We start from the raw sequence: 144,179 nt of genomic DNA on the forward strand, positions 1-144,179 counted from the left end.
GTCAAAAATTGACGATAAATCACCCCTCTTTGGTGGATGAAGGAGAAGAAAACCAGGGTTTTTGTGACGGCTCACAAGAAAGAAGGGGAAGAGAGAGGGAATTGTTTAGGTCAAATGATTCCAAACTCAACAAGTTATATTTACCATTTTCAATGACATCATTAGAGCAAATTTAATAAAAATTCTTGTGTACAAGATGGAAGGGGGTATTTTGATAATTAACATTCAAAAGAAATTTTAATCAACAATACCCAAACAATATTTCTATACATGAATCACTTTTGCAATACATGTATCACAACATTGCAAGAATTGGAATGGTTAAAAAAAAAATATTGATGTTTTGGTGATAACAAAACAAAAAATAATTCTCCATTAATTAATTGTTTAAGTGTATAGATTAAATTCATGCAAATAAGAAAACACAAAAATATAGTATGGGTCATTCACTAGGACTTTTGGTGTTGGACTGATATCGTGGTTTATAACCAGGAGGAATGTCGTGCTTGAATTAACAATGCTTAATAATGTGACCAAGTCTAGAATAGAAAGTGCATTATTTTTTATGACCACGACCTCCTGCATGAGATCTGCCACGACCTCACGGGTAAAAAATGTATCTACCTTATGTAGGTCTTTCTTTTACATTATACAAGATTGTAGGCTGAGAGGATGAAGTACTAGCCAAATGATCTTTTTGCTTAATAATAAGGGAGAAAATCTCACAAATTGAAGGCAAAGGTTTCATGAGCAAGATTTGAGATCTAGCTATGCTATAATCATCATATAACCCTTTCAGAAAACGGATGCCATACTCAATCTCGCATTGGTTGTGCATAATTCTACAGGCATCACAATTGCATCTAACATTGCAAGAACATATAAGGATTGAACGTAAATCCTCTAGATTTTCACAAACAATTTTTGTGTCGGTGAAAAACTCACTAACATATTATTCTCCTTGTTTCATGGAGTGAATTTCTTGAAGGAGATCAAAAAAGTTTGAAATGAGTAAATTTGGTGAATTGGTGACACAATTTGTCCCACAAAACTTTAGCATTGTCAATGTACACGACACTCTGTGGAGAAAGTGTGCGAGTAATCCATGACAAAACCATGCTACTACAACACTCTAGATAATTAAATATGGGGTCGTCTTCCTTTGGTGCAAGTAAATTGTCATTTATGAACTTGATCTTGTTCTTTGATATGAGGAACATTTCATATTGCGGCTCCATGAATGGTAATTTGTGTTATTTTAATTAAGGTGAAACCAAAACTTAGCCTATATTTCAGCAGGATGAAGATAACATGGAGATTGAGTAAAATCATTGACAGGTTGGTTTCGAAGTGGAGAAGTCAGAATCAGTGATGATTTCACATCATATTCAGCAGAAGAATCATCCATGTCATCGAGGCTTCAGGGTCAACGACGAGAGAATAAAAAAAATTCAGGAAAACCAGAATATGTTCTAATACCATATTAGAAATGTAAAAGTATTCTCTTTGGGAAAATTGTTTGAGAAGAAATTACAGAGGGTGTGGTCAAAATTAACTCTGTAATAAAACTATTAATGGCAAATCTACTCAAATCAAAACTATTAACTTGCTAATAAAAACTAAGTTGACCTCTAATTTTATAGGCGTGAGTTAATCTCCTAACAAACTTTGACACCAGACAATCCTGGTTGGCAGTCATTTTTCATCTATATATAAAGCGAGAATCATACATTAATTAAAACCATTTTTCTTCTACAATAAAGCTTATTATTACTTTCTCTTGCATACAAAAATGTCCAAAGTCATGACCTTAGCGTTGCTCATGCTCCTAGTTGATACTCTTCCTACCATGGCACTTTCTGAAGAGGTTAAGCCTACCATGGCGCTTTTTGAAGAGGTTAACAATCTTCCCACCACTTACTCTCCAACCCATGTTCACCTAACATTGCCTTCCACTCGTAGAAGCATGCAAGGGGTCTTCAATGTTGTTAATGAAGGTGCAGATAAGATTGGTGAAGCTGCAAAAGATGTTGGAGATATCGCAAATCAAGGACAAGATGTTGTAGATGCTGCTGGGAAAATTTCTCATGCCATGGCCATCTCGTCTTACATTCCTGCTAGTTACATTATAATAGTTATACTAGTTTATACACTTTATGTATGAGGATAGTTTTATTTGTTGATGTGGGTCTAGTGGAAATGAAGATGCAATGTTGAGGGTTCATTTTCTTGGATTGTTTGTTTATATGGGATGGATCTAAAGAAAACTATTAAATCAGGGGCTGTGAAATTATCATAACACCCATTTAAATTCTTAACTATATTAACTATTTCTTTACTGACTTATTTCTAAACTCAATTAGGGGCTGGAAAACATACATATATGATGGGAACATAAACCAACCCTCTCCTCTCATTTTGTCTAAAAAAAACTCTCTCCCCTCAAAAAATAAACAAATTATATCTCTTGAATGATAAACTTGTAAAAATAACTCAATTATCAACAAATTTAATATTTCTATCAACTTTCTTAATTAATTATATTTTTAAGTTAGCTAATTATTTTAAAAGATTAATTTATATGTAATGACGGTGTAAATCTTTTTTACACATGTATCCAGTTAAATAACACCCTAGTGCCAATTTTTTTTAGTCAATTTCATAAAATATCTACATGGTATATTTTATTTGATTCATGTGTAAAGTAGTTCTATGTTGCCACTATATATAAATTAAATATTTTTTAGATATTTTCATGAAATAAAAAATATGATGTGAATATAGTTTATCCAAAACACACACACATTATATATACTAGCGAAAAGACGGACACTCCCGTGCCCGTCTTTCCTCTCTTTTTATCGTGCTAAAGTTTGAAAATTGTGAACGGTGTTTTTTTATGAAATTTTGATTTAGATTAAAGCTAAAAATGTTTGTTGCTTTTAAGTTATAACAAACCAAACTAACCATGATTATCTATTTCAATGACTCAAAAAATATAAGAAAAAAAAATAAGCTAGATACTTTTTTTTAGCGACACCAACATTAATCTTTATTATATAAAAAGTTGTTTAAGGGTATAATTGGGATAATGAAAATGTATGTATAAATATATTCATCTAGGTTGTTACATTTTTTAAATGATAAAAGAAAAAAAATCAGACATATATTTTTTTTTGGTGGTGACCGAGGTTGAGTTTGAACCCCGGACCTTGCATATATTATGCATGTGTTTGTTATATTTTTTTTTAATATTTAAATTTATTCTTATTTATTTTTTACATGTGTTGAAAATTGAGAGTATTTTTGAAACGAAAAAATCCAGCCCAAAAAAGCTGATAGGGGTGTCTTCTTTATATATGTGTGTATGTATGTGTGTGTGTGTCTATATATATATATATATATATATATATATATATATATATATATATATATATATATAGACACACACACACAGAGAGAGAGAGAGAGAGAGAGAGAGAGAGAGAGGAGTAGTTATTGTGAGTGATGGGAGGTTTCAATCGCAACCTTTGGATCAAAATGTACGGATGAGATTAAAAATCCCCGATTAAAAAGTCATGTGTTCCCCTCTCTTTCTCTTTCTCTGCCTCTTCATCTCTTTCCATGTCCTCTTTCAAAATCTATTTCCTTACCTCTCCAAAACTCCATGGAAAACAATCCATCCTCCTTTAACGAAGCTTTTATATAGTCAATTTAAAAGCAAACAATTTTTGTCAATTTTTGACTGGTCCGTGCAAATTCAAGGACGAATTTGATGATTTACTCATTTTCATACTTTGTTTTACTAACCAAAATTGTTGAATGCCAACAATATTAAGCAAACAAAACTAACCCAAAAAACCCAGAAGAATAAAATGAGATTAAGCTTGTGAAAAAAATGTGGAAATAGATTTAACCTAAAAAAACCTAGAAAAAATATAACAAAATTAAAACCCAGAAGAACATAACAAGATTCAACATGTTCTAGAGTTGAAGAAATAAGGGGTCTTTAATTAATCAAAAGTTTTATAATTATTTTGTAAGATAACTGTTATTATGTTTGCAGGTATCCTAGCTTGTTGAGAGAAATTGCAAGGAAGAACCAAGAAGTAGACATGCGTAATCATGTTTGAGAGAGAGAGAGAGAGAGAGAGAGAGAGAGAGAGAGAGAGAGAGAGAGAGAGAGAGGACGAGAGGAGAAAATGATAAGCATGTAGGAGGCATATAGAAAAAAAATAAAGAAAATAAACTGGAACGTGAATGTGTGGAGAAAATGCCATTGAGAGAGATGAAGATTAAGGGATAGAGTGCGACAAAATTTGTAGTGACTAATTAAATGCCAACCATTGATGTGGATCTGATGGTTATTATGATTTCTCTCAACTCTCACATTAACTTCTCCTCTCATACATCCTCTATGTGTGTGTGTGTGCGCGCGCGCACGTATCACTGTTTTATTTTGACAAAATTTGTGACAATATCACGACATATGTACTACACGAATTTCTATTATTGGCATGATCATATATTAGTGTATGATGATTGTTTTTAAATAGTGAACGAAAGAGGGAGGGGCCCAAGCCTACCCTCTCCTTGCATCTGCCCCTAAGGTGATGTGAAGGATGTGTGTGGATGTTATAGCCTAAATAATACTAAGGATGTGTCTTTTGAAGTGAAGGATGCATGTATTGATGATTCTATTATTATGAGTGGTGTAATTTTTTAGAATATATTGAGTAAACCAATTTTCTAGTAAGGATTTTTTATTTTTTTATTTTACCAAAAAAGAGTAGAACAACATGGAGCTATTACCACCCAATATATAGATAAAGAAACGAAAAGATACAACCGAGGGGACCAGGCGAAAACCCCATAAAAAAGGAACAAACCTAAAGTTAGGCCACCCTAATTTGTTCTTAAAGTAAACATCTTGCAAATTACTAGGAATGGTGTGCCAGACAGTGAAAGCATTTAAGGAAAGACCAATGTTTGCTAAACCATCTGCGCAATGGTTACCCTCTCTGAAAACATGAGATACAATGAAATTCATAGAACTTAGCAGGTTCTTGCAATTATAGCACTTTTTCCTTAAATTACAAGGCACCAGAGTTTTTGTTTAGAACATGCACCACCATTGCAGAATCAAGCTCAAGCCAAAGATGATGACATCCCTTTTGATGAGAAATCTCAATTGCTCTCAAAGCTCCACATAATTCAGCTTGAAAAGCATTACCTTCTCCTAAGTTCTCACCAAAGCACAAGATCAGGTCAGAACTAGCATTTCTGAAAATTCCTCCACAAGAGGTAGAGTTAGCTGTAGAGCATCCATCAGAGTTACATTTGATCCAAGGAGCAATAGGGGGATGCCACAAAACTTCTATAATTTTAGGAGGTCTAGGTGGATGGAGATTGATATCAAACTTCTTAAGGAGAGTGGAGTCTGTCATGGAAATAGAGGTTGTTTTAGAAAGGTTCCTGCATGAGAAACAAAAGCAATGATTGAAGCAATAGAGCTTTTCCAGTGGATTTTCTTGCTATTTAATCTGATTTGATTTCTTGCAAACCAAATGGCATTTATAATATTTATGGTTCACTGAAAAAGTTATGCTGAAGTTTCATGAAAATGCATCATGACCTACGTGTCGTATTTTGACCAGAACTCTAGATCTTGAAATGATAATGGAGTCAAACCAAATCCAACTTAAAGCTAACATCCATATCTACAACTTTCATGTTTACACCAAGACCCAGTTCGGAGCGAAAAATGGTGAAAAGAATAGATTTCCCAAGTTTAGAGAAAAGCCCAAAAACTGAGCACGGACTGTGCACCTAAAGAGCACGACCGTGCACATGCTTCAGTCCAAAAATTCAGCTTCTTTCAAAAACATGATTTTCACCACTTTAAGCTCTTCCAAGGCTTCTAAACCAACCCCAAACACACCCAAATCATCATATTAATGTCATATAATCATTTATAAATAAATTCCATCATAACCAACTTAATTCTACTCATTTTACCATTAATTAACATGAACTTTAATCATTCAAATCTCATGATTTCAAAACCCATTTTTTTCACATAATTACCCACACCCAAACATAATCCCACCACATAAACATATTCAATGTCACAACAAAGAGATAGAACATAGATTGAGCAATATTCATCAACAACTTCATGATTTACATGCAATTAAGCTAAAAACACTTAAACTTCAACTTATCATAACCAAACATAGGTTTTAATGCAACAACAACATGATTATATCACTTCTAACATATTCAAACTAACCACAATTAATGGAGCACGAAATTCAAATTAATTCAACAACAACTTCATGAAAATGCAAGAACAAGCATGACCCAAAACCACACAAGTTCTCATAAGCTCTAAATGTGAACATAACCTTTTCCCCCTTATTCATATTCTTAACAAGTTATGTGTCCAATTAATCACGAGGAAATACATTAAGGAAACTCACATCGTACAAGTGGAAGCTAGTAAAACTTACCCATATTCATGGTTTTCTATCGTTAAAGCAACATATGTTCTTAGTCAGAGATTCTTTTCACTTGTTGGAAGAGGAGACATCTCTATGTGGTATGAAAAATTGCTTCCCTATGATCATTTTTGTGAGTGATTTCCTCATGTTGAACAATACAATACTAATCGCCATATCAATTACATTTATCACAATGGGGTGTGGAACTGTTATATCATATCCACACGTCTTATTCAAGATATAAAGATGGATATGGAGAGTATATTTCTAAATAGTGAATTTGATGACATCGTCTTGTGGAATCCATCTATCTCATGAACCTATACCACTAAATCTCCCTACTTTTGGTTAACCCTACAAATAAGGTTTGGTGTGCTCGTCATATGTCTAAAGATGCTTCTTGTTATAGGTTTGGTACATCGTTGGAAACCATTTTAAATTTGTTGCGTGATTTCCCAAAAGCAATCCAGGTTTGGCATAAGCTCGTGTTTGACTTTCATAATGATCCTAATAAATATGATCATGAGCTATCACTACAAGAAATGAAAGGAATTCCGACCAAAAAATTCCGAGGAATCTTGGTTTCTCGCTAAAATAAGGGTTTTCCGAGGAACAATTTCCTCGGTATGCACGTGTCAGGAATCTCTGCTCCACCAGCTGCATAATCAGTTTAACACGGTTTTCAAGATTACATACGGAGGAAGTACCGAGGACAATGTTTCTCGGAGAACATGTTGTCATTTCATTCTCTATTACATAGTGTACAATATTGAAACTTAGAAAGAAAAAGAAAAAAAAAAACTGAACGTGTGCTCCATCTTCTCTCTCAATTGCGACACCATACTCTCTCTCATCCATACCTCACAAAACCTCCATTTTTGAGCAATTGAAGTTTTGCATGTATCTTTTTCTTCTCAAATCCTTCAATAGAAGCTAAAAAGGATCAAGGTGAGTTAATATTTTCCATTTTCGTTTTTGATTTTTTGCTGAACCCACAAAACCCTTTTTCCCCAAAATTCCATTTTTCCCTTTTAATTGAATTCCATTTTTCCCTATTTGATTTCATGCTAACAAGAATCTCATGTTTTGGTTGTGTTTTTGTTCTTTAGGGGAGGTTCGATCTGTGTTGTTTTGCTGGCCGAATTTTGTCCTGCTGAGATTGTATTTTTAAGCGTTTATTGTAACAGGAGGGGTTTGTGTAGTTTTGGTAGGTGCTGTTATGTTCGGGGCGTGAGGATGTTTTATTCTCCTGTGTAATTTTGAGCTCATCCCACTATCTTTGTGAAAGCTCTTTTCATATATATAATATGCTTTCTTCAAAAAAAATATATATAATATGCTGTAAAAAAAAAAAAATAATCTCCATTGTTCATTCATTATGTATTGTTGTTACAAACTTCTTTGATTTAGTTCCAATTATGTTCAATTTTGTGCATTATCTATGTTGTATTGTATTCAATCTAGAATAACATCAACTTTTTAGTGTTTAATCATGTTTTTATTTTTATGTATTGTGGAATTGATGCAAAATTTGTGAAAAACTGAACAATAAGTTCCTGCAAGGGTGAAAGTAGTGAAAATTTAGTTTTTTTTTTAGTGTGAAAAATTAGTAAAATTAAGTTGATTGATTGTTGAGTTATTTGAAATTATGTTGTTTGAAATTTGAAAATAAAATTAGCGCTTTTTTGAAATTTGAAAATAATATTAGTGGTCTTTCAAAAATTTGAAATTCAAAAGTTTTGGCACCCAAGGAGTTTTGTGCCTCGGAATTTCAAAGCTTTCTTGTAGTGTATGGTTCTAGATACATGCAATTGGCAAGAATAATACACTTTTTCTCATTGGATGTTGGTTTATCTGGAAGTTTAAAACTGACAAAGATTTCTATGACATTAATCATCTTATTTGGTTTATTCTTAGCTAAATTCACTTTCTTTACAATTCCACCAATAATATTTTTAGTGCTCTTTCTCCTAAATTGGTTTCTTGGTGTCCTCCTCTAGATAATGTGATAAAAGTTAATGTTAATGGGAGTTTGATTGGTAACTGATGGTCGGATTTAGGTAGTGTACCAAATTTAATTTCAAATCATGACAAGTATTTCTCTAATTCTATCTAACTCCAAAGAAATTAAATAGATATAACATTATAGGGTTCAAAAACTTGTGACATGATTCATCACAAAAAACAACAAAGAAATAATTATTGCATGAAGGATCAAATGGGTTTAGCATAGGATAATAATAATAATAAATCAGGGTGGCTTGAAAAAGGTTCAAGGTACCAAACAAGTGTCTCATGTATATGATAATAAGACCAATAGTCCACAGAAAACGACCGCAAGCTCAAGAAAAATAATACCCAACATGGATCACAACGTCAGCTTCATCGACGAGCATGATTCATGTGCTATTATTCTTTTTGTTTCATTTCATCATTTTATTGTATAATATTGCCGCGAAAATATGATTCTGGTAGTGAAAGAAAAGAGTGTTAGAATTAACAGAATCACAAAAGGGAGCAATAGATAAGTTTGTTTGTAAACGAGTAGAAGAGACTTCAAATAAGGATGGACTGACCATAGAAGATAGTCTTGAACAATCTAATAAAAATTTGAATGATGATAATCCGTTCAATGATAATGATAATTTTCTTGATGGGTCAAATGTTAATGTAGGCATCGATGACCACTTCATCACTCATGTAGATATCTATGATTCTAGAAATTGAAGTATTCTTGATGCTAAAAGGACATGAGAAGTATTAAGCACATCACTCATATTGAAAAGCAATTTGAGATCTTCAATGTCACAAAAAACGTTGATTATTCTAGCCATTTTATGTATTGAGAAAAATATGATATAACATATTGATGTAGACACAATTATTAGTGACTTTGCATCTAGAAATGCTCGTAGGAATTGTTTTGTAAGAGGATTTGGATATTAAATAAAAAAATTAATATATTTTTGTATGAAGTCTGATGTTTTTATTAGATTAGAAAATTACTCCACGGGTCATCTATCTTATTTATTTGTAACGGTTGAGTCCTTTATTTTATTTTTTTCTATTTAGGTCATTTATCTTCTTTTTTTTTTGGTGGTGGCCGGGGTTTGAACCCCAGACCTTGCATATATTATGCATTGTCCATAGAAACTGAGTTAAGCTCACGAGGATGGTCATTTATCTTCTAAAATGTACAAACGTTTATTCTTTTCATTTTTATTAAAAAATCACTAATATGGAAAACCACATAGGATTATTATCAATAATTTTATTTTTTAAATAGTTTTTTATTCCAAGAAACCCAAAAAATAAAGCAATTTCATCAATGAAAAAATAAACTCCAGCATTCTCTACATGACATTCATCTTCATCATAGATTCTCAAATAAAAAATTAAAAACTCCATTATATGTGTATGTGTGTTTCCTTGTTACATGTTATAGGCTTAGAACAAGTTTAATAACTCAAATTCAAAATCTAAATCTAAATCCCTAGATTTTATGCTCCCAAATAGGGATGGGAATAGGTCAGGCCGGCTTATAGGGGCCTACGGCCTAGCCTACGACAGGTCAGGTCAGACCAGGCTTTTTTCTTAAATAGAGAAGATCTAGGCTTTTTTAAAAGCCTATTTAGCTTAATAGGTCAGGCCACAGACCATTCAAAAAGCCTCTTAGGTCTATTAGGCCGGCCTATTTAAGTAAATATAAATAATATTATTTATTATTATATTGTATTTTGTACTTTGAATTAAAATAAAAACGTGATAACTTTTTCAATAATTTAAGCTTATTAGTATAAATTAATTTTTTGCATATTTAAATGTATTATTATAAACTAGAACTGAAATATGATACAATATATAGTCAAATTCTCTAAAAACTCATGTTGATTATCAAAAGAGAGTTTAATCTAATTGATATATTAGTTTGCTAGTCTATTTACACTTAGATCACATTGTTGATTTAAATATGTTCATATGAAATAGGCTTTTAAACAGGCTAGCAGACCGTATCAGGCTTTCAGAAGGCCAGACTCAGGCCTAAAAAGTAAGCCTATGACAGGCCGCAGGCCAGACTTAAGCCTTCAAAAAAATTGGCAGGCCAGGCTCAGGCCTTAGAAAGCCTAGCTCGGCCTAGCCTATTCCCATCCCTACTCCCAAATTTGTTTATAAAATTTCATGAGTGTATTTGTCAAAAAAAAAAATCATAATTCATGAGTATTATTTTTTATGTAAGGAATTTTTAAGAAATCATACTGATCATGAAAGATCTAGAAAAGCCTCACACAAGAGCAAACATTGTAGTAGAGATTGTGATCGGAAACAAAGCGATTGTGGAGTACTTTTGTAAAGAGAAAATGATTTTTCTCATTTTGTTTTGGCTCATATTTCACATTGAAAACATTGTAGAACTTATAATAATTGATTGTATAATATGTAAATTTGCAAACACGATTGGAAAAGATTTGAAACGGTGTAAAATGTGATAAACAAGTATCTGTTTATGATGGGTTGTAACCATACTAAATTAGATATAGTTTCCATTATAGAAAGAAATTTACGTTATTGTTTCAGCCTCTCGCTGGTCTAGAATTTTAGCAACAGTAAATGTTAATGGATTGTTTATTTTGATACAACAACAACAACCAAGCCTTATCCCACTAAGTGGGGTCGGCTACATGGATCAAATGACGCCATAGTGTTCTATCAAAAACCATATTTGGATCCAGCTCATTGACCTCTAAATCTTTTCTAATGGTTTCTCTAATGGTTTTCTTAGGTCTTCCTCTACCTCTTTTAACCTGACTCTCCTCCATTTGATCTACTCTTCTTACAACGGCATCTACGGGTCTTCTCTCTACATGTCCAAACCATCTAAGCCTATTTTCTACCAACTTTTCTACTATAGGTGCTACCCCTACTCTCACTCTAATGGTGTCATTCCTAATCCTATCCTGTCTAGTCTTACCACTCATCCAACGCAACATCCTCATCTCCGCTACGCTTACTTTACTCTCGTGTTGGCTCTTAACCGCCCAACACTCTGTACCATACAACATTGCCGGTCTGACTGCTGTCCGATAGAACTTTCCTTTCAGCTTAAGTGGTACTTTCTTATCGCACAAAACACCTGAGGCTCTTCTCCATTTCAACCACCCAGCTTGAATACGATCATGTACATCAGCTTCTATTTCTCCGTCATTTTGTACTATGGACCCAAGATATCTAAACTGCGTAACTTGGGGTATGATATGATCTCCAACTTTCACCTCCAAGGTAGACCCACTTCTCCTTTTGCTGAAGTTACATTCCATATACTCCGTCTTGATACTAAAAATAATTAGTTTTATATTTTACTGTTTGATAGAAGTTCATATTTGTTATGCTAGATTTAACATGTGATATAAAGACATAAAAATTAATTATTTTGACACTAAAAATAATTAGTTTTATATTTTACTGTTTGATAGAAGTTCATATTTGTTATGCTAGATTTAACATGTGATATAATGACATAAAAATTTATGTGAATTGTTATGAGTACTAAATTATGTGTTTGATCTTTGATACATTCTTGAATGCAAATTACATGTTAAGTTTGTTTTTGGTCAAGTAAACCATTTTTTGTTCAAGACATGTTAAGTGTTATGTTTAATGGTATTTGTTTTTTGTCAAGTAAACAATTTTTTTTCAAGACATGTTAAGTGTTTGGTTTAATGGATTAAACATCGATAATCTAATTGTTGAAATTTTATTTATGAAGTTATCAAGTTTTGTTTTTACATTTATTTTAATGCATTGAATCCATAAATGAATTTGATACTATATTTTGAATATATTTGTGTGGTTGAAAAATGATGGGTGATTACTGATAAGTGCTCAAAAGTAATATATTTCATGTGTTAAAAGAGGCATTTTTAGTGACTTGTTATGCAAGTTATCTACGGAAAAGCAACCAATTGTTGTAATTATACCATTTATGCTTTATATGCCTAATTCTACCCAATTTATGCAGGAAATGACAAGCAAGGACCAAAACTCAAGTTGTGTGAACCAAGCAGATCTCGCTTACGCGAGGTCATCTCGCTTAAGCGAGATTCCTCCAGGGAGAAGCTCAACCTTCGCTTGCATCTCGCTTCCAGGGTCGCTTGTGAATTTTAGAATCTCGCTTACGCGAGATCATCTCGCTTACGCGAGATTTCTCCAGGGAACAGATGAGCATCTCGCTTTCTATCTCGCTTCCATGTCGCTCAAGCAGGATTCTAAGGCGGTTTAAGTTTCAAGCAACTTCGCTTGCGCGAGGTCTCACTCGCTTACGCGAGATACAACTTCATCAAGGAGCAGGGCTACGTGGCAAGACTTCATTGGCCATTGTTAGATATTTAGGCTTCTCGCTTGAGCGAGATGTATCTCGCTTAAGCGAGATTGCACGTTTTCAGCCCATTTAAATACAAGTTTTCCCTCTCTCTAGAACAATTGACTATTCCATTGAAACATTTTATACATTTCATAGAGAGAAACACAAAGCAAGTGATTAAGGAGTAGATTCAACCCTAGATTCATTGAGACATCAAGGATCTTGGCATGGAATCTTCATCTTTCCTTCATTCCTTGCATTAGTTTACATGTCTATGTGTAACTATCACCTTCTTTGTAGTATTGAGGTAACTATCAAGCTATTATGTAATCTTTTGATCTTTTAATATATAAGGTTCTAGCTTAATGATTCAATATTGTTGTTATTCTTGCTTTTAATGCTTTCAAAGAGATTCAAGATGATTTGGACACAAACTCTTGAATCTAGAACTAGAATAACAATCTATCTTATGTTATATCACTCTTGACAAGTTTGTAAACCTTTGATAATTACTTTTAATCAAGATTTTAATGCTTTCGGATACTTAATCAGGCTGGACACGGTCGATTAAGTTATCCGATCGACTTTGTTATCGTTTAAGGAATTTGGACACGAATGTTTAAACGCTAACTTGGAAATAACGATGTCGCTTTGGACACGAAGGATATTGTAGAAATGATTGTAATAATATTGGTTATAAAGCTAGAGTCTGTTAATCGATCGAGAGATTGCTGCTGTTATGCTTGCTCGTTATCTTATACCGCAAGCGAAATAGTTCGATCCCCTCTCGTTTTTACTTTAGTGTCAAATATGGATATAGTGTTACAAACAAACAAATTATATCCAAACCCTTAATGTGAACGATTGTGTAAATGCTTATGATTAAACGTAACTCCCTGTGGAAACGATCCTATATATACTCACGTGTACATAGTTAAATGACATGTAGGAAAAATCTTACATCAAAATGGCGCCGTTGCCGGGGAGTTACGGAAATTTTTGTCATAAGTGTTGAAACAATTTTGTCATGTTAAGTCAATTTTGCACAAAATTCTTTCATGCATATACATATACACATATATCATTCATTATTTTTATGCTAACCACCTGGTATAGTCTTGGTGAACTTTGTTTATGCGAGGTACCGTTGCTCACGAAGACCTACAATTTGATCCAGAGATTGAGAAAACTGCTAGGTTACTTAGAAAGCAAGCAAAGGAAGCTAGGAGATTAGCCAGGCTGGCTCAGCCGGAATCTTTACTTTTTATTCCTTCTCCGTCAGGTTCGGTGCATACTATTTCACTAGGTGATTCTTCACATTCTTCTGCTAATTCATCTCCGAGGAGTGAACCAGAAGTAGACATGGCTAATGAAGATGAGAATGCTCTACCTATGTGGGTTAGTCCGAGGAGGCTAGCTAATCTTGGCAATCGTAATGCCAAATCGATTGAGCTGAAGTCGAGGTTAATAAACTTGATAACTCATAACCAGTTTACCGGTATGGATCATGAGGATCCATATAAACATCTTACCAACTTCTATGTTACCGCCGGTACACTTGGTATGAAGGAAGATGAGGAAGAGGGTGTGTTTGTGCAATTGTTTCCTCATTCTTTGATCGGGAAGGCTAAGGAGTGGTATCTTGATCAACCAACTTCTTTGATGGAAAATTGGGGTGAGCTAGAGAAAGCATTTCAAGAAAGGTTCTTTCCGGAAGATAGGCATCTTGAGGCTAAAACTTCAATTACAACTTTTGCTCAAGGCCAAAGTGAGACTCTTTGTGAAGCTTGGGAGCGTTATAAATCATTGCTAAGGAATTGTCCAAAGCATGGTTTTGATAGCCAAATGCAACTATATCTTTTTCGTCAAGGGTTTCAAGACATGTCCAAGACGATGCTAGATGCAAGTTCTGGAGGTTCTATTGCTTTGAAAAACCCAGTTGAAGCTGTCAAAATCATTAACCAAATGGCTCTCAACACAAGAAAATCCTCTCACAACCGAAATCCTAATCAAAGGAAAGTCGGTATTCTGGAACTAGAAGCAAATGATGCGGTCTTAGCTCAAAATAAGCTTCTCACTCAACAAATAGAAGCTATGCAAAAGGAGATGAGAGCTATGCCAAAACAAATTCTTGAATCTCTCAAGCAAGAAGGAGGAACCGCTCAAGTCAATACTTGTGGACTTTGTACGGGGGATCATCCCACCGGCTATTGTCCCGAACCCGGTTCTTTTGAAGAGGAAGAGGTCAACTATGTGGGAAACCAACAAAGGCCTAACCAAACACAACAAGCCGGAACCTCACAACAAAATCCGGGTACTTCCAACTTCCAAGGAAGGTATCCGGCCAACCAAAACCAACAAAGACCGTGGAGAGCACCTTACAACAATAACTACCAATATCCTCAATCAAATTTCTACCAACAACCTTTCCCCCAATTCCAACAACCCTTCAATAATCAATACCAATTCCCACCACCAAATAACCCCCAACAACCTAACAATTCCCAAAGCACCGAGGAGGTCTTGAAACAATTCATGCAAGTGTCCATGGCTAACCAGAAAAACACCGACGCGTCGATCAAAGGCCTTGAGACACAAGTTGGTCAGTTAGCACAACAAATGGCTCAAGGTCCTCCGCAATTGGGAGCTTTCACCGCTAACACTCAACCAAATCCTAAGGAGCACCACAAGGCATAGCAGTCAAAAGCTATAGCTACAAGGAGTGGGAGAGTAGTAGGTAAAGGGGTAGGTGATGATATTGTTGTTGAAGAGAAGGATGATGAAGTTGTTAACGAGGAGGATATAGAGAAGTTCGAGGAGGATAGTGTAGAGATAGAGGAGGAAGTGTATATAAAGAATAAAGAAGCATTAGTTGAAAAAGAAAAAAATCAAAAAAGAGATCTAGAGGTACAAGAGGAGATGGAGAGGAAGAATAAAGATGTGGGGAAAGATAAAGGGAAGAAACAAGTAGTTGAGAAGCAAGTGGTGGCTCAACGCTTACCATACCCACATGCTCCATCGAAGAAAGACAAAGAGCGGCAATACGCAAGGTTTCTTGAACTCTTCAAGCAGTTGCAAATTGATATACCATTCTCAGAAGCCTTGGAGCAAATGCCGGTCTATGCGAAGTTCATGAAAGATATCCTTTCCAAGAAAAGAAGAATCAATGATGAAGAGACGATCCAAATTGATGCCAATTGTAGTGCTATTATTCAAAGAACAATGCCAAAGAAAGAGCAAGATCCGGGAAGAGTCACTCTACCGGTAGCTATTGGCACAACACATGTAGGTAAAGCACTACTTGATCTTGGATCAAGCATCAATCTCATGCCTTTGTCCGTTGCAAAAAGAGTTGGTGACCTTTGTATAAAGCGGACTAGGATGATGTTGCAATTGGCCGACAAATCCTTTGCAAAACCACTAGGTATGGCCGAAGATGTTCTTGTAAAAGTGGACAAATTTATTTTTCCGGCTGATTTTGTGGTTATGGATGTCGAAGAAGATGAGGATGTGCCTATCTTAATGGGAAGGAATTTCATGCAAACGGCTCGGATGATGATTGATCTTGATGATAATATCATGAAGGTCAAGGTAAATGATGAAGAGGTTACCTTCAACATCCGAGAAGCTTTGAAGTACTCGAAAGACAAGGGTGCGTGTTTCAAAATGGATGCAACCGAAGAAGTCATCTTGACTACTCGGAAGCAAATGCACAATAGAACACCCCTTGAGAGTGCTTTGGTGGACGCACTCAATGCTATTGATGAAGACGAAGCAAGTGCCATTGAAGAGTGTTTGAAGGAGCTAGATTCCTTGAAGGAGGTTCTTCCTAATCAAGCCATACTTGAAGATTTGAAAGAAGAATCCAAGGAAGAAGCGAAAGTTGATGACACCAAGGTAGAATTAAATGTTTTACCATCTAATTTGAAGTATGTTTTTCTTGAGAAAGATGGTACAAAACCGGTGATCATTAGTAGCTCCTTGTCCATCAATGATGAAACCAAGTTGGTAGAGGTTCTCAAGGCCAACAAGGAAGCAATAGGGTGGAAGTTATCCGACTTGAAAGGGATAAGTCCATCTTATTGTATGCACAAGATTATGATGGAAGAAAACTTCAAGCCGGTAGCACAACCACAACGCCGCTTAAATCCAAACATGAAAGAGGTGGTGCGAAAGGAAGTAGTGAAGTTGCTTGAAGCCGGCATGATCTATCCTATTTCGGATAGTGCTTGGGTAAGCCCGGTTCAAGTAGTTCCCAAGAAAGGAGGAATGACGGTGATCACTAATGATAAAGATGAGTTGATCCCAACTAGGACCGTCACCGGATGGAGGATGTGTATAGATTATAGAAGACTCAATCAAGCAACAAGGAAGGATCACTTTCCCTTGCCCTTCATGGATCAAATGCTTGAAAGACTCTCCGGTCAATCCTTTTATTGCTTCCTAGATGGTTACTCCGGTTACAATCAAATCGCCATGAATCCAGATGATCACGAGAAGACGGCTTTCACTTGCCCCTTTGGTATTTTTGCTTATCGAAGAATGCCATTTGGCTTGTGTAATGCACCCGCAACTTTTCAACGGTGTGTTCAAGCAATATTCTCCAAACTTATTGGTAAATGCATGGAGGTGTTCATGGATGATTTCTCGGTTTTCGGTTCGTCATTTGATATGTGTTTGAATAGCTTGGATACCGTGCTGAAGCGGTGTATTGAAACTAGCTTGGTGCTCAATTGGGAGAAATGTCATTTCATGGTTACCGAGGGTATTGTCCTTGGTCATAAGATTTCTGCTAAGGGTATCGAGGTAGACTAAGCAAAGGTCGATGTCATAGGAAAGCTTCCTCCACCGGTGAATGTCAAAGGTGTTCGGAGTTTTCTTGGTCATGCCGGGTTCTACCGGAGGTTCATCAAAGACTTCTCAAAGATTGCAAAGCCTATGAGCAACTTGCTCAACAAAGATAAGTCTTTTGTTTTTGATAATGAATGTCTTGATGCATTTGAATCTTTAAAAGAAAAGTTGACCACCGCACCAATAATCATTGCTCCTAATTGGGATTTAAATTTTGAATTAATGTGTGATGCAAGTGATTATGCTGTTGGTGCGGTCTTGGGTCAACGTAAGGACAAAATTTTTCATGCTATTCACTATGCAAGTAAGGTTTTAAATGAGGCACAAATTAATTATGCCACAACTGAAAAAGAGTTACTTGCAATAGTTTATGCAATGGAGAAATTTCGTTCTTACTTTGTAGGTTCCAAAATTGTTGTTTACACTGACCATGCAGCTATCAAGTATCTCCTTACTAAGTCCGACTCAAAGCCAAGGCTCATCCGTTGGATGTTGTTGCTTCAAGAGTTTGACTTAGAGATCAAGGATAAGAAAGGCACGGAGAATCTTGTAGCTGATCACCTTTCAAGGTTGACAAACAATGAGGTAACCAAGAATGAACCGGAGGTTCGTGAAGAATTTCCAGATGAACGGTTGCTAGCAATCAATGTGAGACCGTGGTTTGCCGACATGGTAAACTACAAAGCAACCGGGTTCATTCCGGAAGATTTTGAATGGCAACAACGCAAGAAGTTCCTTCATGATGCTAACCACTTTGTGTGGGATGAGCCTTATTTGTTCAAAATTGGAGCGGACAATCTCTTGCGTATGTGTGTGGATGATGAAGAGGCAAAGAAGATCCTATGGCAATGTCACAATTCGCCCTATGGAGGTCACTTCAACGGGGAGAGAACAGCCGCAAAGGTACTTCAATCCGGGTTCTATTGGCCAACTTTATTCAAAGATGCCAATTTACATTGCAAGTATTGTGATGAATGCCAAAGAACTGGATCAATGTCAAAAAGAAATGAGATGCCTCTACAACTCATCCTTGAAGTGGAAGTGTTTGATTGTTGGGGTATAGATTTTGTTGGCCCTTTTCCTTCATCATATTCAAATGAGTACATCTTGGTAGCTGTTGATTATGTTTCAAAGTGGGTGGAAGCCGTAGCATCGTCTAAAGCCGATAGCAAGACGGTAGTGAAGTTCCTAAAAAAGAATATTTTCACCCGGTTTGGTACACCAAGAGTTCTCATTAGTGATGGAGGGTCACACTTTTGCAACACACAACTTGCCAAGGCCCTAGATCATTATGGAGTCAAGCACAAAGTAGCATCACCGTATCATCCGCAAACGAATGGATAAGCCGAAGTTTCTAACCGGGAGGTCAAACGCATACTTGAGAAGACGGTCTCTACATCTCGGAAGGATTGGTCGGCTAAACTTGATGAAGCTTTGTGGGCATATAGGACTGCATACAAGTCTCCTATAGGCCTCACTCCTTTCCAAATGGTCTATGGCAAATCTTGTCATTTACCGGTCGAGCTTGAACATAAAGCATTTTGGGCATTGAAGTTCCTAAACTTTGATCAAGAGAAAGCCGGTGAAAGAATAAAAGTTCAAATGCATGAGCTTGAAGAATTGCGAAATCAAGCTTATGAATCTTCAAAGCTCTACAAAGAAAGGACCAAGAAGTATCATGACAAGAAGATCATTCTGAGACAATTCATGCCGGGACAAATGGTATTACTTTTCAATTCAAGACTGAGGTTGTTTCCGGGCAAATTGAAGTCTAAGTGGTCCGGACCTTTCATGGTTAAAGAGGTCAAACCGTACGGAGCTGTTGAACTTGAGGACCCAGTCACCAAAGCCAACTGGACTGTTAATGGGCAAAGGCTTAAGCCCTACTTCGGTGGTGAAATTGATCGGTGTTTGACGACGATTTCACTAATCGAGCCATGATTTCTTCAAAATGCGTCAAGCTAAGGACGTAAAACAAGCTCTTGCTGGGAGTCACACCCAGTTTTGTAAGTATTTTCATGTTTTAATGCATTTAGGAATAATTTCATGAGCAAAACAAAGTAAGAAGCATAGCTGGAGAAATCTCGCTCAATCGAAGTTAATCTCGCTTAAGCGAGATTGTTGCATTTTCGAATTGTTGGTTCTGGAGAAATCTCGCTTAAGCGAGTTAAGCTCGCGCAAGCGAGATGAGTTTTTAATTCAAAAAGGGTAACGGTTTCCAAGGGGATTAACTCCCCTTAACCACTCCCCCATCCACTCATTTCCACTCATTTACGTTTTCTAACTTTCCTTTTCTCCATTTTCTCTAAACTTTTCTTTTCCTCACAAACTTTAACCCTAAAATCAAAACCAATTCAACCATAGTCAAGCACTTGCATACTTCTTCATTCATCATCATTTGCTTGCTTCATTAATCATCATTTCAACAGGTTTGATTTCTATTTCTGTGCCATGCTTTTCAATTTCAAAATTCATGCTTTATGCAAATTTAGAATGGCTAGGGTTAGATTTAGGTGTTTGTGACTAGAGACTGTTTCCTTAGGTTCATAACAATGAAAATGAATCAAAATCATCACTGTTTTTCTTCAACATTCAATTGTGTAAATTTTGACCCATTTTGGAATCTTTGGAAAATAAGGGTTTTGATTTAATGTTGAACACAAGTCTTGATTTTGGTTTCTTTTCATGAGTTGGTTTTGTGAGTAGAGGAATGAGGTTAAATTTTGGTCAAAAGTATTGTGGGTTTGGTTGAAAATTCTGGAAATGGGTTGATTTTCGCAGGATCAGAAGAACCTCGCTTAAGCGAAGTTCTTAACTAATTTTCTCGCTTAAGCGAGTCTTCATATTTTTGCCCAGATTTTCCTTCAATATCTCGCTTCTGGTCTCGCTTAAGCGAGTTGCAAGCGAGATAGCCCAGTGCCTTCTTGTTATTTCTGACTTTTGTGTTAATCTAATCTGTGTACTTCCATTTGATTCCATACTGTGCTGATCAATTGTTGCTATACTGTATATGGTTTTTCTGGTTGTTTTGCAGATGGCCCCCAAAAATCAACCAACCAAGAAACGTAAAACCACTGCTTCCTCATCCGGTGTTGTAAACCGTCCTGCACCCTTACCTAGAAACCCGGACTGTACCATTTACACGTCCAACAAAACCTATGCCAGGTTTCTCGAGCTGAAAAAAGAGAAAACTTGGCATGACAAAATTTTCCGGATTAACCCTGAGGGAGAGTATGCTGACATAGCAGCCATTTTCACTGAGAGAAAGTGGGAGAAACTCCTTAACCCATATCCCAAAATCAACCTAGATCTCTTGAGAGAGTTTTATGCCAATTCTTTACCAGATTGTGATGCTAAGGAAATGCATGCTGCATTTTCTTACACCACCATGGTGAGAGGAAAAACCATCCGCTTCGATAGGGATGCGATTAATGAGTATCTAGGCAACCCTTACACCCTACCTGAGTCTGATGACCCTGACACACCTGCCTTGTGTCCTTATGGGGAGAGAGAGAGAGCTGCTGATTGGAATCTTGGAAAGATTGAGAGGGAGATTTTGCTACCGGGTAGGACATATACTGAATCCAAAGCGGGTAACCGCAATTTGGAGGCCTTCACTGATATGAGGCCAAAAGCTGGGATTCTGTTTAAGTTCTTAGTTCATAATGTCTGGCCGAAGAGTCATGTCACCACAACTCCCAAGAGAATAATGCCTCCTCTGATTTGGCACATTTGCAAAGGAAGGCCGGTGGATCTGGCTTCGATTATTTCAAGAGAGCTGAAGCATGTAGCTCTCGGTGGTGTAGCGGGACCAGAGACCAGGCTTGCTTTTCCCGGCTTTATTATGGGATTACTTAGGCATCATGAGGTGCCAGTCACCGAGCCTTTTTCTGAAGAGCTGGTTTCTCCCATTGATGACAAATACATTCGGGGTTACATTTCTAGAGCATTAGCCAAAGGTGCTGCTTCTTCTTCTCAAGTACCCCAACCTGAGGATGTACCCCAACCTGAGGATGTACCCCAACCTGAGGACTTTCCAGAGCATGAAGATCCTCACCAGACTATGCCACCACCTCAGCAGTCAGGCACTTTTGATTTTTCATCTTTTCAAGCATACATGGCTCAGTATGAGCAGCGAGCAGTTGAGAGAGCTCAGGCACAGCAGCAGCAAGCCTTTCAGTTAGCTCAAGCACAGGAGCTGATAGAGAATCACATAATGGATCAGCAGGCTGCTATTTTCCGCAGCAACCAGGGCATCTACTCGCATCTTTACGATGCTCACATGGATCCCCGGTGTTTTATGTTCACTCCTGCACAGTACTATGATTCTTGCATGTGGCCTGAGGACAGGCCAATCTACCCAGGAGGGGGCAGTGGTGCAGCATTTGGTGGAGCAGCTGATGACTTTACTAGGACAGCCAATGTCCACATTGGTGGTGATGCGGTGAGGACAGCTAGTGTGCATGGGACAGCTAGTGTGCATGGGACAGCTAGTGTGCATGGTGTCGATGATGATCCAGAGAGGACAGCTAGTGTCCATTTATCTCAGCAGGATGATATGGATGATGATGCGGCACACTGACCGCATTCTTTTGATGCTTAGTTTACTTTGACTTCTGCTTTGACTTTTTAGTTTATGTTTTTATTTTATGCTGGAACAATTTTATAGCTTTTGAACTTATACTTTTTGAGCACGGTTTTGGGTGTTCATTACTTTGGTTTAATTTTAATTTCGTTTTGGGTTAAATAGCTTAGCTTGTTGTTTGGTTTTTAACTTATTGCTTTGGATGAAATTTTTGATTAATCTTGCTTGTGTTTAGTCAAAAGAAAAAAATTGCTCATGAACATCAATGTTTAAAGTGCTCTAAGGAGCCAATTATTGAGCAAAAGCAGGTGAGTGATAATGATATGAATTGTGAGAAAGCGCATTGCCAAGGTATTGGTTTCCTGTTATTCTAGGTGTTACTATGAATTTGAAATTTGTACTGTGCACAAAATATATATCATTTAAGTCTTTTCATAAACATGAATATCTTTGAACCACTTAGTACTTAACCTAAATGTGAGGTAGCTTCAATCTGTTGTATATATGCTGGAGACCGATAATCATCGTCTAACTTGTTTTAGTTATGTTAAATCTGATAATTATTTTGAATTGTTTGAAAGCATGGAAAGGATCAAGGCACTTTTTGAATTGAGAGTAACTTACTTGACCACATAAAGCCTACCTGTGAGAAGAGCGAGTATCTGATACCCCAATCTGAGCCAAATGAATCAAGTCCTCAAACATGAACTGTCAATATTCATAAGCACAATGCTTGTTGAATTTGCCTGAAATTTTTCAAAAATCCAGTTCATGGTTGAATCTTATAGGATTTTGATAATTTTACTTTGTTGAACCCTTAACCTTTTTGTACTTTGTCCCTTGCCTTAGGATAGGGGAACATTCAATTAGAGTTTTGTTGTATTCAAGTTGGGGAGAAAAAGGAGGCATTATATGTTAAGTTATGGTGAAGTTGTAAAATAACCTGACAACATTGAATCAAAGAAAAAAATTGTACATTTGAAAAAGAAAAGAAAAGAAAAGAAAAAGAAAGAGAAAAATCAAAAATAGAATAAGTTGTCAAGGTTATAAGTTTGATTGTTAATCACCAAAGGTTTTAATTCTTGGTAGGTAAGTATATGGATTTCAAGTTGTGATACAAAAAAAAATGTTCCTCTTTGATAGGCTTTCTGATCAATTGCCCCACATATGACATTTCTTTTGTAGCCCGGCCAAGTTATAACCCTTGCAAGACCTTTTGATCCATGCTTTTATGCTTTTTGAGATGATATTTGGATGGACACCTAACTTAAATAGTATGTTAGCATGATTGTTGGATGTGTGTTCATTACCTCATTCATTGTTATCATTATATTGCATTTACTTTCAAAGAAGTGTGTTAGGTGTGGTTCATAGATAGATATGTTTATACTTTGAAGTTTATGATGTGTATTTTGTGCTTAGGACTTGTTTCACATTTATAGCTGTGCTAGGAATAATGGAGAACTTCATGCTTGCCGGAGCTTTCACATTTGAATCACCACTTGAAAATTTTTATTTGATTTGAATTGTTTGGTAGTGTGCTAGAAAGATTGTCCAAAGCCTTGTGAGTTTCCTTTTGATTCTTTTGTTTGAGGACAAACAGAAAGCTAAGTTGGGGAGAGTTTGATAAGTGCTCAAAAGTAATATATTTCATGTGTTAAAAGAGGCATTTTTAGTGACTTGTTATGCAAGTTATCTACGGAAAAGCAACCAATTGTTGTAATTATACCATTTATGCTTTATATGCCTAATTCTACCCAATTTATGCAGGAAATGACAAGCAAGGACCAAAACTCAAGTTGTGTGAACCAAGCAGATCTCGCTTACGCGAGGTCATCTCGCTTAAGCGAGATTCCTCCAGGGAGAAGCTCAACCTTCGCTTGCATCTCGCTTCCAGGGTCGCTTGTGAATTTTAGAATCTCGCTTACGCGAGATCATCTCGCTTACGCGAGATTTCTCCAGGGAACAGATGAGCATCTCACTTTCTATCTCGCTTCCATGTCGCTCAAGCAGGATTCTAAGGCGGTTTAAGTTTCAAGCAACTTCGCTTGCGCGAGGTCTCACTCGCTTACGCGAGATACAACTTCATCAAGGAGCAGGGCTACGTGGCAAGACTTCATTGGCCATTGTTAGATATTTAGGCTTCTCGCTTGAGCGAGATGTATCTCGCTTAAGCGAGATTGCACGTTTTCAGCCCATTTAAATACAAGTTTTCCCTCTCTCTAGAACAATTGACTATTCCATTGAAACATTTTATACATTTCATAGAGAGAAACACAAAGCAAGTGATTAAGGAGTAGATTCAACCCTAGATTCATTGAGACATCAAGGATCTTGGCATGGAATCTTCATCTTTCCTTCATTCCTTGCATTAGTTTACATGTCTATATGTAACTATCACCTTCTTTGTAGTATTGAGGTAACTATCAAGCTATTATGTAATCTTTTGATCTTTTAATATATAAGGTTCTAGCTTAATGATTCAATATTGTTGTTATTCTTGCTTTTAATGCTTTCAAAGAGATTCAAGATGATTTGGACACAAACTCTTGAATCTAGAACTAGAATAACAATCTATCTTATGTTATATCACTCTTGACAAGTTTGTAAACCTTTGATAATTACTTTTAATCAAGATTTTAATGCTTTCGGATACTTAATCAGGTTGGACACGGTCGATTAAGTTATCCGATCGACTTTGTTATCGTTTAAGGAATTTGGACACGAATGTTTAAACGCTAACTTGGAAATAACGATGTCGCTTTGGACACGAAGGATATTGTAGAAATGATTGTAATAATATTGGTTATAAAGCTAGAGTCTGTTAATCGATCGAGAGATTGCTGCTGTTATGCTTGCTCGTTATCTTATACCGCAAGCGAAATAGTTCGATCCCCTCTCGTTTTTACTTTAGTGTCAAATATGGATATAGTGTTACAAACAAACAAATTATATCCAAACCCTTAATGTGAACGATTGTGTAAATGCTTATGATTAAACGTAACTCCCTGTGGAAACGATCCTATATATACTCACGTGTACATAGTTAAATGACATGTAGGAAAAATCTTACATCAATTACTTTTAAGATCCAAACTTATATGCATTCACCATAACTAGATGTGTTAAAAATATAGTTTGATTTGAAAGTGAAGTGAAGAGTTTTATAGTCCAGTGGATGCATTCGAATCAAAATGGGATCACATGTTAAAAAATTTCAAAATTTCTAAACATGAGTTCGAAATTAAATTATGTGATATAATGACATGAAAATTAATATTAATTGTTATGAGGGCTCAGTCTCCAGTGGATGACCACAGTGGGTCATGTACCGTCGATGACTTACTTTTTATCGTATGATATAATATTAAAATAATGGACGGTCCATAGCATCCACCGGTAACTCATTGCTACAGTTCATACAAGTTGGTCTTAGAAAGTTGGAGAAAAGTTTGGAATCAAGTTTGGTGTCCACTTATTTTCAAATTTTCCCTTCCTGAAGTTTTGAACTGATTCATTCTTTCTCTATGGAGTTGTTCAAATCAAATTTGTCTTCCATATTTTGAATTGAATCAATTTGACTCGAATCAATGTTCTCACAAATCCATTTGATTCGATTCATTTGTCCTCTCTAGAGTGTGATTCGAATCAAATCTATAGCAACTTGAATCAATCTTCATTTGAAAATCACTAAATTGAATCACAATTTATGGCTATCGATTCAATCTTCATAACAACCCATATTTCATATATTACAATATTCATTCGATTTAGACTTTCCTGATTCGAATCAAACACAAATTTCCAATTTTATTTTTAATCTAACTTGTTCATATCTCACACACCTATATATACTTGCCTCCACTTATTCTCTCACACATTGAATCAAATTATAAAATCTCAAGTCTTTTTTTTTTCTTTCTTTCTACAAACTTCTTTAGATTAAACACTTTTTTTAAGCATACTTGTTGGATTTGAGATCTAGATTGATAGGGTGTTATAGGATAATTGTAAGTTTGGTTTCACTCAAGGATTTTGGTGGAGCATCAAAGAAAAAGGAGGTAATTTTCACCTCCAAAGAAAATTATGGGGGTTGTTTCTCAAACAATCAAGGTTCAAGGGGATCGAAGCGAGGCAATAGCAAAAAAGATTTCTAGGATAAAAAGATCGAAGGATTGCATGCAAACTTGAGATTCGAAGACCTTGGGGTTGTCCAATTTCAAGAGGGTTTGAAGATTGGAGGCTTAGGAGCGATTACTTAGAAATGGAATATTTAGGATTGGGTTGATTCGTAAATTCAAAAAACCTTTTATAATTAACTCTTGTAAACATTTTCAACATTCTAGTGGAAGCCCGTAGAAGAGACGTTTTCTTCTATGAAGAGAGTACGTACCCTATAACGAGGACGATTGGAGGAACTTTTATAAATCCGACATTCTCTTCTGCATTTGTCTTTATTTCTTGTAATATAATTTGATACATGTTAATTGGTTGATTAGGTTAATTATTTCACATGCTTAGCCGTTAAATTACTTGAAAAATTAAATTGAAAACCTAATTGATAGTTCAATCACTATACATAGTTGCCATTATCCTTTTGATCGATTCATCATATATCAAATAATATTGATTTTCGCGATAGAGTTTACTTTTATAAGTTTAGGTTTGGTTTGACATTGTTATTGGTTTTGTGAATTAGGAATTGTGTATTAGGAATTGTTTGGTTAATAACAACTCAACAGTGAATTTCTCGTTCTAAGTTGAATTGACATTTTATCATTGCTTATCTTGTTATCATATGAAGTTAGTTTATAATTCCATACAATCATTTTATTTCTAAAAAGTTTGTAATGAGTATATGATATCTTGAATATATTCAAGGGGAAGTAGAACTTCAAATCAAAATCGTTATTAAATATTTTAGCAAAGATATAATGACATAAAAGTTTGTGTACTGCTACAATATATTAAAAATGACAAAAGTGTCATGGTAATTTGATGATAGTTGGTAAATACTATCATGAGTATATAAATTAATTCATAGACATAGTTATGGGAATTCAAAATTCTATGTGGTTTATTTAATATTCAAAGTTTAGAAAAGTTAAAAAGAAATCTTGCAATTATTTAGCGAAATAATTAACAAGGATATGATGTTGAACAAATTAAAGACATAATGAAGGATGTGGTACAAGCCCAAATCTAATTGATCAACGATGATGGAAACTCAAACCACACTTGAGTAGCATCAATTAATGGGTTCAATGATGAATGTACAATACCTGAATTATCAAGTCTTGTGACAAGGTTGGTAGCATCACTGTCAAGAATCCAAGGAATAGAAATACAACACCTGAATTATCATGATGTTGAGTATGTGACTCAATAGCATTTGTGTAAGATATATTAATGTTGACAGAAACATTTTACTAGATTGGCCAATGTTGTATTGTAATAATTTCAAGATTTGCTTTGTTTGCTCGGTGAGTGGAGCACCTGGTGCATCATGTGAATCTGCTTTAGGAAAAGAGGTTTCAACATTGGATGAAGTGTTTCCTTCACTTGCAGTAAGACTTTTGGTGTTGAATTGGTATTGTGGTTTATAACATGGAGGAAAGTCGAACTTGAAATAAAAATGCTCAACAATGAGACCCAATCTAGAATATAAAGTGCACTGTTTTGGATGACCACAACCTCCAGGATGGAATCTACTACGCCCTCTTCGTCCAAAATTGTTGGGAGGACCACGACCTCCTGAGTAAAAAATAACTTTACCTTGTGTAGACCTTTGACTTGCATTATATAAGATTGTAGGCTGAAAGGATGAAGTACCAGCCAAATGCTCTTCTTGCTTAATAATAAGGGAGAAAACCTCCCTAATTTAAGGTAAAAGTTTCATGAGCAAGATTTGAGATTTGATTGTGCTATAAGCATCAATTAACCCTTCCAGAAAGAAAAAATTGCATACTCAATCTCACATTGATTGTGCATAATTCTGAAGGCATCACAACTGAATCTAACATTGCAAGAACAAATAGGGATTTGGACGAAAATCCTCTAAGTCGTCCCACACAATTTTCATGTCCGCGAAAAATCCATTAATATATTGTTCTCCTTGTTTCATGGAGTGAATTTCTTGAAGGATATCATAAAAATTGAAATGGGTACCTTTGGTGAATTGGTGACACAATTCGTCCCACAAAACTTTAGCATTGTCGAAGTACACCACAATTTTTGGAGAAAATGTGTGAGTAATCCACAACACGATCATGCTATTAATTATAATGCTCCCAATAATCAAATATGGGGTCGTCCCTCTGGTGTAGGTAACTTGCCATTGATGAACTTGGTCTTTTTCTTTGTATGAGCGCACATTTCATGTTCCGGCTCCATGAATGTTAATTTATGTTATTCAGTTGAGGTGAAATCAAAACAGAGCCTAAATTTTCAGCAGGATGAAGATAATTAGAAGATTGAGTAAAATCATTGATAGGTTGGTTTCAAAGTGGAGAAGTAGGAATCGATGATGATTTTACATCAGATTTAGAAGAATCATCATGGAGTCGAGAATTTAGGTTCAACGACGATAGAATAAATAAAAATTGAGGAAAACCATAATATGTTCTTATACCATATTAAAAATGTAAAAATATTCTCGTTGAGAAAATTACTTGAGAAGAAATTATAGATGGTGGTCAAAATTAACTCTGTAATACAACTATTAATGGTTTAATTAACTATAATAAAAATTAGGGTTTGTTTAACATGTGCAATATTGCACATGTTACAGCAACTAAATCTAGTAACTTTTTATTGAAAACCAACAATAATTTATTAAAAAACAACATATTTATATAAAATAAACAAGTTTCAAGACAAAATTACTATTTTAAACTTCTTAACACGTGCAAATTTGCAAATAATATAAAACCCCTAAAAACTATTAACTTGCTAATAAAAACAAAGTTGACTTCTAATTTTATAGATGTGAGTTAATCTCCTAACAAACTTTGACAGCAGAGAATCATGGTTGGCATTCATTCATTTTTCTTCTATATATAAAGCAAGAATTAGACATTACTCACATCCATTTTTCTTCAATAATAAAGCTTATTTTTACTTTCTCTTGCATAAGAAAAATGTCAAAAGTCATGGCCTTAGCATTACTCATGCTCCTAGTTGAGACAATTCCCACTACGGTGTTTTCTAAAGAGGTTGAGACTCTTCCCACGACTTACTCTCCTCCCCATCTTCACCTGACATTGCCTTCCACTCGTAGAAGCGTAGAAGGGGTCCTAGGCGCTGTTGAGGAAGGTGCAAATAAGGTTGAGCAAGGTGCAAATAATGTTGGGGCAGCTGCAGAAGATATCGGAGAAATTGCAAAACAAGATGTCGTAGATGTTGCTGGGAAAGTTTCCCATGCCACCTCTTTTTACATTCCTTCCAGTTATATTATAACAGTTATACTGGTTTATGTACTTTATGTATAAGGATAACAAATTAGGATAATGAACAATTTTCCATTGTAATGGGTTTGGTTATATCTCCTTATTCCCCAGTCAAAGACCTGTTATTTTTTGGGAGTTTTTTTTTTTCTTCATAAAAAATTCATGGTGAGAAACCTCTTTTAATTCTTCAAGCGGTTGGTCTCTTAAAGGAATGGAGATTTTTTCTTCACGAAAGATAAGATTAATAGTAAGAACCCCTTAATTCTTCTTACAATCAAAGGAACCCGTTTAATTGTTAGAGATTTTTTTTTCTTCATCAAAGATTTATGAGTCTCTTAATTTTTAGTTTTTTCTTCACAAAAAATTAATGGGTCTGTTAAATTAATCAAGAAGAACGAAGAGGAATCATGAACTGGGAAAATGAAATTGACTGGACTACATAAACCAACTCACTCCTCTAAAAAAAAAAAAAAACCAATCATCTTTCTTGAATGATAAACTTATAAAAATAAACTCAAATATCAGTAAATTTAATATTCCTACCAACTTTTTTGATTAATTATTTTTAGAGTTAAATAAGTTTTTGATCCTTGTAAATGTAACGAGTTTTGTTTTTAGTCCTCATAAAAAAAAATTAGATGTTTTGGTATCTATAAAAAAAATTCAACATGTAATTTTAGTCTTTGTTAAATTAAAATTTGTTTGATTATGCATAAATTTTTGAATGATTTTGTACATACATATTAAGAACATCATAGGAAACTCTTGTCAAAAATTATAATTTTTTAACATGCAATGAATTAAACATAAATTTTTCTAAACACCAAAATTTCAAATATTTAATCTACATGACAATCATATTCCAATGTTTATTCAACTATATAACATTATATATATATATATATATATATATATATATATATATATTATTTCATTTTTGAACGGCAAAAATTATTAAAAATTGATCTCTGCTCAAGACGAACAGAGATCTGTATCCAAGATTACATAACAAAGGCGTCGTATATAGGCGGAACACCCAAAATAAACATTATAAGAGACGCAATACACTCATCATCTAACCAAGACTTACCTTCAACACCCAAGAGAACAACTACTAAAACCCCACTTCACCACCTAAATCAAACTCCATCATAAAACGACCACTGAAACAACGAAATCCATAAACCCTCTTCCCTCGCTGCTCACCCAAAATTACACTCCTCTAAATCAAATAACCCCTTCTCATCACCTTAGCTGAGGCACACCTGAAAGGGTCCTATTCCAACACGTAGGCCTCCACCACACCACTACAACCACCACACACTACCACGCAAAAACTAGTCACATAGTGTGGGAAACGAGTAAAATGCTTTCAGACTTCGCACTTCATCTTAATAGAAAGTTAAAGTGAAGATTTTCAAATTGTACATAGTGTTTTATAGCTAACTACTCTAACCAACTGTAAAAAAAAAAAAAAAATATCACTACTGAATTAACAACATATTGCAACTGATAAAATCTTCGGTAAATAATTTAGTGAAGTCATGATATTGAATTTTAGAACATAACATGATAGTATTCCATTTTGTTTGTCTGCTAAACACTAACTCAGTGTCATTTGCATGTAAATGAACCAGTATTGATTCTACATGTGGTACATTTATTTGCCAAATCAATTTTTTGTTGATGTGTTACTGTTAATGCTTGAAAAGTTTAACGGTTAAATTTAAGTTGGTTTTGACACCAAAATTTTGTGATGTCATGCACAGGAATCCCAAATCAGAAACCAACTTAACATGACATGCTTGACCCCGGTAGAAGACCTATGGTCTCACCTTTGCGGTTTATAGACAAGGGTCGATTTTTTTTTTTATTCCGACCCAGTATGCCAAAAAAATTCCAAATTTAACCCCCTATCAGATTTATTTCCCAAAATGACCCACTTTCTCTTTTTGTTCGTTTTTTTTGTCGGTTTCCTCATTCCCGCCATTTGAAACGGTGGGAATGAGCCCCCTCTTTGACACATGTCTGAGCGTGACAGGTTCTGCAGGTTTGACTTGCTTTTTTTTTTTAAATTATTTTTTTCATTCCCGCCATTTGAAATGGCGGGATTGGATATTTGATTTTTTTTTTGTTTTTTGTTTTTTTAGGCAAGATATGTATATTAAAAGCACAAATAATAATAAATAAAAACATATTAATGATAATGATGATAAATATTAATTTATTTTAACACATAATATATAACGTTGTTAACTACCTATTATTTATACTCGGACAATTTCTCCTAATATGACCGGTATGTCGACACAACCCACATTGTCTCGGTGTCGGAGTCCTCTCTACCACCTCCTCGTCCATTTCAGTTCTTATGCGAGTACTATTGGGTCGACCTTTAGTTAGTCTTCGCATGTTTGGATTATGGCAAAGCACAGGACCATCGTATGGGGGCCAATAACTCTTGTCGTGGACTACTTTGAATGCTATGTTGTAGATGGAGTAAACACTCTCGTTTTTTAACACAACTGGAATAAGGGTTGTGTAGTCATGGTGAAATGAAGAACACGCGGCTATGACATGGGAACAAGGCAAATGTAAAACTTGATATTTCCCACAATCACATCACCCCGCTTGTAGGTCCACCTTGAAAGTTCCCATTGGCCTTCCCTCCCTGTAGTTTATGATCTCAAGGACTGAGAAGGTATACCTTTCCCGGTCAAACTGTTCGACATGATGGGTGTTGGACTTAACAATGTCATAAGATAATATTTTTACCCATATTATTTACTACATCCTTAAGATCTCCATCCTACATTCGCGTAAATGGATGCCGTGGAGAAAGTAGTTTTTGTTTTTGTTTTTGTTTTTATTTTTATGAATAAAATAATTAGTGTTTTTAAATGCATAAATTAATATTTATCATCATTTCCTTAATATGTTTTTATTTATTATTATTTGTGTTTTTAATATACATATGTTGCCCAAAAAAAATGAAAAACGAAAAAAAAAATCAAATATCCAATCCCGCCATTTCAAACGGCGGGAATGATAAAAAAAAATTTTAAAAAAAAAACAAGTCAAACCTGCAGAACCTGTCACGCGCAGACATGTGTAAGAGAGGGGGCTCATTCCCGCCGTTTCAAATGGCGAGAATGAGGAAAACGACAAAAAATAAACGAAAAAAATAGAAAGTGGGTCATTTTGGAAAATAAATCTGATTGGGGGTCAGATTCCTTGCGATAACAAATTTTCCGCATTCACTACACTTGTAGTTGTTCTCAATTCAATTCAATTCAATTCAATTCAATTCAAATTTGAACTATCATTTCTTGATCCAATGACTATCAATGTGTCTCAATGACAAAACCACGCACAAGATTGTGTGGGCTCCTGTCTACACAAAATTTTGTTCACTAGCTATATTAAGAGAGATAACCTTGATAAGTTATAAGATTCACACACAATTGAGTTCATCATTTATAGAGTAATGATATTTGTACAATCATTTGTGATAATTTTGATGACAACTTGTATTTTCTCTCTTCTTATTGGTCCAAAACAATAGAGATGGAAAGATAGAGAGAGAGAGGGGAGAGAGAGAAAAAATAATGTAAATATGAGAGAAAAAGTTGCAAAAAAGTTATCACAAAATAATTGTACAAATTTCATTTCTCTTATTTATATATGTGTTAGCATTTGATAATTTTAGTAGGTTATGCACCCTTGATGTTTTCCTATTTCTAATGTAAAAGTTAAAACTAATTACATATATCAGGCTCTTATGAGTCATATACCTTTCTATTTACAACATGAATTTTTGGCGAACCATTATCTCATTGTAGTTTTGCAAAGTTAATTGAGCTAAAGTATCACATATGGTCACAAGGTTTATATGTATTTATTTTGGCATATGAATGTGTAATGAGTAGTCATAATAGTCCATCAATAAATCAAAATTTTAAAATAATCATTGACCGTGAACTATTATGTTAGTCAAAATAGTCACTTAATTACATTAAAATGTTTCGATAATATTATCATGTGTCCCTCAATATTATTTATTGTCATTTCAGTCCTTATGAGTACTTGTATATTGTCATTTCAGTCCATATATTTATACAACTATTTTGTGAAAAACCTTGTGACAACTTCATTTTTAATACTCATATTATGTCTTTATTCTCTCTATTATTTTTTAGAGTAGTGATATATGTATAACCATTTGGGATAACTTTGATGACAACTATCATTTTCTCTCATCTCATTGGTCCAAAACAATAGAGAGAAAGAGAGAGAGAGTAAGAGGGAGAATAAAAATATATTGTGAGTATAAAAAGAAAATTATCAAAAAGTTTTAATAAAATAGTTATACAAATATCATTTCTCTATTTTTTTATCAATAAAAAGAGATTAAAAAAAAATTATCATCAAAGTTATCATAAATGGTTTGACGAGTATCACTGGTCTATCACATGAAGGGAAAAAGAGCAAGTGGGTTGCAGGTTTTAGACTAGAGAATGACATGGATGTCCACTACACAAGTAGTCAAGTCAGGGACCCAGCCACCCCCACACAACTTTGTTGCACCTTGATGTACGAAAACGCGTCAATAATGTGTATGAAAACTGAAAGGAAGCAGTCCCTTGCTTTCGAAAGACCCAGCCCCACACTGTGTTGCTGAACTTTCTTAGAAGTTGCACATAGTTTATCAAGAATATAGTAGAGAGATGTGTTCTCTATATATAAAGCAAAGGTTAAGATATAAGTCTCATCCAATTTTATTTTCTTCTACAATAAAACTTATTTTTACTTTCTCTTGCATATCAAAATGTCCAAAGCCATGACCTTAGTGTTGCTCCTCCTCCTAGTTTTGTCTCTTTTCACTACGGTGCTTTCTGAAGAGGTTGAGACTCTTCCCACCACTTACTCTCCTACCCATACTCACATGACATTGCCTTCCACCGGTAGACGCATGCTAGGGTTCGCCAGCTTTTTCAATGGTCTGGGTGAGAAGTTTGGTCCGAAGTTTGATGCAACTGTAGAAAAGCATGGTGAAGAAATCGCAAAACTCGCAAAAGATGATGTAAACGACGTTGCTAGGGAAGTTTCCGATGATAACAATGATTGAATGACACCTCTTCTTACACTCATGCCAGTTCTTACCCTCTTGCCAGTTATATTATAACAGTTGTAATGGTTTATGTACTTTATGCATGAGAATAATTTTATTTGCTGATATCATTGTAGTGGGTGGATCGTGGATTGGTGTATCAAATTGCCAACACTAGAGCACTCGAACATAAATTTTCTGCTGAATAGTGGCAAATTTGTTGAGTTCAGTTAGATTATGTTACAATTTGTTTAGTCTGTTATCAATAAGTTTGTCGTTCTCTTGTAAAATATGTGGTCCTATATGTGGTAGTATTGTAATAAAATTAGATTTGTCATGTTCATGGTAGTATCAGTCGCTCTGAAATCTTTGTTGCACAACTTTGAATTCATAAAATGTCTTTATTGTTGAAGCTACTTTACTTCGATTGCTTTTTCATATCTCCATTGTATCATTTTTATTATGGCTTCAAAAAGTTTATCTAGCAGCGTGAACCATGGAGGTTCCGCCAACAGCAAGGAATATTAGAATCTTCAGAAAGTTCTATACCAAGTCAATATATTCTAGTTATATACAGAAAGTTCAAACAACAATTGCTTATCTTCCCTTAAACCAGAGCAATTATTATTCTTGGCCATGCAATGAATTAGATTGTTATTATATGGCATGAGATCGTTGCAACACCTGTGTCATCGATTAATAGTTCAGTGAACCCTAGGATAATTGATAACTATAAAAAAAATAATACACGGATTTGTCATTGCGAAATAAAAAAACACTGGCAAATTTAAAAAACCATGGGATAATTGATTTTCTTCTATAAATAAAAGATCAAAAAATATATTTTTGAGATTAAAAAATAGTAGCCTATCATTTCACGGGTTAACACACTAGTTGTGTGTATATCTCTATGGTCATTAGTATATCATTATCATTGTATTTTTAGTTGAGGAAATATATAGGGGGTCGAATATATTTTCTAAAGATCTTCATTCCGGTATGTATGTCTACCGTCATTATGTATTTTAAAAAAGAAGTAAATCAAATTAAGCAATTCTGGCACGGTCGAAAGAATTAGTACTTCATTACTCTGCACATGAAATGAAAAATTAAGTGACATTAGCAATAGTACGGTTGTAAAAATTGCACATTTAATAAAGGATAACTGCAATATTATTTTCCTTCAACAACAAAAAAAACTGCAATATTATTCGGCATATGAGCCAATGGGGAAATAGCAAATAAAGGTTTATAGGAATAAGTTTATCATTATCATTCATATTTGTACATTTCTTCACCAAAAAAAAAAATTCATATTTGTACATTTTGTTTATAAAAATTAAGCTAAATACCCATGCAGCTCATCTGCTGTAGCTTTTTTAAGAAGAAAAAAAAAACAATTTTTTAAATAATCACTTTTAAAAGTATTGCATCCGTTTATTACAGTTTAAAAAAAATTAAAAATGGCTTCAAATGCGAAGCTGCCAAGACAGTACAGATCCAGAAATTTTAATAAGAGAGATCAAGGTTATATCATAAAAATTTATATAGAACTATATAAACGCGTAAGCGTGCAAAAATTCTACAAGTTATGCTTATAATTGCTTTAAAATGTTGATTTTTTTAACACATTTTTCCATTTCTACTGGACTATAAAAAAAATATAACCCTAATTAATTATTTTTTTCAACCACCAACGTCAATCGCAAAGCCTTTTTCAATAAATATAAGAATAATTTACAATATAATAGTAGCTTTATGGTCTTGCTAACGATATGCTCTAATTGGTTAAAGATTTAATAAAAGAAAAAAAAACTTAAAAATAAGCGTTACTTTTGTCGATATAATAATTACAACTTTTTATAAAAAGAAAAATTACTTCTTTTGATTTCTTAACTAGTGCTCTTAGAACACTCATTAAGATCCTTCTTAGTTTTGTAATTTTTTGTAATGTTATGAATGAATTATGTGAAGATAATAATATTATATAAGTGAGGTCAAACTGCATAAATATCAAATTTTGGGTTAAAAATTCAATAAACAAGTGGGGGCAAGTGGAGCCGGCTGACCCCATTGCCCCCACAATGAATTTGTGCATGTGCCAAGAGTAGCTTCTCAAAAAATAGATTTTTTTTGAGGAGAAAGAAAATAAGGGTCAAAAAATTGAACTAATTTTGTAAAAAAAAATCAATTTTATATAGTTGTATCCAAACAAACTAAATTATTTTTTAAATAAAGTTTTTTTGTTATAGTAAACAAACACAAAATAGATTCTGATTTTTTTTATAAAATCTCTAAAAAATATTTTTTAAATTATTTAATGTCAAAATCACTTTTTATTTAAATTTGTAACAAACGGCTCACAGACCTTTTAAGTTCGATATTTATAATAAAATGGTCTTTTAAATTATTATTTTTTTACAAAGTAATTCTGTAAGTCAAAGAATATTTACATTGTTTCATTTTTTTCAACCAACTTCTTAAAAAAAGTATTTATGGATCATTAACATTGAAATGATAAGTTCAAAAGTGTTTAAAAACATTTCAACGAATAGTTGCTCGTTGAATCGTGAAAAGCCGGCCCTAGTTTTCTAGTGAGAGAAACTCCAACTTCTCTCTAAACTTTCTTTCCCCTTCGTTCATCGAGGAGGGGTGGTTTTAGGTCATTTTTTGACCTAGAATCACCCCTCTACATCTTTTTTCTCTTTTCTTTTAATCTAAATAAGTGGTTTTCACATAGATCAAGTTTTTTCTTTTGTGTTTTTTTTTGTGATTTCGTCGTCTAAGTGCGGCGTGTGTTGTTCGTTGTCTTGTGCGGCGTTTGATTACGCGTCTTGTCGCGGTGTTCGTTTAGTTCCTATTGAAAGATCGGCATCAGTCAATTACAAATTCAACAAATGATTTGGGCGTCAACGTTGCAGATCCGGAAGCATGTGAATTTCGGTGACTTAGGTTTTATCATATTTTTTGTAGGCATTTTGCCGTTTTATGCTATTAACTTGGGTGCTGTGAGTTTGTTCGCAGATTCACCCTTTACGTTTTTAGCGATGTTTGTATCTGATGTACTCTATCAATTTGAATGAATGAATATCGTTTTGTTTTTGTCAAAAAAAAAAAGTTCAAAAGTGTTTATTACATTCAACATGAATACATATACATATTTTACAAAATTTTCTTATTCTTGTTTTCAAATTCACGTTTAATTTTACAGATAAACATTTCATCAACAATATTATAAATCAAGTAATCCATCAATTTTGTTTCAAATCAAGGTTGAATAACAACCTTATGAACTCTAGTTTTGAGAATAGTGAATTTGGACTTACCAATTTAACATTAAATATCCACATAGATACTTTAATATTTTAATGAAAATAGAATAACAATAGATATAATTTCATATTTAAATGACCAATTTATAAAAAATAAAAAAACTTGATTAACTTATTATAAACATGTGATTTAAAAGATGAGAAATGATATTTCTACTTACAAATTATGATGCAAGGGCAATGTATTTAGAAATAATAAAGTGTATCATATCACATGAAGGGAAAAATAGCAAGTGGCTCTACATGGATTTAGACTCTACGGCTCTGTTTGGTAAAAGTAGCGGATAGCTGATAAGCTAGCTGATAGCTTTTAGCTGATAAGCTAGCTGATAGCTTTTAGCTGATAAGCTAGCTGATGACTGATGACTGATAAGTTAGTTGAAGTGTTTGGTAAAATTAGCGGTTTAACTAGCTGATAAATGTAAAATGACATAAAAGGGTATTATTAATTCAAAATATAAAGTTTATATAACTTTGATATTTAAATATTCAGAAATTCTTAATTCAATTTTGTTTTTTAAAAAGTAATTGAAATTTATAAATTTAATATATCTTTTATTGTAAATTAAATTTTATTCACTAAAAAATTTATTTAAGTATAACGAGGTATATATACTTTTTTGTCAACGGAGGTATATATATTTTTTTGTCAACAACATAAGGCAAGAGAGATAAATGGAGGTATTTTGTCAAAAAAAAAAAAAAGATAAATGGAGGTATATATTGTCAGCAACATAAGGCAAAAGATAAATGGAGGTATATATATTGTCAGCAACATAAGACAAGTGAGATAAATAATAACGAGGGATGTATTTGTCAAAAAAAAATAACGAGGGATGTATATTTATTAGGAAAAAAACCAAGGATGTATATTAGGGAATTGTAGGTTTGAATTAAATTATAATAAAAGGGTAAAAATGGATTTTAGATAAAACAATAGGGGTAAAAGTGGAAGAAAATATGAGAAGCTATAAGCTATAAGCTCAAACGCTACTTGGAATAGCTTCTGAAAAATAGCTTATAAACTCGTGAAATAAGCTATAAGCTCATGGTCAAAAAGTGTTACCAAACAGAGCTATTTTTGTCAAATGAGCTTATAAGCTAGAAGCTAAGAGCTAAAAGCTCTTTTTTTATGTTTACGAAACAGACCCTACATGGATGTCCACTAGTAGTCAAGTCAGGGACTGAGTCAAGTCAACGACTGATGCCTTAAAGGAAGGACCCACCCCACACAACTTGGCTGCACCTTGATGTACGAGCAATGTTTCGCAAATCGAGTGTTAACACTCCGAGTTTACGTGTTTAGGTACCAAAATCTTGTTAACTCGGAGCTAAACTCGATTTCTGGTGAAATCGGAAGGTTTGACGAGTTTGACCGAGTTTACCGAGTTTACATCTAACAAAAATAATCGGCCCTTTTTTTGGGCCCATTTTTTTTTCAAAACCCAACTCCTTTTCTACAAGCCCAAAGACTGAAACGTTTACTAAGTAGTTACCTTTACAGTAACACGTTGTGCCTCAGATGAAACATTTTTTTTTTATTTCTTCTCTAAGTTCTCAAACTATGAACAAGGGAGCACATATCAGGAGCACTTCTCTTCAGACGCTTAAAGCTTCCTTTTTGTTAATTTCTTAGCTCTCTTTTGTTCATCCAGAACCTATTTAAGATGTAAATTTTTGTCTATGGTCATGTACACTTGAACAAATATTAGCTAGTCCAATTGACAATTTTTAATACCTTGTTATCATCAAAACTCTCAAAGGCTCTTTGTTAAACACATTTTGTTCCAACAGTGCTCACAAAGTTTTTATATATATATATATATATATATATATATATATATATATATATATATATATATATATATATATATATATATATTATTTTGGTATCTGAATGGGTAAATGAGTAACTACAAACACTGGCTAGAATTTTGTCATACTTAAGGGAGATAATATTGTGATTTATAAAGTATCAGTTAAACCCAAGATTGGATAAAAGAGTGGAGGTCGAACCAAAATTAAGTGAAAAAAACTCATATACTTAAGCCTTAAAATTTTGGAAGAAGATGATATATCATTCTCACTTGTGTGGTTGGTCTTTATTCAATGTGTCGATCCACAACCGTGTTGACTGCTCCAGAAGGCCCAACACTGGTATCATTTCGCTGTTCAACATTGTAGGGGGGGAGGGAGTGGTTCTTGATGGTGGATCACGCACATGGAGAGTCCCACGCTTAATGGAGAGACGTTAATATGTAAGTGTGAGTTAAAATTTCAAATTGGATGCAATGGTATATGCATGCTCATAAAGATATTAGCAAAATGACTCAAAGATATTAGCGAAATGACTCATGTACCTGATGTTTTATGAAAATTGAAAGGAAGCAGTCCCTTGCTTTCGAAATACCCAGCCCCACACTCTGTTGATGAACTTTCAAAGAAGTTGCCCATAGTTTATCAAGAATAAGGTAAAGAAATGTGTTCTATATATAAAGCAAAGGTTAAGACATAAGTCTCGTCCATTTTTCTTTTATTCTACAATAAAACTTATTTTTACTTTCTCTTGCATATCAAAATGTCCAAAGCCATGACCTTAGTGTTGCTCCTCCTCCTAGTTGAGTCTCTTTCCACTACGGTGCTTTCTGAAGAGGTTGAGACTCTTCCCACCACTTACTCTCCTACCCATACTCAGATGACATTGCCTTCCACCCGTAGACGCATGCTAGGGTTCGCCAGCGTTTTTGAGGGTCTGGGTCAGAAGCTTGGTGCAACTCTAGAAAAGCATGGTGAAGAAATCGTAAAACACGCAAAAGATGTTGTAGACGTTGCTGAGAAAGTTTCAGATAATAACAATGATTGAATGACACCTCTTCTTACACTCATGCCAGTTCTTACCCTCTTGCCAGTTATTATAACAGTTGTGATGGTTTATGTACTTTATGCATGAGAATAATTTTATTTGTTGATATCATTGTAGTGGGTGGATCGTGGATTGGTGTATCAAAGTGCCAACACTCGAACATAAATTTTCTGCTGGATTGGTGTATCAAAGTGCTAAAAAAAAGCAGAGCTTAAAAGAAACAGAGCCATTGTTCTGATTTTTCAAACTCAGGTTTGTTCAAAGTTCAAACAGGTCTCACGCCATTTATCAAAAATGTAAACTAGTGCACTCCTAACAACTGGGCAATGAACTTTTAATGCGTAAATCTCTTCTATTAAATTCCTATCATAATATTAGAATATAAACTTAAAAGAAATTGTAGAATAGAAACAATTTTGAAGTCCAATCTCATTAAATCCATCATATTCATAGACAAAAAGATCCTATTACTTCAATTCAAATTCAAAAGCAACAAAAAAAAAACTAATTAAAATATCTAATTGTTCCTAGAATCAGATCTAAGCCTTTGGAGACTTTCCAGCTTTTTTGGGAGACTTAGGTTCCTTAGAAGCAGCCTTTTCAGTCTTCTTAGGCAAGAGAATAGGGTTAATGTTTGGAAGAACACCACCGTGAGCAATTGTAACACCAGCAAGTAATTTACCAAGCTCTTCATCGTTCCTAACAGCCAACAACACATGCCTTGGGATAATTCTATTCTTCTTGTTATCACGTGCTGCATTTCCAGCCAATTCAAGAACCTCAGCAGCAAGATATTCAAGAACTGCTGCTAGGTATACTGGTGCACCTGTTCCAACACGCTGAGCGTATCTTCCTTTCTTCAAGTATCGACCGATTCTTCCAACTGGAAATTGAAGACCGGCTCTGATTGATCTTGTCACCGACTTCTTCCTTGGTCCTCCTCCCTTCCTTCCTCCTGCTCCTTTCTTTGTGGTTTTGGTGCTTGCGTCCATTTTGAACTGAGATTCTGAGAAGATTTTGAGAGAAAGAGAATTTGAATGCGAAGAAGGTTTGAATTGATAATTTGATGAATGAATTTGGGACGATGCAGTGGGATTAATATATGAGACGGTTCTCACGTTTCTATTGGCTGGTGAGGTTCGTTGCGGATTGATGACGTGGAATTGTTTTAATCCGTTAATTACATGGCATAGGGATATGAAGATGGACGGGGACGATCGTGATTTGAAAAACAATGATGCGGATCGATGAGCTGGACTTGTGAGGTTCTCACGTTTCTACTGGCTAATTAGGTTCCTTGCGGATCGGTGACGTGGAATTGTTTTATTCGGTGTGATTAATATATGTCCCTTTTTATTTCCTGTTTACTCTTAAGTATATATATATTGGTAATTGCACATTCGAAATCAATATTAATCATCATCCAAACTATATTTTTATACAAAAATCACTTTTACAACAAAAACATTTTTATACAAAAATCACTTTTACAACAAAAACATTCTAAGAATTAGAATAGTTCTATAAAAACTAATCATTGATGTTACGATAATAACAAATTTAAAGAATAACCGTCCATTAATCAATTGTTTAAGTGTGTAGATTAAATTTGTGTAAATAAGAAAATCTGAGAAGTATAGTCTAAGTTGTTGACTATCGATTATAGTAACAAAAGCAATTGTAAAAGTAGCACAAAAAAGATGTACTACCTCCGTCCCAATTTAATTGACACAATTTTGTTTTTCACACATATTAAGAAAAATGTATAAATAAAGGGGAAAGTGGAATATATTGTATTGGGAATCATAAAAGTAGTATTATTTAGTGTTATATTGTATTGGGAATGATGAAAGTTGTATTGAAAATTGAAATTGGTCAGTTATTTTGGGACATTTTTTTTTAGAAAATGGGTCAGTTATTCCGGGACGGAGGGAGTATTAAAATAAAAAACCAGCCTGATCCTTCCAATTTTTTCGTAGCCTAATTCAAATTCCCGACAAAAAAATAATACACAAATAAGTGCATAAAATTTTTATACAGTACAAATCAAATAAGTCTCGTTTAATTTTGACTCACTAAAATCAAGTACATGTTTTGATTTGAGTGATTTTAATAAAATCATGTAATGTCATTATGGTTTTAACAAAAGTTACAGCTTAAAGCTTCAACAAAATCATAGTATCATCATTATTTTGTCAAACTCAATATGATTTCAAAGATGAATTAAGTAGACAAATCACATGCTTGATCTCACAAAAGGTGAGTCTCTTGGCAAAGGGGCTTCTTCCGTCACTCTTGAATTTTCTTTTTGTCATTTTTGAATAAGCAAAATGTATTCATACAAACCTGATCCAGGACAAGAAGTACAAAGACTAGATCACCAAATCAGCAACATTTCAAAGTTTCTACATGTGCAGGAAAAACCATACCTATAACATCAACACTGTACAAAATACTAAGCCTAGTAATATAGGCGCCCAAAATTAAACAGATAAGTGACAAACTCTTGAAATTTTACACTGTCATGCAACCTAAAATCAAAATTTTACACTGTCATGCAACCTAAAATCAAGTCAGCTTTGTATGGTGGAATCTTCATTGTCATCTTTTTATTTAGCATCAACAAACAAAGCAAAATATAGTGTGGCAGAAGCAGCTGGCTCTTGAATGTGAGTCTGCTAGTTGCAGGGCCAATCCCTCTGATCAAATACTTCCTTCGTCGTATATGACTACCACAGTGATTATTTATCTCATTATACTCTCTGGAAATCTCTTGCCTGTTAGAGAAGACATATGCAAATAGAGTATCAACCTCTCACTTCTTTAGGTCAATAATTAATTAATAGTAATTTCACAAGAAAATAGTTGATTTAAAACCAAAACTTTAAGTAATTTAATTAAGCGTATCCTACAAAAACTGGTGAGGTTTGCTCTTAATGTGTATAAGCATCAGTCCTGTTCATTTGTGATCATCATAAGGCAGAATCACAGCAGGTCAGCAGCACATCCATAATTTTCTGCAAGAGTTTGATATATTACAGCAAGCATAATGACGATTCCATACACTTACCATTAAAATGAAAAACTTAATGAAGATAATTTTCTGCAAATGTTTCGGAATAAATTGTAGAAAACTCTAAATATTTATAATAGAGAAAACTCTAATTAAGTCTTAACTTGTGCTAAGGTTAACAAGCTTCTCATTTTTCATGCTTTTTCAAAAAAAAACATATACAAGTGCACAACTGACTTTGGCTATTGAACATTTTAAATATAATTCCCTTCTACTGAATCACTACAAAAATTAAGAGCACGGGAAGCATTACACTGAATTATGTCAATCATTTTTAAACAGCTATGATAAATCCAATAATATTTATTTTTTGTTGAGAATATGTGTTCAGTCTTGGCTAACTCTAGTTCACAGATTCCTTCAAATATATTGTACAAGACACATTTTCAAATCATAATTTTCATTAATTCCAGCATTATAATACACAAGAGGGGTCAAGTAGATCCCATTAGTTCATAACAGCTTTGAAAAGGTAAAATCTAAAGAATTTAAAAGTCTAATGGTGCTTAAACTAACAATCCAGGAAACGAGAACTCCAAAACAACCATGACATAGTTTCAAGTTTAAGAACTAGTAAACTTAGTCACAGCCTTGGTACCCTCAGAAACAGCGTGCTTGGCCAATTCACTGTGCAGAACAAGCCTGACCGTGGTTTGAATTTCCCTTGAAGTGATTGTTGCCTTCTTGTTGTAGCGAGCAAGACTGGAGGATTCTTCAGCGAGCTTCTCGAAGATATCGTTGATGAAACTGAAACTGTTCATGATTAGGGTGCTTTGATCATCTTCTATTAGAAGCAGTACTTTCAGACATTGATCTTGATGTTGTCTTAGATGAACAGCCAATGAGCCTATTGTTTGTAGAAGCGGTATTGCGGAATTTTCGCCTGATTATGTGGCTACCTTGCAGAGTATGAGTCAGCTTTGTGTCTAAAGAATATAGCTAGTGCTGCAAAGTCTTGGAAGCAACATAAGGCAAAAGATAAATGGAGGTATATATATTGTCAGCAACATAAGACAAGTGAGATAAATAATAACGAGGGATGTATTTGTCAAAAAAAAATAACGAGGGATGTATATTTATTAGGAAAAAAACCAAGGATGTATATTAGGGAATTGTAGGTTTGAATTAAATTATAATAAAAGGGTAAAAATGGATTTTAGATAAAACAATAGGGGTAAAAGTGGAAGAAAATATGAGAAGCTATAAGCTATAAGCTCAAACGCTACTTGGAATAGCTTCTGAAAAATAGCTTATAAACTCGTGAAATAAGCTATAAGCTCATGGTCAAAAAGTGTTACCAAACAGAGCTATTTTTGTCAAATGAGCTTATAAGCTAGAAGCTAAGAGCTAAAAGCTCTTTTTTTATGTTTACGAAACAGACCCTACATGGATGTCCACTAGTAGTCAAGTCAGGGACTGAGTCAAGTCAACGACTGATGCCTTAAAGGAAGGACCCACCCCACACAACTTGGCTGCACCTTGATGTACGAGCAATGTTTCGCAAATCGAGTGTTAACACTCCGAGTTTACGTGTTTAGGTACCAAAATCTTGTTAACTCGGAGCTAAACTCGATTTCTGGTGAAATCGGAAGGTTTGACGAGTTTGACCGAGTTTACCGAGTTTACATCTAACAAAAATAATCGGCCCTTTTTTTGGGCCCATTTTTTTTTCAAAACCCAACTCCTTTTCTACAAGCCCAAAGACTGAAACGTTTACTAAGTAGTTACCTTTACAGTAACACGTTGTGCCTCAGATGAAACATTTTTTTTTTATTTCTTCTCTAAGTTCTCAAACTATGAACAAGGGAGCACATATCAGGAGCACTTCTCTTCAGACGCTTAAAGCTTCCTTTTTGTTAATTTCTTAGCTCTCTTTTGTTCATCCAGAACCTATTTAAGATGTAAATTTTTGTCTATGGTCATGTACACTTGAACAAATATTAGCTAGTCCAATTGACAATTTTTAATACCTTGTTATCATCAAAACTCTCAAAGGCTCTTTGTTAAACACATTTTGTTCCAACAGTGCTCACAAAGTTTTTATATATATATATATATATATATATATATATATATATATATATATATATATATATATATATATATTATTTTGGTATCTGAATGGGTAAATGAGTAACTACAAACACTGGCTAGAATTTTGTCATACTTAAGGGAGATAATATTGTGATTTATAAAGTATCAGTTAAACCCAAGATTGGATAAAAGAGTGGAGGTCGAACCAAAATTAAGTGAAAAAAACTCATATACTTAAGCCTTAAAATTTTGGAAGAAGATGATATATCATTCTCACTTGTGTGGTTGGTCTTTATTCAATGTGTCGATCCACAACCGTGTTGACTGCTCCAGAAGGCCCAACACTGGTATCATTTCGCTGTTCAACATTGTAGGGGGGGAGGGAGTGGTTCTTGATGGTGGATCACGCACATGGAGAGTCCCACGCTTAATGGAGAGACGTTAATATGTAAGTGTGAGTTAAAATTTCAAATTGGATGCAATGGTATATGCATGCTCATAAAGATATTAGCAAAATGACTCAAAGATATTAGCGAAATGACTCATGTACCTGATGTTTTATGAAAATTGAAAGGAAGCAGTCCCTTGCTTTCGAAATACCCAGCCCCACACTCTGTTGATGAACTTTCAAAGAAGTTGCCCATAGTTTATCAAGAATAAGGTAAAGAAATGTGTTCTATATATAAAGCAAAGGTTAAGACATAAGTCTCGTCCATTTTTCTTTTATTCTACAATAAAACTTATTTTTACTTTCTCTTGCATATCAAAATGTCCAAAGCCATGACCTTAGTGTTGCTCCTCCTCCTAGTTGAGTCTCTTTCCACTACGGTGCTTTCTGAAGAGGTTGAGACTCTTCCCACCACTTACTCTCCTACCCATACTCAGATGACATTGCCTTCCACCCGTAGACGCATGCTAGGGTTCGCCAGCGTTTTTGAGGGTCTGGGTCAGAAGCTTGGTGCAACTCTAGAAAAGCATGGTGAAGAAATCGTAAAACACGCAAAAGATGTTGTAGACGTTGCTGAGAAAGTTTCAGATAATAACAATGATTGAATGACACCTCTTCTTACACTCATGCCAGTTCTTACCCTCTTGCCAGTTATTATAACAGTTGTGATGGTTTATGTACTTTATGCATGAGAATAATTTTATTTGTTGATATCATTGTAGTGGGTGGATCGTGGATTGGTGTATCAAAGTGCCAACACTCGAACATAAATTTTCTGCTGGATTGGTGTATCAAAGTGCTAAAAAAAAGCAGAGCTTAAAAGAAACAGAGCCATTGTTCTGATTTTTCAAACTCAGGTTTGTTCAAAGTTCAAACAGGTCTCACGCCATTTATCAAAAATGTAAACTAGTGCACTCCTAACAACTGGGCAATGAACTTTTAATGCGTAAATCTCTTCTATTAAATTCCTATCATAATATTAGAATATAAACTTAAAAGAAATTGTAGAATAGAAACAATTTTGAAGTCCAATCTCATTAAATCCATCATATTCATAGACAAAAAGATCCTATTACTTCAATTCAAATTCAAAAGCAACAAAAAAAAAACTAATTAAAATATCTAATTGTTCCTAGAATCAGATCTAAGCCTTTGGAGACTTTCCAGCTTTTTTGGGAGACTTAGGTTCCTTAGAAGCAGCCTTTTCAGTCTTCTTAGGCAAGAGAATAGGGTTAATGTTTGGAAGAACACCACCGTGAGCAATTGTAACACCAGCAAGTAATTTACCAAGCTCTTCATCGTTCCTAACAGCCAACAACACATGCCTTGGGATAATTCTATTCTTCTTGTTATCACGTGCTGCATTTCCAGCCAATTCAAGAACCTCAGCAGCAAGATATTCAAGAACTGCTGCTAGGTATACTGGTGCACCTGTTCCAACACGCTGAGCGTATCTTCCTTTCTTCAAGTATCGACCGATTCTTCCAACTGGAAATTGAAGACCGGCTCTGATTGATCTTGTCACCGACTTCTTCCTTGGTCCTCCTCCCTTCCTTCCTCCTGCTCCTTTCTTTGTGGTTTTGGTGCTTGCGTCCATTTTGAACTGAGATTCTGAGAAGATTTTGAGAGAAAGAGAATTTGAATGCGAAGAAGGTTTGAATTGATAATTTGATGAATGAATTTGGGACGATGCAGTGGGATTAATATATGAGACGGTTCTCACGTTTCTATTGGCTGGTGAGGTTCGTTGCGGATTGATGACGTGGAATTGTTTTAATCCGTTAATTACATGGCATAGGGATATGAAGATGGACGGGGACGATCGTGATTTGAAAAACAATGATGCGGATCGATGAGCTGGACTTGTGAGGTTCTCACGTTTCTACTGGCTAATTAGGTTCCTTGCGGATCGGTGACGTGGAATTGTTTTATTCGGTGTGATTAATATATGTCCCTTTTTATTTCCTGTTTACTCTTAAGTATATATATATTGGTAATTGCACATTCGAAATCAATATTAATCATCATCCAAACTATATTTTTATACAAAAATCACTTTTACAACAAAAACATTTTTATACAAAAATCACTTTTACAACAAAAACATTCTAAGAATTAGAATAGTTCTATAAAAACTAATCATTGATGTTACGATAATAACAAATTTAAAGAATAACCGTCCATTAATCAATTGTTTAAGTGTGTAGATTAAATTTGTGTAAATAAGAAAATCTGAGAAGTATAGTCTAAGTTGTTGACTATCGATTATAGTAACAAAAGCAATTGTAAAAGTAGCACAAAAAAGATGTACTACCTCCGTCCCAATTTAATTGACACAATTTTGTTTTTCACACATATTAAGAAAAATGTATAAATAAAGGGGAAAGTGGAATATATTGTATTGGGAATCATAAAAGTAGTATTATTTAGTGTTATATTGTATTGGGAATGATGAAAGTTGTATTGAAAATTGAAATTGGTCAGTTATTTTGGGACATTTTTTTTTAGAAAATGGGTCAGTTATTCCGGGACGGAGGGAGTATTAAAATAAAAAACCAGCCTGATCCTTCCAATTTTTTCGTAGCCTAATTCAAATTCCCGACAAAAAAATAATACACAAATAAGTGCATAAAATTTTTATACAGTACAAATCAAATAAGTCTCGTTTAATTTTGACTCACTAAAATCAAGTACATGTTTTGATTTGAGTGATTTTAATAAAATCATGTAATGTCATTATGGTTTTAACAAAAGTTACAGCTTAAAGCTTCAACAAAATCATAGTATCATCATTATTTTGTCAAACTCAATATGATTTCAAAGATGAATTAAGTAGACAAATCACATGCTTGATCTCACAAAAGGTGAGTCTCTTGGCAAAGGGGCTTCTTCCGTCACTCTTGAATTTTCTTTTTGTCATTTTTGAATAAGCAAAATGTATTCATACAAACCTGATCCAGGACAAGAAGTACAAAGACTAGATCACCAAATCAGCAACATTTCAAAGTTTCTACATGTGCAGGAAAAACCATACCTATAACATCAACACTGTACAAAATACTAAGCCTAGTAATATAGGCGCCCAAAATTAAACAGATAAGTGACAAACTCTTGAAATTTTACACTGTCATGCAACCTAAAATCAAAATTTTACACTGTCATGCAACCTAAAATCAAGTCAGCTTTGTATGGTGGAATCTTCATTGTCATCTTTTTATTTAGCATCAACAAACAAAGCAAAATATAGTGTGGCAGAAGCAGCTGGCTCTTGAATGTGAGTCTGCTAGTTGCAGGGCCAATCCCTCTGATCAAATACTTCCTTCGTCGTATATGACTACCACAGTGATTATTTATCTCATTATACTCTCTGGAAATCTCTTGCCTGTTAGAGAAGACATATGCAAATAGAGTATCAACCTCTCACTTCTTTAGGTCAATAATTAATTAATAGTAATTTCACAAGAAAATAGTTGATTTAAAACCAAAACTTTAAGTAATTTAATTAAGCGTATCCTACAAAAACTGGTGAGGTTTGCTCTTAATGTGTATAAGCATCAGTCCTGTTCATTTGTGATCATCATAAGGCAGAATCACAGCAGGTCAGCAGCACATCCATAATTTTCTGCAAGAGTTTGATATATTACAGCAAGCATAATGACGATTCCATACACTTACCATTAAAATGAAAAACTTAATGAAGATAATTTTCTGCAAATGTTTCGGAATAAATTGTAGAAAACTCTAAATATTTATAATAGAGAAAACTCTAATTAAGTCTTAACTTGTGCTAAGGTTAACAAGCTTCTCATTTTTCATGCTTTTTCAAAAAAAAACATATACAAGTGCACAACTGACTTTGGCTATTGAACATTTTAAATATAATTCCCTTCTACTGAATCACTACAAAAATTAAGAGCACGGGAAGCATTACACTGAATTATGTCAATCATTTTTAAACAGCTATGATAAATCCAATAATATTTATTTTTTGTTGAGAATATGTGTTCAGTCTTGGCTAACTCTAGTTCACAGATTCCTTCAAATATATTGTACAAGACACATTTTCAAATCATAATTTTCATTAATTCCAGCATTATAATACACAAGAGGGGTCAAGTAGATCCCATTAGTTCATAACAGCTTTGAAAAGGTAAAATCTAAAGAATTTAAAAGTCTAATGGTGCTTAAACTAACAATCCAGGAAACGAGAACTCCAAAACAACCATGACATAGTTTCAAGTTTAAGAACTAGTAAACTTAGTCACAGCCTTGGTACCCTCAGAAACAGCGTGCTTGGCCAATTCACTGTGCAGAACAAGCCTGACCGTGGTTTGAATTTCCCTTGAAGTGATTGTTGCCTTCTTGTTGTAGCGAGCAAGACTGGAGGATTCTTCAGCGAGCTTCTCGAAGATATCGTTGATGAAACTGAAACTGTTCATGATTAGGGTGCTTTGATCATCTTCTATTAGAAGCAGTACTTTCAGACATTGATCTTGATGTTGTCTTAGATGAACAGCCAATGAGCCTATTGTTTGTAGAAGCGGTATTGCGGAATTTTCGCCTGATTATGTGGCTACCTTGCAGAGTATGAGTCAGCTTTGTGTCTAAAGAATATAGCTAGTGCTGCAAAGTCTTGGAAGCAACCAATTTTTTCATTTTGCTTCGCTTCAGCTGTTCAGCGGAAATATCGTGGGATACATACTGTTTCTATGATTTTAATCCTTCTAAACTTTATTTGGCTATGGTGTTGTAGATTTACTTTATTTGGCTATGGTGTTGTAGATTTATTCGTATCATGTGTTCTTGGAGCCGTTGTTTGGCTTGTGGGTCGTCGTCGGTGAGCAGAGACATTTTAGGAGATTGATGAGTGGCTACACCAGACCTGAGAAAGAACTTAAATGATTTCCACCCTCTTCTGAAAACGCCATGCTAAATCTTAACCAATTTGCTTTTATGTACCAAACTCTTGAAGAAGAAAAAAACCGACATTCAAAAATATGTGATCAACGGTTTTCCCCTCACCATAACCACTAGCGCAGACTTGATCGTTACTATCCATAATCCCCCACCTCGCAAAATTAGCTCCGGGTGGAACTTTTTTAAGATCGTTCCCCCTTTGCAACATAGAATTAAATTTAAACAATATGTTGATATACCCTTGAGCTGGATAAAGAATCAACACAGCATGTGATTCTCTCTCTAGCTCACCTCTGAACTTTCATGCGTGAATGTTAAGATACAGTGTATGTGCTTAAAAGACAGGATATAAGCTTGTGATTTTAATGAGAAAAGGACTACATTTACACACGGTTTTAAAAATACTAAGTTACACGAACAGATAGAAATTTTCGAAGTTCTAAGATTAAGAAATACTCCCTCCGGTCACATTTATAAGCAAAAATCACTTTTTTAGATTCATTGAATATTTAATGTATTTGGTCTTTATATAGACTAGATACGTTAATCATTCAATGAATCTAAAAAGTTGTTTTTTGCTTATAAATGTGACCGGAGGGAGTAGAAATTAGTCCATCCAACTCAACAATTGTTAGGCATAAAGGTTAATACAATTCATTCTTCTAACTCAATACAATTATAAATCTTTATGGTATACAAACTCTATAACATTTAATCATAGATTACAATCAATTACAACCCAATTGACTCTGTTTCATCCATGGCAAAATCCTCTTCACCCATCAGGCATGTAGATTTCATCAGAAGCACACAATATCTTGATATACAATTGAAACAGAGCAAACTAAGATAATGTGCATCAGTTTTTACGGTTAAGCAAATTCCACAATTCATGCTTTCAGAAAAAATTAAACAGATGCACACATAACTAAATTGAACAATACAAACATTTTCAAAGCCAGATATCATTAATTTCATCAATATGATACACAAAAGAACCAGCCCATCCTATTAGTTCATTAAAACTTCAAAAAAAGCAGATAACAAACTACAAATTTAAATATCTAATGATTCTTGAGCCCAACAAAGGCCGACGATATTCTCTCAGATCTAAGAACTAGTAAACTTGGTCACAGCCTTGGTACCCTCAGAGACAGCATGCTTGGCCAATTCACCGGGAAGAACAAGCCTGACAGCAGTCTGAATTTCCCTTGAAGTGATTGTTGGCTTCTTGTTGTATCGAGCAAGTCTTGATGATTCTTGAGCGAGTTTCTCGAAGATATCATTGATGAAACTGTTCATGATTCCCATGGCTTTGCTTGAGATACCAATGTCTGGGTGAACTTGTTTCAGAACCTTGAAGATGTAGATCTTGTATGTTTCTACACTCTTCTTGTTTCTTTTCTTCTTCTTGTCTCCGGCAGCGGAACCACCTTCCTTAGGCAGCTTCTTCCCTGCCTTTGGCTTCTTCTCCGCCGGAGCTTTCTCGGCGACTGTGGACTTCTTCTCCTCAGCGGGTTTCTTCTCCGCTGGCTTCTTCTCTCCCTTTGGTGCCATTGAATCAGAGAAATTGAGAAACTAAAACTTTGGAAATAGTTAGGGTTTGAAAATTGAGAAAGAAATAGATTGTGAATTGGAAGGAGATTGAAGTGAATTATATATAAAAGCGATTTCACGTTCTGATTGGTTGTTGAAGATTCACACGGATCGATGACGTGGATTTTCTAGTTTTCTTTCATTTTAATATCTTTTTTGGAAAAGCGGTAGAGAGAAACGGGATGCTTCACATGGATTGATGAGTTGGAAGTTGTCATGTCCGTTGAATTACTATGTAAATGGACGGTTGAGATTACGTTACTACATTTTCTCATCGGATTGGAATATCCTTCAGGAGGAAAATCACTCAGTAATCAAAAAAAAAAAAAAAATCAATTTTTTTTTTTGAAAAAAACTCAGTAATCAATTTTAGTAGTACTGATTTTCATTTCCATCGGCGCCTAACTCTCAAGGAACTTGCCTCCACTACATTTTTGAAATTTGGGGAAACAATCAATTTGGTTCATATAATCAGTCTCTTTAATTTGTGCCAAATATTAATTTTTATAATTTATATAAAAAGTGAAGTTTTCTTGAATATGTGCTCTCCTTTCCATATACACCCTCCGGTCACTATTATAAGCAAAAAACTACTTTTCAGATTCATTCATTAAATGATGTATGTGGTCTATATAGACCACATACATCATTTAATGAATGAATCTGAAAAGTAGTTTTTTGCTTATAATAGTGACCGGAGGGTGTATGTTTCTAAAAAGTGAGAATGAGAACCATTAGATGCTTCAGCTGATGGAATTCCATTATTGACATAATCGTAATCAAAATTACCATCAGATGCACCATGTTCGTCTATGACAATCATGTTATGCATTACGATGCATGCATTGTATTCATGTGCCAAGAACGTTATGGACCACGTATAATTGCAAATCGAGATTGAAGCAATCCAAATGCTCGTTCAACATACTTTCTTACTGATTCTTGTCGTTTGGCAAATAATTGTCTCTTTTCTCCTTGGGACATTGGAATGGTTTTGACAAATGTAGCCCGCTCGAGATAAATCTCATCGGCTAGATAATACTCCATATTATAAGGAGTAGTATTCACCATATATATTGTACATGGGGCGTTTCTCCTTCTAAAATGTTGAAAAACGTGTTGGACGTGTTTAAAACATTAATGTCATTGTTTGAACCCGGAGTACCAAAAAAATCATGTCGAATCCACAAGTCATAGGATGCAACTGCCTCAAGCATGATCATTGGTTTCCCATTATCTCCTCGGCAAAATAGTCATTTCCAAGCCACCAGACAATTTTTCCATTCTCAATGCATACAATCAATGGAACCTAACATACTTGGAAAGTCATGTGCCTCCCGTACTTTAAGCAAGCATTTAGTGTCTTCATTGTTAGGCATTTTCAAGTACTGTGGCCCAAAAATTGTGTGCACTCCTATTACAAACCTCTCTAAACACTCCACACACAATCATCCACATTATCAACAGGAACTCCATATGCTAACAAACGAAGAGCGACAATGCACTTCTGCAATGGTGAAAGGCCTAATCTACGAACTGCATCAACCCTTGTTTGGAAGTAATCATCATGATTTCCAAGGGCTTCAACAATTCAAAGAAACGCATGCCTTCACATTCTGAACCTTCGACGAAATTGATCGTCTGCGTATACAAGATTTGCAGAGGAGTAGTCGTTGAACAATCGAGTATGTCCTTCTTCACGACTCCGATTTATCACCCTTATATTTTGTTGCGCATAGTGTTGTTTTCAGCTTGTTGCCCTTCACGTATCAATCGTACCACTTCTCCTGCAGGGTTGTCCTCGAAACATTCATCTAACACTTGGTTTCATATTGCATCAGAGTTAGTGTTAGGGTCCATTGTGCAGATGATATGTGAAAATAAGATAATTACAGAGTATTAGAAAACGAGAGAAGATTGAACAGATGAGAAGATTGGTAATGTTCTCTTGAGTTGGTTGTTTTGTAACGACTAGTTTTTTAATGGTTATTTTTATAACGGTTAGTTTTTTAACCTCTACTTTTATAACGGCTGGTTTTTTAAAGGCTAGTTTTTTAATTGCTAGTTTTCTTAACAATCTTAATAACATTTACATATAAATTCAAAATTCAATTAACTTGAATTGACACTAACGGCTAGTTTTTATATGAAATGATTGAAATTAAACCTGAATGAACATTAAATGTAAGTTATACGTAAATGAAATTAAACTTGAACCAAACTTGAATTAACCTTTAACGACTAGTTTTCATTTGAAATTATTATAATTCGATAGATTAAATTCAAGATTACAATAATAAACACTACATTTATATTAAATTAAATAAAATTATAATATTTAATTAATTCATTCCTAACTTCTGCCTAATATGATTACAACAAAATTTATGATATCAAAGTTGTGTCTCATACATAGTAGTTGTAACATTTACGATGCTTTCATATCACTTTGCCTCATTCTCACCCTCCCTTGCCTTTGCATCTGCCTCCCTTACAATGGCCTCCTTTTCCCTTGCTTCGTCCATCTTTAACATGATGACATTTCTTTCTCTTGCAACTTTTTTCTTGACAGCTAAATTAATATTATTAGAAGACGTTGCAACTGCTTTTCCTTTAATCTTCCTTTTTACTACTTTTTGTCCCATTGGACGGGTCAATGGTGATGCTTGGTCATAGTCTGAACAATCAATTGGTATTTGGTGTCATTGGATTACAAGATGTTGTGTACCCTCCACTACTGGAGACCTTTGTTCGTTTTGAAAAGTTTTCAATTGCATCTCCCTTCCATTTTGGTTCATCTTTGAGTAACATCCATAAATGCACATGAATGAATTTCGTTTTTTTTTTTTTTTGTATTGTGCATAAATCTTATGTGCTTCAGCTAAAACATCATTCTCATATCACCCACTTTTGCTTTGATTAAGGGCTTATTTGTAGCAGCCCACAAACTTCTAAATACGACCATTCAACCGATGATACTGGGCTTTTAATTGTCTGATTTCCTTCTTTGGAAGTTGGTCGTGGTAGATGTTATGTTTGTCTCTGACTCTATTCCAAAAACCATATGATTTTTGGTCGACTTCCACAATTAAGTCTTTCAAAATGTTGAGTTGTGATTGAAATAAAAGTGTGTCTTCTTCTTGTGAAAAACTCGCACGAGTTTGAGTTTTTTTCTTAGTAGAATTTTGTTCTTCATCGAGCATGATATTTTCCAATCCAATTTGAGTAGAGAGTTGTGGCATGTCATTAAAGGAATCCACACCACTACTAGAACCCATTGGAGACCTATACCATATATTAGAATTTGTTGGTTGTGATGGATTATTAAAGCATTGAGGATTATGTGAAGTGTTAATGTTATGGTGTGACGGTTGAGTTTTCAAAAAATTTATGTAAGATTAGTAACTATATTGAAAGGGATCCATTGCAAAATGAGATGAGTTGAAGCGTTATTTGGTATATATAGGAAAATAAACAAAATTGTTGTTGGACACACTGTCTAATTCTTTTCACAGTAATTGAAACGATTTGACTCAAATGTAATCGTTGGGCACATATTTTTTCAATTAGAAAAAAAAAAATAATAATAAATTCATTAACAAAAATTAGCATAACTTATAGGAGAATTTTTATAATGGAAATTATTGGTAGCTTTCAAATAGTTCTTGTGATAGTTTTTGTGCCATATGAGGTAAACAACTATTACTCTATATACTCAATAATATTTTGTGTTATATATAACATATACGCGTCTTTTTTTACATTCATTTATTTTAAAAACATCAATTTTCAATTTGATCTTATTATTTTTATATGACTTTGGATAAATTAGTCAAAAATATATTCGTCAAAACAACTTTAACTTGTTAGAACAATGGAGGATTATAGACTATGATGGAAACATGCATTTGGTGAACTCTAACGGTAACTATTGACACCCTTTATTAACATAAGGATGGTTGCAACTAGGAACCTCTTATGGTTTTGTTGAACATGTTGAAATTTTATATATCATCGCCACACCATCTCAGGCCCATTTTTTTAATATATTTTTAATGAGTAATACCTCAATTAAAAGTTATCCGATCGAAGTAAATAATGTTTCAATTAGCTTGTCCCAAACTTCATCTTCAGCATCCCACATATGTGTCACAGAATTCCATCTGAATCCACTCAAAGCATTATGAAAAATATCATAACAAGGCATCCACTTTGCTTTGATGTTTTTCATGTGATCTTTTATCTTTTCTTTAGAAATTGGTTTGTCCGGAAAGTGACTCTTCAACTCTTCAAGAATGTTGTCCATAGCGCTTTTTGTCATACTATTTCCAATTATATTTCCTAATGTCAGCTGATGCAAATAAGCATCAATCAAAATCTCATCCATAACAGTTGTCCAATTGCATGTTTCTAGGCCTTTAGATTTCCTTGGTCTATTTGAATTTGCATCCATATCTAATACTAAAAAAATATGAATGACATATATAATAAACTCAAATAACAAGAAGAAGTAAGAAATAAAAGTAAGAAATAAAAGTAAAGATGGGTTCAGGAATTAGAAGAAAAGGCATCAAACATGAATAAAGATGGAATAAAAGAAGAAATTTGGGTTCAGAAATAACATTAGAAAAATGGGTTCAACAATTAGGAAAAGAATCATCAATAACATGAATAAAGAGGAAGAAATATGAGTTACCTTGTTGGAGTGAAGTGATGCAAAAAAGAACTGGAAGAGACGAATAGTGAAGAGACAGGAGAAGATGAGAGCAGATTGGAATAAGAAGGGGTGAAGGGAAAAAAAAAGAGGGAATGGTGCGCGGGAGAAAAAAATTGGGAATGAAAAATAGGGACAAAGTTGTAATTGCATTATTTAAGTGTTCCATTCCATTGGATACCTCCCAATTTTGGGGGAATGGAAAATAGGGTGAATGAGTGGTATTTGATGGAACTCATTCCATTCCATACATTTTTTACAAAACCAAACAATGGAATGTTGATTTATCCCATACCATTCCATTCCATACCATCACTCTCCACCAATCTAAACATAGCCTAAAAAAAATGTTTGGAGTAAAGTGGGTTTCTGAACAATATGGATTGTGAAACGGGTACCCGATTTTGAGAAGTGGGTACCCAAACTGTTTTTTTTATTTTAAAATTGAACTGTGCCAGTTTTTTGTAAATATTGGTTTGGGCTTTCTTGATTGGTTAATTGAATTTTCAATTTTTATCATGTGAACCAGTTTTTATGCACATCCCTAGTGATAGGGTCACTATCCCCAAAACATCAGTTAATATCAAAGAACTTAGTCTTACTAGACATTGCTCATACACACTCTACCCAAATGCATGCTCACAACTCATGTTCACTAAATGATAAATCAAAAAAATAATACTATAGTTAAATGATGAAATTGTTACCTAAAATTAAATTAAAGAGGAATTGTTTAATTTTGCTAAAAATGAGGGAATATTAATGAATGTTTGTTTAGTGATTGACCCACTAATCATTGGGTCATTAATCATTAACATGATAAACTCATTTTACTTTACTATAAATAGGACTTTCACTTAACCTAATTCTCACACATTAAAGAATATTCTCTCTCCACCTCCTTTTCACCGGCCATGTCTTACTCTATGAGTTTCTATTGGACCGACCTTGCTAAAGATCAAAGAGACAAAAGAGAAAGACAGAAGAACATGGGTCCTGGAAATTATTTTAAACTAATGTTATTTATTGTTATCAAGTGTGATTTTCTCCTGTAGAATCCCTTAAATTTCACTAACGAAAATTTCTCTCCATTTATATTTTTACACAACTCAATTTTAATCTAATTTAATGTATAGTTTGGTTTGATGTGTAAAATTGAATGTGATATGTTTGGTTGTTATTAGGGGTGGACAACGGACGGTTTCGGCAGAGGTTCGGGCCCAAAACCCCAAACTGTTGCAATCCGTAGGGGGAGAAAAACAACCCCAATCCGGTCCGTATTTGGGTTCAGTTTGATCAATGTTCGGGTTCGCCTTTGAGACGGTTATATGGGTCGGTTAACACAGTTTTAACTCAGACAAAAAAATTGTGCAAAAGTTGGAGAAAAAAAAACTCTGCAATCTTTATCATCAACAATACTTTTGAATCAAAAGAACATCAACCAACAAAAAAATCATAGCTTGGAACGAAATAACAACAAATATGAAGGAAAAAGTTGAGGTATGAGAAGAAAAATGATGATGATGAAGTAGGATGGTCGTTTCTTCATATCTCATAGTATGTCTGGTAGAGATGATTGAAGAAATCAATGGAAGAGACTGTGTGGTATTTAATGAATCGTGTATTTTGCTTGAGAGTATTAGGCATCTGAATGAAACGTATCAATTGCAATTAATCGATAAGTAGAAGTAGAAAGGTTAATATTTTTATCTTAACTAAAAAGATGAACTATTGAAATTAGAAAATAAAGTAGTTGAAAAACAAAGAGATAATTAGAAAATAAAGTAGTGTGTGGAGATTGAAATTACAATATTAAACAAAACAATGAAAGTACAAGAAGTGTTAAGATTGAAATGATACAAAAGCTAAAAAAAATAAGAACAAAAGCACCAAAACATAAGTGCGTTGTAGCCAAACAAAAATCAAATTTCAAGAGTAGTTACAACTAAGCATATAAGATATGTTTATTATTTTTCATTTTTTTTTGGTGTAATTATTTTTCACTGATTAGCACCAAATAAATATTTGTAGAAATATTTCAAGTACTTATGTAAAAAAGTTTACGCTGTATATTCATATTAATTTCTATCTTTATAGCACTAGTGACAAGACAAACACTATAAGTGTCGGTCTTTCCGCATGTATTGACAAGAAACAATAAAATGATACACATAATTAACTGTAATATAAAATTGAAAGAAAAAATATTACACCAAAATAATGTTTTTTATAGCGTCCATTAATGCTCCCTCAAAGGATCAATTAGATCAAAAGCTTTGAGATGAAAAATAAAAAATTTAAATAAAAAACGATAAGAGAGGAACGACATAACCAATCGAGCACAAACAACAAAGAGCAGAGGGCACACGCATAAACATGAAGAGAATAAAAGAACAAATAGCCCCAAAATTACAATATCTCCGTCTTTAGTTTTTGGCTTCTTAATCGTGAAATCATGTATATCATCCTCATCATCAAGTTGCTTGTTCTTCTTGAAATAATGTTCAACAATAATACTATATTCACGAATCTCCTTCTTCTCATAATGGGAAACATGGTTAGCCATGACTCTCTTTAGTTATTATTTTCCTTTTGTTGAATAAAAAGAAGATTTCTCATGTACATCTCTTAGTTGCTTCTACAAGTACTACAATTGAAAGAGAGACGTTTTAAGAGAGACAAATATACAAAATGACGATAAAAACTAGGCACAATCGTAATGTGTAACAGAAATATGATTTTCTTTTTGGAAAATGATGTTTAAAGTATAAAAATTGATTGATACTGATTTTAAAAAAAAAAGTTAAAAAAGATATAATCACATTCTTACTAAACAACATAAGTTGTCGAGATAAGTAATTTATGCTAACTACTTTTGTTATTGAGTATCAAAGATATAACAACAATTTATATGGTTGACAAAAAACAACTTTTTGCAACAACTTTAGCTTTTGACAAAATCACTTTATCGCAGCGACCATAGTCATTTGACGTGTTAAATAAGGCAACAACATTTGTTGGTGTAAAAACATTAGTTATGACAGCAACATCCAAAGTCGTTATAAAAATTTCCACAACAACATTTATACCAATGACATGTTACAACACTTTTTTCTATGGAAAAACACATTTTGCAACATCTTTGTATTTTTCTCAACGACATTTATCACTGTCAAAGACCATTTTTTCTGACTATTATTTATGTAAAACCTTGATTGTTATTTGGGCTTCTTTTTTGCTGATAGTTTATCAAAATAAAAATAAAAATATTTATGATGTTTTATTTTAATAATATAATTCTTAAGACGAAACCACACGTTACGTCACAAAATTGACTTGCATGGTGAGAGATCCTTTCAATTTACAATCATGTTTTCGGACCATATCTCATCAAATGTGAGACTTTCAACACACGTGATTTGATAAAATTGTTCCTGTGTAAACATAACAATCAAGTAATTAAGCATCCAATTCAACAAATTTATGTAAATTACGCGTCACATATAACACTGATCCTTGAAACAAAAACTACATAAACAACCTTATTATATATAAATTTCACAATCATGTTGGATATAAAAAAATCTGTTTGAAAAAAAAAACGTTTGGATTTTTTTTTTTAGATCTTTGAATCGTTTGAAAAATAAATAAAGCAACAATAAGATAAAAAAAATTCACCAAAATTCAATCGCTAAAAAGTGGAAAAAACACACAATATAATCTTTTTAAGCTTATAACACTTTTTTTTTTTTTCTTTCTCGAGAGATTGAGCTTATAGCTCTTGAAAATGCTAATAGATGATAATATTGTAACATATATTGTCATAGTATATATTTTATTGTATTATATAATAAAATATAAACTTTTAAATTTTATTCATATTACTCCTTCAATTTTTTTTAATTCATATTACGTTCCTTCAAAAAAAAAATCAATAGAATAAATTTAAAAATAAAACAGAAGTAAATTTAAATTTAAAAATCAATAAATTTAAGAATAGTTAAATTTTAATTTGTTTTTATTTAATGTAATAGTGCATGTTAAATGCAATAGAATAGAAGTAAATCACTTGACCCAAAAAAAAAAAAATAGAAGTAAATATCAGTATGAATGCAAGAAATCAAAAAACAAAACATGGCTTCGCCCGGGTTCGAACCGGAGACCTTCAGTGTGTTAGACTGACGTGATAACCAACTACACCACGAAACCAACTTGTTGTTTCGTTTCAATAAACCTTAGATATAACTTAACCTATTACATTGTCCCTTATATCCCTTCATTACGCTGCATATTTCAATTATCCTTCTTCTCTTCTTCTCTCTCACAACTTCACAACCCCTCGACGAAACCCTAACTTTTTCACGATCCTTCTTCTTCCTCTTCCTCCATCTCGTTGAACTCTCAAATTCACAACCATGTCTGCAGCACTCGATATGACCCTCGACGACATCATCAAGAACAACAAAAAATCCGGATCCGGTAACCCTAGAGGAGGCCGTTCTAGACCCGCACCCGCTTCCGGACCTGGACCCGCTCGTCGTATCCCTAACCGTGCCGTTAATCGCTCCGCACCCTACTCCGCCGCTAAGGTAACTAACTTGCTTCCATCAATTGATCAAATTTTTGTTTGGTTAGATTTGAAAACCCTAAGTTTTGGTTTGGATTTGATTTGTTTTGATTTTAGGCTCCGGAGACGACATGGCAGCATGATTTGTATGCAGATCAGCATGTAGCTGCGGCGGCGTATCCAGCAGCTCAAGGTGGTCGTGCTCCTTCTATTGAAACTGGAACCAAGCTCTATATTTCTAATTTGGATTACGGTGTTTCCAATGATGATATTAAGGTATTATCTCTTTTTCAGTATGACATGTTAATATTAGTGAATCTGTTACTGAAATTTTGTTAGTGATTTTATGTGTATGTTATTTCTAGTGATTCATAGATTCAGAGATCCATTTTTATGGCCCTGTTTGGATAATCAACTTATCGCATACGTGCTTATGTATAAGCTACTCCAAAATGAAAACTTTATTTTTATAGCAAAAGATAAAATGAAGTTAAATTGTTTTCCTATAAGCTATATGATGTTTTCAAAAGCAATCTTGGAGAACTGATGAATTTAAGTTGAAGACAACTTATTAACATTTCATAAGCTTTTGTCGTAAGTCTTATGCTAGTAGATAAGCTCAAATATGCCAATCCAAACCGACTTTTTATGTAAAAGGTATTTAGAAAAATTATTAAGGAAAAGCTATGAAACAAAATCATAAATATACGTTAAGGCATTTTTTCCCTCTTCTTCAGTATGATTTAATGATATTAGTCATGAGTGAAGTAGTATCTGGAAATTTGTTTGGGCACCTGTCTTGCTGTCTCATATTGCGTGAGAGTATGCGAGGAGAGTGGGATTTTGGTTTTTGAGTTGAAGGTTGGGTTTTAAATTAGGCTAATTCTATGGTGCACAAGTAAGATAGTGTTGTACGATGCACAATTTTTTTCAACCATTGGATTAATAAGTCCCGCCACATCTAACTTGATCCAATGGTGGAAACAAACATGCTTATGGTACGACTCCTACCTCATTTGCGCACCATAGAACTAAACTAGCCTTTAAATCAATCTGAATTTTTGCTTGATGTTATAACTGTTCTTTTCTTATGCACTCAAGATGTGGCCCCTGGCTTTAAATCAACATTTATATGCAGCTATAGCTTGTAGCGTTGTTCATGCATCTGAAATTTGATTTCTAATTGGCTTCTTTTTTTATCTTGTGAAAAAAGCGTTTAGAAATAGTAGCTTATATTCATGATTACTGGCTTCTATTAGGGTTTGGGTCAATGAATTTGAATTTGATTAGCTTATGTTTATGTGTCTCAATTTTTTTAGAAGCTCTACATAAGCTTCATGATAAATATTATATATAAGCTTGTAATGAGTATTTTATTAGCTGTGAATTCTAAACTTTATAATTGGTAAGGTCCCGTGTGTTAAAAGCTAATCCAAACAGGGCTTATACAAAGAAGATAATGTATTAGTGTGCTTCACGGTAGTTGAACGTAAAATGTGCTCTTACATTGCAGCATTATCGGGGTTTAAAATCTTGAGGTGCTAGCCAGGTCCTTACAAAAGAAGTTCAAAATTAAAAAACGTGAAGTACAAGATCTTTCTATTTGCATTGATATTCTTTTATGAAATCAATGAATTTTTCAAGCATGTAATAATTTATCCTATATATTAAAGGTTCATTTTACCAATTCATAAGATGCTTGCGAGTTATTGTTTGAAAGTCTGATACTAGTTGCTCTTTTAACTTGCTGTTTTGCCCCGTTTAGCATCATAGATTAGTGACCAAGTTATATGGCTTAGGTTTAAATTGTTCTGATAAATGGTGCTACCGTCACATCTTGAATGCACTATAAAGGCACTCTTAAGGCACCTAGCCTGTGTGCCTTAGGCAGGCCTTCAACTACACTGTTCTGCCTTCCTTCTACCCAGAACTAAAACTCAATATGCTTACTTTACTTTTTTATTTGTGAAGGGAGCCACCTATTAGATTGTAATTTTGCATTCTTCCAAAATATGTGAATATATATATATATATATATATATATATATATATATATATATATATATATATATATATAGGCTCCTTGTTTTACAATTAATGTTTAGAATTCAATTTTTACATTATGCAGGAATTGTTTTCTGAAGTTGGTGACTTGAAACGGCACGGCGTTCATTATGACAGGAGTGGCAGATCGAAGGTATCTTGTCCAGTTGGCTTAATTTGGTCGTTCTGATCAATTCTTTCTGTCGTGCTATAGTTTAGAAAAAAAAACTCTTTTTCATAGGGTACCGCAGAAGTAGTCTTCTCACGGAGACAAGATGCTGTAGCTGCTGTGAAGAGATACAACAATGTTCAACTAGATGGGAAGCCAATGAAGATAGAGATTGTTGGAACCAACATATCTACACCTGGTGCAGCTCCTGTTGTAAATGCAGCCATTGGAAATTTTAATGGAATTCCTCAAAGGTATTCAGTGGCTTGTTGAATTTGCTATACTGATCTGTTTTTTGAAGTGCTCACTTTTCTACATTCTACATGCTTCCTGTATTGGGCTAATTATTGGATGCTCAAATGGTGATTTTGGGTGTGCGCACATGTGATTTAATTTTTTTTTTAACCTTGCTGCTATACTTGATTAACTCATACTTTATGATGATCACAATCAGTTGATATCTGTTATTTGTTGTCCTTGTTACGAGGAATTTTCAATCTTTCTGAGTCAGTTTTTTTCCCATTCTTTGACTTATTGGACGAATCAACTGTTCTTTTCATCCTTATTGGAAGTCTCAACTGTTTTTTATATCCCCTTGTTGTGACCCTATATCAGTAAATTGCTGCAAACAAATTCTGGTCGCTGGTTAGTTCTAAATACCCTGTGTATATGGATGCGAGTGTACCATGTTTCTTTGTTCTTAATACTGTGTTCCATTTTTGGATCTCGTTTTTTGAAATTTTAATTTGAATATTTTTTTTTTTGACATATAGGAAACCACTGATACTGTTAACAAAGAACTTTTGTTTGACTGTATTATTAATTTGGTATTTTTTTCATGCATTAAAAATGACTGTAACTTATACTTATCTGTCTTGAGCAGTGGGCAAGGCAGAGTTGGAGAATTTCGAGGGCTGGGAGGAAGAGGTCAAGGCATTCGAAGAAATCGAGGACGTGGAAGAGGTAGCGGTGGACCCCGTGGTGGTGGTCGCGGTGGAGGTCGTGGTAGAGGCCGCGACGAGAAGGTATCTGCAGAAGATCTTGATGCTGAGCTGGAGAAGTATCATGCGGAGGCCATGCAAATAAACTGAAGGAGTTATCTTAGTTCTGTTTTCTTCTTGCTTTTACATCTATGGTTATTAGGTGCGCATTGTGATGGATGACTACATATATTTATGTATTTGGAGCCCTATGTTTTAGGGAAGGGAAAAAACTTGAGTGAAAACTGTTGCTTGATATGGAGTTTGGGCTTCTGTTGTCTAAAATATTCGTATTCCTTGGGAATGTATGAACTTTGAGTTAACAGAAGTCAGCTTGTAATGTGCATGCACTCTAGGTTGCTTTCATTGACGTTATTAATTTGTTTATCAACAAGTGGATTAATGAAGTGGGAGGTGGGAACCACGCTCTCATCTATCAATGCACAGAAAAATATTTGGCTGCAAAATGTGGGATGCTGCAGATTTTACTCACCACTGCCTTGTTATGATTAAACTGTTACAGTGGAATCTTCAAATAAGGTAGGTTCCCGCCACTCCTACCACAACCCTATCCCAAAAGCAGTAATATTTTATCTTGTTATTTCTATGCTGGTTTGATATATATAATCTTATAATAAGGTCTGTTATCTTGAGATGTTCATACTTGTTATAGGGGAGTACGTCTTTCCTGACTGGTAATTTTGGCATATATAATTTAGCAAGATGGAATCTATCATCTGTTCTGCTTGCTACGCGGACTCTGATTGTGCTGGTCAAGATTCAGGTCTGCCAACAGAAATAGCATTCCCTGCTCGGGAATTCCAAATGGTCTACCATTGGAGTTAACACTGTGACACATTCTTTCATAAAGCTCATCTAGTTTCTCTATGTTGGGATTCGAAATGCACGGTGAACTTGCATTTCTTTAACTGAACTTCTCAACTGTGGTTGGGGTGAAGTTGCATGCTTGTTATTTTACACAAGCTATTTACCTTTATATTGTATGGGGTGTGTTGATTGAAGTGCTTGTTTTACTTGGTTAGAACGTAGTGTGGCTGTTAAAATTTACAGGCGTCGGTATATGCCTCCCTATTTGTGGGAAAGGATACACTTTAAATTTAGATTTAAGCACATAAAGTTGTCTGTATAAAATGATAAGAATGTAATATTAATAATTAATAATAAAAATATTGTTGGCATAATGATATTAAAATTTTAAGTTTTGAAGATGAAATTTCATGACGAAGTGAATAAAAGCTAAATATATGTCGGTGACTTGGTTCCAGCCACTAGTATATATTACAATTAATGTTCCTACCATTAACCTTAATGTTATTAGAGACACTTTTAAGTACTGTATGTAGGCACTTCTCCAACATTGGTTTGCATGTTGAGGTAGTCTTGCTTGGACACATGCCTTTGGACACATCATTTAAGTACGCATATCAAAATGTATTTTACTTATTCAATTATTTTCTCTTTCCACTTTTTTTCTTTAATGTATGTGTGCCTAAAACTGATGTGTTGAGTATGTGCCCAATTAAGTATTTCCTTGACATGTTTTGAGAGCCTAACTCCTTTTGTTAGATCAAATTCCGTCGATAGATGTCACAACTTTTACAATGGAGATAACAAAAAAAGTATTTAATTTGTATGTATTATGATGTAAAAGTTTATAGACATTTTTTTTTTTGAAGAAAAAAGTTTATAGACATGTTGATCTTGTTTTGCATGTGTATAATTTTTCCGATTTAGCATAATAAAGTGGTATGTATTGGTTCTATGTATATAAAAGTATACGTTATTAGTGCTTCGAAATTAATTTCATAAAAAAAGTACAAAAAAAAAATGAAGAAAGTAAGTAATTAAATGAATTATAAAATGATCGGGGATGGGAGTTTGCTTCTTGAATCTATTTTTGTTTTTGTTTTTGTTTTGACGATTGAACACATACTTTTGTATTGAACAATTTTGCATTTGAATGAGGCCGTGTTAGAGCATAAACAACGGGTGTGTTTGAAATTAGTCACGTTGATGACGATGATAGTTCGATTAAGACTGGGTTTAGATTTCTACAAATTTTAATTTTCTTTTGTAAATTTAAAATACGAGCTTGAAACGCAACAACGCATAACTCAAATCTTGCACGCAACAACACATAACTCAAATCGCATGTGTTGGGTGATTATATTCGATGTAGATTGTAAATCTTAAATAGCTTATTTTTTTTTTTTTAAGCAAAAGTAATGCTTTAAGCATTACATCATGATATATAAACAAAAAGAGTAGATACAAAAGAGAGGGGGAACTAGGTCAAAACCCTCTTAGAAATAAACAAACCTATAGTTAGGTATGCCTAGTCTATTAGTAATATAGTCTTTCCTAATGCAGTCAGGGAGTGAAGGGAACCAAACAAATGAAGATAGAGCTAAACCAACATTAGCCATACTATCTGCACAGGAGTTCCCTTCTCTATACACATGAGTGATCAAAAAATTCATTTGCTTAATGTTTTCCAGACAGTTGAGCCAACTGTTCCTGAGGGACCAAGGAACCATCTCCTTGTTTTTGAAAGCCAAAGTGACAAGTTTTGAATCAGTTTCAAGCCACAAATTAGTCCAGTTCTTCTCAATAGCAATATCAATTGCAGTGATTGCACCAAGGATTTCTGCATTGAAGGCTGAGTTTGTGTTTAGGTTCTGAGCAAAAGCACCCAAAAACAAGCTGTTATGATCTCTGAACACCCCCCCACAAGAAGCTCTAAGGGGGTTTTTGGTTAGGGCACCATCAGTGTTGACCTTTATCCAGTTTTGAATTGGAGGGTTCCAGATAACTTCCTTAATCAAAGGCACCTTAGGGGGATGAATGTTAACTTTAAGAGCTTTCAAGAGGACAAATTCAGTCATGTCAACTGCTGAGGTGAGATTGGTCTTGTTACCTGTCAGAGAAACTTCAGCAATTATAGAATTAATAGCTGATTTCAAAAGAAAATTTTTATCTTGGAATCTGGTTTGATTTCTGATGAACCAGATATAATTGAGGATGTTAATAATCACAGCTTTGATCACCAGTTTGCATTGTGGAGTCCAGTTTCTGTCACAGATTTTCCAAATGTCTTCAAGAGAGGAAAATTGAAAAGTAGTTTTAAGCAAGCCAGCAAACCAGCACCAAATTTTTACTACTATAGGACACTGGAAGAATATATGGAAGGTTGATTCAGGAGCTTTACCACAAGTATTACAAATAGAGGCAATGGAGCAACCTCTCTTCATTAATTGTTCATCTGTGGGGAGTCTATCATGCATTAGTCTCCAAGCAAGCATAGACTTTGAAGGAGGAATATCTGGAGACCAAATTGTTTTGGCCCAATGAAACTGCTGAGCAGCCGGAGTTTTGTGAAGAAAAGCATCTTTGAAAGACAAAATTCCAGAGATATTAGAAGTCCAAATTCTCTTGTCTTCTGCACAAAATTTGGGTATTGTTACTTGCTTAACCAACTGCTTAATTGCTGGAAAAATGACACTGACAGAGTCAGGAATATTCCAATGATAGTCTTGAATAAAATCACACACTTTAGCTTGAAGGTTGTCTGCGATAAAAGTAGGGAGATTGAAAGAGTCTGCTAAGGGTTGACCACACCAATTGTCCCTCCAAAAGTTGATTAAAGTGCCATTTCCCAAATTCCAACTAGAATTTTGCAAAACAACTTCATTTTCAGCTTTGATGCTGCTCCAAAGAGAAGAATAAATGTGGTACCTGATGAAGTTTCTTCCTTTGAGAACTCTACTCTTAAGAATGTCAGCCCAAGATTCAGAAGAGTTGTGGAATTCCCAACACAATTTGAGGTTAGATGCTTCATTGAGAGAGATAAGCGACCTGATGCCAAGGCCACCTTCCCTAACAGGCTTGCAAACTTTATGCCAAGCTACGGTCACCATTTTTCTCTTTTCAATATCCTCAGACCATATGAAATTTCTAATACATTTTTCAAGCTCTTTCAAAAGGGAGACAGGCCAAGAATAGACAGAAATACTATGAATGAGCATACCTTGAATGACTGATTTGACTAGTTGGACTCTTCCGGCAATTGAAAGAAGAGAGGCTTTCCATTTTGATAATTTGAGTTTAATTTTATCAGCTATTGGTTGTAAATGAGAAACTTTTGGCTTTCCTTTGAAAATGGGAACCCCTAAGTAGTTGAAAGGTAATGAGCCAATATTGAAACCCAACAGATTAACAATGGAATTTAACCTGTTAGAAGGAACGGAATCTGTGTAAATAGATGATTTTGCTGGATTCACATGTTGACCTGAACACGCAGCATAATCAAGAAATAATTGCTTGAGATTTTGGATGCAAGACATCTTGGCTTTGCAGAAGATCATCACATCATCTGGCTTATAAATTAACTTATAGTAGATAAGTTAATTAATTGAATTTACAATGTTTCCTAAATTAAATTATAAATATGAAATGACATAAAAATATGTTTTAATATTTATTTATTTTTCAAGTAAGATGATAGCGGTAAAATTGAGAGAAAAATCGATATGCTAAAAGCAAATTAAATTAGCTTATCAAAATACAGTAGAAACTCTTTGAATTAATACTCCGTAAATTAATAAACTCTCTAAAATAATAAATTTGTCCGGTCCCGACTTGGGCCAATGTAAAAAATTAAAAAACTCGATAAAATAATAAGATAATAATTTTTCGGGAGATCCCTTTATAATTTTCGGTCCCAAGAAAATCATAAATTAATAATTCATAGAAACTGAAAAAAATATATTAAGAATACATTGAACACATTTGTTCCTCTTGTTTACATTTACTGTACTTCAAAAGTCATTATTGATTTCCAATACATATGAACACAGTAGTTACTAATTTACGTTGAGTCCCAAGGTTCGCTGCAATGTAATTCTAAGAAGCATAGACTAATTTGCCTTTTTGTTTGGTATGTACAGTATAATTACTTAAAAACTCTTTAAATTAATAATTATTAATTTATAGATAAATTAATAACTCTCTAAATTAATAAATTTCTCCGGTCCTGACATTATTAATTTATAGAGTTTTAACTGTACAATACAAACTAGTAAAAATAAAATATAAACTTGTGAAAAAAATGTTATCAAATGAGTTTTTATTTTATTTTGGTTAATATGAACTTATAAGCATAAGCTCAAAATGTGACATTGCCAAATAGAGTTTTTTTAGAGGAAAGTGAGCCTTAAGTACCCATATACTAGTGTTTTTTTTTTTTTTACAAAATAAATATATACTCGTGTTTGTTAAACCTTTAGGAAACCGGCTAGAAAAACAAATCTAAATGGATTTTTTCCAACAAACTAAGTTCTCTATTCCAATTGTTTCTACCTACCTCAGACAACCCCCTTTCTTCACACTGTTCTGTATGTTTGTTCATCTTACTTCTTCCAAATTAATAGCCACGGTAGCAAATAGTAGAGCTCTTCCTCAATTGCTCCTATGCGTGCGCCATCATTCATCTACCAAATTGTTCATCGCAGGTTTTCTCCTTCTCCAACCCATTTCACTCTCGTTTTTATTTTATTAATATAATCCAAATTAATTTCAGCTTTTCAAATTTAATATTTGGTTTTTGTCTGTAATGAAGGGCTTTCCTATAACACAAATGAAACTGTCCTGAGAGACACCTTCGAACAACATGGGCAAATCATCGAAGGTAAGATTATATTATAGAACAATGTTTAAGATCCCCAAATGGGTTATATTGGAACTAAATAATGTTTTTGTGTAGTTAAAGTAATATGTGACCACAAAACTGGAGAATCAAAAGGGTACGGATTTGTGAGGTTCAATTCTGAAACTGCAGCTGCCACAGCTCGCAAAGAATTGCACGGCCAGGTAATGGAGATTTCATATTTTAATTCATCAATTAAAATGACACTGATGACCATTTTACAATCCAGAGGTTCGAACTCTGTCTCTTGAAGTTATAAAGGCTAATCTCACACTTCAAGTGTTAGCACACAGGGTCATTATTATAAACAAAAAAACTTTTTAGATTGATTGAGTAATTGATCTGTGTAGTCTATAATATATTATAGACCGGAGAGTAACTTTTAAAAATGCATGGAGTATTTTAGCTATAAATTTTGCTTTCATTTTATTTTTCACCTAATGTTATGAACCTTTTTCTGTTCTTAATCATTTCTCAGATGGTGGATGGTAGACGTATTCGAGTGGGTTATGCGCACAAAGGGTAACTACCAAGTGCTTCAAGCAATTCACAAGACTCCAGCAGCTACAACGAATTCAAACACTAATCTGATACTCTGTTTTTGTATTCTTAGCTTGTAATCAACGAGCGGAAGTTTGAATTAATTTGGTTTGATACTCACCAAATGAAAGTTTACTTATAACTTGTTTGGAATGGTGTTTACAATGGCTTTCTTGCGTTCCAATAGTAAATTAACGTAAATTTAAAGAACCGGTGATTAGTAGCATTTGGAAAACGCACGTTTTTGAGCTATGCAGCCGCCAAAACAAACAGTCACTTACTACTTATGTTTGTTTGGGCATTTGGCTACTCTTTATCACATTCCATGTCAGTTTCACCGTGAATATTGAGAAGAATCAAAGTAAACACACGTTAAGTGAAAATCTTTTACCACGTAACTCTAGTTTGAAGTTCAGTCATTTGTTTGTGTTTATAAGTGTATTACTGTATGCAAACATCTGCTTAACAATGTTTTAGGTGGTTTTGGTTTTGTTGGGTTTTTGCCTAGACCTAGACCTAGTCCCCAGCTGTGTTTCGAGTTTAGGCTGCTTTTTCGTGCCCTTCTAAAAGAAAACAAGTTTTACTAAAATTCACTTAAAAAAAAATGTTTTACAAAAATTACAACTTATTTTTAATTTGTTTGAAAGACATGATTCCAAATCACAGGTTTGCTGCTCCTGCAAAACTCGAGTCTTTCTCTACAAACAAACCCTAGTTACGACTCTCAAGAGATCGTGAAACCACATTATAATCAACATATATGCATAACAAAGTTTTGATCTTATAATAAAACAAACTGTTTGTATTTCTCGACAGAACAAACTGAAACTACAATTTATAATAGAAGGGGATCTAACCATGAACTTGATAGGATCTACACTATAAATACAAACTAATTAAGGTCACATAAATCAAACTCAAATTAAAAGGCTACTCCATTTTTTTAGGGGAAGCCACTCCAGTTAATACACCTTCATATTGATTATCAAATAACCATTTTTAAAATTATACAAAATTATAATAGATCGTAGACTAAATAATTGAGTTCTAGATAAAAGAAAAGCTGTGGAAAAAGTTAATAGCAATGAAAAAAAATCAGAATATTAAAGTCACAATACAACATTACAATTTTAAAATCTTACACAATCTTAGTCTCATAAAACATTGTAGAATAGTGTGTGCTAAAGTTAAAATAATTGTCTCATCGAAATGAATCACAGTGCCTCGTTTAGTTGTTTTTAAGTGGTCTTTTTATTTCCTCACATTATATTACTTGGACTTGTAAACCTATTCTAAGCCATACAGTGAACAAAATATACATCTCATTAACAAGCTTGTTTTTTACACATCACATCAGGTGGAAAAAAAGAAATATCAGAGGGTCAAGAAGCAAGGCATTCGAGCTGGTTGGCAAGAGATGACTCGGGTTCTATGCATGTACATAATACCCTCGAGACATATGGACGTCTATTGTGTTTTTGGTTTGGAAACCTTTTCCCATGTAGAAAATATCAACCCGAGTAAGGAGTAAAAGATTGTCCGAATGCAGGAAATCACAAAGTTCCAGCAAGAGGATGGCCAATACCATGGATAAAGCAACCTGAAGAACAAACTAATGAGATGCCGAGGGTACTGCCCAACCTGTATGATACCATAAAAACAACATCAATATTTATTTAGCAGACAAGTACCTGGTGTCTGCATGAAGATTGTGCTTATGAATTACGGTGTTATACTTGTCTACCACTAGTGCTATGCTGCAAACTAATATGAACTTTGTGGCATATGCATAAATTTGCCCTTTAAGAAATGAGTTAAAAAGGGAAAAAGTAACCATCTGGTCATTTTAAAAAAACAATCAATATTTCCTGTAATCAGTGGGAAATTTAAACAAAATGTATAATTTACCAGTCATATAATACCACCCATAAAAAAGACCTCAAAAATCTTTTAATTGATCTCAATAATGAAAGATGGGACCTGGAAAATTGTACTCTGATAGGAAATGTTTTTTTGGGCTGGAGAGAATGAAGCTCTAGCAATTTATTTTAATTTGGTTTGAATACTAATTATTAAACAATAAAAAATCTAACCGGAAAAAGAAAATCCAGTGCTTCCCAGGCAGCATGACGAACAGCTCTAGTCGGGTACATTGGACCACCAGGAGAAGTAAAACTATACAAACAAGTTTTCAGTCTCGTACTTGTCGTCATTCTTAATTCCATACCTGTTAGCATAAACAAAAGAATGGCTTAGCTGAGTCAGGTTGAGAGAAGAATATTCCATGTCCAATTATTGCACCTGAATGGTTGATGTAGTACCCTGAAGGACCTTAATTTCTGAAAGATAATGCAGCAGCACAGGTTCCACCTTTAGCTTTTGAAGCTGGTAAAAAAAAAATTGACACCAATGATTAAAGGTAACATAATTTCTTCATATGAGCCAGAGGATACGGCTCTCATTTGTGAACAAGGTGATTCAGATGTACCTGATCAGTAAGTTCATTCACAAATATATCTGCAGGACCGCCAACTAAGAAAGCAGTTTGGAAAACAGGGCATTGTTTCAAGAAACTGTCGACTTTTCCAGCTGCAGAGAGGATAATATTAGATTTATAAAGACCATTGCATCATTATTCATAGGCTAATGACATCTCCGAATGGCTACCTGAATTGTAAAATAGAATGAACCTCGAGAGCAAAAGATACATATCTCGCTGAGCCTGATAGTTCAATGAAAAGTAGAGAGTTTCAGAATGCCATTGCTTGCGACAAAAGTAGACTAGCTAAAAGTCCTATAAACAATTGTTGGCCGCATTAATAAAATCCCAACTCTAAAACTGATAGGGTATACCTGGAGAGGAATCTTATTCAATCGAGTGTGGTGTAATGCAACATCATCCAAGAGGTACTGAATTTGAGGGAAACACAAAGAACATGCAAAAGAAATGGAAAAAGAAGCAATAATTACAACCTTATTCAGATGATACACATAAGTTAAATTAAATATAGGATCCCACTAGAATTCTTACACGAAATATAGACTGGAAACGCCTTGTATTTGTTTGAATGTCAATCCTGTACATGTCACCAAAAACAATTATTGCATTTCCCTGATTGATTTTCCAAACATGGCACAATGCCCACTCTATCATAGTAGAGGTTTGAGCCCATGAAGACAGTCTTAATAACATTTGGCAAAATTGCCAAACTGTGTTTTTTAATGGATAGGATAAAGTCATATTGGATTGTTATTGAAACGGCATAGAAAGACTATTGATAAAATCATGTAAAGCAAACAAATATTTTTTAAAAGAAAGATAATAAAGAGAACCCACATATATTATTATATCCCATTTAGGAGTGGATTGGAGCGTGAAATGAAGTTCATATATTTACTCAGAGAATGATTTTAAAAGTGAACAGAATTGTAACTTATAAAATAAACGCCAGCAAATCCAAATCCACCTTGTCTTTTTGCAAAATTATATCCATTTAAGTAACATTTTAATTTATAACAGCCGGTATTCATACCAGAAAACATTTGTGGCACCTTGAACTAGGGCAGATGAATACCGAAGGAGCACTTCTGGATTATCAAGATGAACTTCAAACATCTGTAAGTGTATTGAGAAGTTAGGACTAAATAAAAGAGCTTTCACAGTGATTCTTGAAAGTCAATTAGAAACTGATAGGAACTTGTATTTCTTTTGGCAATATGGAGATTGACTCCTTACAACAAATGAAAGCCTATGTAACCCCTCAAAAACCAAAGAGGACAAAACCATCCCATCTCAAACCAGTACTCTGTAAAAACATAACCAAATTCTCATAGCAAATTCTAAATCATGTTTAGCCCAAAATTAAAAAATATATAATATGCATTAGTTCATGGTTAACTAGAATATATAAATCTCAGCACTCATCTCATGTATACATAATAGTATCTTACATACATATTATATATGTCACTCTATAAATAATTATACGGTATATGTCACTCATCTTACATACTATATATTTGAAATAGTATGCACTGAGTTCCTAAGGATTAAATCTAAAACCAGTTTCAAGCATTTGACAAACAGCTAAGTGAAAACGGGAGTTGCAAGCTACTCCAAATGATCATAACCAGGTTCAGAGACACTGAGCATGCTTCCAGAATATCATACAGTCAAATTGAGGATGTTCATATTTTTTAGAATGTAACCATGTCATCAAGAGTGACTCTTATATTTTCTTGAAATGTGAATGTTTAAATTCAAAACCAGCAATTAATGGCCATACTATCACACTAAATAAAAATTCCCTTCAGAAAGCAAAAAACAATACGGCATATACAAGCTTACATACCCATTTGTGAAACAGGAGGCTAAAAATATGCGAAGCAAATGACTGACTCCAGAGTTGGACAATCATGTCAAGGATGGGTTTTCCACTTTCAGGCACTTGTACAAAGTAGTCAGCAAGCACATCATAGAAACACAACGGACCATCCATGGCGTAAATTACAGGAGAAATGACATCTTCTTCCTTGTTGAAAATTACATCTGTCATTGTAAATAAAGAAAACCTCCACTTGGTAATTCTTGTTTTGCAAATAAAAAGAGAGAACAACAACATATTCATCCACCCCCTATCAAGAAAATAAAGATTATTGACCCCTTATTTAGATTCAAATATACATTTGTTAGTTCTGCGTTCCATTGTTATGTATTCTCCTCATTTAACATGGTTATCAATCGAGATTCAAAAGACCTATTTTTCTAATCTTGAATAGAATCTTATTATGAATCTCAAAAGACATTACCAATACAAATATGACATTTCTAAGTAAAACCAAGTGACATAGCAAAATTATAAGCTATGTATCATATACAGACATCACGATCCTTACATTTAGCAATACAAGACACATAATCCAATACATGTTCTTCATAAAGAACAGTTAATCTTTACATGAAAATCTCATTTTAAACAAGAAAATCATCATCTTCCAAACAATGAACTAAAAACCATGAGCATGCAAACAAGATAAACCATGCACAACACTATCGTGCTTGAAGCACAAGTTGCCATTCAAATCATTCACTCTTTTTCTTTGAGACATGACTTTAATACTATTGAACTCTGTAGAATGACTCTTCAAGTCGAAGGTGTGTCCGCTGCCCGACACATGCAATTACATCACATTCAATTACGTCGTTTTCTTAAATTTTCTTAAATTACTACCAGTGTTGATGTGCCAGTGTCAGTGTCGTGTCCGTGTCAGTCAATTACATTACATTATTTTCTTAAATTACTACAGGTATCAACGCGTCAGCATGTCCGTATACCTGCTTCATAGCTATTGAATCATTAAACTATAATGAATCGAATTTCAAAAGCTACAATTACCTTTGGCTCGATCATCAACCTCTAAAGCTACATCAGCAAAAAGCTCCTGCAACAAATTACGCCTCTGCGACGAATTTGCCAAGGCCTGTAGCATCAAAACAAAAATTCAATCAATTAAACGCATACATAACAAATAACAAGAAAAAATAAACCATTTTTTTTTCTCCGCATAAAAAAACTCACCCGTTGAAGCTTCTTATGAATCGCTTGAGAGAGAGCATCGAGATAACCGGAATTTCTCGGCGGCGAATTAGCGTCGGACATTTCTGATCGGAATCTGAATCAGCAAAAACCCTAAAAATTCTAATCCCGATCCAGAAACACCTTTATCATTTTCTAGAATCTTCCAAATTGATCAATATTTAAATAAATCGAAATTAAATTATTTTTTTAAGTGTATGAAAAATGAAACACACAAAGGTTCTTTTCTTTCTCTCTATTCTGCAACCGCTACCTTCTTCTACCTTTTGTTGTTTTTTTTTTTAATACTATATTTTGAATGTTATTTTTTGTTTTATGGTAACTTGGTGAAGGTATTGAAGAATAGCGTAGAAACGTGGAAAACAAAAAAAAGATGGTGAATGACTGAATTGATGATGTTGGGACACGACACGACACGCTCTGATAATGTGTTGTTTAAAATGGATGCGGTGGCTCGGTGGAGTGTTTTGTGGTTTTGGATAATGGATAATGAAAATGTGACGACGTGGCAGTAGCTTAAAATCAATCAAGTTACATTTTCAAATTTATTTATTTTAAAAATGTTGTTCCATAAATGTTGTTTAAGGGTATCGATAAATAACCAAAAGGGTGGTGAGTAAATAGGCAAAAACCCCTTGAAATTGTAGCATTCGTCAAAAACTCCTCTGACTTTTAAGAAATTTCAAAAATCCCTCTGAAATTTTCAAATGTTAGTCAACTACCCTTTTCTGTTTGTTTTGGCTGTTAAACCATATGACGTGGCAAGTAAATGTACACGTGGCACCTCCACATCGACTAAAATTTATGCCACGTCATAGGGAGGTAAATGACTTTTTTTTTGTTGCTTTCTTCATCTTCTTCCTTCCACTTCTTCATCATCTTCAACATCACTTTCATCAATGTTTATAAAAAATGCAGAATTTGTTTTAAGAAACAACAACCTATGCAGATGTTGTTGATAGGTTGTTGTTTCATAAAACAAATTCTGCATTTTTTATAAACATTGATGAAAATGATGTTGAAGATGATGAAGAAGAGGAATGAAGAAGATGAAGAAAGCCAAAAAAAAAAGTTATTTACCCCCTATGATGTGGCATAAAATTCAGCCAATGTGGAGGTGCCACGTCATTTACTTGCCACATCATATGATTTAACAGTTAAAACAAACAGAGGGGGTAATTGACTAACGTTTGACAATTTCCGGGCGGTTTTTGAAGTTTCTTAAAAGTCAGGGTTTTTTTTGACGAAAGTTACAATTTCAGGGGTTTTTTTGCCTATTCACTCAAATGGTGGTATTTAGAGTGGATGAGAGAAAGATTTTCTGACCATGGAAAAGTTAATTTTAGTCCTTAGATTAAATAGGTGTATTGATTTAATCATGGTTTTGGAATTTAAGGTGCAAAAGCTCAATCATCGGAGACTTTCATTTTTTTCGTGTCAAAACATATATGTCTTTACTGCAATTTTTTTTCTTTTCAATTTGTACATATCCATCCACCCACCAGCCAGCATTACCAGCAAAAACTCAATCAACTGCGATGGCAGTTTTTTCTCGATTGAGTACCAGATGTAAGGAAATGAAATTTTATTAAATATCGACTGAAACATGGACATTTTTTTTTTTGAAATTTTATTAGAGTAAACCCATTAAATAAAATTGTTTATCCAATGCCATGTTTACGGATTGTAAACCCATTAAATCATGAAAATTTTTTCTAAACAAGAATCAAAATTGAACTTCAGCATAGGAAAAATGCAAACAAATCACATAGATCAGGCTATGACATCACTAGCTTCATGAATTAAAAAAGAAGCGAAGATGACGCATTGAAGGGAGGACGAGGGCGGTGGGAGTAGATGCCGGTGAGAGGAATCAACAGTGAGGCTGAGAAAGGAGGTGCTGGAAGGTCTGACGAGGTGGTGAGGGTAAGGAGGAAGATGGGTTGAAGAGTGTGATTGGTTGGATCTGATACTGACAGACTATAGTAAGACCGTGTTCTTGATTAGATCTAATGACTAAAATCAACTTTTCTATTGTGGGAAAAGAAAAACCGTGTTCTTGATTAGATCTAATGACTAAAATCAACTTTTCCATGGTGGGAAAATCTTTCCCTCACCCACCCTAAATGCCACCCCTAAGAAGTTATCATTGATGATTGGTATGAATTGTTGTTTTACTAAGAACAAGTAGAATGTATTTAGCATGCACAAAACAAAAATTTGTGCACCATAAACAAATTACTTTTTCATATGGGTCAATTTGTTTTGACCATTGGATTAACTAAAAAATATACTTTTATCATAGTCCGTCAGTATCAAATCTAACACCCACCCTCTAAATTTGAATTATATTTGCTTTTCATATGTTTCACCGTTTAAATCTTTTACAAACTAGGTTAGGGTTCATAAACTGTTTCACCGTTTAAATCTTTTACAAACTAGGTTAGGGTTCATAAACTAAGTCTTACGTTTTAACCAACTCTTTACATATAACTTTTGCTAAAGAGCCTTTAATTTATTAGGGACCCTTATGGTATGAGGCTTAGACATCCTCATGGAGTATAAGTTCTTTAATGACAATTCAGGAGGCACACGAGATGTTGAGATCAAAGGATATGTTGATGGCTTTCATTATCTAGTAATGAAGGTTTTGGCGCAATCTGACATCTGTAGGAATAAGAACACTCTTCTTACAAATGAACCATTGTTTATATAATCCTTAGGTCTTAATTAATGAATAATTTGAATTAATCCAACAAAGAAGGTAGAGCGGATTCGAAGAATCCTCCTAATCACCGTTAAACATCTAAATCAAACTCTTTAATTTTCTTCTAACAAACAACTACTCTTATTGAGCAAAGAATTCAAACTTACAAAACGATAATCTCTTTACTACTTTTTAATGAATAAGTTTAGTGAATTTCTTAGTTGACAAAATATTTTTTGGTTTCACAATATTCTTTGTCATCTCAGCAACAAGCTCAATCTCTTTTGGATTTGAATGACTGATCAAAATATGATCTTCTTGCTAACAATATAAAGTTTCAATAGAAAATAAAAAGAGACTAACAAAGACAGATATGGATTCCAATAATATTACAATGACAAAAAAAAAATTAAAATAGAGTTGCAAGAGATTATATAGCAAAACCTAAATGGATTGCTACCTTACTAATATATAGGCCAATAGCTTAAACTCAATACTTTATTATCTAACAGCTACCCTCAAATTCATGATGCATCAACAAGAAGCATTGTGAGTTTGTCAACAAAATACAAAAAACATATCAAATAATATAAACTTCTAACACTACCCCTTAAGCTAAAACTTACTAAGCTTTAAGCATGTTAGATTTAACCCCGAAAATAAATTAAATCAGCTGATAACATAACCAATGGAGTGTAGCAACCAAAGTGAGTTATCATCGTAGAGAGAGCAAGAACCATTGACCATCCAAGCAAAAGAACCAATTCAAACTAAACCAAATAGGAATGTAGGGAGAAGCAACCATACAGAAGAATCAATAGAGAGAGATGAGCAACCAAATAGAAGAATAAAAAGGAGGAGAAGTGTATTCAATTAGAAGAATCAAAAGGGGGAGAAGTGCAATCAATCAATCAATCAGAAGAATTAAAAGGGCGAGAAGTGCAATCAATTAGAAGAATCAACAAAGAGAATTGAAATTAAACAGAGAGAGAGACAATCAATGAGAAAAACCAATAACTAATGAAGCATCAACCAAAGAAAAAACAACGAAAGAGAGAAACATGAAACTAGTAACAATGACAACAAAAACTCCAAGTGGTGGCCTTGAAACATGAACCTTTGACGTATATAAACAAGTCCATAAATTATACTTTGCAATACAATACTCCGTGTTCCAATTCAAAGGCACGAGAACTAATAAGATAATATATTTTTCTCTCTTTGCTTCGTTTGTAAATAGCTGTGGAATTACATCAAACTATTAATCTTCTAACTTTTTTTCCTTCAATAATCAACCAAAAGAATCAAACTTCAATAAAAAGAACCAATCGCCAAAAAATAAATCAAACAATTCCCAAACTATTTGCAAACGGAAGCGGTGAATAGTTCAAGGAGCATTGAACCATTCTCTTGATACCATGTTAACAATATAGAGTTTTAATAGATAATAAAAAGAGATTAACAATGACGGTCAAAGATTCCAATAATATTACAATGGCATAGAATATCAAAATGAAGTTATAAGAGATTATCTAGAAAAACCTAAATGGAATGTCAACTTACTAATATATAGACCCAATAGCATAAACTCAATACTTTGTTATCTAACACTTCTAACATTGGCTCCATCTATGATTATGCAATTTTGAATCAACATTAAGACTCCATATATTTTATGCACTAAATAGCCACATAACCTAAATGGAATCCTCATTTTCTTGAAATCGGTGTCTTCTCGTTTCGACTTCTTCTTTGTTCTGTTATTCACACCACCTCTTTCACCACCCAACACAAGCTTCGATTTTCTACGTCTGAAACAACTATTAGAGTTATCTACTATAATAGTGAATCCTACCTTGCTTGTTTGAAAATGAACCTAATTAATCATCTCTTCTTGATCTTCATATTTCTTTTCAGTTGCAAAATATTCCGCAACATCAATGTAATAGACCCCTGGATCCAGATTTGGAACAACGAGAGGTTCAACCATATCTATGTATACATCACAAAAAAATAAATCATTAAAATACTAACCAAATGTGAATAATAGCTTAGAAAAAAATTGCAATCCAGAGACAAAGTTCAATATGTATCTCCCGAATCCATAGTCGATATGATTCATAACTCCCGAATGTTATTTTACATCAGGAAAAAAAGTGCAGAAATGTAATGTAAACAAAGATAATAAGGTTTTCTTCTATTTGATTGCAAGAAAGCAAAGACTGACCCCTATTTGATGGATTGACTGTGATGAATAACCCCAAAATCGCCCATAAATTGCAACTTTTTAGAAAGATTAAGTGAAAAGGTAGAAATGAAAGTACGACCATCCATTTCTAACATATAAAACGAACCATTCGGGAGATAACTCCCGATCGCTTCGGTACATATCTCTCAAATGCTATCTGTAACACCCCAATTTAAATATTTAGTTAAGTTAAATGAGTAGCGTCTTAATTATTATTATGGTTATGAGGCATTTTAATGGAAATATTATGTTGTTGATGAGAAAGAGATAAAGTTGGTGATTAATAATATTTTTTGTGAATAAAAATAATGAAGAGAAGAATAAAATAATAAATAGTAGTGATGGGAGGTGATAATAGAGGTAATAAGATAAGTGGGCGAGGGGGAAAGTAAAATTACGTTAAGAGGAGAAGAGAAAATAATAATAAGTGAATTATCCCAATTCTGTAGTATAAATAGAAGAAATAGAAAAGTCAAAAACATTATTATTGTTGCACTTGAGAATCAAGGAGAAGATGAGAGGAAATGAGGCAAACGCTAGCTAAGGAGTGTCGAACCAAAGCTGCGTTTTTTTTCCCAGAGAATTCGAGGTAGGGGGAACCTTCATCTTAGGGTATCCTATTCTGAATTTAGGGTTGATTATTCTCGTATGATTTGTTGATGTTGATATCATATAATTTTTGGTGGATAATGGTGATGAAATAATGTTGGTGATGTTTCTTGTTGTTGTTAAAAGATTAAATTTGAGAAAAATAGAGTTAGGTTAATTTATATCAGAATTCGACCATGAGAAAAGAGTGTAATCAGTTAGAGATAGTGGAAATTGGTGTTATAATGATAGAGAAACCTTGGGGTGTTGATTGGGGATGAATTGGGAGAGTTTAGGGTCAAAAACGGAGTCCGGAGAAGTCCCCCAAAGCGAAATCGCAGCAAAACTGCGATTTCTGTCATCTGTTAGGTGCGCACGGTCGTCGCCTCAATGGCACGACCCATGCGCAGTTCTATGCCATTTTGTTGTTTTTGTGTTGTTATGAGGGGGCACGGTCGTGCTCCTTTCCCAGGCCTAGAAAACCCAACGTATCTTCCTTAAACAGATTCCTAAGGTGTGAGTTAGGGTCCTAAACTAATATACCTAAATAAATGTGTGAGTTTAGGAGTAGTTAGAAGTGGTTCCTCAATAAAACGACAAGTCTAAACTTAAATTAGTTAAAGGAGGGAATATGAGATATTACAAGGAGAATCATAGAGAAGTAAATTAGAATAGTTAATGATGGCAAGGGGAAGAACCTCTAGGATAATTACGAGTCTAAAAATAATGTTGGATAACTTAGTACAAAAATAAAATGAAAACGGTGAAGAATGTAATCCAATAAGAGGAAGTAATGGAGCTAAGAAGAGAACTAAGACGATTGTAACTTAAAGTATTAGGTAAGGTTAGAAGTAACTTAAAATGGCGGGACAAGACATTAAGTTCCCTAAAGTGTGTAATAAGAGTCTTTAGTAGCGTAAATGGGGTAGTTATATGGAGACGTAAACAATGATGAAATTGGTGATGCCTATGTACATATATATGAATATAAACATATATCATGATGATGACTTGGTGATGTATAAAATAAAACGGTGATGATAAATAGATATTACGGTGATGTTTATTGGCGATGATAAGTGAACAATACGGTGATGATAAATGGTGATGCTAAATAAAATATTAGGGAGAAAAACATTGGTGATGAATATTTGTTATCTATATCATAACATAATTAGGCTTCTGGTGATGATTGGGTGATGCGTTGTATTGCTCAGTAACATACCTCTGGCATACAATTTTGGTGAGTAGAAACTAGTACCAGCATGCATATAGGTGATAGAAAAGAGTTGCATCTAGCATATACATGATGATGTTTGGTAGTAATTGACATTGTGAATGATATGCACGTGTGAATACTAATGGTGATGATTTTATGTTGTTATTTCATGTTGCTTTATATATTCAGATCAAATATTTTGAAATGTATTCTCACCCCTTTGTTGTTGTTGTTGTTGTTGTTGTTGTTGTTGTTGTGTCTTTTATGGTGTTTGTACTCGTGGGTACAAATACTTAGGAAGCTCTAGCTATGTGACATTTAGCAGATGGCGATGAGAGGTTATCTTCCGTCATTATTTTATTAGTAATTAACTGCATAGTCAATTATGTGCTCTGATGTGTAACACTAGAGTTGGGGTTTTAACGTTGATTTTATTTTCTATGGAATTTAAGTCTTTCTTTTGAAATTTTAAATTATACTCCTAGTTGAGATTGATAACCTAAATTGTTTTATTATTGAGATGAATGAACTATTACGCTGTTATCATATGATATTTTGTCTTATTATTTATTGAAAAGCTGAGTATGTGTAACACCTTTAAAAATACGAAATCGGGGTCGTAGGGTGTTACACTATTACCAGAGGTGAAAACAGGATTTTAGATGGCTTGGGAGACATTTGGGGTATGGTGGGGGGAGGGTTTAGAAAAGAAATCTTCAGAAAATTGCTGTTGACACATTGCATAAGGTTGTGCCACCTAAATACCCCTCGATAGTTAACTGTCGAGGAAATACGAAACCGACTGCAGTTAACTACCGAGGAAAACCTCGGCAGTCAAGTACCGAGGAAAACCTCTGCAGTTAAGTACCGAGGAAAACCTCGGTAGTTAACTACCGAGGCGTTCTGAAGCCATAAAATGGCAGAACCTGTTGAGGCAGAACCTGTTACATGTGTTTTTACACATTGTAAACACATTGTTTCAATGCCAAATCATAAAGTTAATCAAAGAAAATTACCAACATAATTGAAATTGAAAATATGATACGGAAATGAACAATTGTCATAAAAAAATGTCATCGAAACAAAGTAACAACGACTGTCATGAAAATACAACAAAACGGCCAAATGTCATGAAAATAAACACCAAGTCCTAAAAATATATCCTAAACATAAAATAGTACTAGTCCTAATCCTACTGCTGGTCCTGGTCCTGCTGATGCTGCTGGTGCCTCATCCTCGGTCTCTGGCCTCTCCTCCTGGTAATGATCGGCGCGATCTGCTGCCTAACATCATGCAAGGCTGCATACAACCGTTGAGGGGTCATGCTCATCACCTCCTGACCCAAAAACGCATCAGCATGGGCAACAACACCGCTAACCATGTCATAGGTATCAGGCGAGCTTCTCACCTCGTACCGCTCCCACTGCTCTGCAATGATCTGCTCCCCATTTGGAGGCCTCGGAATATCTCCCGGCAGAAGTGGCAAAATCTGAGGGTGAGACACAACGGTGTACCATCGTACATAGCCATCTGCCATACGCCATGTATGCTCTCCTGCATGCTCACCCCAATCAGCTGCCTTAAGCGTGTGAGTGCGGAAGTCGACGAAGGCCTGCACAATCTCAGTTGGTGATAGCTCTACAATCTCAAAAGGATGTCTAGGGACGGACTGGACGTATCCATACTACCTCAAAACCCTCTCGGGCAAGTGACGGCACACCCTACGATCACCGCACATAATCCAGTCTCAATACCAGAATACCTCCTCGAAAGCCTGGAAGTCCATGTGCTCTTCGTACGACCTCCAGCATACGTCATCAAACGTAATACGATCAAGCAATGACCGATACGTGACCCCCTCTCCATGACCCTTCTGAAGCGTCCACCTCGCTGCAACCGGTAAGTTCTCAACATAGTCGGGGTTTGGATCAACAACATAAAACTTAGAAAGTGCGCCAAAAACCATGCCTGCACAAACCATACAAATCACATTTATAAATAATTGTGCACGGCAAATATAACAATAAAATAATAGTTAACAAAAAAAAAATTAAAGTTAACAAAAAAAAATAATTTAAATTTAAATTTTCTTACAGTGAGCAGTGTCATGCTTCCCCCAAGTTGCCTGTCTCCGGGCATACAGGCCGCAACTAACTCATTGTACAGGTATGCAAGTGTCATCCCTCCCCACGAATAATTACGCATCTCCGCGTAGCCGTCCTCCATGGTCGTAAGATAGACCAACTCGATGCATTTGTTGCTTCTATCCCCAAACAACAAGCATCCAACCAAGTAGAGAAGGTAACACCTCACACAATATTTCCTAACCCTCTCCAACTCCTCCATCTCCTCTGGATCCTCAATCGCTGCCAATAAGTTAGCCCTACCAAGGTGCGTCGTATATAATTCCCTCAGCTTTGGATAACTAATGTATCCACCATACTCTTTATTGCAAATTTTCTCTGCCTCCCTTTTCGACACACCCAAGTGATTCACCAGTAGTGCCTCTCCCTCCTGTCTCAACATCTTCTTTCGGTGGCCCAACATCCGCCCTTCAATCAGAACATGCATAAGACATGCGACATCCTCCAAAGTCACGGTCATCTCCCCCATGGGCATGTGAAAAGTGCTGGTCTCGGGATGCCACCTCTCGCATAGAGTCATCAGCAAAGCATGAGGCACAGTGGCGTAGCCCAAGAAAACCAAATCATGTAACCCGCTCTTCCTAAGCGGATCCCAAAACCATCTCTGATTGCTGTTTGGACGTCCGAGACTCAAAATCTTAGCGCCATGATTAATTGGTTTTACATAACGCTTCTTGCGGCACTGAAATAATAGAAAAATAAACATAGTTTAAACAATGTAAACATTTAACTAATATAAATAAAACTTAACAAATGCAAAAATAAAAATCACAAATTTAATTTAATCGGTTTAACAAATTTAAGACATAACACATGTAAAAAACAATTTAAATCAAGAAAGAAAATATAAAGAAAATAATTAAACATAAAGAAAATAATTAAAAAAAACACATATAAAAGTTGATATAAAAATTAAACAAACACACATATAAAGAAAATAATTAAAACAATATAAAAGCTGAAAGAAAGAAAATATAATGAAAATAATTAAACATAAAGATAAAACATTTTAAAAAATTATACTTACTTTCTGTGAATTATACCAAAGCGGTAATGCCACATGATTGACATAAGAGTGAAGCAGAGATAGGTTTTGCGGTCCTCCTGGAAAGGGAGGGTCCTTAGGTAACACCTCCGGGGCAGCCGCTGCTGCAATGTCATCATGGTGATCTGATAATTTAGGTACTCTACCTCCTGGGTCGGGTCAACCACCTGCGACTCTTCAGGCTGTGCCTGAAAAGCCTCAGATGCCTGAGAAGTCCCTGAACCATCCGCCCTCCGACCTCTTCCCCTATTTGGGATGTGCCCCCTTTGCCTCTCCCTCCGGTGGCTTTGAGTCATCGCACGCCTACCACCAATCATCTTAGATGGATCAATCGGGTCCTGCTCAGGCATATCTACACAAACAATTAAAAAATTTACATCATTTCCATAACCTAATCAAACACTTTGTGTGCATCATTTCAATATAATCTAAACTAAACCTTCACATTTCAATATAATCATTCCCATTTCAATATAACCTTCACATTATAACCTTCACATTTCAATATAAACATAAACATTCAATATAATCATTATAATCATCATTTCAACATAAACATTCACATTTTCATAAACATAACTAAACCTAAAACCATTCAATATAATCATCATTTCAATATAATTTGTGTCCAACATTTCCATCATAACCTAAACATCATTCAATATAATTCTCATAACATAAACTAACTAAATAATCAATAAAATTGTCATTGAGTCATTTTATCAAACACTTTGTGTGCAAAGTATCAAACATACTCAAAATGTGTTCATTTGACACCATTCAAAACCACATTATACTCTAACATCATTCAAACATCAACTAAAGCAACTGCATTCAATTATAAACTACATGCAATCATCTAAATTTCAATTCCAACATCAACCCTAACCACATGCAAACTAACAATTTTTTTTAAAAAAAACCTACACAAACTAACATTATGATTAAAAATGAGTCAAGATACTTACTTGTGATTAAATGGAGATGATGCACTTGATTTTGCTCAAAAATCGAAATTGAAGGAGTTGGATGGTTTTGGAAGTTTTTTGAACAATTGAAAGAAACTGCAAAACTGAGTTTCTGCTTCTGTTTATGTTCAGCACACCTCGGTAGTTAACTGCCGCCGGTTGTAAATTTCCTCGGTAGTTAACTACCGAGGGGTATTTTAGTCTTTTACTTGTGTTTCTCAGCCAAACCGCATGTGTATACAACAATTTTCAAATCTTCATATGGGTAACAATATGATCCTAAAAGGCTCGCCCCATTTATCTTATGGTTTTCCAACAAATAAGCCCACCCCAAAAGCAGCAGAGTGTTTCTCTGAGATTTTACCCTATCTATTATAAAAGGCTAAAATATAAATAAAAAAGTATATAATGAGATCTCGTTATAATCTTCTTTTTATCTTGGTTTCGTCCTTCTTTGTAATAAAAAAAAATATATAGCTAAGTTTAATAAAAAAAATAGGCGGAATACCATCCACGGTCCTTTAAGTTAGTTGTTTGTAACAAATAGGTTCCTTAAGTCATAAAATATTTACAATATTACTATTTTTTCCGTCAAACTTCGCTGAAAAGTGCTTACGCTACCATTTAACATTAAGGTGGCAGGTCTAAAAAGTGTTTATGTCATCAAACATGATTACTTACATATATTTTCTACTATCAAACATGATTACTTACATATATTTTCTACTTCTTATTTTCAAATTCAAACGTAATTTTACTAAGAAATGTTTCATGACCAATATTATAAATCAAGTCATCCCATGGATTCTTTTCAATCAAAGACTCAATAATTCACCTTTTTTTTTTGAGCAAAAAAAAAAAAAAATAATTCACCTATGAATCATAGTTTTGAGAGCAATGAATTTGGACCCACCAACTTAACATTAAACATCCACATAAACACTTTTTGACCAAGTTTGATGAAAGTGGGTAATGGTGAAAATATTTTATAAATTAAAGGACCAATTTGTTGCCAAAAAAACTTGAAGGATTAACGTCTAACTTAAAAGACTGCAAGAGGTATTTTACCTAAAAAATAATGAACTTTGACGATCATCAAAATTTTTATATTAGATCTTTACTAAAGTTAATGATCAATTGAGTGAGGTAAAGGGATACACGCGAAATATTAATTATCAACATTTAACATTAATTCCAATCTTATAACTAAATGGCTTCTGTTATACCCTAATATTGGACCTAAAAATACTTATTCAGAATATTTCTTCTATCTTGAATATATGTCTATTACTCTTGAAGAATTGCCAATTTGCTATTGTTTACACTGACATTTTACTCTGCTTTATCTCTCAATTTAGCTCTAAAAATCTTTTCAACTGTGTATTTGTCTATGTTTTCTTGCAGTTCAAGTCATCCAAAAATATTTTCCTTGCATTTTAGGTCATTTGAATTTGTCTCTGGTCAATTGCATATTTCTCTGTGTTTTATTTCAATGTTACCTGCAAAATTCATGAAAAGGGTATTTTAGTCATTTCCTGCATTCAAATTCATTTTAGTCCTTGAAAATTGTTTGTGTCTTTTCATTTGATTTGCATAAGTCCTTGTTTCAATCTCATGATTAAAATCCATTTAAAAAATTACATTTGAGTCATTTTGAGTCAGTTTAGCCCCTAGGGGCATTTTAGTCATTTCTAGTGTTTAAAACTCTGTTTAATCCCTAAAACTTGTCTCTGAATCTTTTCATTTAGTTTGTATAAACTCTTGCTTTAGTTCCCTGTTAAAAAAACATTTTAAAATTGCATTTGAGTCATCTTGAGTCGTTTTAGTCCCTAAGGGGCATTTTGGTCATTTCACACAAAATTTTGACAGAGAGAGGTTACTTTGAAGTACCTCATTTAAGTGATTGGTTCTTTTTAGTCCGTTTTGTTATTTTTAATCGTTTCACTTTACGTTATTTTCAATTTACTTTTTTTACCAATTTTAGTTAATTTTTCACATTTTAGTTCTTGTAGTCTTGTTATTTGCATTTGGGTCCTTTGTTTGTTCATTTTGCAGATTTTTTTTGTCCAAAAGTTAGTTATGCCACGTGGCAGCTTGTTATTGGTCCAGCACTCACATGTGTCAGCTATAAAAGCCCAGTCATGGTCAACATCACAATCAGATTTTTCAGGTCCCAATAATTGAGAGCCATGTCACTAACAGATTAGGGTTTCTCTCTCTCTTCAATTCGGATCAAACTCCACAAAAATCACAGAAAATTTCATGAATATTCAAGAACATTCTTGAAACATTCATCATCTTCAACCTCCAGAAATAGGCAATTTCAATAGAATCATCCACAAAACTCATCAATCATCACAAATCCATCCAAATCCATCTCAACACCGCCGCACTCATCATCCCCAAACAGTGATTCGTTTCCAGCCGTAAATCAAAATGCAACAACAACAACAATACCAGAATAGAACGTGAAGAAGCAAGGCCGTTTCAATCGTTTGAGGAGCAAGTCGAAGCCGAATACAACAACAACAATACCAGAACAGAACGTAAAGAAGCAAGGCCGTTTCAATCGTTTGAGGAGCAAGTCGAAGCCGAATTAGTGAAAGGAGGAGAAGCTCGAGCTGAACGCATAACAGAGGTAAATCGTCACTTCTTCCTTTTCTTTCATTTTATTTCTTTGCAAATCCGAACTTCTAAGCTTCATACATGTTCGTAACGTGTAGATCGGCGTAGATCGAAGGCTTCAAGAACATTTTCTTTCAAAATTTGTTTCAAAAGTTAAAAGATCGAAGAAACCGTAGGGTTTTCCCTCGATCTATGACGATCTACGTGTTTCTGGTGTTTGTAAGGCTCGTATTCACGTTTAATCGTGAAATCCGAGCATTTTGTTGTAAGTTTGGGTTAAATCGGAGCGGCTTAGGGTTTAGGACCGTTGGAGTTCGTCGGAGACGATGAAGTTTCCGGCGGAACTTTGCAGTTCCCGACCAGGCTTCATCATCTCCGGCGTGAGTTCTTGCAGAAACGGTGAGCTAGAGAGAGAATGAGTGAGCTAGAGAGAGAATGGAAAGAGAAGTGTGATCTGGACCAGTATGTTTAGGTTTATATAGACAACTGAACCGGACCGGTCCAAAACCGGTCCATTCCCCTGCGTTCTCCACCGTAGGATCTAGGTTTGATCCGCATGGATCAATCCTACGGTCCCTGAGTGTTCTGAGTTGAGTTTTGGGTCTTAGGTTTGGGCCTGGGCTTTGTTTCATTATTTCTTTCGTTTTTCCTGTTTTTTCTTGCTTTTCACATACTGTATTTTGATTTTGGAACCCCTGATCGTGCTCAATATGCTTTGAAAATTCTATAAAAATTTACACATGTTCTTGATATTTTTGTGATGTTTTTGTGCTTTTTGTTTACTGGAAAGTTTGATAAAAAATGTGGATGTATTTTCTTGTTTTATTTCTTAGATTTTGTGTGGAAAACTTGTGAAAGTTGCTTGATTCTAATTCCAATTTCTTGATAAATGTTTGTGACCTACACCATATGATTTTGTGAAGTTTTGGCTACTGTTTGTATGTGTTTTTTCTACATGTGTGTGAATTTTGCTTAATTGCTTGATTTGCAAGTTATGTTGTGAATAAATAATGCAAATATGTCTAAATTCACTTTAAAATGTCAAGTTCATCATGTTGTCTTGATTCTCATTCTAAAACCTGAGTTTATGCCTTTGAAAAATGTGTTGAATTGTGAGGATTATAAGCCATATGATTCTTGCATTTTTGTGGTTGAATTTTAGCTATGTTTTGCATTATTTTGGCTTTGTTTTGTGATTAATTTCTATGCTTTTGTTATGATATCTTACTTGCTTTATTTTTCTTGATATTATCATATGCTACTAACCTCTTTTGTTTCATATTTCATACATCTCATAAGCATCTCATCTCCATTTTGCTTCTTGTCATTTAAATTCATGTAATACTTAGTATGTAAAACTTAGGGATTTTGTAATATTCTTCTTATACTTTTAATTTCTTGCAAGACCATAGAATGTAAACTAGGGCATGATGTAAAGGACAATGGACTCTAATGATGTACACCGACACAAGCACCGACACATGCACACACATCACATAGATATTTTTAGATGTATATTTAGGATATGTATGCTTAGATGTATGTTTAGGAGATTTGAAACTTAGAAAAAACTCTCTTTTCCAAAAAAAACATGAACAACATCACTCAAATCTTTTTCCTAATAAACTTTGGGATCCAAAATCCCATTGAATTTTCCTTTTATTTTCTTAAACAAAAACTTTAATGAATTCTAATCATACTTTGACTTTCTTTTACAAAATAACTAATTCAACCTCACAATTTCACAATCTTATGCCCTTGAGGCCTCTCTCTCTCTCTCTCTCTCTCATTCTTCAAACTCCAATTTTCAAACTTAAAATCAACCAACAAAAACAAAAACATTTTTGGAAGGGAACTACGGTGGATTTGATCCCTTAAAAGGGTACGTAGGCAAGGAACCAATATTCCTTCAATTCAATTAAAATAAAAATTCAAACATATTCTTCTCCCTCCAATTCTTCACTTAGTAAACCCTTAGGTGTAAATATCATTTTCCAAATAGCATTTAAAAATAAAGCGCGCGCGTAGAAAGTAAAGACGGTTCCTATAGGATACTATAGTCGTTATGGGTGCCTAACACCTTCCCGTAGCGAAAACAACTCCCGGACCTCGATTCTCAAGGGTTTTGCTTATTTTTTCCCTTCCCAAGAAAAAATGAGATATCAAAGGTTAAAAAGGTTCAAACGTAATCAATGTTTGACACCCGAAAACCAAGATAAAACAACTTCTTGTAACTCTTAAGTGTTAAGACCTATTTAATTAAAGTTAACAAATGATAATTTTTTTTACTTATAAAGCAATAAAAAAAATTCAATTTATTACATGAAAAAGTAAAAAAAATATGGCTCAAACTCTCATGTGTACTTATGTTTTGATCATCTTTCTTTTTTCATTTTCATTTAGAAGTATGACATTTTTGACAAAATTTACAATTTTTTCTAATTTATCTTGTATACAATATTTCATCACATTTTAGTAAAAAAAAATTCTTATTGTTTGACAATGTAGGTAAATTTTCATGTAAGACTGCATTTGATTGTCCAGCCCTTGTATATCATCTGTATGAGAGTTGCCTTGATGGTGTTTGTTGGTACGGGGAAATTTTTGTGGATGAATGATGCAGAAGGATGTTCTTTCTTTGCTTCTATTGTGATGCAATTTGTGTTCTTTTTTTTTTTTTTTGCTAATATCCGTTTTGTGTTCATAGCAGAAAGCAACCACCTTCTTCTTCTTATGATGTTTTCTTAAAATATATTTTTAATGTTAATTTTTTTTTTTTGTAATTTGATAATGTATTGAAATTAGATTTTTTACCCGTGCGTAGTTTACAACTTATAATTTAAATGTCATCATTTTTTAGTACAACCATTCATTCTGTTTTTTCATGCTTAGAAATTACGGAATACTTCTTTAAACAATAAGTTTGAAGTACTATCAATGCAGAGACCATCTTTATCTACTAGCAAAATTTTCAAACCATTCCTTGAAGTAACTCTTGATATTGCTACATAAAGTTGAACATGCGAGGAAAATAATTGTGAAAGATATATGCCAACTTGTTTGAGTGATTGCCCTTGACTTTTGTTAATAGTCATTGCAAAACATATAGATATAGAAAACTATTTGCGTTGAAATTTAAATGAAATTCTTGTATCATATGGTGTCATATTGATTGTAATCTATACTATATAAAAAAATAAAAATAGGGGATTTTGGGCTGGCGTTTTTGAGTGTCAATCTTTCCGCTATAATAACTTTTGAGTTTATTGACCAGATACATCAATTCAAGTTGGTTTTTTGTTAGGAGGTTCTAAAATGCGGCGATCAATTATGTATGTTATTTGGTTTTTATGTGTCTGACAAAGAGCGTAATAATAAGATTTTTAACCAAAAGGAGGACTCTATTCATAATCTAGTGGATAAAGTCAAACTTCTATCCAGCGGTGAAGTTAGGAAAAAATTTAAGTAGGGGGCCAACTATAAAAAAATAAAATAAAACCAACATATTAAATTTAATGATAAAATATATTTTTAGTTCTATAAATTATAATTTTTTAGGTTTGGTCCTTACAAAAAAAAAATTAAATTTTGGTCTCGGTTTTTTTAAAATTTTACAAAAAAAAATGTTTTTAGTCTTGGATTTAATCTCTATAACAAAAAAATTAAGGACTAAAATTAAACAAAATCTTAGGAACTTAACCTAAAAATTGCAAGTGTTGTAGAGACTAAAAACAAAATAATCTGAAAATTAATCAATACATGAAAATTAACTAATGACTGTTTCTGAAATAGATTAATAATGTTTTTTCCAATGTACACAAATAGGTTATGTTTAATTATGACTATTGTCTTGATAATTTTTAGGATAAATACAGACTTTGGTCCCTTAACTTATTTTTGCGTTTCATTTTGGTCCCTTAACTTTAAACTGTCTTAATTTGGTCCCTTAAGTATCTCTCCGTTTACCAAAATGGTCCCTTCCGTTAGTTTTCCGTTATGTTTAATAAAAAAAGTTAAATGTGGTACACGTGTCATTTTGTCATTTGTTAAGAATTTATTTTGTTATTTTTTAACGTGTTATTTTCTTCAAAATACAAAAAAAAAGCAAAAATTCAAAACCCAGCCCCCTGTTTCTCTTCTCAGTCGAATCTCTCTTCCTTCACCACGCTAAAAATCATCACCGTCCCCTCGTCGCCAGTGAACCACTGTCGCCGGTGGAAACTCATCACCGTCCCCTCGTTAAAAATCCAGATTCGAAACACCTTAACTCAGATCTAGAAACAAAGGCTTCAAACAAACACTACACCTTCAAAGAAAATAAATGATACTAGACAATAAATGATCCGATTGCAAAGAATGTTAGTAACAAAGCATGCTAAATTAATCATTCGGAGAGAAGAAGAAAGGAGAGTTGCAGATCCAGTAAGAAGAATAGGAATGAGATGAAGATGAAGACATCTGAAACGAAGACGGCAAATGAGCCACCGTCGCGCGGTGGTGGTGATGGCGGCACAACTTCCTGCTACGGCGAGATTGAGAGACAAGGGGAAAACATGTTTTGGTTTCTTTGAAGGGTGGAGAGGAAAAGTAGGACCATGGTAGAATGGTAGAATGTAAGAGTGTGTGGGTTTTGTGATTACGTACGCATAACAGTATCTCATCCCATAAATTCCTAAATTCAATTTTCCTTTTTTATTTCATTGTTGTTCTTGAAATTGAAATTAAAGGAATTTGTTTAAAAATAATTGAAGACTGATGGCTGGGTTTCATTAGAAGAAGTTGAAATTGAAGATTTGTTTCTTTTTTTAAAGAATTGTAATAAATATTGATTATCTTCTGGGTTTCTTTTGGCCCTTGGTTTTGATTTAATTTTGTAATTTTTGAGTTTTAATTTTGTTGGTGTTCATGATTCTTGGTGTTGTTTAAAAAAAATTATTGTTAATTTTTTCTGGGTTTAATGTTGATAAATGAATGAAGATGATGTTACGGTGAAGAAGAGGAAGTAAGAATGAAGAAAGAAGAAAAAATTAGGTAGTAGAAGTTAGGGGTAAAATTGTCTTTTCCAAAATTTCTTAATTTTTTAGAATTTTTTTTATTTTTGAAAATTAATTTTCCAATTTTTTAGAAATTTTTTTATTTTTGAAAATTAATTTTCCAATTTTTTCAAATTTTTTAGATTTTTTTATTTCTAAATTAATATAACGAAAATAACAAAAAAAAAAATCTCAACAAATGGCAAAATGACATGTGTATCACATTTAATTTTTTTTTATTAAACATAACGGAAAACTAACGGAAAGGACCATTTTGGTAAACGGAGAGATACTTAAGGGACCAAATTGAGACAGTTTAAAGTTAAGGGACCAAAATGAAACGCAAAAATAAGTTAAGGGACCAAAATCTGTATTTACCCTAATTTTTATTGTTGAAATTTTTTTCTCTATAATTGTTATTGAGACTAAAAGTATCAAACCAATACAAATAAATCTATCAATCATGTAATAATTTTTTTACTTATTTATTTATGCTAATTTTCGACAACTTGTTTGGGGTAATTAACTATCAATCATTGGAAAAACCGAATGGTAGTTAACTACCGTTGGAGGGCATAAAAATCATTTTCATATCTTTTTAGCAAATTGATCCATGAAAAAGCAATTTTCATTCTTTTGTATCTTTATACATAATTCCAATATTGATATCATCACATATAATCTATTAATGGTAGCACATAAACCTCATATCCTACATTAATACACACGATCATGTCCATAAAGATAGACCTGATATGGATTTAAATTGCAATAAATAAAGGTGCATAAACACCAGACATTCACATGAATTGTACTAAGTTATCATTAAATTTAACATATTCCAACAACAAGGATTTTAACTCCTACGCAAAATAATTATTTCAAAGACAATACCACATCCAATGACTAAGTAATTCTCTTTGTAAAATCTTACACTTTCTACAACAATACTACATCCAATGAATAATTAATTCTTGAAAGCATACACTTTCTACAACAATACTACATCCAACTAATTAATTCTTTTTGTTCCTTCAAAAAAAAACTAATTAATTCTTTTTGTGAAATCAAACATTTTCTACATTTTTTTTTGAAATAAAGGTGCTTATAGCATATCATTAATAATCAAAGTTTCAATACAATTGGGTATATGAAAATAAACAACGGGCTAGTTAGAAACGTGACCTCTCCTGCGAGAGTATGAGCAACCACATTTGCTTGTCTCCTAGCAAACTCTACCCGAGAGTTGTTGAACTTGGAAGAGAGAAGAACCCGGGAAGCCGTGATAATACTACCAAATTCAGAGATGTCTTCCCTATCTGAGTAAACGACATCTTTCGTGGTTTTGGAATCAACTTCAAAGTCGATATTGTCGAATTGCATGCCACTTTCTACATTTGTTATGTATTATTAACTTTCATATAAAATATCTATATAATATAAATTTACGACCTGTTTCAAGGCTTTTCTCTTCTTTTCATGACAAGTGTCACTTAATTTCAAGGTTTTAAATTCTTTCAAATAGCGACATGTGGCGCTCTATTCTTCTTCTATTCTCAAGCATTTGCTAGCAAGGTTTTATTAATGGTATAATATGATATATGGATGTTATTAATGAAATTCCATATTAATGTTGTTCCATAATATTAATGGTAGTCTCACGGTCCCATTTGATATAATATGATATAATATAATTGGTCTAAAAAAATGACATCGCATCGCATATTATATAGATTTTATTAATGGTTAAAAAAATATAATTGTTTTTCAAAAAAAAATACGATTTTATTAATGAATTCTAATTTAATTGTTTTTCTCATAATATAATTGTTAAATCATAATAATCCCCGTGGCAAGTATAGTGACCGTGATCCACCATTTTTTTTTTTATGAATTCCGTTGAATTATTCAATATTTACTGTAGGAAGGAAAAAAATATATATACTTTATTTTAAGACCTGAAAATAATTGGATTGGAGGTATGTAATTGGAATTAAAAATGTATCATTAAAAAATATCGAAAATATAATTTCAGTTGATTCTATTTAATGGTCTTGCTAAAATAAAGGTTGAACCTTCCCTAAAAAAAAATAAAGTGAGCCTTAAACCAAAAAAAAATCAGAATTGTTTAATAGCTAAAAATCGGATACTTTTATGAAAGAAAAAAAATCGGATACTTTATTTTAGGACAGAGCAAGATTTTATTAATGGTATAATATGATATACGGATGTTATTAATGAAATTCCATATTAATGTTGTTCCATAATATTAATGGTATTCTCATGGTCCCATTTGATATAATATGATATAATATAATTGGTCTAAAAAAATGACATCGCATCGCATATTATATAGATTTTATTAATGGTTAAAAAAATATAATTGTTTTTCAAAAAAAAATACGATTTTATTAATGGTTAAAAAAAACGATTAATTTATAGATATATTTCACAGGATGAATTGGTAAAAAAAAACCATTAATTTTTTTTTAACATTAAAGTTTAGAAGAAATTTTACGTTACAAAAAAAAATTTGCTATGTTACTTTTTATACCATTTATGTCAAATGCTTCTACTATTATTTTTGAAGATATTTTTTTGGTTACAATTTGTTTGACTAATTTAAACTTTAATGCTAAATTTCGGTTACTATTTGTTTATACCATATATGTTTACTATCTACATTATTAGTTTGGAAGAAATTTCGGTTACAGAATTATTTGCCATGAAGCAACTTTAATGTCAGATCTTTGTTACTATTTCAACACAAAAGCTTTAATGGTAAATTTTGGTTACTATTTTTTTGACAGGAAAATTTTGGTTACTATTTGTTTATACCATATGTTTACTATCTACATTATTAGTTTGGAAGAATTTTCGGTTACAGAATTATTTGCCATGAAGCAACTTTAATGTCAAATCTTGGTAACTATTTCAACGCAAAATGTCGATTACAAAAGTAATGTTCGATCACTACCAATTTATTTTTCTGAACCGTTTGATCACCCTTCGCAACTAATATGCAAGGATTCTTTGAAAAAAAAATCAATATGCAAGGGAAATACTTAATAAAAACAAAATATTATTTAATTTGATTTATTTGAACGTTAATATATCATATTTTATGTTTATGAAACAGTAATAAAAAATTGGATACTTTATTTTAGTCTATTTAGTTTTTTTCAAATGCAATTATTTAATAAAAAAAAAATTATATTTTGCTTAATAGCTAATATATGAGCTCAAATTTGATTGGTTAAGTTACATGTTGTTGTTTTACGTAATTATCCTCTAAAAGCTATTATAAATTAGACCCTTTGGCCAACACATTCTTCACACCACAACTTCTGCTTTGCAGTTGTCTTTCATATTCCTTTCTTTTTCATTACGTAATCTTCGTATCTGATTTCTGATATATCCCCTTCCAAAGAAAACTGGAATATCATGGTTCGAGTCGTTAGCCTTTGGTTTGTGAGGGATATGAAAAAGGATCAACTTCCTTACTCCTTGGAAATGGTTCTAATGGACAATAAGGTAGTTTGATTCCATTTGTTTTTAGTTTTTATCTTTTTTTTTTTATCAATAATTTTTTGTTTTTTTTTGTCAAAACAATAATTTTTTTGTTAAGGTCGTGTGTAACTGTATCAAGGACTTCAGTTTTTTATAAAGCAAAGAGCGATTATTGTGATTTTTTTTTTAGAGTATGCGATTATTGTCAAAACAATAATTTTTTGTTAAATTGATTCTTTTTTTTTTATTCACAGGATGAAAAAATACGATCCTATACTATAATTTAGGAGCAATTGAAAACTTATTCACAGGATGAAAATTTATATTTTTTTTGATCCCACGTTAGAAGCAACAAAAATATCTATTTTTCGTCCTGTACTATATACGTTCACCGTCCTATACTGAAATTTTTCACCGTCCTATACTAATCCAAACAAAAATACGATCGGTTCATTTTTTTTTATATATATCAAAGATCGATTATATCAATAATTTTAGAAATTGTATCAATAAATTTTTGTTTGGGTCCTTGAAATTTTATTTGTTTATATACAATTGATTGTTTATATTTTTTTGTCCGGCTGTTTTTATTTTTCGTTCTTCTATTATTTTATCCCTAATTGTATTAGGTCAATATTCGTAATTGTATTGTTCTCTAAATTAATCATATAACTTATTTATATTATAAAATGTTTTGTTATCTAATTTAAAGTTTTTTATTTTATAGGGTGACCGAATCAATGCGTCTGTTAGACGTACTCTCATATACAAGTATGAGAAGGAGCTGAAGGAGGACCGTGTATTCTCTATTGGAAATTTTAGTGTTGCTTCTAATGTGGGTACAAAAATAAAACAATGTGATGATAAGTTTGTTCCTGCTGACATCTACGTGATCGGTGATCCTCGCGAAATCTTTCAATCTGAATATGATACTGATTACTTGATCGGTAAAGGAATCATTTTTTTTTAATCTTGGTTGATATTCTTTTCAGATGTTATGGGTATGCTGACAAAGGTGTTGTTCAATCCAACTTTCAGTGCTGCTCTTCTATTAAAGAAGAGGTAATTGAACGAGGTTATGGTTTTTTGTATTCGCTAAATGAGGTTGTGATGTTAAGGCGTCTACATTTAAACAAATATGGATTCAGTTATGCTAACAAAAAAAATTGTACAGCGAGTGAGAACTCTTTGTAATTTATCAAACTTTTATTTCTTTGAACTGATTTTGTTGAAATCACACCCACGCTGAGTTTTGAGCTCCTCATACACTGGAAAGTAGAAATGTCATAGAAATGTCGTAAAATGTGGTATTGGAATGTTGCGTATGATTATCACTTTTTCATTTTTCAAGATCAAATTCCATGTCAATTGTGATAGGCCTGTCATGTATTCAGTGTGGTTGGATGCTGCGAAGCATTTCATGTATTTCTGCAAACACTACAACATTCACTTATCTAACTTATTTCGGTTCCTAACACTTTTTTTAACTAATAAGGGATACTTTATTTTAGGACATAAAAAAATTGGAATTGGAGGTATTTAATTGGAATTAAAATCGTATCATTAAGGAATATTAAAAATATTATTTCAGTTGATTCTATTTAATGGTCTTGCTAAAATAAACGTTGAACCTTCCCTAAAAAAAATAAAATAAGCCTTAAACCAAAAAAAAAACGGAACCTTCCCTCTAAAATCACAAAGACCATTAAACATGCATATTCATTGTACTTAAAAGTGAGAATTCTGTGTTATTTTCTTTGATTCAATTTGATTAAAAGTTATAATTTTATTAATGCATATTCAATGTACTTCCATTTTTCTTTTTCTGTACTAAAATAAAAATTGAACAGTTTAATGAAATTTCTTCAACAAAAAAAAACAGTTTAATGAAATAAAAATGTGAATAATATTTGTTTTATAACTATTAGTTTTTAAGATTATATTCTTTGTGATAAATTATAAATTTGATAATCTTTTTAATAAGTTAAGATTATATTTTTGTGAAATAAAAATGTGAATAATATTTTTTCTGTGTGAAGGAAACATGATTTTATTTTTTTTAAAATAAACACATACTTTGATAATCCTATTTGAAAATATTCATTGAGACAAATCAAACAACATCTTACATGCTAACATTTGTATTTATATATTAGTTAAAAAATGTGGTCAAAGTAAGTTATGTGAATAATGTATATTGTAAAATTGTGAAATGTATTTTGAAACGGTTGAAGTATTAATGAATTGTTGAAACTTTGACATGTTGCAATCAAGGATATCTTAAAAATTCAAGGTATTCTTTAAGTCATTTAAGAATATATAGCAAGTTTTCCGTTTTCCATAGTCAATCACCAATGAATAACTTTTAAACCATCATAAAAAATCCTATTTTATTTAAAAAAAATAAAATTCATGAATTAAAAATTAATTGCATTAAAGGTAATCAAATTGTAGAAAATTTGAAATGTTTCAATCAAGACAATCGCAAAAAACAAATTCAAGGAATATTTTAAATCACTCAATAATGAATATGTATGTCTTCTTAAAAAAAACAGCCGTGCTATATCCAGCAAAAATAATTTCGCAAAGATATCACGAGCGTATTACTTTTAACATGTACTAGCCTACCCCTAAAAAAATCATATGATGGCTTTCAATTTTTTTGTGCAAACTAACATTCAGCTGTTTAAGTTATTTTTTTATTTTGGATTTAATTTGTATACATCTACGATATAATTTTTTGGGTTAAATATGTTTTTTAGTCCCTATAAAATTACAAACTTTCAAGTTTAATATTTACAAAAAATTTATTCATTTTTAGTCTCTGTTTGAATTTTATAGGGACAATTTTGGAGGACCACAAGTGTCCATTTTTTGTAAAAAGTTTTCAAAATAAGGATTATTTTTACAAACTACAATATTATAAAAGTCTAAAATTACCGCTAAAATTTTGTAGAGACTAAAAACATATTTACCTCAAAAAAGTTTTACACATGCATGCTATCAAATCATTATATGATGTCACATTTTTAAATAAGCTCCTAAAATATCTTAAAATATATTTATTTGTAAAAAAATAATAAAAGATATTCTTTAGGATTCTTATAAAATATCATAACATTACATTGAATAATTGGATATACCCATATCTTATAATTGGAGCTCCTAAAAAAAATTACATGATGGGTACATATATTGTAAAAGTCGTGGAGTAATAAACCGCTTTGACACACTAAACCAAAACGCTGCATTTAAAGAAAAAACTTGCCTCTATTGCCAGTCGTGAACATTTCGTGGAATATGTGTCGCGATATCAAGCATTTTCCAAAAAAAAAAATGAATATGTATGTCTCATTTTCTTATTTCTATTTAATCTTGACCCTCATCCCGTTCTTCAATTCATGTTTCTACTATTCTTGGTAAACAATAGATCATTGAACAATCATTAAAAAAAAATCAAACCAAGCAAGTTCTCGGAATCAATCAAAGTATGAAATACAAATTTTGGGACAAATAACTTATTTGATATTATGTGGTTGCTAATTTAAAATTCAACAGAAAAAAATTATGGTCAACCTTAAATTTTAAATGAAAGTTAAAAATAAGGTAACTAATTAGTTGTGGAAATTTCTACTATACTTATAAATGATTATTATAGTTTTTTATTTACAGGAATTTCGATTTTTATTGTTTTTATTATAGATTTTTTTATTATAGAAATCATTAAAAAAATATTGATTTCTATAATCCTAATGTGCATTAAATCATAATTAAAAAAGATATTTTATCAAAAGATAAAGAATGACAATTGGATATTTAAATGTTTGAGTTTTAATAAGGAAAATAATACATAATAAAAGAGAGTACAACAAGTAGTCTAACTCATATTATACCATGCAAACCATCTCATTGTTTTTTAATGAACTGAAGCGAGTTTCATTGATGAGGGAAATAAAATCAATCAATAGTAAATGACCACTAACATAGAAAATACAATCATTTAATTCCTTCGTCGTTTGTAAGAAAAATCATTCAATAAAAAAAAATTAAGCAAACATAAGTTTATGATCATCATGGGTATAAAAAAAAGTTAATTATGGATGATGATACCTATTTAAAAAGAAATTAAGAAAACATGATTCAGCATCCACGCCTACAGGTGTTCACGGGATGAGTCGGTTTTCATTGTAATCTATTACCCGATGCAATCAAGTTTCATTAGGTTTGATCAATAAATAATTACACGTAACTTTTAAAAAAAATCTTAAAATTTGAAGACTTGGACTAGATTCTACTAATTAAAATTTGAACACTTGAATTTAATTAAAACACTTTGAATCTCTATGACATGGACTGAGTATATAATAGTGTGAACACTGGGTCAATGCGTAGAAAAAACGCGTTGTATAGCTCAAATACAATGTTAAATGAGCAAGGATGGATACATCGCTGCGTGAATGCAGTAAAAAATAAGCAAAGGTCTCCACATCTTTGTGAACGAGTGTGGGTAAAGAAGTTAGTTAATAAGAGTATGATCCATTTTAGAACATGGAATAAAGGTACCCTTACTTGAACATATATGGAAATAGTTGACGCTATGACTAAAATGAAGATTAATTTGATGTGCCAACAAAAAACTATGTGGGTAGGTGAAAATGCGAAAGAATTAGATAGTTCAAGATTTAAGCATTGATAAACTGTAAAAGTTAGATCGAGAAATGGTGTGAGCATTATTGTGGATAAGGAATTGCAAAAGGATATTGTGGATGTAAAGAGGATGTGAGATTTGATTGTATCCCACAAATTTTTAGTTTAATAAGACATCTTTATTTTTTTTATTTTTTTTAAAGGAAATAAGACATCTTTAATGTTATGAGTATTTACTCACCTTAGGTAGTTTTGGAAGAATATTCTAAAGTTAAATTTTGGAAGGATTTGAAAGGTTTTTGAGCCTCAGTGCATATGATTGTGCAGAAATTAATGGGTTTAGGGGTGTTCGCGGTCCAGTTTGGATCGGTTTTGAGGGAAAAAGTCAACCGATCCAAAATAAAAATCATGTGCATCCGATCCGATCCGATCCAAATATATGCGGTTTAATTTGGATCGGTTTTTGGACATCCAAAGTGCAACATGTATTTTTTTTTATTAATATTAATATTACACATACACATTAAAATAATAGGTTTGATACAAAATATAACACAAATGTATTTAAAAAGTTAACATTATACAATGAAAATGATTGATTATATTTAAAATAGATGAAGTAGTAGTAATATAAATTAAATTAATGCAGTATATAATACTAATAAACTAATAAATATGTATTAAAATCTACTTTTGCGGTTTGGTTCGGTTTTGAAAAGGTGATTCGAAATCCGATCAGATCATAGCGATTTTTTCAAAACAACATCCAAACACATCCAAAATTATTCGGTTTTTTGTGATTTTCGGTTTTTTTGGATCGGTTTGCGGTTTTATTTTAGATTGGTTTGGATTTGAACACCCCTAGATATACCACAAGGAGAAAATGATTTTCTAGGAGGGGATCTAAATGGGCATGTAAGGAGTGTTTGATAAGTTTTAAAGGCGTGAATGATGGTATAGCCTCGGGGTCATAAATGCATAGGGTAAATTTATCCTAGATTTTTTGTTGTCTTTTATTCTTACTCTAGGAAAATAAAAAGGAAATTTATTACATACAAGAGTGAGATTTCATTTTCTCAAATAAATTTATTTCTTATTAGGAATTATGGCAGAAATATTTGTTTGAATTTAAAGTTTTACATGGAGAGAGTGTGACTATCCAACATATAGTATTGGTTATGAATGTAAGGGTTAAGTTAAGAGCGGAGATGAGAGGCCATGATTGGGATACAAGGATCAAGTGGTGACATTTAAAAGATCAAAACCAAAGTGCTTTCCTACAAAAGATTTTGAAGGTAGGTTGTGTGAAGCTACATAGAAGCGAAAATGATACATGGAACAAGATGACATATGAGATTAAAAAAGTAGCAAAAGAGACACTAGAAGAATTAATAGGTTTTGGACCTAGCTAGGAGTAAAGAATCTTGGTGGAACCAAAGAGTTCAAATTAAAGTGAGAATCAAAACAGTACTTCACTAATAAAAAATAGGGATAAGGGTGATACATTTGAAGAATATTACACATTAAGAAATTTTGCACATTCCAACCTTGATGCCAAGGTTGATCTCGAGGGGTGTGTTTTTTAGGATATAGTAAAGGCTGATTAGAGTAGTTTAAGTAGTTAAGAGATACTTTTTTTAGGCTATAGTAAAGAAAAACTAAGAGTTACTAACTCTACGATACCATTCAACATTTTCTATATTTTTTAGGCTGATATGTTTAAATATAAAGGATTCTTATATAAAGCTAATATTTTTTCTTTCTCTTCAACATGCACACATATGCATGCAAAGGTGTTAATATTAATTTAGTGACTTTACATTTAATATGTAGATCTGCGTATCCGTGATGATGACTTGAAGAACCTTTGTTTGATTGAAATTGAAATGCTGCTTCAGGAAAACGGACAGTCTCTTACTGACTTCAAATCTATGCCTAGGCCAAACGCAGCAGACATGCCAACTTTCACAAACAAGCTTATCGTTGATGAGCTAAATTACAACAAAGATGAACTGGAAAAGACACACGCTGATATGTTACTGATGCTGATTGATGAACAAAGATGTATGCATGACAAGATCATGGAGTTCGTTGGTTCTGACGCCGATGGTTTCTTTTTCTTATATGGCTACGGTGGTACTGGAAAAACCTTTATATGAAAAGCATTGTCGGCTGCTGTTAGATTGAAGGGGTTAGTTGTATTGAATGATGCATCCAGCGGTATAGCGGCTCTTCTATTACCAGGTGGAAGAACCGCACACTCGACGCTGACAATCCCTATTGAGATTAATGAGGCATCATCACTTACGATGGAAAAGGATAGTCCTAGGGCAGAACTGGTGCGTGCTGCAAAGTTGATAATTTGGGATGAGGCTCCAATGATGCACCGATGGTGTTTTGAAGCAGTTGACCGATCATTGCGTGATATCATGTCCAAGAATGATCCCCTAAACGCACTTAAACCTTTTGGTGGAATGACAGTAGTTTTAGGTGGTGATTTTAGGCAGATATTGCCTGTTGTTCGAGGAGGAACGAGGCCAGATATTGTTGATGCCTCAGTCAATTCGTCAAAGTTATGGGCTTATTGCAATGTGTTGAGGCTTACTGTTAATATGAGATTGGGTGCATCTTTGGTACCTACAGAGCAGGAAGAAATTGCTAATTTTGGCAAGTGGATACTCTCAATTGGAGACGGCAACGACGCTTCAGATGAGAATGGTGAAATGAAGGTAGAAATTCCTGAAGATTTGTTGATATCGGACACAACAAGTCCGTTGATGACCAGCTATTTTTCCAATAAAGGGGAATACTCGCACCAACGCTTGATTCAGTTGAGCATGTTAACGAATATATGATGTCGCTGATTCCATGTGAAGAGAAAGAGTATTTAAGCTCTAATTCTGTTTGTCGATCGGGTGAAAATTCTGATGTCCAAAGCGAGTGGTTCACAACGGAATTTCTTAATGGTATTAAGAGCTCTGGAATTCCAAATCACCGGTTGATACTAAAGGTTGGATGTCCAGTTATGCTGATGAGAAACATCGATCAGGCCAATGGACTGTGTAATGGTACGAGGCTGACAGTTACACATCTAGGGAAGAGCACGATAGTTGCTACCGTAATTACATGAAAAAGGGCAGGTACCAGGGTATTCATTCCCAGGATGAATCTTATTCCGAGTGATCCAGGACTACCCTTCAAATTCAGGCGCAGGCAATTTCCATTGACGCTTTGTTTTGCAATGACAATAAATAAAAGCCAGGGTCAATCTTTATCTCGAGTCGGGGGTTATCTTCCTAAGCCCGTGTTCACGCATGGACAACTTTATGTCGCTGTCTCTCGAGTTAATTCTAGAAAAGGTTTGAAGCTGCTCATCCTGGATGAAGATAATAATGTTTGCAAGGAGACCACAAATGTTGTGTATCGTGAAGTTTTTCAAAAAGTATGATCATTGGTTATGTTTTAGAATTGTTGTTGCTATAATTTAGAAAACTAAAGTTGTGTATTGTTTGGAAGTCATTTTATTTTTTAATTTCTTTGTAAGGCGTACTACTTATTACAGGACATGCAATTTCTATATAAGCAGATCCTCCTGCCATTAACTTTTAATTGATGCACTTTTCAGGTTTAACAACCCGCGAAACCTTTTTTTACATCGTTGTTACCCTAAAATACAATATTTACATCAGACAATTGGTTTTGTAAAAATTAAATACAAATAACAATCGGCGTTTCTGTAGCCCAAACTATATTTATACACACCCTTAAAAATTTAACGTTTGCATTTACCGACTACGTGTATGCATGTGACACTGACTGTTATATAAAAAAATCCAACGTTTGCTAAGATTAAGAATGATCAACATCTTAAACTACAAATAATTAGTATAAGTATAACTCCAAATACTTTAATCGTTATGTGCAATGTTTAGATATTTCGAAATGTATACAAAATAAACAACATTAAGATGATATTTTTTTCCATATCAAATTTAAATTTTAACCACTCATAAATTTAAGTTAAAATAATATAAAATCTATACATTTGATAAAAAAAAAAAGTTTTTTATTTTCCCGTGCTTGGCACGGGTCATTACACTAGTTGTAAAAAAATATGGGAAATGCTAACCAGTGCCCCCGGGGCACTGGTTAAGAATATGAAAAAGGAAATTATATAGTAGTTAATGCATTGAAATTGTGTAATAATTTATAATAAAGTCAAAAACAGTTTCCTTTTATGGTAATAATTCCCTTTTATGGTATGCTTAACCAGTGCCCCGGGGCACCGGTTAGCAGGACCCAAAGCTATTTAATTGAAACTATGGATCAAACTCTCATGTTTGTTTTTGCAACGATATCATACCAAATAAAATCATTAGAAACTAAATCTAGGTTTGCTAACTTGTCTGCTAAGCGATTGCCTTCTCTATAAAACAGGAAATGCCAAAGAATTGGCAATATATCAAGCAAACAGGAAATGCCACAACAAGGCATATTTGAAGTAGAATTATTTGATGTGTGGTGTATAGACATTATGGTCCTTTCCCACCATCCTTTGGCAATACTTATATACTTGTAGTTGTTGATTATGTGTCTAAGTGGATAGAAGCAATAACACTTCCCACTAATGATGCGAACGTTTAAATAAGTATATGAAAAACTTTCGACAAGGGACAAGCTCAAGTAGAGACAATTCAAATCTGAAAATATCTCCCCAATCTCCCAAAAAGAATGCCTGAGAACAAGTTAACAAAAGAGATGACAACCTAGTTAGACACCCTCAAGACATGTGAGACTGTGTACTAGATATTCCCATTTCCCAACACATCCAAACGTCACCAATGACTACTAAATTAGGTCAAGATATTCATCTGCATAGACAAGCTACTCATCTGCATAGACAAGATATTCATCTGCATAGACAAGCTACTCGCTTGTGGGCTCACTTGCGCAGCAAATCTTGGTTAACTCAAAACACTAATTCAAAATCTTCGTAGCTAAATGTTTCATGCCTGGGGGTTGTAGTACGCCATAAGGCTCAAGAACTAAGGACACTGACTCAATTAGTTCTCCCTTACAAGCCTCGTTCTTGGAGAGTTGTGGACCGTCATGACTATCATCGTTAGCTTGGACCATATGACATAAAGGCCCCAAAGGTCCAACATACACACCACCTATACGAAGAGGAAAACTGTTTTTTTTTCTTTTCCAATCAAATTTGCTCATTTCCACCTCAAACTGCCTAAAATGACCCCCACGTGAGTTAACTCACGTACAATACCATCAATGTGAGTTAAGTCACATTTGGAATGAGAGTTAACTCACGTTGCGTTCTATTATAGAATGTGAGTTAACAACACAGAACAGAAACCATTAATTTCCAAAATCAAACACAATTCTCCCAACTTCTCCCAAATTCGAATTTCCACAAACTCAAGCAAATCAAGTTCAACTTCTACTCCAACGTCAAGTAAGTGTTTATGATCCTTTTGCATCGGCTTTTTTTGGTTTAAATGTAGATTTTTTTCAGATTAAATTGTAAAATTTTAGGTTTTAGGGTTGATTTACATGTTTGATTTTTTGATTGTTAATGATGAAATAAGTTAGAAATTGTAGTTTGGATGTTGATTAGAGTAATTTTGACTCAAATGTGGTAGTTTATAGATTGAAAGGACACAATGAACTCATAATGTTAATATTGAACACTAGGTGTTTGATAAAATGTCTCATTAAAAATTCTTTAATATTTTGCATGTTAATGATGAAATTAGTTAGAAATTGGATTGTTAATGTTAATTATAGTGGGTTTGAGTGCAATGTGGTAGTTTAAAGATTTTAATGACACAATATGGTAGTTTGAGTGCAATGTGAATTGTTGATGTTGATTAGTTAGAAATAACACAATGTCTATATGAAAAAATCATTGTTTTTTTTTTTTTTTGCATTGTTTTATGTTGTGTAGATATGTTTGAGAGACCGGACAGACTAAGAGCATGAAGGGAGATCATGACCAGTGCACGGACTGATAGGCAAACTAGGTGCCCTCATCTTAGAAGGAGACAAGGCGATATGAGTGGGGGAGGGGTCGTCATCCCAGACGGGTCCGTCCCAGATAGTGGAGCCCACACAACAATATGAGAAGCATTATGAGCAGCCTCAACATCAAGAGGGTGAGGCTCAACAGGAGGGCGAGAATTAGCAGGAGGCCGAACCAGAGAGTTTTCCTGGGGGCCTGCAAGCTTTGGAGCGACGCCACAATAAGTTTAATTGTTTAATTTTATTTAATTACTGTCTTTTTATTTTTAACGATTCAATTGTTATATTAATGTGTTTATTTTGATTTTGTCTTTTTTTACGCGTCAATTGATATGTTTATATGTTTATTTTTATTATTGTTTTAATTTTACGATTTAATTGTTATATTAAAATGTTTAATGTTTATTTTAATTTTGTTTTTTTACGATTAAATTGTTATGTCTTTTTTAGTTATTCAAATGTTTATATTTTTAACGGTTTTTTGTTTGTTTATATTTTTTGTATTTCAGTTTCGGCAAGGATCATTGGTTGAACCCTTCCTCGCACGGGAGGAAGACTAGGCATGACCAGCTGACAGTCTCAGGAGATGATGCAGATTGGTTCTAGTAGCAGGTGAATGTATTCGGTCTTTGCCCCCTCCTTAAAAATGGGTATTCCCTCATAAGTCCTGTCCTCATCACCGCTTTGTCAGAAAGGTGGCATAAGGAGACTAGCAGCTTCCATTTATTTGTTAGGGCATTGACCGTCACACACGATGATGTGGCATGTCTTCTACACATCCTCATCCAAAGGAGGCTCATGCACTACGGCGACTGTAGCTACGAGTTGGGTATTCAGCTGATGCAGTATAAACTAGGTTTAACAAAGAATGAAGCTGAGGAGGAGTCGAGCACACAATGGGGAGGGAATATTAGTATGCCTAACCTGAAGAAGCGTTTTGGTTGTTGTCATCATTTTTCGCCAACAAACACATTAATGTTATATGACTGATGGGGATGCAGGATTTATACAGGGTGCAACGTGGTCCTGGGGTGGGATGACACTTGCTTATCTCTACACCCAGCTTTCAGAGGCTACAAACCCTACAATTGGCTCCATTGTTGGTTACATGTCTTTACTCAAGGTTGTAACTTTTTTCTTTTCTATATCATACTATAAACGTGTTGATATTATTGTGTTTGTGTATGCATGTGATGTTGAAATATTTGTTTGTATATACTTGTGTTGATATGATTGTTTGTTTGCATTTGTAGGCATGGGCTATGGAGCACCTTAAAAAGTTGTATGTGTGGAAGGTTAATATGGAGTATGATCTTCGTGACCCATGTGCTGGCCGATTTAAACTATCAAGAGGCCATGCTGATCCTGCACACTGCCGAGGCCTCATAGATCTGATGGTGAATGATGATGTCATCTAGAGGTCGTACGATGATACCTAGGACATCATGTCTTTTCATGATATTTGCTGGTACCCCGGTTGGATCATGGCCAGCAAATCGACGATGTGCCTTCACTTGTCAGGGCGGGTTCTTAGGCAGTACGTCTATGTGCACGGCGTTCCCAGGTCTCCTACTGTGTTTGTGGTTCTTAAGCCAGATGAGAGAGTAGTGGCTTTCCAAGACTTTATGCTCCATATCATTCCACATGCTGATTGGTGTCGGGAGGCAGTGGATCAAAGGAGGTGTAGAAGGGGGTACATGACTTGGTTCTATAATGTCTCTCATCCGATTATGAGCCAGTCTACGCCCATTCTTGAGTACCCACCTCCTATGCCTCCTATTGAGCAGCTTATTATTCAGAAGCAGTATGTGAGACAACTTCCTGATCCACTCTAGTTTATTAGGAACATCTCCGCCAAAGTCGAGACTGCATTCCAATTTCCTAAACCACATTCATACTATCACAATGTGTTGATGAGCATCCAGGAGGATTATCGCATGATGCAGGAGGGGTCGGTTGTCCGGATGTGGAGTAGGAGGAATGGGAAGGAGCATAGCCATAGTCCAGAGCAATATGATATTTTTTTTAGTGTTTTTATGCTATTGTATATTTTTAGATTTTTTTATGACACTTTGGCGGATATGGATGTAATATATTGACACTTGCGCCTTTGCGGATTTTTATGATATTTTGATTAATTTTCGATTTTATTTTGCGTATTTTAACTTTGAATGAATGAATGGATGAAACATGGGTGAAAATGAATGAATGAGTGTATGGAAGAATGAATGAAAACAAAGGATTGTAAGCAATCTTGTTGCACCGCTAGCTGACACAAACACGTGAGTTAACTCAAGTTGGGCTATAACCTACGTGAGTTAAGTCACGTTGGGGTATAACCTACGCGAGTTCACGTTAGATTTACCAAACGTGAGTTAACTCACGTTGGAGTTATTTTAGAAAGTTTGAGGTGGGAATGAGCAAAACTCTTTGGGAGAAGAGCAGATTTCTTCGAAGAGACGATGATGTTTTAGTTACCCAAGAACGTGATGGCCCACATTTGAGGGCACCACCTAGGGCGGTTAAGAAGATTGAATCTCTATATACAAGAGACTCACCAACTGTCTCATTTTACCTAAACGCTATACATTCAGTGCCTTGATCATAGCAACATTGCTAACAAGGTTCTCATATTTTTAGCAAGAACAAAAATCAAGTAGGAAAAAAAATACATACAAAGGTGGATGGATTGCTTTAATACATTGTTGCATAGTGGGAAGGATTTAATAGTGAGATAAGAACTAAAATTGAGTTGAAACTTTAAATCTTTTCATTAGAAATGTCATACAGTGAATAAAAAACCATATAAAGAAAGTTGTAAAGAGAAACATACAGCAGGGGAATTTTAGATAAATGTAAACTCAACAATAAATCCACCAGCAAAATTTGGACAGAAATGCTGTATTGTTTTGTCAAACAAGAGCTAGCAAATCTCTGATACTCTTGGAAGCTAAAATTTCAGGAACCCCAACTTCTCCAGTACCATAATCATGTATAGTAAAGTAAAAAATCGGAAAACTGAGAGCAATCCATCCCACTTATTTTCTATTGACAAGAAATAAAATGAACTAAAACAAGTTATTCTTTCTTGTCAACTCCAAGCCTCAAACGGAAATCTCCTTCCATGAGAGGAAGACCTTCACTCAGCTTGACCTTTGGTTCCCAGCCAAGCAATTCCTTTGCTTTGGTTATGTCTGGTTTTCTCTGTCTTGGATCATCAGGAGTATTCTCCACTATCTTTATCTCCACATTTGGATTAATAAGCTGCAAATCAAACAAAACATTAATTCAAAATTATCTCCCAAGTTTAGTTTCAGATAACAGTTAACTGCTTGTAATTGTGTTGACAATTGCAAATCGTGGAAACATCAGTTTGTTCGTATACCGCTACGCCATAGCGATATAGAGCCATATTTAACATCAGTAAGTTTACAAGTGTGTAAACAAAACAATGAAACGGATAAAAGAACCGACCTCCTTCACTGTCTCAGCAAGTTCCATCATCGTGAATTCACCTGAAAAGGCAAAGAGACTCAAGCAATTAAATAAAAAATATAACAATTCAAAAAGGCAAAGAAAATCAATTGTAAAAATCTAACCTGGGTTGCCAAGATTGATTGGACCAGTGTCTGATCCTCCCATGAGACGGATAAGGCCATCAACCTAAGGGACATTAAAATACATAAAATCAGCATACCACTAGTATAATTCAATGAGAAAAAAAGAAAAAAAAAACAAAGATTGAACGGGACATATTACCAGGTCAGAGACATAGCAGAAACTGCGAGTTTGCGTTCCTGGCGCTTGGACAGTCAAGGATTCACCACTAAAACACACCAATGGTTACGTTAGAAAAGACAGTTAGTTAAACTGGTAGAGCATTGATTTAGAAATAGGGAGAACATAGCAGAAGAAAAGGTAAGTTTAATTACCGCAGTGCTTGAGCAATGAAGTTGCTGACAACACGTCCATCATCGATATTCATGCGAGGCCCATATGTGTTGAAGATTCTTGCAACACGTATTTCTGCATTGGAAAAGATATTAGCTTCTTAAATTACAAAGCAAAACTTCTACAGGCTATATACCATACAGAGAACGAGAGGAGATTAAGAGGAACAGAAGACCAGGAATTACCTATTCCATGTTGCCTATGATAATCAAACATCAAAGTCTCGGCCACACGTTTCCCCTCGTCATAGCAGCTACGAACTCCTGTTATGAACAAAATTAAGTTCTTCGTTAAGCTACATTTTCATATTAGCTTCTTAAGTGAATAACTATTGTCATGAGAAAGAATAATCAAACAATAAGTTAATTATATTATACTGTAAACATATTAAATAAGAAAGGTCTTCAAGGTTTATTTAGTACAGGTATCTTTAAAAATCATAGCAACGGATATAATTTCATTTCAGAAGGTCAATAAACAGGTTGGGATGAGATAAAAGAACGTACCAATAGGGTTAACATTGCCCCAATAGCTTTCAGGTTGGGGATGCTCAAGAGGATCCCCATATACCTCTGAAGTTGATGTAAGCAAAATCCTGTCAATAAAATAAGAACCAAGACTCCATAAAGAAAAACAGAACTAAGACCATGTAGAAGCTGAAATTATAAAATTTATTCCCAAGGAAAAATTTCTAACCTTGCTCCAACTCTCTTTGCAAGCCCAAGCATGTTCAGAGTGCCAATCACATTTGTCTTTATTGTCTGTATAAATATTATTTCCTTACACATTAGATAATCTCTCAAGGATCATTAGAAAAAAGAGAAATTCCAATGAGTGATGCAGCAGATATAAACATACTGCAGAATGCAGAATGTAGCGTTATGCATGTGGGTTCTATGCTCTTTCATATGAAGCAGCCAATTTCAGTGACCGTGTAATGAATGGATGTTAAAAGTAAATTCTTCAATTGTTGATACGACTATGTTTACTTGCCAAGTAAACGGTCTGATTAAAGACAAAATAAGACATTATCATACCTTCACAGGATTATATTTGTAGAAAATAGGAGATGCGGGGCATGCGAGATGGTAGATCTGATCCACCTCAATCATCAAAGTCTCAGTGACATCTACAAAGGGATCAGAAAATTCATCAGCATTACTGAGTTACACACTGATTTGGCAAATTCATCAGCATTACCGAGTCACACACTGATTTGAATGCATGCTGAACATAATATACTCGTAAGTATTTGGAGATGTACTAAACAAATGGAACGAAATAAATAAATTAATGTTCGATGTGATACATGAACACAAGAGTTTTACGCAAAGATAGTTGAATTGAAAAAGTGGATTTTATACCATGACGGATAAGTTCAAATCTTGGATGACCAATCCATTTTTTGAGGTTGTCCTTCGATCCAGTGAAGAAGTTATCAGCAACAATGACCTGATTCAAGATGTTGATATTAATGAAGTTGATAAGATCATGCTGTATTATGCATCTATTTTATCGAATTTAGGGCTGATAATGTTACGTAAGAAGCATAAAATCAGTAGAAAAAACAATATGATAACTTCAACAATATTAACAAAAAGAAAAACGAGCTGACCTCATTCTTTTCATTTTCCATCAATCTATCGACAAGGTGAGAACCAATAAAACCAGCTCCTCCAGTAACCAAGATTCTCATGTTAGACTATTGTCAAGAATGAACAAAATGTTAGTTCATTCTTATAATGGCCTCATTCATAATCATGTAATAAAATTTCAACAAACAATGATATCATATAAAATGCATCTATTTTCACATAGACATTTTTGTGAACCAGAGGTATTCAATTTCAGAGGATAGATAAGGATCCGGTATTACTATTACCATGCCGTTATCAATTTCGATCATTGATTGCAGATCGGATGACTCATATTACACATTCACTAACTCTATTTTAAACAAACTCAACCATTCATTTAGATTGGTAACTGCGTGACACAGTTACTCCAGGGAATCTGTTTTTAGATTAGCTAAATGGGAAAAACTTTGAGTTTAACTCATCAGTTGAAAAAAAAACACCAAACATCCATATGATCTTTTCTCAATTATCATCCCCCTCGAGACTTATAAAAAAGATTCATTCAAGGATATAACAATGAGGTCGTAGCAAGCTCTGATGGTTCAATGTTCTGAAGTTTACACTGATATGCAAGTACAGAAGAACAAAGTCATAAACAATGCTAAGTTATTCGTTGTATTTATTATGATCATCACATTCAACAAATACAAAAAATAAAAAATTGAAGCTTATGTAGCACCTACTAAACTTCAAATTGAAGATATGTCATTGTCTAGTGTCCGACACCGACCCACGTGACTACACAGTCACTTCAATTTTCTCAAAATATTATCAATATCTACATGTTCAGTGTCCGTGTTTGTGCTACTTGCTACAAATAAAAAAAAAACTACGAAAACCACAGACAAAATAACTAACTTAACACGGTTTTATATCACGGTTTTATATCAGATTGATCCAGAAAACAAATGAGAACAACAATGTCGCAAGAAAATTTCTGATTAAAAAAAAAAACACAAGAATTGAGTTACCTGAAAGAACTTGGAGAAACGCAGGGGAGATGGCAAAGGAGGCTGCTTAGCTGTTGTGGATTGATCACCATTAGAAGAATTCCCTGCCATTGCAAAGACCTCTGAATTTCAATTCCTGCATCAAATTTCAGAAAGATCAAAATCATTATAACAATCAGAAAAATCAAAATTTTCATAAACCAAAATCAAGTAATGAACCTGATCGAGAGTTTAGAGAAGAAAAATGTTGAAACCAAAACCCTAACAACTCTTGTGATATAAACACACCGTGATCAGAGCAATTTATATATAGTCAGAAAAGGAATTAGATCCACCAAACGCTAATTAAATTAATAAAAGTTTTTTAAAAATTAATTAGAGAATTAAGAAAAAGAAGGAAACAAAATAAAAAGAAATATTTATTTTAATTTAATTTGGAAGGCTTGAAAGTCACGTAAAGTTGAAGGAAGTAATGAAAGCTCCAAAGCAACAAATGAGAAGAGTGATGGAAATCACACCAAACAGAACATAGAAAAGAACAGAACAAAACAAAACATAACAAATTCTCTACCTAACTAAGGAATCAAATACGAGTTAAGTAATTGTACCTAAGTGATGGATATGAATGAGGAGGGTCCAAGTTGAAATTGGATTTGAAGGTTAAGAATTTTTTTTGGGAATTAATTGTGAGTGAATGAGATTGACTGGGACAGATGATTAATAATAACACTAATCTATATTCCCTCAAAAAATTACTAATCTATATTATATATAAAGAGGTGTTGGATAAACTATTAAACAAATTTTTCTATAATATTAATATATTTTTGTGTCATTAAAAAATGATATTATATATTTGTTATTAAAAAAATAAGTTTGTTGTGTTTATTTTTTTTTTTAAGATTTGTTATAATTTTTTTTTTGACAAATGGTTTGTTATAATTTTTTTTAAAGAAGTTTGTTATAATTTGAAAGTCACAAATATTTATATTTATCTTTAAAAAAATATATTTATATTTTTAATTGAAGTCAAAATTTTATAAAAATATCATTTATAATTTATAAATAGTACCACAATAAAAAGAGAGAGAAAAGATAGACATGTTCCTCTATTAATTTGACCCAAAAATCAATTTTTGAACTAATTTTGCAAAGCTTTTTGTTTTCTGAAAGGTCAAATTTACAAAGTTAGAATTTAAAAAATTAATTAAATTAATAAATATAAAAGATAAAATGTAAATAATTTTAAATTTTCTCTCATGTCACTTTTGGAGGTGAAGTGGAAATTAAGGAGAATTCCTGAGCTTATTTGAGCCGGTACCGAATATGCTAGCGCCCATGTAGGAGATTACCAATCAAGAGGTGCCACGTGTCACTCGAAGAGTTGCATGTTTGGTACATGGACAAAAAAGACAGACAGACAAGAGTGTCTTACAGTCAAACCTTGCTGGATATTTCACCTAAGCTAAGAGGTTGTCTTGTCTTCTACTTCTCCCACTCTCAAACGGCCAAACACTTCGGTAAACTAGTGTGTTGGAGTACTTTGTTTTTTCATCATTGTGTCACACAAGCATCTTCCCAAATTAGTTACTCATTGCGTCCCTCAATAGATGATCTAGTTGACAATATACATTATTGACTTGACATATTTTAACCATATTTTTCTACTAATTCACAAAGATAAATAATATCATGTAAGATATCGTTGGATTCGTCTCGATGAATATTTTTAAAATATTAAATTTTCATAATTTTTTTTTAGCAGAGAGTTGAAGATATAAAAGATAAAACATATGCATTGGTACGTGTGTCGGAGTCAACTAGGTCATCTATTAAGGGACGGAGGGAGTATTATTCCTAGAAATAGTCATTTTAATCCTCAGTGTATAACGAGTAGGAATAATAATTTTTGAATTTCTCAAAATTTTAAAATAATTTTTAATTGTGCATTTCGTTAATCAAAATAATTTATCGCGTTAAAATATTCTGTTGTTAATGTCATATCAGTCACTCGATATATTTATTTATTGTTGTATCAGTCATTAAAAGAAAAGAATTATAGTCAACATTGAAAGATTTACTTTCATGCTAATGACTTTTTTTTGTGGTGTTCAGGGTTCGAACCTCGGATCTTGCATATATTATGCACTGTCCTTAGTTAAGCTCACGGGACATTCATGCTAATGACTATTTTGACTAACGTAATGCACAATCACAAGCTATTTTAGAATTTCGATACGTTATTGTACTATAATGGCTACTCATTACATATTCAAATATCAAAATGACTATTAAAGTATTTTATTATTTGTAGAAGATTATAGTCAACCTATAGTTTTCTCTTCTAAATAAAACCTAGAGTTTTCTTTTAATAAAAAGTAGACTAAATGCATTATAGAGTAATTTAAGTTTAACATTTCTACCAGATTAGTCAATTTAGTTTATTTAGTTTCAACTTAGTTTTTATGTCAGTAAAAGTATGCACTTATTTTTTCGAGTCATAAAACATATGGAAATTTATTGATAAGTTTTTTTTTTTGAAAGGATATTTATTGCTAAGTTGATAAATTCAAATTCACCGCTTGTAAAATTCATAAATATATTATTGAGTCTTAAATTGATCGATTATTTATTTATAATATTATAAATAATCATATTTGATGTCATAAATATTTTTTGGACCTTCTACCTCGATGTCAAAAAAAGTAAGCACTTTTTAATAAAGTTGGACGAAAAAATAGATCAATTTGTTACAAAAATAAATAAATATTAAAGGACTAATTTGTTCACTTTTACTACCATAAAAGACAAATTTAACTAAAAAAAAATAAAAGGGCTAATATGATACAAACATTGAATTTAAAGAACCTCATCATGCATTTGGCATAAAGAGTAATATCCGTAAATTTTAATGTGACGTTGTTTGTTTTGATTTCTCATCTTGATGCGGTGTTTTTTTTTTTAAAAAAAAAATCATCTTAGTGAGGTGTTCATTTAATTTATGTTGAAATACTAGTTTTTTTTTTTTTTGAAGAAGCTAAATTAGTCCACTCAAATTGACACGAGAGAGAATCGAACCTAGTGATACCTTGAGGAGGTTGAAATACGGGTTTCAATTCAGTGTTAATCCAATCAATAACTTTTGTGCCATCAACTTTACAAATTTGGAGGCATGGGTATTATGAGGTTGAAATATTAGATAAGATTTAGTACAGATCCAATCAATGACTTTGGTGCCATCAACATAACAAACTCTGAGGCATGAGTATTATGAGCACTTGAATATAGTCATATGTATGTGTGCTATATTTTTCTCTTTCTCTCTATGCTCGCCTCGAATTGCTACTTCTTAGACTTCTTCTTTCTTGGGACCATTAATTGAATTGATTGGCTTGTGTTTTTAATCGACTCAACATTCTTTTATGTATGATCCATATTAGCCCACAAATCACTCGGAAAATCCATAGATTGTTGTGTCATGGTAAGTCCTAAAACTGGCATATCATGAATAACTTTTGCACTGAAGTTCGACAAGGTAGAGTCTATCACCATTATAGAACTACTTCCCAAATGAAGTGAATATGTTATTACTTTCTCTTGATGCTCATCTCGAAAGAAAGTGTCAACGGAATATGAATCATCATCACGATTCTCGTCAGCTTTACCTTGATCATATGGGGTTTCTATAATAGAACTATCCCTATTTTGTGGTAAAGTTGAATATGTTCTATTTTGAGCCAATTTTCCATTAATTTCAGTGTGAATAATCTGTATAGCATACTTAGTGCTATTATCAGCAATCACATGATTGTTTACTTCATTCAAAGTTATATCCAGTGTCAACAATCTTGGTAGCTTTTGAGTTCACCTTCCTATGCTCTTGCCTAATTTGTGTTCTTTTGATCTTAGCCTCAACATCAACAATATTCATATGGTCTTTATTGATACTCTTACAATAATCAATATTCTGACAATTATTTTTGCAGTGATCACAAAATTTAGGCAGAATTTTGTAATCTAAATTAACAAAAAAAAAAAACTTTTTCTTTCAACTAAAATTTTGTATATGATATGTTCTTTAATGTCCATATCAACCAAAACTCTTGCAAAAAGGCCTATCAAACATAGATTTGTTGGATGTGTCATCCACGCAAATAGGAGTGCCAATACTGCTAGCTATTGCAAATAGGATCTTAGGTCTCCAATATTCCTATGAAAGACCATAGATTCAATCTCATACCTGAGTTGATGATCGTTGTTGCGCCTGAGGGTTAAAATCACGGCTCCAAGCAAACGGTTTCAAGTAACTATGGCTTAAATTCCAAGAGTCAATTGCTTTGACACTTCTTACATCTTCAAGGGATGAAAATGAGAATTCATAGAAGCCCTTATCTAGGGATGTGATCCCCCGCTTTCCCAATGATTTCCAAAGGGTCGATAGTTTGGTATGCAAAGCATCTACTCTCAACGGAGTAGCACCCTTAGGCCGAATTATTCTACCATGCAAGTTCTGTTTGCATGTTTCCACTCCATCAAGATACTCATCTTCTGTTATTGTGATTGGAATTCTATGATCTTTAACACAAGGTTGAGGTAGCTGACTCAACGGTATGTCACAAACGCTGTTGAGAGCTTAAACAAAAGTGTTTTGTTGTGTGAGTGGTTTCAAAATGTTTCGGATGATTGGAGAAACAAGACATGGTCAATTGATCAAGAAAGAGTTAGCCATCAAAGACACCCTAATAGAGAAGAATTGAGGGCGACAAGTTACACACCACCAACACAAACAACAACAGATCAAACTAACAGAAGAAACCAATGCACCTGAAAGAGATTCACGAGCAACCAAAAACCAATGTTTGAATTGGAATCAACAACCCAAGAAGTAGGAAAACAAAAGCGTGAGAAAAACAGATCAAGCTTGAACCAAAAACCAAACCCATAAACGATTGTGCAAGATCAGATCATATAAACATCTTGCGCGGATCTGGGTGAAAGCAGGTGGAGGAGCTGCCGCCGTAAATGGCGTCATCAATTAAACCCTTTTGGGTTTGCTGTTCACTCGTCTCTCTCTCTAGTTGCGAGGATTTGAAGCAATGTATCCCTCTAGTTGCTCTACGAGATGCCGCTTGCATCATTTGCTTCAAGGGAAAAACTTAAGAATCTTTCAGCCTTGAAACGCAACCCAATATCAAAATCAACATTTTAAAGAACACACCCATTTGAGATTTGTATAAAATTATAATAAAAATATCCATTTGTTACTCACAAGTTTACATTTGAGAAGAGTAGAATGATTTTTTGTAGTACAGCTGTTCACGGATCAGGTGCTTTCTTTATTGGCGTTGGTAGTGATAAAGGTTGAAGACAATGTGAAAAGGGTATAGTATGGACATACTAAAGTAGAATCAGTGCTCCTATTTGATCTTAACGTATAAAATGAACTGTTACATGGTGGACAAGTTTAACACTTAAACGGAAAAATCAGTGCTACAACATTTAATTCAGAACATGCGTCAATTATAGATGGCTGGCGACACTCTATAGTCTATACTATATTTGAACGAAAAAGTAAAAAAACTCACCATGATTCTGTAAAGAGCACAGGAATCCCATGTAGATACTACTAGATAACATCTAATATAGTTATTTAGGATCAAAACTATAGCAGTAGCAATTTTACAAGTGAAACAAAATTATAAAACCCATAAACACACACCTTTTATTGCAGCTGAGCTGTGCAAGCCAAAACTAGAGATATTTTATCTGTAGAATTTGAACCATTGCCACCTCCTAATTCACAAAGACAAATCCTACTAGAGGTGTTCTCTACAAATTTATTTCAACTAGGGAAGTAAACTAATTTGGCCTATCTTACACACCAGGTTCGTATACTCCAGCACCAAGAGCTATGACAACCCAAAATACGATAATACTTATGACAGCGGTTCTCAACACCTGGTCATAGTTGTTGCTTTGACGGTCATCTAATACCATAGTTGGATGTAGACGTAGTGATGGCGAATCCTCGTTGTCACTGATATCATCCTCCCTAACAATTCTGCTGCTGCTGGTCCCAGTTTCATGAGGTTGCACTCTAGTCCGCTTGCCCATTTTAGAACAATTCACACATGTGCAGCTGCCTCCAAGATATGATGGCAGTGTTGATAGATTGTCAATAAGAACTTTCTTGTACATCTCTCCTTCTATCTTTAACTTTTTCTTAGTAGCTGGCTTTAAAACCTATGATTCAAATGCTTAAAATTAGTTCATTTAAAGAAAGCACAAATTTTGGAGCAATAAACGTGTTGCACAGACAAGGAAACCTCTTCAATATTTGATGCGCCCCTAGGATAATTAAAATTGCATTCAATAAAACAATTTATTGAATAACCGTGTACTTCATGATCAACAACGTTTTGACTACATTCCCTCGTTTTTTTATTGACTGAGACTACATTCCCTCTTTGCTATTTTCTTTGTTGTTTTAGGGTGAATAAATGAAGGGAGAGATTACCTGAAGAAAAGTCTGGGCAATAACACGAGCAATTGCTGGAAGTCGTATGACAAACAAACAACCAAGACGATTAGGAAAGTGATCTTGCAGAATGGAAGAACAGGATCTCAGTATTTGCATGGGAATTCTCAATGGAGATAAGCCTTCACAGTCCACCAATACTGTAATTTGAGGGTTTTCTCTATCAACAAAGTGCAAGACCCCATATTCTACCTGTGATACTGAAGCAAAGATCATTGGTTACTCATTAAACTAAGGCATGAAAAGTGACAAGTGAAGAATCTCTACTTGTAAATATTCAGTAGACAGATGGGGTTGCAATTTCAAAATAAAGCAAACATGAGAACTAGTGGCAAGCGAAAGAAAAACATACTAATTGCCTGAGCAAATCGAGGTTTATCTTGGGATGCCAATGTGCTGCAAGCTATCCCAAGCCTTACAATGAGACAGGGTCTGTGCAACAAATCAGATCCATGCCAGAACACCATATTTGACCACATTTCCAGCTCTTCTACTGTAAGAATTTTGTAACACTCCCGCCAGCGTATTGTCTTCTTGATTGAGGTAAGGAAGCATGAAAAGTCATTATTAGAAGCTGTGTAAAATCTGTGGAGCTCATCATCGTTGATTCTGCACAAACACCACTAAATCATGGTCCACTGCAACAGAAGAAACCAAGAAATATGCAAGTAAATATGCTATTGCTATCTAATAAGGAACCTCTGACCAAGATTTTGAAACTCGCTCAAGAAATGCAACAATACAAACTGAGAATGAGAATATATAGAACAATGCCCAAAAAAAAAATATTCAATGATCACTAGTAACTTGCATAAGTACTTAATCCCCGAGTTGGGGATGAATAAAGTGATTACATTAAATATAATGAATATCCTAAGTGATTTTATTTAATGTTATTCAGTCAATGAAAATAATTTAACATATTCAATTGTGAGATCCGGCTCCTCCAAAGTGAGTAATTCACTTTAGAGAGTAAAGCGAGCAAAGGCAACCATTAATTAACAAATCAAAGGTAAATATTGTTATGACCAAAAAGAGCGTACAGACGACTAAAAAAAAAAGGTAAATATTGTTGGAACATCATAACAAATCATGAGTTTGTTAAAATAACAACTCTTAATTTTCTCACTTTACGCTTCAGCCGCTCAATTGTGAAAAGCAACTAAATACAATTGCTAATAAATTATTATTTTGCGTTTCTCTTTGTTTCCAAACAATGAGACAGGAGTAGATCTACATTACCAACAAAAACTAAAAAATGATTACAATCGCATGAAAATCCAATAGATTAGTTTGAAATAGAATTCTGAGAGTATCATGTTATAGCATTTTCCGGAATAGCAAAATTATGCACAAAACCAAATACCTTTCTGGCAAACTAATCCCTTGATTTTCCAGCTCTTCGTTGAGTTGAGTCAACCATTTTTCATATTCTAAAACTTCAGGAGCTCTCTCGGGTTGACTGCGAAAAAGGAAAGAAAAATATTAGAAAGATCTACAGAATGTCGATCATGAAAATCACTTTATTCAAGAGGTGTTAGACAAAAAATTGAAGTTCTTTGAATTTGTGCTAGGCCTAACTCAAACCCAAAAACCAGATCAAGGGATGAGGGTTCCCAATCCTTATAGACAGCTTTAGCTATATTACTAGTTGAAGTCGGATCTCAAAACACACACAGGACTGGACACGTAGAGCGTGGAAAATAGCAGGTGGCCAAACGAGAACACCCCTCATGCCTAGGACTAAGTCAACTAGAACATAAACAAATATGGGTGACCCAATAACAGGTCTTGGATAGACTTTGATACCATCTTAGAATTTGGACTCAACCTAATTCAACACTAAATCTAAATCAAGAGGTGAGGATTGTCCAAGTTTTGTAAAGACTATCTCAGGCATATATCTAATTTATATGGGATCTCAACATAAGTCATGAGATTGATACTTAGTGTATAACAAGCACCAACATCGAAAGGCTACGGTTGATTTGGGGTCAGCCCTGTACATTATCGGCTCAATAAACATCAACATTCTACAGTACTTTTGGACAAATGCATAAGAGCCCTCCGGTAACAATTGTTTCAAATTAAAAATGCTGCATATTTTTTTTTTTTATAAGATTGGTGTTTTCATTGAAAAAATGTAATGAACTTCACTAATCATTCATGTTGAAACCCAAGGAATATATATATTGACATACACATGATTATAATGCAACCAACATGCTCAGAAAACGGCCCAAAAAGAACAGACCACAAATGTCATATGTAAATAAAAAGACAAACCACAATAGATGTTTTTTTCAGTTCATGTGTGTTTAATTTTATGTAACCAGAATTTCGAAAATGGAAGCCATGAATAAACCAGACTACACAGTCTTTTCATTCTTAATTGATGTTCGAATTGTAGGTAGGAGATACTATGAGAGATTTAGACATTTTGATTTTCCAACAAGACTCTGACTGCTAGACTCTAAATCCTGCAAAGTGCACCAAGTTGGAAATAAGGCACTAAGTTTCATTCTCAAGAAGACGTTGTAGAAACTGGTTCAGTGTGGTACAATCGGTAAATATCTTAGATTTTGCACAATTTCATGGATGGATTATTGTATATAATGACCACCAGACTACTAACGACTACTAACTTACTAAACTGATCATTATCAGAGCGGAAAAATGATGCCAATGTTGTAATAGAGAAGTCTCCTAACTACACTTACTTTTTAATTGTGTTTTCAGTTTCAGTGCTGAGTCAGCACTTGCATCAGTTGGAGAGATAAGTAACAGAATACCAAATTTTGTCATAGTTCAGACTTCAGTTTAGGACTTAACTCTCAAGTATATAGCTGGTTCTGTAATCAGTTAGATTACTTCATTGTGAATTCCTAGCTATTATTTCTCTTGAATTCACAATTTCAGCTTATGAAATATACAAAAAAGATCTATCTTAATCTCTCTCTTAACTACAACTTCTTCAATTTCTCAAATGTTCTTTCATGGTTCTGATTTTTTTGTAATGTTCGTACAAAGAAAATTCAGAAACAGGGATAATTAGAAACATAGGAACCAGAAAGAAACCTGCCAAACATAAAGATGATAATTTTCCATTAACTCTAAGATCACTAAAAGAATTGCTCCAAACAGAAACTTAAGTGTAATAGCAAATATGTTAAATGTGGGATCATCCAGGGTTTGGTTGTTGCATATCAGTTATTTGTGAAGCTAACTTTACCAATTAAATGGTCCTCAATTAGGCAAATAACCCTCTGAGCCAAAAGGTTAATAATAACTTGATAAGCAAATGACAAATGCTAATCTACTCATCACAGTTCTTACATAGAAAATTATGTCATTCTACTAATCACATCATAACAAGGATAAATTGCACATGCAAACCCTCAAATCATATACCTAGTATTCAAATTATCCTGCACAGGAGCCGGTTCAGCAGATATTTCTGAATCATGAGAATTAGTAATATGATCTGAGGTTCCATCACTACATTCCAGTGCATCAGTAAAGGCTGTTGCAATGGAAAGAACTAATAATGGTCTTGATAGTACCTGGTAGAAGAGAGAGTATTAACCATATGCTTCACGTATATAGCAGAATTTGGGATATTAGAAAGAGAAGAAAACAGAAACAACTTGACAAAAAAGTGAAAGAGTGTGTTAATCAATTCCGTTCTCCGCTCCTTAACCTTTACAGAAAAAAGGGGCTACAGTAATATCATATTGCATATCTTATGATAGCTAAAGATGAAATAATACTGTAAGCAAGAATAGCTTTTATTAAAAAATCTACCAAGTCCATAGAAAGGGAACATAAATCTTTTCTATAAAAAACAAAATTTGAACTAGAAGAAAAATAATCAATTAACGACAAATTCAATAAAAATGTATGATACATAGAAGTAACCCACATAAAACGTCGTGGAACAAAGATTGTCCAGAAGTACACAAACATCGATGATATAAGCCAATTTCTAAAACTTGTTAAATGATGCTAGTGCTACTCCAAGATAATTCAGTTACATAGCAAAAATGGTTTTACTCAGATCACATATTTTTGCTGCTTTGAAATGTCATTCAATATAAAATTTATTATGAGAACTAAGAAATTGATAATCACAAACCTGCATGCTTTTAACCAAACCCCTGAACACAGCCCACTTTTGAATCCATTTAAATGGTGGGTAGGCAAGGATTTGTAGACCCTGCAGACCTTGCCAGACACAAGGGCATCTACTCTTTGTGAGTCTCCTTACAGCTTCTAAAGCAGCAACTTTAACTAAACAAAATGCAGCACGCCCCACAGCACTGCTTCCAAAGTCACCATGCGTCAATGAAACAAGGGGTTCACAATATCTTTGTGCAAAGCCTTTGGGACGCGACGCAACCAGCTGTTTTTTGTACGTTTTTTTCCCAGTGATAGCACTGTTTTGTTTAGAATTAGCGCTCATGCTCGAGCTAGACTTATCCACCCTCTCTCCCATATAAACCGAAGGCAATTCAGTTTCTCTGACAAGCAGAGCGACAAAAAAATGAAAATTTTCAGCTAATTTACAAAAATCAATACGAAAATAAATATTTTAAAAGTCAAAACTATCTATGCCATGTTTGGATAAACAACTTAATATGCACCTTATAATATAAGAGCTTATCATGATAAGTGCTTATGTATAATCTATTTCTATAACAAAAGATAAAATAAAGTTAACTCTTTTTTTGTATAAGACATAAGCTGTTTCCATAAGCTATCTTTGAGAACTTATAAAAATAGCTTATGATTGTGTCATAAGCTGTTTTCTAAAGTCTTCCAAATAAGAAAACAACCAGACCCCTAAGTGCTTATGCCAATAAGTGAACTCAAATAAGCCAATCCAAGCAGACCCCAAATTACACAAAACATCCTTTTAAACTACAACATTCCACTATCCTAACCACTAAACAAGATTTCAAACTGCGCGATCTTTGATAATACCGAAAATTGCGTACAAAATCTGTTGATGCAGCCGCAAATGTAATCCCGACAAATCACAAAGATTCCAAAAGCCTTGACATTGGGACACAAATCGCGATTGACATTACATTCAATTATCTTGTTGTTCAAATTACTACCGCTTTCGACGTATCATATCAACGTATCAGTATCATATCTGGTGCAGAATACTAATACATTATACTAGACAGTGCAAATTCTTAAAATGAAAAAAACGAGAAAGCATAGAATAATATAAACTAAATTACCATAGTGAATTGTACAAACTAAACACCATGAATTAAAAAAATTACTAATTTAAAATTTGCAAGAAATTGATGTGTTAATATGTAAGAAGCAGTTTTTCGATCAATATTCCTAAGTTTGATGAATAATTATTGGGATCAACAAGATCTGATTGAAAAGTTAACCTGATTTGTGGAGAAAGATGAATCGAAAATGTCAGAGTTTTTTTTTAGTTGAAGTTGTTTAGACGGCGATTCCAACAAAATGATTCATTCTTCGCTTTCTCAGTAAAGTCGCAGTTGTATGTGTATAGCTAATAGTAGTATTGTTGTTGTTAAATGATTACGTGGACGGTGGAGATCTGTTGATTGTGACGTCAATGCCTAAACGTGTTTTGCCTGACTAACTACTACAGTACATAAAGAGAATTGAATGTGTGCCGTTAAATTGGTTGTGATTTTCACATTTCTCAAAAGTTGTTAGAGACAAATTTAGTCCTTTAATTAAAATAATAAATACATCTAATAATTTAAAGAGTAATGATATTTTGACATCTATTTGATGACAACTTTGTTGACAACCTTGTTTTTCTCACTTCTTATTGGTCAAAAACAATGGAGAGAGAAAAAGGAAGAGAGAGGATAACAACATCATGTGCGTATGAGAGAGAAAATTGTCCAAAAGTTGTCAAAAAATGGTTGTCAAAATATCATTTCTCTAATTTAAAAGGAGATTTATATTTAGAGACAAATTTAATTATATAAAGAGATTGAGAAAGTAAAATGGTTAATTAAGTAAAGAGTCTTGCTAAGTAAAGAGTATAGTTAACCAGGACCCCTTTTAGTCATTTAATACAATTTTTAATGGTTAATCTTAAATTTAGAAATTATTCTTTCAAAAAATCAACTACTCCCTCCTGTCTCAATTGTAAAAAACTTTTTCATTCAATAAATGATGTATGTAGTCTATATTATAGATCACATACATCATTTATTAAGTGAATCTAAAAAGTGAAAAGTTTCTTACATTTGAGACCGGAGGGAGTATTACAATTTTTAATGTATTGAATATACTAATTTTTATAAAAAATTATGATTTAAAGTTATTAAATAGTGTATCTGAGACACTCGTTAGCATTTTCCTTAAATAAAAGATCCTTATGAATATTCAAAATTTTGTTTTTTAGTTTCTACTAAAAAAAATTGTACTTTTTAGTCCTTTCAGCTTTGCCTAAATGTGTTGATCATGCTAACGTTGATTGCTCTATACAAAAGGATGTGGTTATCAAAGGTATGGCCTCTTTTGTGCATTTTATACACATTACTTCGGAGATTTAGCTTGTGTTGAGTTGGAGGTTTTGAACTAAATGGTCGTTAGAGACACATTTTCTGCTTGATTGTAAACTTCATTCAAAGGCATAGATGGGACACTTTGATCTAGATGCATATGGTTTGGCTTTGATTTTGTGACTTGACGCTTTGTTCAAGATGCACATCGTGGGTTTCTTTTACCAATGTTGTCATAGCGAAATCGTGGTTTTAAAATTCTTTTAAAAAGTTTTTGATTATGGAATTTTGCACGACGAATGTCAATGATAACAAGCTAAACAATCTATACAAGCAATTCAAATCGAACAAGAATTTCACTTGAATTGTATTAAAGCAATCAAATATTATTACACTCAATAATCCACAAATCCACAAACTATTTCACACCAAACATAATCTTAAGTAAGAAATCACTACTACAAAAAATTAACAAATTTGATATATGATTATCACAAGTTAATTTCCTATATGCAATGCGATTGAATATAAAATGTATTGATCTTAACAAAGACCAATGTAAATTAGGTTTTAGGAAAGTATTCAATCGCAATCACAAGGTAATTATACTCATCGTATATCAAATTGATTTTGCACAAAATAAGAGGAGTTAAAGGAGAAGAAAGCACCAGAGATTTAGAGGTTCCACTATAATATTGCAAATGTTATCTTACACCGACTTCCACTATAATATTGCAAATGTTTACAAAAGTGTGATTACATAGATTCCGTCAATTCCAAATCCAACATATTCGATTTTTTTATGCTAAGCAATCACATTGTGTATCAAATCTTCAAGCTCTTTTGAAATCGAGCAATCAGAAGGTCTTCGAATTGTTAAGCTCGCATGAGATACTTAGGACTTATAAGCCAAGAAACCTTCTTCATTATGCCTCCACTTCAATCTCCTTGAACCTTGAATGTTTGAGAAACAACCCCCACAAATCCCGTTAGAGGTGAAAAGTATCTACTTTTTCTTCAGATTATTGATGCACCACCAAGATCCTTGAAAGAAAGCAAACTTATAATTATCTTATAGTACCCTAGGAATCTAGATCCTAAATCCTACAAAAGTTCTTAAAAAAAGTGTTTATTCTAAATAAGTTTATAGAAAGAAGGAGTTTGGATACTTTTGAGTGTTTCTGCAAATTGATTCTATGAGTGAAAGAATGAGCGAAGTTGAAGTAATTGTCACGGGGGGGTTGAATAGTGACCATTTAAAATTTCTTTGTTCTCTTTGGAAATTAAACTCTCAAGACTTTGCTTGGAGTAAGATTAGTAAAACAATAAACGAATATGCAATACTAAAATGAATAAAGCGAAAAGTAAAGAGTTGAGTTTAAGAGAGATCACACAGAGAAGTTATCCTGGTTCCCCCCAATATGGGTTAGTCCAGTCCCCACAGCTTTTGTGAGATTATCCACTATTTCTTAAGAGTTTCTTCCTCCTCTTTACAATGTGCAAAACAATATGTATTCTCCAAGCCTCACCAGGCTTACACCATCACTCGTGCTTTTGAAAAGCTTGAGCATATACAACTATGTATTTTCTTAACCTCACCAGGCTTACACCACTGATATTATTAGCTTCAACAAGCTTACACTATCACTTAAGTTATTACAGGCTTGAGGATATACAATCAAAATGAGATTTGATGTTTAAATCTAATTACAACTTTCAAGCTACTAAGAGGATGAGAGGTCGTATTTCACAATACTCTTAAGAAGTTGTAACGCTCATTTTAATTATTTAATTATTTTAATGAGTTTTAGGATATATTATATGATTTATATTATTTTTATATGATTTATAAGATGTACGTGATTTATGTGATTTTTTTAGAGATGTTATGAGACGTTGTGACTTATTTTATTATTAAATAAAATAAGATTCGAAAATAAAATAGTTATTGAGATGTGGGGCTGTTTTATAAATTTAGAGAGTTTAGTGGTTTAAGAGGAAATAAGAAAGAATAGAAGAGGGGTTATAAATAAGGAAGTCTAAGTTAGAAAACGTTTTTACGTTAAAACGACTTTGGAGAAGAGGAGAACAATAGAAGGGGAGAAGACCTAGAGCTGCGATTTCTACTTCTTTAAGGTAAGGGTGAGATTATCTTTCACTAATATTAAGTCTGTGAATCATTAGATTGCATCTAACATGATTTAGGTTGAGTTTGTGAGGATTTGATAATTAGGTTAAAAGTGGTGAATTGATGATTAGATGATGAGAAACCATAGAATTGATGTAGAAAAACGTTTACAAATCATAGGATAACCATAGTACATCGTTTCAGTCAATTTAGGGTCGATTATGAACCTCAGAAGGACTTAGAATGGTAGAAATCACACTTTTGAAAAGCTGTTTTTTTGACCTAGTACTGTCAAAAACGTGGCACGTTTTGGCAACCGTGGCACAATTTTGAAATGTCTAAAGTCGGGTTTTTTTGGTTGTAAAAACGTGGCACGTTTTCCAAAATCGTGATACGTTTTCTGCAAACTTTTTCCTCGATTGTTCACTATTTTTCACCCGTTTCTATTTTGAATTAGCTTTCAGTGTAAACATGAAAGTTGTAGATAATTGAGTTAGCTTTCTAATGACATTGGTTTGACTTGAAGATGATTTGTAGATTTTGAGTTATGATGAAAATAGTCCAAGTAGGTCTTCAGAAAATTTTAAGAAAACTTAGCATAACTAATCCCAAGTTAGTCCAAAAACTTATGGTTGGTTTCCAAACTTCAAACTTAGGTATTAGGGATTTAGTTGAGGTGTTTTATGAGTATTTGGCCTATGTCTTATTTAATCAAACTTGATTTGCTTTTGAAGAATGTTTTGGACGTAGATATGAATATGAATGTATATGTTGATAGTTATGTTATTCTTTCAATGATCTTGGTTTGATGTGAAAATGATCTGTGAAATTGTCAGAAAATGCTTGAATGTTGTTACTAATGATATATAATCGTATATGCATTATGTGAATTATAAGTGATGTTTTGAGACGATGATTATATTTGATATTGTTGTATTCTGAGATTATTAATTGCTGTCATGTTGCTGTTTACTATCGATTAAAGTTGCATGTGTCGGTCTAGAGGTGAGATGTTGATCCAAAATATTGGAGTCATATAAGACATTCATGTTGTCTAAGTTGTAAGATGTTGAGTCCATGCATACTCATTTAAAGACGAGGGCTCATGCCCTAGGAGCTTATGCTCAACAGAGACGAGGGCTCATGCCCTAGGAGCTTTTACTCAATAGCGACGAGCGCTCATGCCCTAGGAGTATATTTATGCTCATAAGCTACGAGGGCTTATGCCCTATAATGGTACCACATGCATTTGCATTGTCAAGATGATATAAGATGATAAGAGTTGCATAGTCGAGTTTAGATGCATTGTCGAGTCAAGTTGTTAAGTTGTGATGTTTTAACGAAGTATCTAGTGATGAAATATTTGTATGATGTTATGTGACAATGATTATGACTGTTATATGATGATATCTATGTATTTAAATATAATTGTTGAATTATATGATGTTTATGTTGTTAAATGTAAATGATGAGTTATATACTTGATATTATTGTTTGAGAAATCTCACCCCTTCTGCTTGAAAATGTTGCTCTTCGTACGAGTAACTTGCAGGTAATCAAGATTAGGCGTGGTCGTGAGGGGACTCCTCACAAGTGTGTCTTTAGGTGCTCTGATACGTAACGGGATGAGAGTTTTGACATTATTTTCTATTCCTTACGTATTGTTTTATGAGAATTATAATGAAGTTGTTGGATTGAACTAGTTATTATGTTTTAGACTATTTATGAGACTTTTATGATGAGACCTTGGTGCCAAGGACTACTTTTAGAAGTTGTTAAATTCCGCTGCGAGATATTAAGTAATTTATTGGTTGAATTTTGAATGATAAATATTTATTTAATCCATTTATGATTTTTATGAAATGTGACATTCCGTTTACGATGAATTACTCTGATTTTATTAAGAAATTTTTATGTTGGGAAAACGGAGTGTTACAAGATGGTCCAAAAATATAATTGAGAATCGTAAGAGTGTTTGATATTGAGATTGATTGATGAATTTTTCACTTGTTTGTAGGCTTGTGATTCTTTGTAAATTTCATGCTTTCTTTGTTGAGAGAAAACTTCTATTTATAGCTAACCTTCATCCTTCGATAATTTGCATCTGTTCATTCTTGTATAGACACCCTTCATGTTTGATAGGAATTACAAAATTGTCATTTTCCCATTCTTTTGTATGTTGAGCTTGAGCTTGTCATCCTCGACCTCAGCTTGATAACTAAGAGCTTCAGCTATCTTTTTACAAAAATGTACATGAACAGTAAAAGGTCTTTTTTTTCTCTTTTACTACTTTTCCGTACTTGTGCTTCAAGATGCATTATTTTTATTGTCCTTCCATTGCTTTGTCCCGAAGACATCATTCTTTAATTATTTTGCATACTTGTTCACCAAGTCATGTTCCCGAAGACATCATTCTTCTTGAGAAGCCTGATCTTTATTTTCAAAGGGCACATGGCTTTAACATAATGTGAGAATTAAATTTTCCCATCCTTAATAAAATCCACTCGAGCACACATTAAATAACCAAATAAAATTATAACCCTAATTTTAATACAAGAGTTTGTATATCATTTAAAAACAATTTTATAGGGATTTTTGCTTCAACAATGAGTGGATTTGAGTATATATAGGCAAGTGAGATAGAGGCAAATTTATCTCAAAATAAAACAAAAAAAGCTCATTTGAATCGATTCAGACATTCCTTGAATCAATTCAATAGTGTAAAATATGAAACTTGAGTGAAGATTCTAAACTTGAGTCGAAAGCAAGAACATCGAATCGATTCATGTGATTGCATATGAAGATTGAATCGATTCAAGTGTTCTTAGGCAAACTTTTGAATTGATTCAGAGTTCCCAAAACATAATTGATATTATTCAAAAGATTTTGAGTCGATTTAGCTTAACAACTCCCAAAACCCGAGAGGTGAATTGATTCGATTGAAAGGCTGAACTACAACCATTTGAATTGATACAAACATAAAAGACACACACACCCATATAAGTTAAATGAATCAATTCAATATATACAATGCTTATATTAAATCGAATCAAAGTACAAAAACTAACTCACTAAACAATGACATCACTAAAAACATAATCTAACGCAACATTTTCGAATAGAGCATCAAATTTTATTTTTAAATATAAGACTCTAACGCCACAATCTACACTCTCACAAACACTTTTACATAAATCCTCAATTAAAATATCTTGGAACTAAAGTAACTAAGGTTTATTAAGTCTTGACATCAAAACATTTTCAAACTCAGAGAAGACTGGCTTTTATCTTCAAAAATCATAATTTAAAAAATATTCTTTTTGACCCATATTTTTACCAAATATAAATCAATTCACATCTCCATATAATACAACAATCATTATTCCTTCCACTATCACCTATCAAAGTCCGGATCACCAATGGGTAACCCAAAACAATAGCGTTTGCAACGCATTAGGTCTGTTTGGTAAGCCCACTAAATGAGCTTATAACTTATAGCTTATAAGCTCATTTGACAAAAAAAGCTCTGTTTGGTAATGATATTTTACCACGAGCTTATAGCTTATTTCACGAGCTTATAAGCTATTTTTCAGAAGCTATTTCAAGTAGCGTTTGAGCTTATAGCTTATCATTTTTTCTTCCATCTTTACCCTTGCTATTTTCTCTAAAAACCAATTCTACCCCTATAATTTTAAATAAAATATCTATGTTTTAAATGCTCACAAATGAAAGATCTTTTTTTTTATTTTAAAAATATTTGTTTTTACTGTTACATTTCATTTTACATTTTTCTAAGGACATTTAATTGTATATAATTACGTTAATTTTTTTCGAAGGACGTAATTTTTTTTTGTTCGGTTAAATTCTTTGCACATAAACTGTGCCCATTATATTAAACTTGCTCGCATCTAATTTTATTTTTATTTTTAAGAAAGACTCACGTCTAGTTTAATTTTTTTTTTTACAAATAGTTTTATTGTTATTTTTTACGTCTATATAATTTACTTTTTGTTATATTTTATCATTATATTTATTTTTTTACAAAGTATACTGAAATGAAAATAAATACTAAAATATAAAATAAATATATATTAAATTAATAATTTAAATTAGCAAATTTTAAATACTTAAATATTAATGGATGCTAATTTTGTTATAAATTAAGAATGTCTTTTTATGTCATTTTACACTTATCAGCTAATTGAACCGCTAATTTTACCAAACACTTCAATTAGCTTATCAGCTATAAGCTATAAGCTATCAGTCATCAGCTAACAGCTATAAACTATAAGCTATCAGTCATCAGCTATAAGCTATAAGCTATCAGCTAGCTTATCAGCTATCCGCTATTTTTACCAAATAGAGCCAACATGTTTCACATGTTCACAACACATTTACACAGTTTACAAATTCACAACACATTTACACAATTCATATTAGGCATAACTCATAGATTTCTCAACAAATCAAAAACTTTCACCATGCACAAATACACGTATCATGTGTACCTGAAATTGATAGCACTTGGACACAGCGGCGAAGCTAGCAATAATTCTATGAGGTGGCCACATATAAAGATTTTTTTTTTAAACTAAACTAACCCAGCAGGCAACAAAAATTCACAATAACTATTACTTATATAAAATGTTCTTCATAAAATATACACTTGATTCAACAAGAACAAATTATACCAAAAAATGCGGCAATAAACTAATTTGTACCAAAAAAGCCACTTTAGATTGAGAACAACTTATTTCTTCATGACGAAGTCTTTGGCGTTTTGGCTCAGATTGTTCTTGTTCTTGTTCTTGAGGGGAAACATTGAGGTTGGATGCTTCAATTGGAGAGGAAATACTTGCAGCATTTGTATCCACTCTTTTAAAGAATGTGTCAATAGTTTTCATTTTACTCATACCTAAAATAATAAATCAAATAAACATAAGAATTTTTGTTGTTTAAGTCAAATGTTACAAAAAAAAAACTAGAACTATACGGTATTGTTAACCTAATTTGTTTTTCCTAACCCAAAATTAATTTTTTATGAAATTGCTTAACTAAAACATAAAAAGGTATAAAAACCTAACTATACAAATATAGTAACCATAAAAACTAACCAAAATTTTAACAGCTTGTGGTGCTATCTCATATATGCTAAATTCTAAAGCAAAACATTAAAAATTGGTTTCAAATTAAATGAGATTACTGTGAATTGAAATCAAACCTGTGTGAATTGAGATCAATGATCAATCGAATCTAATTATGTTGCTTGATGTTAGTTGTTGTTGTTTAGGTCACCATGTCATTTGTGGCTTTCTCTTATTCCATCGTACTTGTAATTGTATTGTGATTGTGAAAAGTTAAAAAGTCATCCTTGTTTTATTAATTGTGTGGTGCTGGTGGGCTGAGAGAGTGTGGGCCTACAATTGTATTACTTTATTTGTTAAATAAACCAAGTTATTATTTATTATTTATCTGTTTTGGGTGTTAATCTTTCGGTTCCTATACGACATTATCAAATAATTTGAAGTTCGACCGGAAGCTAAATAAAGATAGAAAAAATTATTTCACTTAAAATTAAACTTGGGGTAGCTAAATATATATTATTAGAGGTAGCTAAATATAAAAATATACCTACTCGCTCAGAAAAATATATTTTTTTGGGGTAGCAAGGGTTACCCCTCCCTTATACTACCATCCGCCCCTGCTTGGACATTTACACAAAACAATTATAATTAATGTCTAAGTGCACTTATAAGAATCTAAAGGAAAAAATAGTCTAACTCATAATCATGAACATTGGCGAGGACTCTCTTCTTTATCATAGAAAGTGTTTGAAATTTACTAGGTTGATCAAGAATCAATGAATTATTTGAGTGTTATTTGTTATTTGGGAGAAAAAGGATTGTTTAGATGTATTGTGGAGCTAGGATTTAGATAGAATGGGAGGAATATGATTAAAATCACTTGAAATGAAGAATTTGTGTGATCATGGAAGGGGGCACACCCATCGCTCACACTTAGCTTATGCACGAGCCATTTTAGCAAAAAGGATTTAGTTTCACTCCAAAAGGAGTTATGTATCTCCAATTATGGCTAAAATACTAAGCAAATGTCAAATTGAAAATTCACCATAGGAAGTTTAATTTGGTTACTAATTTAAGCACTAAAATGGAAGAATTAGGAGTTGGCCTGACAATTTGTTTATAAGTGGGGGCAATCCTCACCTCACAAGCTGATTTTGTGGGGTTGTGTTAGGCCCAACCACGATTTCTAATATGGTATCAGAGCGCTATGGAGATAGCGATTTCGATCCAGATTCTGATGAAGAAGATGGTCCATATGGTGACAAAGAAGATCTTGAAGCTTCTGCATCAAAAAATTCTTGTTCTTCCACTTCGCAAGTTTCTATCGTTTTCGGCAGTTTCGGCGATTCCGTTTCTACTCCTCCTCATTCACCATGGATTGCACCAGTCATTGATGGATTCACCATCAAGGTCGGTGAAATCCATTGTTTTTTGGATGATTCTTGTTGCATCGATCACGAATCTGCATTTGATGCTTCAGATGAAAACCAGAAGATGCAAGATTGTGATTCAGAGTTAATTGTTTCCGCCAAACAGAAGAATTCGACAGATTGTGAATCTGAGTTCAACGTTTCTGAAGTCGCAACCAAGAACTCTAAGCATCTCATCAGTGTGGTTTTCTCATACGCTGGACCTGTTTACGACGCTTCTTTCTTCGTCAGGAAACAGGGACAAGCCGTAATCACCGTCCAAAACAAGTTTCAGTGCTTCGATCTACATGACGAACACATCGTCGACTTCGATCCCGATGGAAACCTATGTGGTTCGTTGCCTTCTTTTCTGTCAAGTTTTTTTTGCAATTTCGTTCTTCCTGTGCAAAAACAATCGGTTATGGTAGATACCATGGGACAGAGGGAAGAAACGGTTCTCCGATGGAACTCTTCGTCGATCTCATCATCAATCTTTCTGTGCGACGTTTACAGTTCCAATTATCCTTTCTCCTTTCTTTTCAGATTCAACGTCAATCAAGAATGTATGGACAAAAGGAGAATTCGAGCATCGCGTTTTGACATGATTTTTGGTTCAATTCTTGTTTGAGTTTGGTTCTGTTCAGAATCGCGTTTGGCTTTATTTTACACCTTAAGCGGTTTTGAACATCACTGAATCACAGAAGTGTATTTCAGAATTTCGTTTTCAATAAGCTGTTTTGGAGAAAGCACATTTCAATTAAGTTGTTTCAGACAAGTGTGTTCTGCAAAAGTGCAGTTGGTTGAAGCAATTAAGAGTCAGGAAGGAGAAGCACAGGGTGTTGTAGTCTCAGTTTTCAGATTCTCAGGCTTGGATCTTCTCACTGCTTGGGTTTGGGCCTCCTGCAGATCGGGCTTCTCTTACAGCATGGTTTCTTGCTTAGTTTACCCCTAATTTTCATTACATCATTATAGTTAGTTAGAGTGTTTGAGTATTGTTTGGTTTACCATTTTTTTTACATTTCATTTGCCTTCTACTTTCATTGTATTTCAAACTCAAATTGGTAAATTTCCCACTTTGAGTTTGAGGGGGACTATTAGACTATAGTTAGTTAGAGTGTTTGAGAAGCATGGTTAAGAGTTAGTTAGAGTTAGTTACACAACTAAACTCTATATATAGGAACACTCATGTATCATTTCAATCATCTTCTATACAATTGTTTCTTAGTGATGACTCCTAGAGAGCATTATGCATGCTATCTTTCCATTGTATGGGACCTTGATACTCGGCATCCTCTGATTTATAATATGGTATCAGAGCCTCTTCACGATTCTTTGGGCCACCTGTTATCAGGTTTTCGTTATCGGGCCACCCGTCATTTATGTTCACGCTTCAGATGTGCAATCCTGAGCGTGAGGGGGTGTGTTAAGAGTCTCACATCGGTTAGGAGTTGGCCTGACAATTTGTTTATAAGTGGGGGCAATCCTCACCTCACAAGCCGGTTTTGCGGGGTTGTGTTAGGCCCAACCACGATTTCTAATATTAATCAAATAGACACAAAAGTATCATGTCAACCACAATTGTACGTACGCTCATAAAACCAATTAAAATAATGGCTATTGATTATAGGTGAACGTATATATATGAAAATGTTGTTTATTGAAAATAGTGGTGTTACAAATTGCATTAGTTTTAAAGATAAAATAAATTTCATTTTTTAAAAAGCATCATTATTAATTATAGTTAATTGAGTGGTTTGAGGAAATGAGATACACTAAATAAGGGTATACTAATGAACAATTTGTAAATACTTTATTGATATTTTAAAACAATAATTATTTTGAGATAAAAAATTATTGCAAAAGAGACATTTATAATAAGATAGAGGAAATATAATTTTGGCTTTCAAAAAAAGGGTGTACGGTTCTCGTGAACGCTTAGTTGGTAGGGATATTGCATAATATATGTAAAAACTGGGGTTCGAACCCCAAACACCCTACTTATTTTCTAGCCACTAGACTACTGAACAAAAATAAAGTGTGTGTAAATAAATTAAACTCAACCAGCATTGTAATTAATGGCATTTATTTTTATTTTTAAAATTCAATGTATCGATTAATTTCAAGTCATTCATCTTTATCTTTGGTAATCTATGCTTTAAACATACAAATTAAGAAGTTATTTAATTGAATTTTCTTAAAAAAAAAGTTATTTAAGTGATTTATATTTTTACCAAAATAATATTATTTATTTCTCCTTTTTCATGTAAGGAATATAAAAATCAGACTACAAACAATGAAACAATCTTACAATAAAATATTTTAATTATTTAATATGTAACAAAATATAAGCAAACTATCCAAAAAGTCAACTGTATTTAGTCTAAAATGTAGACAAAAAACATTTGATTTAATATACTCCATGTGTTTATGTTGTTTTTCTACATTGTTAATTTATTTTTATAAGCAAAAACCTTGAACATCCATATAGAGTTTAATTATTTAAGATCCATTTAACAATAATAGTAACATAAAAAATATGTTATTAAATATATTTAGGCAAAAAAATGGTAACATATTACATTTAAATGACAATCTTAAAATTGTATATATAAGACGTACATAAAAACTTAAATAGTAGATGAACCAAAAACCTAATTTAATATTGCAAGTTAATCCACATCTTGGCTCTCTCTCACTCATCAAATAGAGTTTATTCTAATACCCTTGTAAATTTAATTCAATTATTAATAACTTCTGTGTTCATCCTTAATTCTAATGTTTCCATCTTCCCTGCTTAAATTAATCTCAACTTCCTGTGTTGAATTTTCAGGTTTACCCTTGCTTGATTTTTAGCTATAATTTGATTTACACAACTCATTTTTGAATGAAACTAAATTTGATGGATTCTTAACATCTATGTCTAAATTTCAAATGAAGATACCAAGACTCAATCCTGCACTAGGCTCATGCATGCAGCATAATCATGCAAAGTTTCTGTCGAACTCTCTCAGAAAACTTCTCCCTTTAATCTTGAATATATTTTTCTGTTATGTTGTGGTCTGAAATATATGAAAATCTTGACTAGTTTTACTACATTTAATGCTATTATTCCTAAAATATCTTTTTATTAATTTATATTTGATTTATATAATACCTCTTTTTTTCTCATGGTTCAAGTTTCCATGAGGGACATTTTAGAAAATATAACTAACTTTTTTTCTTTGAGAATATTATATGAGAAAAACTAATTTTCTTAAAGAGCATGAGATATTTTTTTCTTGCTTATATATGAGACAAGAGAGACTATATACTAGAATTATTTTACAAAAATTAGAGTATATATAATTTTAAACTATATATACGAGTAAAGATCAACTTACTCTAAAAGTCCTCTAAAAAAATATTACTCCATGAGTAACTCTATGTATGATCATTCCTCTTAATAACCCGTTACAAACATTAGACTTCTTCAATCCAACCGTTTGATTAAAGTTATTATTATATAGATCAACTCCACAAAATTTTCTAACAAATCAACAATTCTAGCTATAGTATTGATCTACTCAATAAGAACATTTAATTTAATGGTTGGATGGGTGAAATATGATGTTTATAATGAGTTATTAAACGGATTAACTCTATGCAAAGTTACTATTACTGTCTCTCTCTCTCTCTCAATAGGAGCATTGTTTTATTTTGAGAGATGAGATGATAATATAACAAAAGTGATCAATTAAAATAAATGGTATCGTAAAAAAATTAATTCAAATAAATGGTGCATATATCATTTTTACTTAAAATTTTGAGGACCGGTTGATTTCTCCCACATGGCGTAAGACAGACGAAATTCATAAACGCAAAATACGAAATACACTCTAAATATTGGATTTGAGATTCACTAGAGTTATCTTCCTTAAAGCCATTAACATTAGAGAAACTCGATTATTTGGGAGATGAAATTGCTTATAAAGGCATTGATCATATGACGACCAAAATTGATTTAATTACCATTATATTTAAGGATATGAAGGATGAACCAATTGAATATGAGACTTTTATTTCAATTTTTTGATTTAGTTTCATAGGAAGAATATTTATGAAGTTTCTCACACATTAATAGAAGAGGCTAAATTTATGACTAGCTTAAATAAAGATATTATTAAAAAAAATTGTATTGATATTCTAAATTGATAAATAATTTGAAATGCATAAATATTCTAAACATGAAATTTATATTGAAATGGATGGAATTAACTTTTTATCAACACAACTTTATTTAAGCTGAAATGTTGTGACAATGATTATTTTTGCAACCAATAGTATCATAACTCATGACAATAAACAAAAGGAACAAATTCCTTAAATTTCTAGAGCCCTAACTCCAGATTCATTATCTCATCATTGATATTAGCAGAATTAGCACACACATTGTTATCAATTGGTTTATCCAACTGATTGATATATTCCCTTGTTCCATCGATTGAAGACACCTCCATTTCATCATTCATTTGGAGGATTGGGGGAGCTACAGATGATGTCATGTTAGTAACATTGACATTATTCCTCAAAGATGGCATAGGAGATTGTGAAGCAACAACCTGAAAGCTAGGATTTGAAAATTGATTGACTCTTGGTTGAGAGATCAACAAAGCTTGTTGTTGTTGTGGTTCCTGAAAAGCTCTATTTCCAGCAAAGTTTCCATCAGTTCCCTGCATCAACATTGGTCTAGGAAAATTTGGTTGGTGAAGTACTCTTTGAGAGCTGATATGGTTATGCCTTCTCATGGCAAGGTTTTCTTGAACGAAATGAGAATCATGATGTGTTTTGAATAGTTGGAAGTTGGTGAAAACTTGGTTGCAAAATTTGCAAGCAAAAAAGAGTTGATTGAAGATGGAAACAATGGTAGCCATGGTGATTGATAAAGCACTGTATGAGTATTTTATGTTCAATATTGCCTATATTCAACACTTTATATAAGAGAAAATTATCATAATAATGCCAATTGCAATTTAATTTGTGGCCTTTCAAAACATTAATTATATTTTTTGTCAAAAAAAAACATTAATTATATTTACATATAAAAATTAAAATAATAATTGATTTGACTATAATTATAAACTTTGTATACATGTTAAATGTACCACAATAAATATCACATTTTTCCCACAAATTAAGAAAAAACTACAAATAAAAGATAATAATAATTTTTTGAAATTATCATGTTAAGTATTGGTGCATTATCATTATCATAAATGTAAAGAGGAATATAAGGACTTAGGAGTGATGCACATATTATTAATTAGAGGGTATAATGATGGACGAAATTGACAAGTGCACCAAATCATAAGTTTATCGTTCTCCATTGGAATTGCCATTCAACTTAGTAATTAATAAAACTTATTTTAAATAGTGAAAGTAAAGTAAATTTGAATATAATTGCAGGGTTGAATTACTCTGTCAAATGCAAGATTAGGTTTGTGATTCAGATAATTAATGGTGATTAGAATCCTCTGAATCCCACCCTTCGTCTTTGTTGGAATTAAACTTTACAAAATAAACAGTGTATGTGTGCTACTTATGATTTAGTGAAACAAGCGGATAAAATTCTCATGAAGCTTCTCACAACAACTATATATGTGTCAGACCAACCTAGGTTGTGTATGGCAATTGTTCAAAGAAGGGAGTATTTAAACGGTCAGAATTCAAACTTGAACTTCCTAACCTCTATAAGAAGAGGTAATTAGAAA

General features: G+C 33.4%; 10 protein-coding genes, 3 long non-coding RNA genes, 1 other non-coding gene and 2 pseudogenes across 15 annotated transcripts; 6 read left to right on the top strand and 10 right to left on the bottom strand.

The window, feature by feature from the left end:
- Nucleotides 1–4,790: 4,790 nt before the first annotated feature.
- LOC146930593 (uncharacterized) lies at nt 4,791–7,028 on the bottom strand. The gene is made up of 2 exons (XR_015008345.1): nt 6,513–7,028; nt 4,791–5,475 (listed from the first exon to the last, which is right to left on the bottom strand). It is a non-coding gene; the product is annotated as an uncharacterized LOC146930593 (long non-coding RNA).
- Nucleotides 7,029–41,464: 34,436 nt separating this feature from the next.
- On the bottom strand, nt 41,465–42,417 carry LOC146930594 (putative histone H2A.2). Its single transcript, XM_085702079.1, has one exon. The coding sequence runs from the start codon at nt 42,040–42,042 to the stop codon at nt 41,590–41,592; it is 453 nt and encodes a 150-aa protein (XP_085558205.1). The 5' UTR covers nt 42,043–42,417; the 3' UTR covers nt 41,465–41,589.
- Nucleotides 42,418–47,624: 5,207 nt separating this feature from the next.
- Nucleotides 47,625–48,577, bottom strand: LOC146930595 (putative histone H2A.2). Its single transcript, XM_085702082.1, has one exon. The coding sequence runs from the start codon at nt 48,200–48,202 to the stop codon at nt 47,750–47,752; it is 453 nt and encodes a 150-aa protein (XP_085558208.1). The 5' UTR covers nt 48,203–48,577; the 3' UTR covers nt 47,625–47,749.
- Nucleotides 48,578–52,471: 3,894 nt separating this feature from the next.
- On the bottom strand, nt 52,472–53,158 carry LOC146930596 (putative histone H2B.1). The gene has a single exon (XM_085702083.1). It carries the CDS (start codon nt 53,077–53,079, stop codon nt 52,633–52,635), a length of 447 nt encoding a protein of 148 aa, XP_085558209.1. The 5' UTR covers nt 53,080–53,158; the 3' UTR covers nt 52,472–52,632.
- A 642-nt stretch (nt 53,159–53,800) lies between these two features.
- Nucleotides 53,801–54,978, bottom strand: LOC146930597 (uncharacterized; annotated as a pseudogene).
- A 6,989-nt stretch (nt 54,979–61,967) lies between these two features.
- Nucleotides 61,968–62,041, bottom strand: TRNAV-AAC (transfer RNA valine (anticodon AAC)). The gene has a single exon. It is a non-coding gene; the product is annotated as a tRNA-Val (tRNA).
- Nucleotides 62,042–62,131: 90 nt separating this feature from the next.
- On the top strand, nt 62,132–65,919 carry LOC146930599 (RNA-binding (RRM/RBD/RNP motifs) family protein). The gene is made up of 5 exons (XM_085702081.1): nt 62,132–62,421; nt 62,517–62,675; nt 64,528–64,596; nt 64,684–64,865; nt 65,495–65,919. The coding sequence occupies exons 1-5, from the start codon at nt 62,248–62,250 to the stop codon at nt 65,700–65,702; spliced, it is 792 nt and encodes a 263-aa protein (XP_085558207.1). The 5' UTR covers nt 62,132–62,247; the 3' UTR covers nt 65,703–65,919.
- A 4,980-nt stretch (nt 65,920–70,899) lies between these two features.
- On the top strand, nt 70,900–72,021 carry LOC146930600 (glycine-rich RNA-binding protein 2, mitochondrial-like). Its single transcript, XM_085702085.1, has 4 exons — nt 70,900–71,122; nt 71,230–71,298; nt 71,374–71,480; nt 71,795–72,021. Exons 1-4 carry the CDS (start codon nt 70,924–70,926, stop codon nt 71,840–71,842), a joined length of 423 nt encoding a protein of 140 aa, XP_085558211.1. The 5' UTR covers nt 70,900–70,923; the 3' UTR covers nt 71,843–72,021.
- Nucleotides 72,022–72,959: 938 nt separating this feature from the next.
- On the bottom strand, nt 72,960–77,850 carry LOC146930601 (K-stimulated pyrophosphate-energized sodium pump protein). Its single transcript, XM_085702080.1, has 11 exons — nt 77,436–77,850; nt 77,253–77,337; nt 76,209–76,405; nt 75,390–75,472; nt 74,888–74,933; nt 74,710–74,766; nt 74,524–74,578; nt 74,345–74,445; nt 74,178–74,241; nt 73,950–74,083; nt 72,960–73,497 (listed from the first exon to the last, which is right to left on the bottom strand). Exons 1-11 carry the CDS (start codon nt 77,514–77,516, stop codon nt 73,324–73,326), a joined length of 1,077 nt encoding a protein of 358 aa, XP_085558206.1. The 5' UTR covers nt 77,517–77,850; the 3' UTR covers nt 72,960–73,323.
- Nucleotides 77,851–85,407: 7,557 nt separating this feature from the next.
- Nucleotides 85,408–87,928, bottom strand: LOC146930602 (uncharacterized; annotated as a pseudogene).
- Nucleotides 87,929–93,300: 5,372 nt separating this feature from the next.
- On the top strand, nt 93,301–93,644 carry LOC146930603 (uncharacterized). The gene is made up of 2 exons (XR_015006425.1): nt 93,301–93,402; nt 93,506–93,644. It is a non-coding gene; the product is annotated as an uncharacterized LOC146930603 (long non-coding RNA).
- A 5,795-nt stretch (nt 93,645–99,439) lies between these two features.
- On the top strand, nt 99,440–100,330 carry LOC146930604 (uncharacterized). Its single transcript, XR_015006426.1, has 2 exons — nt 99,440–99,564; nt 100,268–100,330. It is a non-coding gene; the product is annotated as an uncharacterized LOC146930604 (long non-coding RNA).
- Nucleotides 100,331–104,086: 3,756 nt separating this feature from the next.
- On the top strand, nt 104,087–107,692 carry LOC146930605 (uncharacterized). The gene has a single exon (XM_085702086.1). The coding sequence runs from the start codon at nt 106,497–106,499 to the stop codon at nt 107,040–107,042; it is 546 nt and encodes a 181-aa protein (XP_085558212.1). The 5' UTR covers nt 104,087–106,496; the 3' UTR covers nt 107,043–107,692.
- Nucleotides 107,693–108,622: 930 nt separating this feature from the next.
- On the top strand, nt 108,623–112,373 carry LOC146930606 (uncharacterized). The gene is made up of 4 exons (XM_085702089.1): nt 108,623–109,657; nt 110,150–110,448; nt 110,733–111,346; nt 111,477–112,373. Exons 3-4 carry the CDS (start codon nt 111,206–111,208, stop codon nt 111,639–111,641), a joined length of 306 nt encoding a protein of 101 aa, XP_085558215.1. The 5' UTR covers nt 108,623–109,657; nt 110,150–110,448; nt 110,733–111,205; the 3' UTR covers nt 111,642–112,373.
- Nucleotides 112,374–112,970: 597 nt separating this feature from the next.
- Nucleotides 112,971–117,534, bottom strand: LOC146930607 (UDP-glucuronic acid decarboxylase 6-like). 2 transcript variants are annotated; one of them, XM_085702088.1, is made up of 13 exons: nt 117,370–117,534; nt 116,783–116,897; nt 115,790–115,876; nt 115,539–115,626; nt 115,212–115,303; nt 114,871–114,935; nt 114,681–114,769; nt 114,360–114,437; nt 114,156–114,249; nt 113,983–114,049; nt 113,823–113,886; nt 113,698–113,738; nt 112,971–113,487 (listed from the first exon to the last, which is right to left on the bottom strand). In XM_085702088.1, exons 2-13 carry the CDS (start codon nt 116,870–116,872, stop codon nt 113,302–113,304), a joined length of 1,041 nt encoding a protein of 346 aa, XP_085558214.1. In that variant the 5' UTR covers nt 116,873–116,897; nt 117,370–117,534; the 3' UTR covers nt 112,971–113,301. The 2 variants fall into 2 exon arrangements, with proteins under 2 accessions (XP_085558214.1, XP_085558213.1); XM_085702087.1 differs by lacking the exon at nt 117,370–117,534 and adding an exon at nt 116,981–117,039.
- Nucleotides 117,535–122,351: 4,817 nt separating this feature from the next.
- Nucleotides 122,352–128,814, bottom strand: LOC146930608 (SEC14 cytosolic factor family protein / phosphoglyceride transfer family protein). Its single transcript, XM_085702090.1, has 7 exons — nt 128,711–128,814; nt 127,435–127,819; nt 126,711–126,862; nt 124,666–124,761; nt 123,652–123,908; nt 123,279–123,499; nt 122,352–123,004 (listed from the first exon to the last, which is right to left on the bottom strand). Exons 2-7 carry the CDS (start codon nt 127,792–127,794, stop codon nt 122,636–122,638), a joined length of 1,455 nt encoding a protein of 484 aa, XP_085558216.1. The 5' UTR covers nt 127,795–127,819; nt 128,711–128,814; the 3' UTR covers nt 122,352–122,635.
- Nucleotides 128,815–144,179: the final 15,365 nt, after the last annotated feature.

This window comes from Medicago sativa, chromosome 4 (genome assembly GCF_051527215.1).
Source record: "Medicago sativa cultivar Bolivia chromosome 4, Bolivia_mono, whole genome shotgun sequence".
Classification (NCBI taxonomy): domain Eukaryota; kingdom Viridiplantae; phylum Streptophyta; class Magnoliopsida; order Fabales; family Fabaceae; genus Medicago; species Medicago sativa.

Excerpts from the sequence above, each read along its gene's own strand:
- LOC146930594 (XM_085702079.1), bottom strand. The coding sequence starts at position 42,042 with ATGGACGCAAGCACCAAAACCACAAAGAAAGGAGCAGGAGGAAGGAAG.
- LOC146930595 (XM_085702082.1), bottom strand. The coding sequence starts at position 48,202 with ATGGACGCAAGCACCAAAACCACAAAGAAAGGAGCAGGAGGAAGGAAG.
- LOC146930596 (XM_085702083.1), bottom strand. The coding sequence starts at position 53,079 with ATGGCACCAAAGGGAGAGAAGAAGCCAGCGGAGAAGAAACCCGCTGAG.
- LOC146930599 (XM_085702081.1), top strand. The coding sequence starts at position 62,248 with ATGTCTGCAGCACTCGATATGACCCTCGACGACATCATCAAGAACAAC. Across the intron at positions 62,676-64,527 it reads TTTCCAATGATGATATTAAG|GAATTGTTTTCTGAAGTTGG; the intron begins GTATTATCTCTT and ends TACATTATGCAG. Across the intron at positions 64,866-65,494 it reads TTTAATGGAATTCCTCAAAG|TGGGCAAGGCAGAGTTGGAG; the intron begins GTATTCAGTGGC and ends TGTCTTGAGCAG.
- LOC146930600 (XM_085702085.1), top strand. The coding sequence starts at position 70,924 with ATGGATTTTTTCCAACAAACTAAGTTCTCTATTCCAATTGTTTCTACC. Across the intron at positions 71,123-71,229 it reads TACCAAATTGTTCATCGCAG|GGCTTTCCTATAACACAAAT; the intron begins GTTTTCTCCTTC and ends TCTGTAATGAAG. Across the intron at positions 71,299-71,373 it reads ACATGGGCAAATCATCGAAG|TTAAAGTAATATGTGACCAC; the intron begins GTAAGATTATAT and ends GTTTTTGTGTAG.
- LOC146930601 (XM_085702080.1), bottom strand. The coding sequence starts at position 77,516 with ATGTCCGACGCTAATTCGCCGCCGAGAAATTCCGGTTATCTCGATGCT. Across the intron at positions 74,579-74,709 it reads TGAATAAGATTCCTCTCCAG|GCTCAGCGAGATATGTATCT; the intron begins GTATACCCTATC and ends TTGAACTATCAG. Across the intron at positions 73,498-73,949 it reads CACTGGATTTTCTTTTTCCG|GTTGGGCAGTACCCTCGGCA; the intron begins GTTAGATTTTTT and ends GGTATCATACAG.
- LOC146930605 (XM_085702086.1), top strand. The coding sequence starts at position 106,497 with ATGGAAAAGGATAGTCCTAGGGCAGAACTGGTGCGTGCTGCAAAGTTG.
- LOC146930606 (XM_085702089.1), top strand. The coding sequence starts at position 111,206 with ATGACTGATGGGGATGCAGGATTTATACAGGGTGCAACGTGGTCCTGG. Across the intron at positions 111,347-111,476 it reads GTTACATGTCTTTACTCAAG|GCATGGGCTATGGAGCACCT; the intron begins GTTGTAACTTTT and ends TTGCATTTGTAG.
- LOC146930607 (XM_085702088.1), bottom strand. The coding sequence starts at position 116,872 with ATGGCAGGGAATTCTTCTAATGGTGATCAATCCACAACAGCTAAGCAG. Across the intron at positions 114,936-115,211 it reads ACAAATATAATCCTGTGAAG|ACAATAAAGACAAATGTGAT; the intron begins GTATGATAATGT and ends ATATTTATACAG. Across the intron at positions 113,887-113,982 it reads TCTGCTATGTCTCTGACCTG|GTTGATGGCCTTATCCGTCT; the intron begins GTAATATGTCCC and ends AATGTCCCTTAG.
- LOC146930608 (XM_085702090.1), bottom strand. The coding sequence starts at position 127,794 with ATGGGAGAGAGGGTGGATAAGTCTAGCTCGAGCATGAGCGCTAATTCT. Across the intron at positions 126,863-127,434 it reads GTTTGGTTAAAAGCATGCAG|GTACTATCAAGACCATTATT; the intron begins GTTTGTGATTAT and ends CTCTTCTACCAG. Across the intron at positions 124,762-126,710 it reads CAGGATAATTTGAATACTAG|TCAACCCGAGAGAGCTCCTG; the intron begins GTATATGATTTG and ends CCTTTTTCGCAG.